General features: G+C 38.6%; 3 protein-coding genes across 20 annotated transcripts; 1 reads left to right on the top strand and 2 right to left on the bottom strand.

Annotated features, from left to right (window-relative positions):
- Positions 1-4,124: 4,124 nt before the first annotated feature.
- Positions 4,125-25,990, bottom strand: PPP2CA (protein phosphatase 2 catalytic subunit alpha). The gene is made up of 7 exons (XM_020908061.2): positions 25,691-25,990; positions 11,998-12,207; positions 8,613-8,786; positions 8,005-8,094; positions 7,337-7,498; positions 5,808-5,926; positions 4,125-5,012 (listed from the first exon to the last, which is right to left on the bottom strand). The coding sequence occupies exons 1-7, from the start codon at positions 25,790-25,792 to the stop codon at positions 4,940-4,942; spliced, it is 930 nt and encodes a 309-aa protein (XP_020763720.1). The 5' UTR covers positions 25,793-25,990; the 3' UTR covers positions 4,125-4,939.
- Positions 25,991-31,325: 5,335 nt separating this feature from the next.
- CDKL3 (cyclin dependent kinase like 3) lies at positions 31,326-108,716 on the bottom strand. 17 transcript variants are annotated; one of them, XM_070465369.1, is made up of 16 exons: positions 108,067-108,716; positions 104,320-104,502; positions 100,513-100,707; positions 90,195-90,373; positions 88,840-88,952; positions 87,312-87,451; positions 86,942-86,998; positions 82,187-82,275; positions 79,975-80,128; positions 79,540-79,868; positions 78,074-78,164; positions 76,413-76,575; positions 75,270-75,367; positions 72,548-72,603; positions 67,045-67,145; positions 52,959-53,708 (listed from the first exon to the last, which is right to left on the bottom strand). In XM_070465369.1, the coding sequence occupies exons 2-15, from the start codon at positions 104,482-104,484 to the stop codon at positions 67,106-67,108; spliced, it is 1,869 nt and encodes a 622-aa protein (XP_070321470.1). In that variant the 5' UTR covers positions 104,485-104,502; positions 108,067-108,716; the 3' UTR covers positions 52,959-53,708; positions 67,045-67,105. The 17 variants fall into 17 exon arrangements, with proteins under 17 accessions (XP_070321481.1, XP_070321470.1, XP_070321474.1 ...); XM_070465373.1 differs by lacking the exon at positions 108,067-108,716 and adding an exon at positions 105,051-105,135; XM_070465370.1 differs by lacking the exon at positions 108,067-108,716 and adding an exon at positions 104,960-105,117.
- UBE2B (ubiquitin conjugating enzyme E2 B) lies at positions 105,179-121,539 on the top strand. 2 transcript variants are annotated; one of them, XM_020908056.2, is made up of 7 exons: positions 105,179-105,271; positions 108,663-108,731; positions 110,837-110,917; positions 112,789-112,814; positions 116,994-117,083; positions 119,604-119,692; positions 120,989-121,539. In XM_020908056.2, exons 2-7 carry the CDS (start codon positions 108,688-108,690, stop codon positions 121,115-121,117), a joined length of 459 nt encoding a protein of 152 aa, XP_020763715.1. In that variant the 5' UTR covers positions 105,179-105,271; positions 108,663-108,687; the 3' UTR covers positions 121,118-121,539. The 2 variants fall into 2 exon arrangements, with proteins under 2 accessions (XP_020763715.1, XP_020763717.1); XM_020908058.2 differs by having other exon boundaries at positions 105,206-105,224.
- Positions 121,540-129,637: the final 8,098 nt, after the last annotated feature.

The following is a 129,637-nucleotide window of genomic DNA, read 5'->3' on the forward strand; positions in this document are numbered from 1 at the left end:
GGAAACCTCTGTCCCATCTCAATTTTGCTGTGAACCTAAATTTTCTCTCAAAAAAAAAAAAAAAAAACAAAAACCTGGAGGATGGGATATCCCATTCCACGCATACATCTTTAAAATAAGCCATAGGTTTTCCTTTTTGTCTTTAATATATTTGTCAATCTAAGTCCCCTGTGAAAGTTCCTTTATCCTCAGGAATAACAAAGCTGTGGTGGCAGGTAGCAAAAGTTTAAAATAATTTTTCTTAATCAGACTCAATCCTCAGAATCTAACTCATGTAAATGTCCTTTAGACACACAGTGAAGTTATTACACAAGCTTCAGATGTGCAGTGACCAGGATACTTGACTCGCGCCAACACTCAAGAGGGCCAGTGTAAAAACATCCTCGACCATGCTTCCCCAAAGGGCCTGCCGCATGTGTGGCTTACCTGAAGCAGGATCAGGCACATACCTTCTTTAGAGCCAAAAGCTGTGTAGGCTCTTACCTAAATGCCGCTGAATACAAATCTCAGCAAAGGAAAGCAAACTCTTAATGCCTTCTGCAAGTCAACGAATTGGGCAACACTGCCAAAACAGCTTCACCTTCCCATCCCTTTTAAACTGTTAAGACAACTCAATAAAATAATCCATGTAAAATGTCTGGCACATGGGAAATGCTCAGCGTTTGACATTATTCACTATTAGCTATTTCTGCCATTTCAAGTTCTGAAGGTCCAATGCCTAATGCTCTCCTGACCATTCTGAATTCAATTAACCACTTCACAGTAATGGTCATTTCAGCACTCTCCCTTACTCATTCACAAATGATGACACCACCAGAACTAATCTGGTTTAGAACATCAGCAACTTTTAGGATTGCAATATCAAATTCATGTACTTCATAAGCCACAAATCACTTCTTATACACTCTTCAAACATACCTAATGATGTTAGGCTATCTACCACTCGGGATGAAAGCAGAAATGTCAATGTGCTTCTAAAAAGTGGCTTAAACAAATACCCTCACCAAGGTCATCTAGCAATCCTGGACTCTAATTTCTGGAGTTGGGTATTTCCCCTATGATCTGAAGAAAAGCTGGAAAAACACTACAAATGGCCTACACTGCAATCATTAAGATCCTGCTTTAGGGACCTTGCTGACCCCCAGTAGTTAAGACTCCACACTTCCAATGCAAGGGGCATGGGTTTGATCCCTGGTTGGGAACTAAGATCCCACATGCCTGAGAGCACAGTCAAAAAAAAACCTTCTGCTTTAAGGAAATCCAACACTTAAAACTAAGGCAATATTGTAAATCAACCATACTTGAATCTAAAGAAATAAAATTCAAAGCCAAGGACAAAATATGCTGCTGTGGTACCAAAGAGGTCGTAACCAGATTTCTTATCATTACCTTGAGCTTTACAGAGGACATAAAAGCTATTCTACCACTATTAAAAATATCTTGATATATTTTTGATTGTCCTCTCTCTCTAGAGAAGCCCCTTTCTGGACAATCAGCTCTGGTGTGGCTATGGGGAGTACTGAGCTAGGGTTTATTGTCTTCGTGGTCTACTTTCAGTCATAGATTAAAAGAATGAAAATTAAAGAGGTAGTTTTTTAAAAAAAAGGGTAGTTTTTTTTGGACCACGGAACCCTGAATATTCATTGGAAGGACTGATGCTGAAGCTCTAATACTTTGACCACATGACACGAAGAGCCAACTCATTGAAAAAGACCATGATGCTGGGAAAGATTGAGGACAGGAGGAAAAGGGGGTAACAGACAAGATGGCTGGATGGCACCACCAACTACGGGAGATAGTGAACAACAGGGAGGCCTGGCATGCCACAGTCCATGGGGTTGCAAAGTCAGGCACAACTTTGTAACTAAACAAGAGATTATTTATTCTTTTCCATGTGATTATGGGAAACAAAGATTGCTCAAGCCAAATACACCATATAGCTTTCCCTCCCGTTCTTCTTGTCTGCTTCCAATGCAGGGCGCATGGTTCCATGTCTGGTCTGGGAATTAAGACCTCACATGTGTGGTAGTGTGGTGTGGCCAAAAAAAAGTTCATGAAAGCTAGCAATACATCAAAGAACATGTGAGAAGAGATTAAGGCTTTAATGAAAAAACATTTTAGCTCATGGGAACAGAATCTACCTCGTAACAAACAAGCCTTTTACTCAATCTTAAGGTCCATTCCTAGTGACACATTACAGTTGAAAATGAAGGACTGCTTATCACACAGGACAGGTTAAGTCACTACTGAAAGAATAGTCACATGGTATATTTTAATTATTTACTAAAACCCATGATCACCATCAATCACCACAGAATCCAGTATCCTTCAATTTGTAGTTGGAAAACTGAGCAGTGGCTCTTAAACCTAGATATAAAATCTCTGTGGGCATCATATGTTAAGAACCATAGGAAAAAACATCCTTTCCCTATTAAGCCACAGGAAGATCTTTCTGAAAAATTATCCAATACTGACACGCTACACACTTCCGTTCAAAACACACCTACTGAAATCAAGAAAAAGTCTTCTGTGTTTGCTTAGAATATTCAACCTAAGAAATGATTACATCATTTTATCAATTCATTTCACCCTTACAAAGTAAGTTCCAAAGTAAATCTCTCCAAGTCTTCAGTCTAGAATATTCAAGACACTCAACTCACTTTTTTGAACAAGCAGCTTTGTAAAACTGAAAATCGTATTTTAATGTTACTAAGAAATCACCAACAGCAATTATATTTCTTTAAAGAAAATTTACTATACTTAACAATGCATTTTCTTTTTTAAAAACTTTTTTTTTTTAAACTGAAGCATGATTGATTTACAACGTTTTAACAACGCATTTTCTTTAGGTAGGGTTTTTTGGGCCACACAGAAAGGATGGTGGGATCTTAATTGCTCCAGCAGGGATCGATTTCACTAAATCCCTGCAGTGGAAGCTTGGAGTCTTAATCACTTTACCTCCAGAAGTTCCCACAAGCCCTTTTCTGTTAACCACAAGGTTTACTTTAGAGAATCTGTACCTGGATGACAATAAAAACTCAATTACAACATGTGAGTTCCTTTGGAGTAAATTTTAACCACAGGACTTGAAAAACCCCTGCTTGTATCTAGATCACTTGGACATTGGGTCATTAGTATTACACATTAATAAACTGTATGTCCAGTCAGAAATAAAAGGCATAAAATGATTTTTTAAATAAGAAAAGGATGTATTTCTTATGAAAGCATTTAAGAACAAAATGAAATGGAGACATGGAAAAACTAAGGTGTTTTGGACAATCAACGCCATGAGCTACCAAAAATAGTCAATTAGAACAGAAAAGAGAGTGAACCACTTAAAAATATATACTGTGTATGTGTGTATTTTCTTCAAGTATCTTAGAAGGAGAAATGCAAAATATTTCCTCATCAGTTCCAAATTCACCACAGTACAAAGCAAAACTTTTATTACTATACCCACACAATTAAGTGTCCTGAAGTTTATTTATCCTGGTAGCTTAAAACAATTAAGTATTAGTATCTGTTTCAACTTCCTAATACTATTCAAAGGATAAAAGACAGGCTGGGGGGGAACTCATTATGTGCTTATCACTGCCACTTCATTTCAAATGCCATTTTTATCCTTGAGTGAATATGCATAACACTAAACCATGATCCAGTAATAGTTTTTCATTTGGTTCAGTATCATATAATTTAAATTAATAGAGGAAAATATTTTTAATAGCTATATCTTATCTGAGACAATTTAACTCTAAGGTCATATGACAAGCAATGTACAAGTATTTGTTAAAAACTTACCAATCTGTCAATCGTCTTAAAATGTCTATGTTACACAGCAATATTTATTACCAGAAACTGCAGTGACTGATATAAGTAGACACATTAGTTTGTTAAACTCTACCTGAAAACATGCTTTCAACAAAATCTGAACATCTTGTCTCTTGATTCATATGGTTTTACAATCAGGTCTTACTGAAGGAGCACACAGATTTCACTTCCTTTCTTGCAGACATCATGCAGGAAGAAGAATCCACAAAGAGCATTCTGGCAATCTGACAAATTGTACTATCTGGACTATAAGTCCTGAAATTCATTTAAAGAATGTCAAGGAGTTACGAGAGAGATTATGTTGTGGCCTTGATTTTTATTTTTTCCTAGAATTCTACAGATTCTAAAATTTATCAATTGATATATCTTTTAAATAAACAGCACCAGTCTTGCCCATTGATACAATTAAAATTTGACTTTTTCAGCTCTTAGTTCACAAGTTTATTATGAAAAACACTGCAGTGCTCTTGTGCAGTAACATCATCTTACAGCAGGGAGAAAAAAAAACAGTTCCATTCAAAACAACTCACCAGGTTCTGACAGTAACAAAGAACAACATGAGGCTGAGATTTGAGAAGGGAAAATAAAACTGAGTGCAGACAAATCATACAATTAAATTAAACGGTATCCCTGAAAATAAACAAAACGATTTTAAAACTCACAAGTAGAGGGGAGGCCTTGGTACTTATTTTTAAAAATGTTCATTAAGCTCCAATGATTGTTTGCTGCTATTCTTATCTACAGTCATGCTGAGTAAAGCTATAGCTAAATGGAAGTTAAATTGTATTCACGAGGTGTTAATGTTTACATCTTATTATTTGCAGTCTCTCAGAGAAAGCAAAGTAACTACAAATAGCGCTATGCCAGAAACTGGTTTCTTGACCAACAATGTCGCTTCAGCATGCAATGAACTGGTTCATTCTAAAGTGGTCACGGCTGTTGATGACAGGAGGCTTTGTATTTTTATATGGCACATCTTTTTGGTCCGTGTGAAAACAAGTTTTTTTGAATGTTAACTATTCTCTGACACTTGTGGAGTTACTGTTGCTCTTCCCATATCCATTAGGTCAATATATGGTTCATGGCAATACTGTACAAGTTTAAATTTTCATTACAGGAAGTAGTCTGGGGTACGACGAGTAACATGTGGCTCGCCTCTGCGAGGTGCTGGGTCAAACTGCAAGCTGAAAAACAGACATATTTGCTCTAAGACATCAATGTACTGACAATTAAAATCAATATTAGTCTCAGTTTTAGTTCCAGATGTACACCATAGTGGAGAAGGCAACGGCAACCCACTCCAGTACCCTTGCCTGGAAAATCCCAGGGACGGCGGAGCCTGGTGGGCTGCCGTCTATGGGGTTGCACAGAGTCAGACACGACTGAAGCAACTTAGCAGCAGCAGTATAACATACTGTTTTGAAATTTCTATACAGTAATTACAGCAAGAGTCACCTATGTAAGTCTAACTACCACCTGTCACCAGTTATTACTGTATTATTCGACTGTATTCCCCATGCTGTACATTTCTTGTGCACATTTTTACACTTTTTTCTATCCAATGATTTATGTAATAGGACCCTAATTGTAGCCTTATCATGCATCTTACATGCATTTTCTAGCTGTATGCCTCCTCAAAGAGCCAAGGCAACATCAGCCAGAGGATATGCTTCTATACATTGTGGTTCCTTCTGAGACCATTTGAAAAGATTCTACTAAGTAAGTTTTAAAGAGTCTAAGGTACTGTATCTATAATCATTTCATCCTCAGGATTTATTTACTCTACAATAAAAGTATAGGTTTAAAAGTTAAGATCCTAATAATTCATATTAAGGTCTAGGTTTCTGTTGATATATTTCAAAGAAAACCTTAAAATCTGTTTGGAATCTGGATTTAGCATAAACTCTTGAACTATTAAACCTCCCATTAAAACTAATATTCAAGTAATGGTAACCAACTACTCAGGTGTGAATACTTACAAAGAGTATTTTAGAGTATCATCAAGTTCCATGATTGCAGCTTGGTTACCACAACGATAACAATAGTTTGGAGCACTGAAAATTGTTACTACATTTCGGTCATGGCACCAGTTATATCCCTACAAGGAAAAGAACAGAAAAACAAAAACAACTGCATTTTACTCCTTTATTTACACAACTAAAGGTGACTCCCTTCAAGAAGGAAAATAGATCTGCCCTTTTCCCCAAAAAGGTTTTTACAAAAGCACTGCTTTGTTTCTGGATGATTTAACAATTTCCTGTACTCTGCACAGTGACCCCTCCTCACCTCCTGGCCATGCTGCACAGCTTGTGGGATCTCAGGTCCCCAACCAGGGAATGAGCCCAGGCCACAGCAGCAGACCACCAGGAACTCCCTACGAAGAACTCAAGAAAAGTCCTAAAAACAACAACTAAAAACAAAACCACCAATCTCAAAAGGATAAAATACTTCTCTCATTTCTTACTGCAACAGCCCTAAACAATAAGTATATGGCCATTCCTTGTACAGGCAGATACACACTCCTGGAGACTAGAACCTTATTGATTCTGTCCTCATTACAGGCATTACCTGAACTGTCCAGACATGAAGGAGAGATGACTCTAGGAACTCCAACCTCAACCCTCCAAAGTTCACCTGAATGTATGAGTAACTTTTAAAGTACTGTTCACAAATTTCTTTCCCTATCTCAAGCAAAGTCAGACTTTATGGATAATCACAGAATTGTGTCAGCATTAATCTAAACTGAATCTTAATTTTATAAGTATGCTTAATCAATGTTTTATACTATGAATTTAGCCCCTTCCCTTTTAGTTTCTTCTTTTAAATCACCTGTAATCCTACCATCCAAAGGATCACTTAAAACATTTTGGGTGTATTTCTTGCCAAACTCTCCTCCATATATATGCATATTAAATATATGTAACAAAACTGAGATTAAAAAAATGTTATACTTCCATCTCCTCCATCTACTTTCCCAGCCTTAAATCCCTAGCACTGCTCAGTCATTACGAATTATCTCAGAACATTTTAACATTTGGATCAAAAGCCTGAGATTTTACTTAGTTTTATTTTTTGGCTGTGGGGGTTCCTCAATGCTGCGTGGGGGCCTTCCTAGTCGCAGCGGGCTGGGGCCTCTCTGCCGTGGTGCTCAGGCTTCTCGCGGCAGCGGCCTCCCGTGTCCTGGGGCATGGGCTCCAGGCGCTCCGGCTTCAGCAGCTGCAGCTGCCATGCTCTGCTAGCTCTGCTACACGTGGGATCTTCCTGGTCCGGGATCCAATTGGTGTTCCTTGCACTGCAAAGCAGATTCTTAACCAATGGATCACCAGGGAAGCCCCAAAAGCTTAGGCTTTTAATTCTAGTGTGTATCCATCAAAAAGGTTCAGGCTATAATGGTACACTCATCAGAAAAATACACACATATTCTCACTAATACCATATAATTTAAAATTTCCTAAGATCTTCCTTAAGTTTATTTAAAAAGCAAGTCAATGTCAAAGAACAAACGTACCTCCATCACCAACTGATGAGCTCTAGACACCAACGTGAGGCCATTGGCATGATTAAATGTCTCAGAAATATCCTGCCCAAAGGTGTAACCAGCTCCCCGAGGAGATATACCCCAACCTCCACGGTCATCTGGATCTGACCACAGCAAGTCACACATCGGACCCTAAAAAGCAAGTTAAGTTTTAGACTACCTCTTGGAAAACTGGTTAATATGTGATCTCAGTAATTTAATCAGAAGTACCCTACTAAGTCACTTTTTGAATGGTGTTTGCCAAAACCAGTAAAAGGTTTTGCAGATACTCAAATATCTGTGTCAAATAAGTAAGAAACTATTTCCAGATGTCTTTAAGACGCACGGCCTATACCAATGAGTTCTAACAGCATCAAGCCCTAACTAATTAATAGTATAGTTAAGTAATTAAAATAGATGCTCTGAAAATAGTCACCACCTTGGTCCTAAACCCAGTCCCAGAGCTGTCATGATCTTGGCAGGTTTCTTAATGTTATCTTCCGAAGAATAGGGTCAACGAGAGTGCTCATACCACATGGGATGATTTTTGAGAATTAACAAGAAAATACATAAAATGAACTAAGTTACAATTAAGAACAGTTCCTCTTTCTAAAGTTTTCTGAAAAGAAAAAAATTTATTATCAAAAAAAGAATAATACCTCATGGGGAACTTCTTGTAGGCGATCAAGTGCTCTGATGTGATCCAGTGTATCTATGGATGGTGAGAGGCCACCATGTAGACAGAAGATCTGAAAAGAATGGATTCCAACATTACCTTCATTTAAAATAAACATTATAGACTAAGCTGCAAACAGCAGCCACATCACTCAGCCCCCTTAGTTGTTTCTGTGTCCTGCCAGAACTGGGCTTGTTTCCGCAGGATCTTTCTTTCATCCCACTCTAAACTATGGAATATACTCTTTCTTCCTGATAAACCATCCCTATTGCACCCAAACTCCAATCAGATCTTGACTTTACCCTCATCATAGACTGTTATTTTCCTTCTCATAGAATTTTCTAGAAATTTCTCTGTGCACTTGTCTACTGGGACCAGAAAAGAGTTAATTACATCTCCCCAACATGTCCAGAAACAGCCTAAGAGGATGGATGGGCTGTATCTTCCACCCTACTCCATGGTTCAGTGCCCCTCACAAATTGAGGGCCCAGAAGGAGGTGAGGGTGGAAAATAAGTTACTGGTACCTAAATGTTAAGAAAGCAGATGCCTGAAAATAATTAGAAACATAAGCTTTAAGAAGACTTACATACCTGCCCATCCACCAAGGCAGTGAGAGGAAGATAGTCAAAAAGGTCTGTAAAATACTTCCAAACATTTGCATTTCCGTATTTCCTTAAACACTCATCATAGAAACCATATACTTGTGTGATCTGTCTGCTCTCATGATTTCCTCGAAGAATGGTGATACGTTCACGGTAACGAACCTGAAACAAAAAAATGGAAAACATGAACAGCTGGCTCCTTCAAAAACCAAGTAACAACCCAGCAAACATTCTACAGGAAAATAGAGTTCCAATTTTGTTGGAAAAAAAATCTCACACTCCCACATCACACAAAAGTGAAATCAAACCTACAGATATTTATCCCACGGGGTATCTGCCAACCCCATCTCACTACCACCAACTTTATGTCAAGCATAATCATTAGCTGCAAAACTCCATCCATGAGTTTTTTTTTATTAGTTATACAACCATTACAATCCAGTTCTAGAACCTTTCCATTAACCCAAAGATCCCGCATGCCTGTTTGCGATCACTTTTGACTCCCTCTCTCAGCAACTATTAATACTCTCTTGAGATTTGCTTTCTCTAGAAATTTCATAGAAATGAAACCATGTAAAATGTAGATTCTTTGTGTTTGGCTTCTTTTAGCTTAGCAGAGTATTTTTGAGACTCATCTGTATATTAATTAGTGGTTTGTCTCTTACTGCTGCATAGCATTCCACTATGACTACTGTTTTGGCTTTTTATTCATCAGCTGGCTGAACATTTGGCCTGTCTGCAGTTTAAGGCTATTCTGAATAATGTTTCTATGATCCTACTGCCATGTAAGAAATTTCTGTATGCATATACAGAACTGAATATTGAAAGAGAATTGAAAGTCTCTTGGGTGGATTCCTATGGTTCCAATATCTTCAACAAATTAACACTTGGTATGACTAGCCTCACCCATGAAAACCACTCTACTGGGTCTGATTTATTTCTGGCTGTGCCACACAGAGCCTGTGGGATCTTAGTTCCCCAATCAGGGATTGAACCTGCAACCTCTTTACTGGGGGCACAGAGTCTTACCCACTGGACCACCAGGGAAGTTCCTGGCCCTGATTTTGACTTTAATTTGCATTTCCCTGATAACTAAGGTTTGAGCATCTTTTCATGTGCTTAATGACCATTCATACACCTTCATGGGTGAAACATCTATTCAAATATTTTGTCCACTTAAAAACTATTTGTTCTCGTACTGAGTTAGTATAGGTTTTAAAAATATATATGAATACAAAATTTTTTTTTAGTGATATCTCTTGAAGAACAAAAATTCAATTTGATGGAAGTCCAATTTATCAGCATTTTAATGGATTGTGCTTTTGGTAGCATACATAAATCATCTTTGTCAAACCCAAGGATACAAAAATAATTTTCTCCTATGTTTTATTTTAGAAGTTTCACAGTTTTAGTAATTCAGATTGATCTCCGATTAATTTTGACCTATCTGTAAAGTATGAGGTAGTTTAAGTTTGCTTTTTGCATAGGGATACACAACTGTTCCAGCATTATTTGCTGAAGTTTCCTTTCCCCTGTATTAAGTCTGCTAGGACTACCATACAGGATACCAGAGATTAGAAAGCTTAAGCAACAGAAATTTATTTCCTCACAGTTCTAGAAGCTAGAAGTCCAAGATCAAGGTGTCAGCAGGGCTAGTTTCTTCTGAGGTCTCTCTTCCATGGCTAGGAAATGGCCATCTTCTCCACGTTTCTTCTCATCATCGTCCCAGTTTTTGTGCTCTAATCTCCTCTTGTAAGGACACCAGTCAAACTGGATTAGGGGTGACCCATATGATCTCATTTTGCCTTAATTACCTCTTCAAAGGCCCCATCTCCAATACAGTTACACTCTGGGTACTGGGAGTTAGGATGCAGCGTGAATTGGGGAAGAGGTGGTAGTGGCAAATTCAGTTCATAACACAAACACCATTAAAAACAATTTATTTATTTATGGCTGCACTGGGTCTTTGTTGCTGCACACACAGGCCTTCTCCAGTTGCAGAGAGCAGCAACTACTCTCTAGGTGCATGGCTTTCTCATTACAGTAGTTTCTCTTGTTGTGGAGAATGGGCTCTAGGGTGCGCGCACTTTAGGAGTTGTGGTTCACAGGCTCTAGAGCACTGACTCAGTACTTGTGGCACACCGGGAAAGCTGTCCTGCAGCACATAGGATCTTCATGGACCAGGAATCAAATCTGTGTCCCCTGCACCACTGGCAAGCAGATTCTTTACCACTGAGCCACCAGGGAAGCCCCAAACGTGAATTCTTAAGTTAGTATATTTATTCTTCCTCTGAGCGTTGGGACTCATCCTGGGCTTTAAGTATAGGTTAGCTTGCAAGATTGCTTTCATAGCATCTACAGTCACTACAGAAACTTTCCATCATTTAATTCCACTCCTTCAGTTTACAGATGCACAACATAATGACCTCTGAAAATGTTTTGCAGCACTTTACATGACTCAGACTAGTTGCTTCATCAACACTTACATTTCTGTCGATTGCTCAAAATTCAGTGTTTGCCAAAACTACATCTCAGTGCTTCTCCAATACTAGAAAATGCTGTCAGTCATCTTACCATTTTTACATACTCTTTAATAAAATTATCTACCCAAAAGAAAACTCTAACAATTTAAGCAAAAGGTTATCCTAAAATGTTTTCTACCATTTTGTGTTTCACCTTCAAATCTTTGTATATTTCCCAAAGCTACAACTGGTATAAAAACAGCTGGCTTTCTTTAATTATCATTTCTATTGTACTAGATTATCATGTCATGTCTAATGGCTGCAAACTATTCCACTGAGATAAGCCATAACTTAGATATTCACTTACTGTTATTTATATCAATTCCTTCTTTGAATTAAAGATAATGCTACAATTTACATTTTCATATATGTAAAGCTTCTTTCCTCTTAAAACTTCTTTCTCAGTACCATTTAGTTACAGGGTTGTTGTGTCAAAGGATATAAACATGCCAATATTGGAAATGCGCTGCTCCATTAGTGAATATGCTTCAAAAATACCTAGAAAGGTAATTATATTACCTGTTCTAACTCCAATTTATTAAATAAAACTTCTATTTAACCAGCCCTCTAGCATTTTTAAATCATCTGACTGAGGCATTCTTTTCCTTAGAAAATAACTCGTTTTTATATTCTGTACCATTCCCTCACACTCAGAATGAAGATAGACATGATTTATTAAGTCCCAAATCTGAATATCTAGATTCCTATATGTGGAGATTTATTCTAAAATCTAACGTGCAGATAGATAAGACCACAAATCACTAGGGGGGTGGGGGTGGGGGGTGGAGGAAGGACATTCAAGAGGCGTGTCATATCCAGTTCAAAATGCTCAAATATAAAATTGAAATTACCTTAAGAGCTACAAGCAGAGTAACTGTTTCCACTGAATAGTATCCTCTGTCAACATAATCGCCCATAAACAAGTAATTTGTATCTGGTGATTTGCCACCAATTCTAAACAGTTCCATGAGATCATGAAATTGCCCATGCACATCTCCACAGACAGTGACTGGACATCGAACTTCTTGCACATTGGATTCTTTCGTCAGGATTTCTTTAGCCTACAGATGGAGAAAAATAAACCAAGACACTTAGCATTAAACAACATAAACAAAGATATGTTTAACTATACTTAAGATACAAGCTGCACTTAATACAGCTTTAAAGGGCAGACTGAGCATAAGATGAAAAAGCAGACAATTATGACCCCATTAAAATAAGAGGGTAAGACATGCCTAAAATCTATCCAACAGCTATCTCATCCCTGATCCTAGGAAAAACATGTATCAAGGTGCACAGTCCCATTCTTCCCATCAGTACTACAAGTTTTAGGCCTATCAGTTGCCATCTAACTAAATGCTAAAGAGATCATTATTAGCAGTCATATGGAGCAAGACACTCAGGTACCTAGTTCCTCAATATACTCTAGGATTTCAGGCTATGTGGAGAGGTTTCTTAGCCCTACTTTATTTAAAAAATATTCTGGGGACAATATTAAAACTTGGGATTTTGTCTTTGTTTTTACCCTCTTCATACCAAAGTACAAACTTACTGTTTTACAACTGTGACTATTCAATATACATGGTTTTTATGCTGCTTTTAGAAAACTAGCATCCTATGCATTTTCCCATGTAACCACAAATTCAAACATTACTTAAAAGACAGGAAGCTCAATTTTTATTTTTTTTCTTGCTGATTAATTATCTTTTTGGCTGTGCTGGGCCTTGCCGCGCATGGGCTTTCTCTTCATTCCAGTGTGCGGGCTTCTCTTGTTGTGGAGCACAGGCTTGGCAGTTGGGGCGTGAGGGACCCAGAATGTGTGGGCTCAGTAGTTGTGGCAGGGGCTTAATTGCTCCTCAGCATGTGGGATCTTCCAGGAACAGGGTCAAACCCATGTCCCCTGCACTGCCAGGCAGCATTTTAACCACTGGACAACCAGGGAAGTTCTAAACATTAGTTTTAAGAGTAACATAATAGGCCACTCAATAGAAACTCTTTTATTCATTTCCATCACACATTTATTAATCACTTGTGCTAGTTTCTCAGTTATGGCCGATTCTTTGCAACCCCATGGTCTGTCCGTGGAATTTTCTAGACAAGAATACCGGAGTGGGTTGCCATTCCCTTCCTCAGGGGATCTTCCCACTACTGTATGCTAAAAACTGTTGAGTGACTGGGAGATAACCACTCATTTGCTCGACTATGAGTGGTACTTTGTGCCAGACCCCATGCTAATCCCTGGAGGTATAGTAAAACAGATCATTCCCAAGCCAGGGTTGGTGAGGGGGATTTGGGGAATTATTACAATTAGCAGATGCAAAAAGAGATGTATTAAAGTCCAAGGAATTAACCAGGAAAGGTTAACATGGTTATAGCACAGTACGGAGAAACAGAGACAAGGGCAGACTAAGGTGGGGTCAACAAACCACCTGATTTTAGCACTGGTAGTCCTGAATCCCAGGAAACACCTCAGTTGCATCCAGGCAAACCACGATGACAGACGGTCATCCAGGTAAGAAATATAGGGGGGGAACAGAGCATGGATATGGACTGAAAACAACTCTAATTGTAGTAGCAAAACAAAGATCCAACAGACAGAAGATCTGATGAGTGAATTTAGGATTTCAGAGGTAGTGTTATGACTGTGGATACCTGAGGTGGAGTAGAGCTTAAAGGTCACCCACCAGTACTCCGGGACCAAACGACCGACAAGTCTTGCCTGTCTCCTTCCAAAACATATCTCAATCCATATGCTTCTACATATTTTGTCAACATCCTGATCCAAATGACCATCACTTAGCCTGGATTGCTGTTAGCCTCCACAACGATCTCCCTGTTTCTAGTCTTCCTACTCCAATTTATTTTCCATGTAACAATCAAAGTGACAGCTTAAAAATTATCACCAGATTCGCTTTATCCACCACTGTTGACACCAGGGGTCCCCAACCTCTGGGATCTAACACCTAATGATCTGAGGTGGAGCTGATGTAATGATAATAAAGATGAAGTGCACAATAAATGTAATGTGCTTGGATCATCCCAAAACTAGCCTTCTCTATGGAAAAACAGTCCTCCATGAAACCGGTCCCTGGTGTCAAAAGGACTGCTTGTCCACACAGCACCTCGCTAGAACAACACCCCAGATGTAGAAGGCACTTCTTATTTTGAGGGAATCAAAAACTTAAAACTGAGATACTGGATAGGTACTGGTGTCTTCAGGGAGAGCCCTGAACGTCTCCCAGGACAATGGCATAAGTACAGGCTTAGAAAATGGTACCCAAGTTCTCTGGATAATGAAGAAACAACAGGTAACAGCTGTAAAGAAAAAAGCCCATGTATCTAGGTTGAGGACAGAAACCTGACAAACACAAGGAATTTTATTCTCAAGTAGAAGAAGGCAGAACACATCCACCTGGGAGAGCTACTACAGAAGGTACAAGACTTTCTCAGGGAGAGAACTGTGGCTAATGAGTCACAGCTCACTACATTGTGAGCAGCAACCACGGATGTCAAGGACTGATTTATTTGCTGCTGCACTGGGCTGCTGGGCATAGGCTTTCTCCAGCTGTGGTGAGTGGGGGCTACTCTCCTGATGCAGTGTGAGGGCATCTCACTGCAGTGGCTTCTCTTGTTGGAGCATGGGCTTAGCTGCCCTGCAGCATGTACAACTTCCCGGACCAGGCAACCCACACCCCCTGCAGTGGTGGGGGTATTTTAACTGCTAGACCACCAGTGAAGTCCCCTACAGACTGGTTTTAAGGCAGCGGGACGCAACCTTAGCAGCACATTAAAAAATCACTTAGAAAATCTTCAAAAATATTCAGATGCCCAACTACTACTTCTCCCAATTAAGACAGAATCTTCGTGGGTGGGATCCAAGCATAAATAAGTCTTCCCTCCCTCCTCTATGCTTTCTTGGGTGCAGTCAAGCTTAAGAAGAACTATTTTGAAGTCTCCGAACATTCTGGGGAGACTATTTCAGGACACTTATCAACCACTGACATAGAAATATTAAATAGTTTGATCTAACATTTTTAAATTTAGAAAAAAATTCCGTTTCAAAAAGAGGCCATTTCTTAAGAAATTCATTTACTCTCTCTACAGTAATTCCAACTTCCCAATTCATTATTACTGAAAAGCAGAATATTCTATTATTAAATATTCCATTACTATGTCTATTTGGAATACTGGGCCTAATGTTATCAGCACCTAGTATATACATGCGTTCTCAGTCGCCAAGTTGCCGCCAGGTTGCGTCTGGCTCCTGGCAACCCCATGATCTCAAGTCTGCCAGACTCCTCTGCCTATAGGATTTTCGAGGCAAGAATACTGGACTGGGTTGCCCTGCTCTCCTCCAGGGGATCTTTCCACCCAGGGACTGAACCTGGGTCTCCTGGATTGCAGGCGGATTCTTTACCACTGAGCCACCTGTGAAGTCCTCAGTACATACTATGAACGAAATGACAGGTTCTACTTAAACCCATGTAAATCTTGCCTTGATGTTACCACACTTATTTCCACCAGAAGCGAAAGTTGTCATTAATGACTGCCTTCTAAAAAATAGTATTTCCTGTGATTTATTACTGTTTCTAAATTGGAGTATAACTGCTTTCCAATGTTGTGTAGTTTCTGCCGTAGAGTGAAGTGAATCAGCTGTGTGTGCTGTGCTTAGACACTCAGTCCTGTCCAACTCTCTGTGACCCCATGGACTGTAGCCGCCAGGCTCCTCTCCATGGGGGTTCTCCAGACAAGAATACTGGAGTGGGTTGCCATGTCCTTCCTCCAAGGGATCTTCCCAACCCAGGGATCAACCCAGGTCTCCAGCACTGCAGGTGGATTCTTTACTGTCTGAGCCACCAAGGAATTAGCTGTATATAGTATACACAAATCCCCTTCGTCTCACCCCACTCCCCATCTTACCTATCTAGTCATCAGAGCGCATGGAGCTGAGCTTGTAACTGCCTTAAATCCCTTATAATCTACTCAAAATCTCTATTCAAATCATAAAAGAAAAGCCTAATGCTATTTGTCCCTTTCAGGGCTTTCAATTTAGACAAATCACAATGATAAACATTGTATCTACCTTCAATTTTATTTTTTAGTCTTTATTTAACTTGTTACAATATTGTTTCTATGTTTCAGGGTGTTTTGTTTTTTTTTTTAACTACCTCTAGGCATGTGGGAACCTAGCTTTCTGACTAGGATCCAACCTACACCCCCCTGCATTGGAAAGCAAAGTCTAACCACTGGACAGCTAGAGAATTCCCAACAGTAATACATTCTTGTAAAAAAAACTTTAGCAGCAGATAAAACTAAATGTCCCTTCTGACCACTCTCCAGAATTCTGCTTTTCTTGGGAAAAATAACCAACCACAGCATTCTGAGCTATGTCCTTCTGAAGTCTTATTTACAAAATTTTATATACATATTATATTCCCACAGAAACATAATAGTTTTCTTTGCATTTTTAAACTAGAAACAACATTAAGGGAAAAGCAGCCTCCTCAGAGTTCATAATGCATACACAGAGAGACCAGGTCAGTTTCTCACACTGGAAGTAAAATACTTCCTGAAGGGTTAGGATACAAGGAGTGTGTACTGAAATGCACATCCCAGTGCCTGCTCCCTTGTATCCCTATGCTGGCATGTCTCCTGAAAGATTTCATGAAGTGGACCTACGAGCATATACAGCAGTTTGTACTGTTTTTATGTTGACACTACCTTACCGTCCTCTGAAAAGGAAAAGCCACTGTATAGATAAAGTGAACACTCTTACCCTGGGAAAGTCAAAGCTTGCTCCTCCCTTCCCAGCAAATTTTAGACCAGAAAAATTATAATTAAATCCTGAAGAAGTCAGTAGTATATATCAGATGCAATCCAGCCAACTATTAAGTATACTGTAATAAATATTCAAGCTTATAAAGGACCAGTTAAAACACACTTAAAAAAAAAAAAAAAATCTCAATTTACCACTCTCAGATGATCACTACACCAAAAGATGAAATTCCCAGAACACTGTAACAAAAAATACTGCAGACATCTCGTTAAAGATTATCCTACAGTCAGGAAAACTAATCATAGAAATGTCTGAGAGAAGCTGTGCTATCACAAGAAATCAGGCCTATAAATCCAAGAAGCACCTAACAGAAGCCCCCCTCTACGGGTCACCCAAAGAGACCTCTAAATGAGTCACCATCTTTAGTGTCCAAGCCTTTACCAACCACCAGTTTCAAAGACGGCTGGCTATACAACTTCAACTCTCTTCGAGTTTAATACTCAAAGTAAATGGCAGAAATAGACTTTCAAGGTAACTCAGTTAACATTAAACATTTTAAAAAATTTTAATAACTACCTTTTCACTCTCATGGTATTCTAACTCCCAAAACTTAAAGCCTCAGGTCATCTGAATTATTCACAGAAGCAAAAGCAACACACCTCCCAAACTTCTATTTCCCCTAAAACATTTCTCAAAGACTTCAAAGTCTCAGCTAATATAATTAATATTTCAAAAAAGAATGAAAAGCAAGTTCTAAAAAATAGTGTAACTAGCACCATATTGATTTATTGGGCCCCTACTGAAATTCAGTCAAATGATACAGATTGATATGAATTAATTCAAGGGAAGTATCTTCCCAGAACAAGTCAAAACTGAAACAAGTTATTCCATTTAATAAGAGCTTATCACAAGTAACTGTGGAAAGTTAAAACTTCTTACATGTCCTAAAATTTTAAAACTTAAAAGATTCACCCAAGGACAGTAACCTTCAGGAACATTAACTTATTATAAACATCCTCTCAGCATTCTGAGTTCTGATTCAGAAATCTCATTTTATTTTCAACCTACTATAAAACCATCAGGTAATAAGGTCAATGACCTATAGACTTGTTCTATATTCTTAGATATGGACTATCCCTAACAACCATAACAATGTGAAATTGCAAACAAATCAGACTGAAAATAGATCAACAAAGCCAAGATTTTTCAAGGAAAGCAAATAAAAGAAGAAAACATGAACAGATTCACCAACCATTTATATATATTAATTTCCTTAAGGATATACAATAGTGATATAATTTCTATGTAATTTACACAGCAGAAAAAGCTATGCAACACATTTATGCATTTTTACATTTTAAATAAAAAACAGGCAATGTATTTATGCATTTTATTATTAAATCAAGAAAAACATTTAAAAATACAAAATAATTACAGTGTAAAAATTCTTTGTATAAAATGACTGGAAAACAGTAAAATCCTAAGAGATTGTTTTATTTCAGTGGTTAACCTGTAAGAATATGGCCTTCTCAATTTTACCATACCTACAAAAGCTATTTTCATTACTTTGTATTCCCTTCCAGTTTATAAGTGGCCACCATCTCAATTTGTGTCCTAAAGTTCCAAATACTGATCCAGTTTCCTACAGCATGATACTGATCAATGTAAACTGTTGTATAACATGCTCCTGAACAGATCTATACAAGTATTATTATTTGAATCATTTTCTTTCAGGAAATTTTCAATTGTGGCATCACAGTATTAACATTTTTTGTTTTCTATGTACTACTGGACCAACTACTGCCCAATGTACTATGCAGTAATAAATGGAAGACCATACCCATTCTCAGCTATTTCAGATATGAAGTGTTATCTTCTAATTTAACTGACACTTTTCATTTAAGAATTCAGACTTTTTATTTCATGTTTATATAGCATTAGGTATTTCTTCTCCTATACAATGTGTCCACACAAACTAGATCTTTCTATTAAAAATCTGGTAATTCTAGTGTTCATTAGAACTCTAGTTTAAGTAAATTTTACATTACATATTTCAATCAGTTGAATACATCTTCTACCAGTACAGCCATAAACACATGAGAAGCAAACAAAAAAGTAATTTTTGAATTTTACTTCTCAGTTTAAGTGAAAAATTAAAGACATCTGAAAACTTTTTTAGGACTCCATGCTTCTACTGCAGGGAAGATCTTGCATACTGCTCAGCATGACCAAAAAAATAAGAAGTAAAAATAAATAAAATGCCTGTAGGGTCAAACAACCATGTTAAGTATCCTGGTTAGGCATGGAAAGATATTTCAAAATATAAAATAAAAAGCACAATAAGTTTGCAACAATGAAGTTTTTCAATATCCTAAGAGAATTTCATTTTGCTTCATACTGCCTTTATGGTTTAATATAAAAGTTGTTTTTCTTTAAGTTCGTGATAAATATGTGACCAGATTTTTATTTTGGTGTCATACATAAGATAGGACATATTACTAAGCTCTAGAAGCAAATGAATCTTGAGTTAATTATCTCAAACTACCAAATCTTTCTTCATAAACTTAGTCTTTCATTAATTATACTGATCAGATGCCACAAATATTTTATGAAATATTTCAGTCGTTTTTTATTAAAATTCTGTATTTAAAAGTCCTCTGGAGAAGGGAAAGGCTACCCACTCCAGAATTCTGGCCTGGAGAATTCCGTGGACTGTACAGCCCATGGGGTCACAGAGATTTGGACATGACTGAGTGACTTTCACACTTTGCTTTTTGATTTAGGGTCTAATGGAAAGAAAAAGGTCAGGGATGAGGGGAATCCTAAAATTCTATCAAGAGAATAAGTGATGTTTTCCCATCTTTTTCTGTCAAATAACCATCTTACTTCCGACCAAAATGAACATTAAAAAAAATATTTTAGATTATTTATGACTGCTCACGGGCTTTCTCTAGCTGCCCCAAGCAACTAGAGAAATAACTACTCTTCGTTGGTATGTGCGAGCTTCTAATCCCAGTGGCTTCCCTTTCTGTGTAGAACAGGCACGAGGGCGCCCAGATGCCAGTAGTTGTGGCATGCGGGCTCAGTAGCTGCCTCACGCATGTGGGATCTTCCCAGACCAGGGACTGAACCTGTGTGCCCTGCACTGGCAAACAGATTCCCAACCTCTGGACCACCAGGGAAGTCCTGACCTTTTCTTTAAAGCAGTATGTCTCACTTGCAACAGGATGGCCCCCATCTCTACCAACAAACATACCCACGTGCATGAATTAAACAGTCCCAATCGTTCCTGCATACGGAAAAAAAAAATATTAATCTACTAAACTGAGAAATGTTGCCATATACACAGCTAAAATTTTCACAACAATCCATCCTGAATGAGATTCATCCTCACTGAGTCTGGTGTCTTCTCTTATCTGTGAGAGGTGACTTAGCCTTGAAGACCTTTAAAGTTCTTTTCATCACTAAAAAGGGATTCCCTCATAACGCAGTTGGTAAGAATCCACCTGCAATACAGGACACCCCTGTTCGATTCCTGGGATGGGAAGATCCCCTGGAGAAGATAGGCTACCCACTCCAGTATTCTTGGGCTTCCCATGTGGCTCAGCTGGTAAAGAATCTGCCTGCAATGCAGGAGATCTGGGTTCGATCCCTGGGTTGGGAAGAGCCCCTGAAGAAGGGAAAGGCTACCTATCCCAGTATTCTGATCTGGAGAATTCATTCCATGGACTGTACAGGCCATGGGATTGCAAAGAGTCGAACACGACTGGAGTGACTTTCACTTTCATCACTAAAAAGCTTTTTTATTGGAAGTCAAAGCCCCCCAACAGATAGCAGGCAACATTGCCAGTTTACAGATGATGGGCAGCAGAGAAAGACAATGAGATAGCCACTAGCACAAAAATTCTAAAATCTTCCCTATCTGGAGCTTACAAGTTCAACCTCCTGACTTATCCAAAACCCTGCTACAGAGCAATAACAAATCCCTACAACAACAACACTACTATTTAGACAAACTTAAATAGTGAAAATAGAACATATAAGGAGAGCATAAAAATTTTTGGTTGAATGTATTCCAAAACAAGTGTACACTGTCACAGTTAGTATCACTGACACTCCATAACTTGTGTGAACTACACTTTGCATGACTACGTTATCTAATGTTTATCTTTCAGGGGCACTCTAGAAAAAAGGTTCTCAATCTTCTTTCAGGCCTCTCAACAACAGAAAGGTAAAAATTCCCACTGGTGGTAGTAACCAAATGACTAAGGCAGAGGTGGGGACAGGGTGTGCCAGAGTGACTGGTCAGCTGGTCACGTACAGTTTAGAAAATACCCAGATGCAGATATATGTCACTGCTTTGTTCATCCATTCCAAATCACAATACCAATCAATCAACAGGCAACAGTAAGTTTGTACTGTGAAAAAATTAAGCAGTCAGTTCTAGAGTGCTCTTTACAGTCCATTCAGACCTCACTCACCCCAGCCATTTACTGGCCACCACACCTCTCTCCACTTCTGTCTCTTCTACAACTCCTGCTCCAGAAGTTGAAATCCCCTCCAGTTATACTCTATTCAGATCTCACTTGTCCAGTAGAGTGCAGATTGAGGTTTTTTCATAAAAGGATGATAATGAAAAATGGGTAAGGAAAAGAGGTGCAAATAAGAGAAACAGCTCTTAAAAAAAAAGAGAGAAACAGTTCTAAATATAAAGAAAATAGTAAAAGGAGGGGAGTTGATTCTATGCCACACATAACTTTTCCTACTTCTTCTCAGCACCCTCAAGAGAGACTCCTCTCCACCATTACATTAATCCAAACCCGATGTCTCCTGGTTTTCCTTAAAGCTCATCTCAAAACTAAATAAATAATACTCTACAGGTAACTGACAAACCTGACTTACAATGAAACCAGGAAAAAGAACACCAAACAAGAGTTATCTCAAATGCTCTTCCGTTGCCCATCATTCTTTTTATAGCATGAGTTTCACCTTAGTTCTACTGCCCAGATTTGCAGACACAGAACTCTTGACTCTGACAGAGAAACAAAGGTAGAGTTGGGGGAGGGGGGAAGTTTGTGTCTCCAAAAAGAACTGTTCACCTTTCTAGTGTTTCCTCATTAAGTCAACTCAAAGACAGCTGCACTACTGATTCACGCCTGGAAGATCACAAAATACACCCAAGCAAACAGCCTTGATCAAGGTAGCTATGAGGATAAAAAGAAAGGCATTTTAACAAGCTGTAATGAACAATATAAATGTCAGTTACGCTTTATTAGAATATTTTAGAGCTCATTCTCTGGATCATGATTTACACTATCTTAGAATACACAGAAAATGAACTGGGGTTTTCACCTCACTAATCTTATTTGAGAGGCAAATGCAGTTAGCCACATCCAATATTGAAGAATAATTACTGTTTCCTCCTCCAGGACAGAGTGAGACAACAGTATGTGACATGAATAGGAAGCTTTTAAGCAATCAGAACAAAAATTATACTTTCTTTTACACAACTGAGGAGTCTGCAATTCAGTTTGGCCTCAACTCATCTGCAACCTTCATTATTAACACTACCTTAGAAGAGAGGGAGGCTGTGAAGTAAGACTAGAACATTGGGCTTCAAGTCTATAAAACTAGGCAATCTCAATTTAGTCGCTGTAGCCAAGTCTCTTTACATTTCCGAGGTGTGGTTTCTATCTATGAGGATAACTGTTTTATACGCTTGCTAAGAGAACTGCGTATGTGATAGTATGATGAAAACAGTATTTGTATCATGCTGCCCCCACAACTGCTCGTTCTTGATATTCAAATTACCTTTATGGAAATGAGTCAAACAACCTTTTAAATTAAACACACAAATACAGACTCACAAAAATATATTACCCATTTCATATAGAAATTTAACCTTGGTCAAGTATTTTGCAGGTCATCCAACCAGAAGAAGACTCACACTGCATTTTATTTATAGTGCTTGCACAGCAATAGAAAATAGCATGCCTAGGTAAAGAACTCCTCTGGATACAAACAACATTCTCCACAAGTTTGGTAAGACATGAAAGCACAAAGCCAAAAATCATACCTAAATGAAACCACTGCTGAACAAGACTGTTTACTAGAGCTAGGCACACAACAACATCCTTGGCTTTGACATAGATCACATCCTGGGGGGAGAAAATCTTAACTAGTTAATAACATAAAAGCCATATTCACTCTTGCTTATAAAGACACACTTTTCTTCTTATAACCAAAGAAATTAGGAATTAGCTATCTCCACCAAGTATCTCTTCTTTAAAAACAAAAAGGGAAAAAAGAAAAAAACTATAATACTAATCAAAGTTTTTCCCTCAAGGTTTTCAAAATATGTAGCCTTCACTAGATGTACTACTGGTCATACAAATATTAATGGTGAAAAGAGAACTTTTTTCCATGTACTTTAACTTGTCTCGTCTATCTAAAAAGCCGCCTTCAAATTAATTTAGCTTGAAAGACTAGAGCTCTAAGACTTGGAATACTTAACAAGTTAAAAACATTTTGAAAGCTGTGTGGTATCTCCCCAAAAGGATCCAACACTTAGAAATCTAGCTTCAAATATTTTTTCCTTTTTTTTTTTTTGGGCTCTAAGAATTAAAATCTTGATGCAGTAAATGAGCAATGGAGAATTAAGCATAAATTGATTAACGTCACCACATCTAAATTTACAAAGAGGTGGGAAACAATGACCATTCACCAAATAGACCAAGCTTCAGCACCCCACTGTAACTCCAGTATTATCTTCTGTTGTCTCCAACAAGAACACTCTACTTCTGTGGTCCATCTACAACTGACTTCCAACTAGATTCAGTCTCCTGGAGGATAAGCATGAATTTTTCATTCTTCTCATAAAAGTAAGCAATCATGGGTATCTAGTAAGTTTTCAATATTTAAAGACAGTACTAATTTAAAATAGAACTGTACTCTCTCAGATTAGAAAGAACCTTGGGACATCTGTTTTAATTCTAGCTTATAGACAGGAGGACCAAGTGAAGTGGCTGCCTCAAGGTCAGAGACAATTACTTGGTGGCAGAAAGAGGACTAGCGTCCAGGTCTATCGAACAGTTCGGTGGGCTTCTAACTACATCATTGCTCTCTTGCAATGTTTTCTAAGCAAATGACTAGTCACCTAGCCAACTGCTGACTGAAAGTCAGTATACAGAGTAAGAACTCAACCCTAGAAGTCATTAAAATCATCGCTTACAGTAGTACCTAAACACTAAGATGTAACATTATACATTAAGTGATCCTTAAAAGTCTATTTCTAAACCTTTAAAATAAACGTCATCCTCATGAATTAAGGATCAAGAAGCAACACAAGACTACACTGTTACTATTAAAATTCAGCTCGGTGAGATGATGCGCCACCTCATCAACTAACAGTTTCTGTCGAAGCTTGGGGATAAACAAATCTGAATTAGACTCACTTAAATTGCAATTATTCACAGAATAGTATCTGAAACAGCCTGTTTTAGGAGCATATACATCAAGCTCCCATTAAACCACAGGTCAGCATAATTGCTGTCTAATAATTACCTTCACTATTCCAGAAAGGCTGACATTCCACAATTCTGTAAAATGAGAAGCTGCAGAGGTAATTTTGAAAAGGTTAAGCTGAAGCATTCATGGTGGAGCTCATCATTTTCTCTACTTTAGAAAACTGAATTATAAGACTTAAATCCAACAGGCTACCTGTTTCCCCAACTCCGTGGGAAAAAGAACTCGGAATTAGGTAACTTAAAATGCACTTGCTGAAACAGACTACTACATTCTAATTTCAACATCCCTAAGAGAAATTATTTTAACACTAAGCACAATATCTGGAATACAGAAGAAGCTGAATCGACATATATTATTATTACTATCACTATTTAAAGTCACAAATACACAACTTTTCCAGCAAGGAGCTAGGACACAATATTTGCTGCTCTTACAGTTCATGATGCTCATTTAAAAAATAAATGGCAAAAAAAATGGCTTAGAGAAGGGTTTCACACTACCCAATTTGAGTCAGCATATAAATCATAAACTGACACTTGATTTCCAATCCAAAGTTCCTTATGGTGTATGACTCACCAAATTCTCCATTTCTTCCTACTATGAAAAAGAAGTTACACTCCTCCTTTAACTACCACCTCTGACATTCGTAGGTTAGAGATCCATCTTTAAATTCTTCAAAAACACAACCTTAAGTCTCTAGAAGAGACTGCTCGGTGCGTTTAACACAAACCACCCAAGACAGTACTTAAAGCTGTGGGGCCTTCAGGTAGGACCTGGGATCTGGTCTACAAGCCTGCCTTTCGGGGGAGCCTCTGGACAGCTCTGGACCTGAGAATTAGGCCAGAGAACCAGTAAAAAGCCTCTTACTCACCTCAGAGAAGAGTTCTGGGTCCCATTCCCAAGCCACAGAACCCAAGTTCTCTTACCTAAACCTTCCCCAACTCCGACCCACAGGGTCTCACTCCCCCCAGCCATCTCGCCCCGCGCCAAGGCCGGGAAGCTCTAAAGCCCCGGAGTTGAGTGAACGGCGCCATTTTAGGCGGCCGTGGCAGCGACAACCAATCCCTGCGCGAGAGGCAGGGGGCGCCGGGTCGCCCGGGAGCCGCCTCCGGGCCGCGCCGGGCGCGGGTCCGGGAGGCTCGGGGGGCCGGGGCCTCCGCCATGTTGCACCCTCCCCACGGCGGCCTCCTCCTCGGGAGGGCTCTGCCCGCCGCGGCTCCCCCATCCGAGATGTAGCTCACCTTCTCGCAGAGGCTCTTAACCTGGGACTCGGACAGCTGCTTGCACTCGTTCAGCTGCTCGATCCACTGGTCCAGCTCCTTGGTGAACACCTTCTCGTCCATGATGCCACCCGCCCGAACCGGCTGCCGCTCCGCGCTCCTCCCGCGCCGCCGCCCGCACACGGGCCACACGCACACGCCGCCGCCGGTTCCCGGAGTATTTGTGCGGGTACTGGCGGTTCCTCGGCGCTAGCGCTGGCCCTGTGGCTCGCCCCTCTGTGCTCGGCCACCGGCCGCTGCCCTCCTCCACTCGCTCTAGCCCCGAAGCTCTGCTCTCTGTAATGGCGGCCGCCGGCGTGGTGACGTCACGCCCGGCGTAAGGAGGCGGCAGGGTGCGGAGGGGTAGAAGGGCCGGGACCGGAGCTGCGCAACTGCAGTGCCAGCCACGATCCGCCGCCAGACTCTCGAAGTAGGGCTCGACGCGCAGGCGCAAAGCAGCTTGCTGGTTACTGAGGCACCTTGGCCTTTAGGGCGTGGTTTTCTAGAAGGGAGGGGCCGAGGGAAGGGAAGACCTAGACCAAGCAGGGGCCCGGCTTGCTGCCGGGAAGTAGGCTAATCCCAGAGCACTGAGTCCTGTGCTTCGCGGGCGTGGACGTGGCGCAGGCGCGGTCGGGGTGGGAGGATGGCTCCGTGCAGCTGGAGACTTTTTCCCTAAGGTGATACCCTTCGGCTTTTCACCTGGCGACTGAAGTTAAATTAAGGAAACTAGAAATGCGACCGCATGGCTCCTGCATGATACAACAGTACTGAAATTGCGTGGAATTCTTGCATCTTGGGAGCAAGAATGGGCGCCGAGTGGTAGCGTGGTTGGAGTAGCCACTTCCTCCTCCGGGCGCGGTCGGCACATTGTAATTAGGTCACTCGTAGGCGGAGGAGGGTGTACCTGTCGGGGGAAGGCCGCGCGGTGCACCTGATTCCCCCGGCACACACCTGTCCTCAGGCCTAGACGTCTCTTCCGGCCCGATGGCTGGGGCCTCGTAGCGCTCCTGGCTCCTGCACGCGCCGCGAAGCCTCGCCCCTTATAGCGTCTCTCCCCAGGTGTGCGTCTCCCTCCGGCTCCAGTTATTCCAGGGAAGGAGAAACGCTCCCTCCAAACTCTCCCCCAGGCTGGGCAAATGCTCTGCTCTCTCTGGCCTTTATTCTAAAGGGAAAGCCGGGAGGAGATGACGCACCCGTCCTGCCCGCGACCAGGTTAGAAGCAGCTAAGATCCGCGCTTTAAAGAGAGCTCAGATACCTTAGGTCGGACCTCTGTCTGGTTATGAATCTTTTTGAGATTTATTAAATGTTTTAACATTTGTTGTCCCTGCGTTCACAGAAATATTTGGCTCCGTAGACTGACAACTATGTGCTAGATCCATGCCTGGGAGACAGAAGGATCATCCAGACAAAATATCTTACCCTGGTGGAACATGTATTCTCCCAACAGTATTTCATAGAATGGTCTGGGGACAGATAGGCAGAAGAGTGATTATGGTGTCCACAGCACCTGAGAGACAGCTTTCCAAAGGACATTAAACCTCAAAGGGCAAGGCAAGACCTGAACCTAGTCCCTGTCTTCTAGACTCCTTACCCCCATAGCAGCTGACCCAAGCACTCAGCAAAGTGCTAGAGGAGAGCTCTCACTCAGCAGCCCTGAGGACATCAGGCCGACCTCCGATCGACAAGGCTGTAGAAGACCGTGGAGGGTAGATCAGACAATATGGGACTAAAAATTCTTCATCCAAAGACAACCTGCTTGGCAAGGCTGACTGACTTGGTCTACCCCAGGGCTGGAAATTGCAATTTCGCTTTCCCAACTTCTGAGTATGTTTTGCAATTAACATCCTCAAACACAGGAGTAAGAGTTAAGACCATGTGGAATAAACGGAGGAAAAAAGAGCATTCACTTGGTGTCCATAATTACAAAGCCATGCCCAGTGTGCTATCTTACCACTGCCCTGTATTTGTGTGAAAAGTGGTCCTGTCTCATAGGGCAAGAAGCAGCCTGGCACTCAGAAATAAGAGAAGGGACTTGCCCAAGGTACTGCTCAGGATTTAAAACTTCATAGTTCCAAGTGCAAGGTGTCAGCCACACTCATACAACTGACCTCTAAAGACTGAAATATGGAGCAAGGTCAGTATAATTACCCTTTGCCTGAGTTTTCTTTCTAAAAAGGTGGGGGTGATGTTAGTTTGGCAGATTGAGTGCCCAATATGTGCTAAAATTATAATGAGTGGGTTTTTCCAAAATGCTGTGAGCTCCTTGTTGGTAGCATTAACGTAGGCATTATTTTCTCCTGATGCATATGACCTGGCTCACCACCACCACAAAAAGGGAAGATGTAATTATATATACTTAAAACATCCTGCCAAATAATTAGATGCCATGACTTAACTTCTTAAGGAATGAATTCTAGGAAGCTCTTATTAGCATTCAAGCAGTGAAGTAAAGCATATATGATTAGAAACAGTACAGAACTAAATCAGAATATCATTTCCTTTGAAGAATTTTTTTTTTTTTTTTTTTTTGCTCTGTAGAATTGAAAATAGCCAGTGGATCTGAAAATTCAGCTTGATTTATCTGATCTTGGCTAATTAGACCTGACTGTCTGAATTCTAGAGCTGAGAAATACCTGAAACAAAAAATTAAAAGCAAGCTTAAAGAACTGTCCTTTTTATTTCTTGGCAAAAACCAGAGGATGAATAGAGCAAATATGCTTTAAAAGAGAATCTTTGCTCAGATGGCAAATTCATTATACAATGAGTCTGAGTGTTGCCTAAACATAGCTACAAATAAAAATCATCTGATGGTGGGGGCAGGGTATGAGGAAGATAACCTTGAGCAAATAGCTTTATTAAAGGTATAAAAATTGACATTAAACTTCCCTGGTGACTCAGATGGTAAGGAGTTCACCTGCAATGCGGGAGACCTGGGTTCGATCCCTGGGTTGGGAAGATCCCCTGGAGGAGGAAATGGCAACCCACTACACTATTCTTGCCTGGAAAGTCCCATGGATGGAGGAGCCTGGCAGGCTACAGTCCGTGGGGTTGCAAAGAGTTGGACATGACTGAGCGACTACATTTCTTTCTTTCTATGGAGAAGAAAGGAGAAGTATTTTACTTGTCAATACTTCTCCTGGCCTTGGGTTAGGTTTATTTTGTTGTTTCTTCCAGTTCTCTGACTTCTGAATTTACTAAGACAGAAAGTTGGGCTGTATAGGTAAGAAATAGCATCTGGAGTCAGATGGATCAACTTTGAATTCTGGTTCTGCAGCTGCCTAAATGTGTAAGTTTAGGTAAGCTATCTAACTATTCTGAGTTTTCTAATCCATAAAGTGGGGATCATTTTAATAGCCAAATAAGAGGATTTTCCTGAGAATTAAATGAAATTATAAATGTAATATGCCAAAAAGTATATAATAAATATCCAGTAAGTATTATTATTTCTAAGTGGTCTCTGATTCTAAATATCCTTTAGAGTCAGTTGGAGCCCTTCAGTGCCTGCCTTGAAATACATAGTGATCTTTGGAAACAAAACATAACTATCAAAAACACCATGTAGGGACTTCCCTGGTGGTCCAGTGGTTAGGATTCCACGCTTTCAATGCAGGGGCCCAGCCTCAATCCCTAGTTGGAAACTAAGATCCTGCAAGCTGCAAGTCTTATAGGTTTTTCCACACAATACCATTGTGGAAAATGAGGAAGTGGGAGGAAGTCCAAGCAAAGAGAGTAGAAATGGGACAAAAACAATATCTTCTCTCTTCCCCTGCCAGCAAGCAAATGATCAGCAAGTTTTTTGTACAGAGAGTAAGTCACTTAGGAATAAATCCAATAATTAATTCAGTTTGTCGGTCCTATGCTCCTCTCAGCTAGAAACATCTACCTGAAAAAGGTGCCATATCTGACAACACGCTCTTTGCAGCAAGACCTTCTATGCCCCAGAAACCTCAAAACAGACATGAGAAGTCAACATCTTAGTGGCTCTGCCTGTGAGAAGCCTGCCATATTCTGATCAACTGGGCATGCCCAACTACCAGAAGATTTCTGCACTTAGGATATGCAATGATGCTTTCGCATCTATCCCTATTCCTTTCCTTTCTGGTTTCCCCCCAAAATTAAATTTATATTGCCTTTTCACCTGAAATTAGAATTTGATAGATGTGGCCAAAATTTTGTGATCAGGAACTTTGCCATAGAAATAAATCAGTCCTTTTCCTTAGCTACTGCAGTTTGGCTAAAGAAAAAAGAGAAATGACCATGTCCCCCAGGAATGTCCATGACATCCAGATACCATTCTCAGTTACAGAGAAAATATTTTTTTCTGTTAAAGGGAAAAAAAAAATCTGAAATGTAAAGCAAATGTCATCACTCTGAAAGGCTGGGTAAACCTGAAAAATACTGTCATCAACTTTGTAGTTATTAAAAATCTTATCATAGAATTATGTTTATTGACATAGAACATTATTTGCAAGATATTTTAAGTGAAAAAAGTGCCTTTATAAAATAGCATGTATGATATAGCCCTAATTTTATTAAATATATAAGTATCTGATTATAAGAGACTTTAGAAAGATAAACAGTGAAGTATTAATAACAGCAGTTGCTTCTAGTGAGCGGAATTGTTTTTTATTTATTTATTTTGGCCATGCCAGACAGCTCTAGGCCCCCTTGCAGTGGAGGCACAGAGTCCTAACCATTCAACCATCAGGGAGCTCCCTTTTAATTTTTTTTTTTTTTGTTATACATTGAAATGAATTAGCCATGGATTTACATGTATTCCCCATCCCAGTCCCCCCTCCCACCTCCCTCTCCACCCGATCCCTCTGGGTCTTCCCAGTGCACCAGGCCCGAGCACTTGTCTCATGCACCCAACCTGGGCTGTTGATCTGTTTCACCCTAGATAATATACATGTTTCAATGCTGTTCTCTTGAAACATCCCACCCTCGCCTTCTCCCAGAGTCCACAAGTCTGTTCTATACATCTGAGTCACTTTTTCTGTTTTGCATATAGGGTTATCTATCATTACCATCTTTCTAAAGTCCATATATATGTGTTAGTATACTGTAATGGTCTTTATCTTTCTGGCTTACTTCGCTCTGTATAATGGGCTCCAGTTTCATCCATCTCATTAGAACTGATTCAAATGAATTCTTTTTAATGGCTGAGTAATATTCCATGGTGTATATGTACCACAGCTTCCTCATCCATTCGTCTGCTGATGGGCATCTGGGTTGCTTCCATGTCCTGGCTATTATAAACAGTGCTGCGATGAACATTGGGGTGCACGTGTCTCTTTCAGATCTGGTTTCCTTGGTGTGTATGCCCAGAAGTGGGATTGCTGGGTCATGTGGCAGTTCTATTTCCAGCTTTTTAAGAAATCTCCACACTGTTTTCCATAGTGGCTGTACTAATTTGCATTCCCACTAACAGTGTAAGAGGGTTCCCTTTTCTCCACACCCTCTCCAGCATTTATTGCTTGTAGACTTTTGGATAGCAGCCATCCTGACTGGCGTATAATGGTACCTCATTGTGGTTTTGATTTGCATTTCTCTGATAATGAGTGATGTTGAGCATCTTTTCATGTGTTTGTTAGCCATCTGTATGTCTTCCTTGGAGAAATGTCTGTTGAGTTCTTTGGCCCATTTTTTGATTGGGTCATTTATTTTTCTGGAGTTGAGCTGGAGGAGTTGCTTGTATATTTTTGAGATTAATCCTTTGTCTGTTGCTTCGTTTGCTATTATTTTCTCCCAATCTGAGGGCTGTCTTTTCACCTTGCTTCTAGTTTCCTTTGTTGTGCAAAAGCTTTTAAGTTTCATTAGGTCCCATTTGTTTATTTTTGCTTTTATTTCTGAAATTCTGGGATGTGGGTAATTTTTTTTTTACTTGCTTCTCCTGTAATGAAAACATCACTTTTGTAATTGTGAAAAGAAAATCATATTATCTGAGTAAACATGACAAAGCACCTTTTAGGGGAATCGCAAGCCCAAAGTACATGTAGCCAACAGTTGTAGTAAATATTCCACTGTGCCCTGCAATATTACTCAAGGGCCCCCACTTTCTTGTGAAAAGAAGCCTTGTCTCTCCTGTGACCTTCTCAAAAGTTCTCACAAAGTATTTCAATATGGCCTTTTTCCTGCCTTCCCTCTCACTCAAAGCTCTTCTCAGCTCTGTGGACCCCTTCCTCCCCCAGACCAATGCTGTGCTCATCCATTCCATTCCTACTTTGACCTCTTTGTTCAGCCTGTCCCTGCTCTCCAGATAGCCCCTTGTAGCTCCATGAACCCTGCTCAAGCCCCACGTCCTCTGAGGAGTCTTCTCTGACGGCTCTGGGTTTCTCTTGATCGGGAGTGCCTAGCCCCAGAATCTAGTGGAACCTCAGAGACACCTGGCGCTTGTCAGGGTAGAGATGTATGAACAGAGGACTTAGCGGTGAGCCCATGGGAGGTGTTCCCTAGAGACTCCCGGAAACACTGCCGAGGACGGAGGCCAGAGTAAAAACTCTGTTCAAATTTTGTTCTTTATTTTCCAGATTAACCAGTTCATCAGGGCTCTAGCTTCATGCTAGGCAAAATTTAGAAATCAGATTCCCTAAGGAAGGTGGATTTGCAAGCATAGAAGCGTCTAAACAGGGCTTTGAAGTTCATTTGCAAAAATAGAATAGGACCATCCTGCTCTCCTGTCTGATGGAAAGAAACAAACGTTCCCCTTACAGAGTGTTTATGCTCTAAACACCAGGTAAGGAGACCCCTTGATTACCAGATACGTATGTGCACCTCTTTTAAGTTCTCATTGTGGTGTATGGTAGTGGAATTGGGTCCACAAATAGGAGAATGACCAGTGTGTGCAGAAAAGAGAAAACTGATGGATAATTTAGTGCCTACATGTTGATGGTTGTTTCTTAGAGGAAGGGTGCTTATCAGCTGTCTCTGTCTTTGGAGGAACAAGCAAGAGGAAATGAACTGCTGTCCTGTAGTAACAATTATAAAGTGAAAGTTGCTCAGTCGTGTCCGATTCTTTGTGCCCCCATGTACTATATAGTCCATGGAATTCTCCAGGCCAGAAAACTGGAGTGGGTAACCTTTCCCTTCTCCAGGGGATCTTCCCAACTCAGGGATCAAACCCAGGTCTCCCGCATTGCAGGTGATTCTTTACCAGCTATGCCACAAGGGAAGTCCAAGAATACTGGAGAAGGTAGTGGATCTTCCCAACCCAGGAATCATACCGAGGTCTCCTGCATTACAGGCAGATTCTTTACCAACTGAACTATCAGGGAAGCCCAACAATTATAAGGCCAGCATTAATTAAGCACTTACTATGTGTCAGGTACTCTTATAAATGTTTTATATGTATTATATAATTTATTCCTCACCACTCATGAGGCAGGTACTATTATTATCCTCTTTTTACAGATGATGAAACTGAGGCACAAAGGGATTAAGTAACTTGTATAATGTAAAATAACTGGTATTAAGTACCCAAACTCTTAACTCCTGGAGAGCCTTTAGCATCAGATCACAAGTGATTTTCACAAAAGGAAGAAGTTGACCACTAGACCATCTGACACTTTCAATGCCTAGCCATCTCCAAGAATAGAGTCCTTAAAGACTGCAGCTTAGGGAGTGGTCTGTGGTTCAGCCCACCGCATCAAGCCTACTCCCTAAACAGGTCCATCCCATCTCCTCCTCCACTGTCTTCTCCTTGTACCATGCCCTTCTGCTCTCTTTCCTTCTGATGTACCCTCTTGTTCTCTTTCTTTTTCTACTACTTCATTTCCAGCCTGTCAGGGATAATCAATAGGCACCGTCTGGCTGCTCTTATGGCAGTCAGGGGCTTCCCTGGAGGCTCAGTAGTAAAAAATCCACCTGCCAATGCAGGAAATGCGGGTTCGATCCCTGGATCAGGAAGATCCCCTGAAGAAGGAAATGGCAACCCACTCCAGTATTCTTGCCTGGGAAATCCCATGGACAAAGGAGCATGGAGGGCTATAGTCCCTGGGGTCGCAAAGAGTCAGACGTGACTTAGTGACTCAATGATAACAACAGACGGCAATGAGAGTCAAATAGGCTGCTGGTCCCTGAGCTACACCTTTTCAAGCCCTCTTCTTTGGGAATAAAGTCCTTTCCAGTCTTACGCTGAGCACAGGCAGCCTAAAAAGCAATGAGAAGAAAAAAAGACCAAATTATTCTGCAAACAAACTGCCCACCTCATTCCCCATGTCAGGGAGTATCAGTTGCCCTGATTGGTTTGTCCTGCCTTTAAGTCAAGTAAAAAACACAATGTGGACTGCACTGTCCTCCTCCCAGTAGCCAACGGAAGTGTAAGGAAAAGAAAGCTGGGCTCATCTCCACTTCTGCCATCAACAGTCTGTATCACTTTGAGTACATCATTTCCTACTGGTTTCCCCATCCAACAATGTAGAGATTAGACTATGCTGGCGAGTTTTCAAATTAGGATTTGTGGGTGAATTCAGGGGGCCCCATCAATTCCTAAAGGATAATGTATAGGAATTTTTTTAATTAACATTTTTATTGATAATTTTAGATTCACATGCAGTTGTAAGAAATACTAGAGATCCCAGTTTCCCAGTGGGAACATCTTATACTATAGTAGTACACAATGGGGATATTGATATTCATAAAATCTATCTTATTCAGATTTTCCCAGTTTTACATGCATTCATTTGTGTGTTTGTTGGTGAGTGTTTGTGTATTTACTGCTATACAATTGGGAATTTTCTTTTTCATGTGTTTCCGGGGAAGGGCTCTCCAGTATCAGAGATGCAAAATGGGGATTGGTTCCCAGCTCTTGGAATTCTGGAAGACCACACCCCAAACCTCTATAGCTCTCTGTTCCAACAACAACACTTAATTAGGACTTACCACATAGCACGAATAGTAATGTATGTGGGGGAGAGTTGACAGAAAGAGATGCAGGGAGAGCAGGAAAACCGAGAAGTGTGTAACACAGTCCACTGAGCTACGCTCCAGCAGGGGAAGACAGTCCGACAGGTAAACAAGTCATTCATTAGACATTTATAGAAGAGGGATGGCCTTGTTGCTTGGGGCAGCTTGGTAAGTATTTCCATGAAGCTGATGCTTGAGCTACATGTAAAAAATAGTCCAGAATTCTTCAGCAGAGAACTATTAAAATCCATTCTCTCTCTTTTTAAAAATTCATTCCTTCTTAAATCATATCTATTCCAAATATTTTGGAGAAAACATGCCTACATTTGTTTATTCTACAATATTAAGGTGTCAGATTATTCAACTCCCATGTGTTGGTGTTGAAGCCAAGGGATTTTTTCCCCCTGAGCCTATTTTCCACTGTCTTGTCCAAATTGGATACCAGATTCTGCTGAGTTAGTTTGAGAAAGGCATTTTATCTCTGACGCCACGATCACATCAGAGCTTATATTTAAAGCATGAGTGATGATAAGAGACCGCAACTAAGTCCCTGGCCCTGTCCCATGCCTAGAGCACCCTCTTCCTCTCTACCAAAGCCTCTGGATGCCAATCCTAGTGCAGATGCCAATCCTAGTGGCTGGTGGAGTCAGAGCTGGCCAGAGCCATGAGCAAAACATCTCTGCTCTCCAACCATTTCTCCGATCAGTGGGATCTCCTTTTCCACAAGGGCTCATCAGAAATCCTCAGGGGTGGGTGTCCTCCCCAGGTTCAACATTTGGCTCCCTTGTGTTGGCTCTGACTCAGGCACCCCTTGGGGTCTTTTCTCTATATGGATTTCAGGTCCACATCAGACTGTTTAGTTCCCAGTGCTATTCTCAGGAAGATCATTCTCTCTGGTGGAGCCATACCTCTGCCAGGAAGATCACGAGCCTTCTGTCAAGCCCACTCTTTGAAGAGCCCCCTAGAAGCCTGATTCAAGATATTACTTCTTAGAACCTCTGTATCCTCAGGCAAGGTATTTAACCCCCTAAACTTCAGTATCTTCATCTGTAAGACGGGGATCATAATAGTGCCATTCTCAAAAAAAAAAAAAAAAAAAATAGTGCCATTCTCACAGGGTTATTTTAAGCTTTAAATAAATTAACCTATGTAAAGCTCTTAGCACATGACAAATATTCCATCTACAATAGCTATTATTATTAAAATCCATTTTTATAGTAAAATTATTTATGAATAAAGGAATTAATGGTCACTGTAGAAAATTTGTAAACTACTTAAGTGTTTAGGGAAAAAAATAATTGTGACATCTAGGGAACAGTAAATCATTTTGATGTGTAATCTTCCCAGTTTTCTGTGTGTGTGTGTGTACATATATATACTAACAGGAAATTTTTTTTTTCCTAATTTGATTTGATTTGATTTTTTTTCCATTTATTTTTATTAGTTGGAGGCTAATTACTTAACAATATTGTAGTGGTTTTTGTCATACATTGACATGAATCAGCCATGGATTTACATGTATTCCCCATCCCGATCCCCCCTCCCACCTCCCTCTCCACCCAATCCCTCTGGGTCTTCCCAGTGCACCAGGCCTGAGCACTTGTCTCATGCATCCAACCTGGGCTGGTGATCTGTTTCACCCTAGATAATATACATGTTTTGATGCTGTTCTCTCGAAACATCCCACCCTCACCTTCTCCCACAGAGTCCAAAATCTAAAATTTTTAAAAAACTGGGTTCATATTGTGTGTCTGTTCTGTAACCTGTTTTATTCATCTGATACATAGTATTTTCTCACATATTTAAATACTCTTAGAATATTTTGAAAAGACTACCTTTTTTCAAGCATAGAGATGTAACCAAATTTATCCAACTAATCCCTTAGTTTGGTAGTTAGATTGTTTCCTATTTTTATAAATACAATGATAAATGTTCTTGTTCATAAATTTTTATATGTGCATCTCTGTCTACTTAAGATAAATATTTAGAAACAGAATAACTATACCAATTATTAATAACTCCAGTGACTTTCTGGAACTGTTTTTGGTTTATGCTAATGTCAGGTACAAAGAACTGGATTAACCACAACCCTTGGTTTGTGACTTTATCATAATTGTTATTGGATGGCCTGATTTTGTTAATTTAGGTGGTAAATTCATCTTAATAATGTAATCAGTACCTATCAATCGACAACCCAGAACAAAAACTAGGACTTCAACAATAACCAATATTTAATTCATAAGGCATTGCCCCACATTTCCCTGTGCTCCCCAACCAAGAGGACCATCCTGCTTCAGATGTTCATGTTACCTGGGTTTACTGTATCTTGTGTTATTCTTACAAAGAAATTTTAAAAAACTGTTCTTAGCTTCATTTTTTAAAAAAATTCTTATTTATTTACTTTTGGCTATGCTAGGTCTTGGGTGCCATGCATGGGCTTTCTCTAGTTGAAGCGAGCAGGGGCTACTGTCTAATTGTGGTGTGCGGGCTTCTCTGATTGCGGAGCATAGGCTCTAGAGCACGAGCAGGCTTCAGTAGTTGGGGCACATGGGCTTAGCTGCCTGTGGCATATAGAATCTTCCTGCACCAGGGATTGAACCCGTGTCTCCTGCACTAGCAGGCAGACTTTTAATCACTGGGGAAGTCCTGTTCCTAGCTTTATAAAAAGGATATCATGTTGTATGTAATCTTTCAGGACTTTATTTTTCCACTTAGTATTACTTTGCTAAAAAATTCATCCGTATCATTACATTCCACTGTAGTTCATTTTGACTGGTGTAAAATACCCCAGTGCATAAATCCACCACAGTTCACCACTCACTCTCCTACTCAAGGGCAAGAGCGTTGTTTCTAAGAGTTAGCTCTTGTTGACACTGCTGCTGTGAACATAACTGTGAATGTCCCCTGCTGTGCTTGTTTAAGAGTTTGTCTGTGGAACCAGTCTATACTTCCTCCAGCTGTAGGTGAGAGAGCCTGTGGATCGACATCCTTTGCTCTATCATGGATCCGTCTGTCAGGTTGCTTTCCAGATGGCTGGGTCAACCTACCTCCTTCTAGTAACATATAAGAATGCCATTTCCCCAAACTCTTTCTGACCCTAGAGATCAAGTTTTTGACCATTTGACAGGGAAGAAGAAAAAAAATCTCCCTACTGTCTAACTCTGTGGCAAGGTACTGATTCCACTAAAAGCTGAGAGAGAAGGGGTTTGGCTTAGAGAACTGTTTCCAGTCTGATAACTTCAGTGACATTTCTGGGACCGAATCCCCAGTGGCTCAGATGCTTTCCCATGTCCTAAGAGAAGTGACACAGTTGCACAGAGCGGGTGAGGGGGGCCAGGATGGGAAACGAGCCCAGTTTACCACAGTGTGTGTTTGTCTCTTGGTCCCAGCCTCTGCCAGTGTCACATGACTCCTCCTTGATGAAGCAGGCAGTATCTCTCCCCACCCGCTCCCAAGAAATGCCAGGATAGTGCTACCCTTTGTTATTTGAATTGAGAAATTTAAACCTCTTTCCTTGCTCTGCAGTAAAAAGAACTTTCTATTTTGGGCTTAGTGACATAGCCAAAACCAAGCAGAGAGCAGCAGGCTGCACCATGAGTTAATAGTCTTTCTTCAAGGAGAGAACTCACATGCAAACAGAAGGACCTGCCAAAAAAATGTCACCTGCATAGCAACATGCAGCCGTGTTTTCTGCTGACAGATATATTTCAAGGTTTGAAATCAAACATTATCTAACCTTCAGAGCAAGGTGATGAATGAATCCTGAAAATCAGTTTTCCTAATTCACATCAATTTGCCAGGATCCCCTCTGTGTACCTAATGCTGCACTGGGTATTGTCAGGGAGGAGAATTTTGTCTTTAAGGGGAATTCTAGCCACCAAAAATGATACTAATTTGAGTATAAACATTTACCTAAAAATATGCTTTCCTCTGCTAGTCCACTTCTCTGCCTGAGATCTCCACATGAGTGTAGGGTCCTGGGTCTCCAGAAGTGAACAGAGATCATGTTTGTAAGAGAAGCAATCTATTTAAACCATTGGCATCTGTTAGCACAAAACCACAACCTGGAAGACAAGGACAGAGGACCTAACATCCTCTCTTTTGTTGAACTGTTTCTTATGGGAATTTTCAAATATGTACAAAAGTAGAAATAATAATATAATAAATCCTCATGTACCTATCACCTGGGGCTTCCCAGGTGGCACTAGTTGTAAAGAACTTGCCTGTCAATGCAGGAGACGTAAGAGACACAGTTTCAATCCCTGGGTCAGAAAGCTACCCTGGAGAAGGGCATGGCAGCCCACTCTAGTATTCTTGCCTGGAGAACCCTCTGGACAGTCCAGGGGGACTACAGTCCATAGGGTCACACAGAGTCAGACACAACTGAAGCAACTTAGCCTGCATGCACACACCTATCACTTGGCTTCAATGATTATCAACATATGGCACTCTTGTTTCATCAATACCACCCGAATCTCTATTTTAAAATCAATTTAAAGCAAATCAGAGATACTTTCATAGTTAAATACTTCTGTATTTATCTGTAAGAAATAAGACTTTTTCCAATAACTACTGTATCACATTTTTTATCAATTCTCCCCCTTTTTTTTTAAATCAGTCATTCCTTACTATTATCTGGTATCCAGTCAAAAGTCAAATTGCCCTGATTTTCCTAGACTCTTTCTGTAATGCTTTATTCTAGCCAGGAACCAAACCATGTCATTTGTGTTTGTTGATATGTCATTTCTGTCTCTTTCAGTTGATACTTCTAAAAAATTTATAATTTTTAATTTCCCTTTCTTATTGCTCTACTTTTTTGGGATTGTTGAAGATAATGGGTCTTTTAGTTACTACTGCTGTGTAACAGCTCACCCCAAACTTAGTGGCATCAAACCACCGCCAATTTGTGTTCATGGATTCTATGTGTCAGGAATTCATAAAGGGGACCATCACGGTGGCTTCCCTTTGCTTTTAGCTGTCTGAGCCTCAGCTAGGGAGATTCGAAGTCTGGTGATGACTTCACAAGTGGGAGCTAGAAGCATCAAAGGCTTGTTCTCTCACATGTCTGATGTCAGAGCCCGGAGCACTCAAAAACTAGGGCCGCTGGCCAGAGCACCCACACTCAGCCTCTCCACATGGCATGGCTTTCCTCCCAGCCTGTCTTTCCTCAGCATTGTCAGACTTCTTACACAGCAGTTGAAGGCTGAGTGCAAGGAAGTGCTCCGGCCAGCAGGGTGGATGCTGTATCACTTTTTTTGACCTAAACCCCAGAAATCAGTGTCACTTTTGCTGTGTCCTATTGGTTTCTGGAGTGAGTCACTAGCTCACCCAGACTTGAGGAGAGTGAAATCAGTCTCCATCTTTAGAGAGGCAGGGGCAAAGTTCCAGAAGAGCATGTGGGATGGGAGATATGCTGCTCTACTTGGTAATTAGGATGGTCAGTCCAGCCTGCCTTTCCTAGACCAACCAGCAAACAGTGGAGAAGCCCAGCAGAGAGAGGCAGAGAGAAGTCTGTTCATAGGACTATGTCCTACACTTGTGCAGATTGTGCCCGGAACAAGAGAGGGGCCAGTGGGACTGTAACCCAGCTCCACTTGCCACACCTGTGCCTGACTGTGGGGTTGTACCTTCAGGAAGAGGCACATTTCTAATACACATAAGACATCATATGGGGAAGAGGTGTCTTTAAATGGATGATAAAAGATCACTCAACCTGGGAATTCCCTGGCAGTTCAGTGGTTAGAACTCTGCACTTTCACTGTAGAGGGCGCTGGTTTGATCCTTGGTCAAGGAACTAAGATCCCATAAGCCTTGAGGCTTGGCCCCACCCACCCCCACCCCCCCAAAAAAAGATCAGTTTAACTTAAGCTTGAAAAAAAAGTGAATGTGTTAGTCACTTAGTCATGTTTGACTCTTTGTGAACTGCTAGATTCCTCTGTCCGTGGGATTCTCCAGGCAAGAATACTGGCGTGGGTAGCCATTCCCTTCTCTAGGGGATCTTTCTGACCCAAGGATCAAATCCCAGTCTTCTGTACTGCAGGCAGATTCTTTACCTTCTAAGCCACCAGGGTACCTATTGAACACATGCTAATTTGGAGAATGTTAGGTTTTGGGTTTTTTTTTTTTTTTGGTTTAAGTTGTACATACAGTTGACCAAGAAATATCTCAAAAATAAAAATTATATATTATTTTTTACTTATATATTGGCTGTGCTGGGTCTTCATTGCCATGCACAGGCTTCTCATTGAGGTGGCTCCTCTAGTTGCCAAGCTGGGCTCTAGGGCCAGTGAGCTCAGTCGTTGTGGCACACGTATTTAATTGCTCCTCGGCATATGGAATCTTCTTGGAATCAGGGATGGAACCTGTGTCCCCTGCATTGGCAGGCAGATTTCTTATCCACTGTACCACCAGGGAAGTCCCCAGGTTATTTTTTTTTAATGGTGAAAGTTTTTAGTGCGAGGTACTTTATGACTGCATTGGTCTAGGATGATATCTGAAGAAATCAAGACACTGTATTCCAATGACTGAGGGCCCAGTCTGACCCATCCACTGCCACCCTTTGCTGGATGCAAGAAGTGGATACAGGATTTATGAGAAACCAGACAAACAGAACTGAGGATTTGGCAATGCTCAGGGCACTTAATTTCATATATTTTTTAATGTATTAGGTATTTGGTGCTGAGTGTTAATCACACTTTTCAGTTCACAGGACATTATACTCTAACTGGTCCATAGGCTGCACTTTTAAGTATACACACATTTATTTCCTCTTATGCCTATTTCTCACTCCTGTTCTTCTTCCCACAAGCAACTGCTATATTTATTTATTGACCCTGCTGTGTGGCATGCAGGATTCCGACCAAGGATCAAACCATTCCCCCTGCAGTGGAAGCACAAAGTCTTAACCACTGGACCCCCAGGAAAGTCCCATGCAACCATTTTAATATCTTTAATTCTATTTTTTTAGCTTGTATGTGTTCAAGGGAGTGTGTGTTATCTGGTTTGCATGCATTTTAATTTACATCAATAACTTTGTGATAGAAATCTCACTGTATCTTACTTTTTCCACTTTGCACTTCATTTGTAAGACCCATCCACACTACCATGTCACTCCAGTCCACCATTCCTGATTGCTGCAGATACTCTACCATGTGCCCACACTGCATGTGGTCTCTCTGCTCTCCCCATTAATGGGCACTTCCAGTGCTTCCAACTTCCCACCACCCAAAACAAAGATGCAATGGGACTTCCCTGGCTTTCCAGGAGACTCTATGTTTCCAATGCAGGGGGTGCGGGTTCCATCTCTGGTTGGGGAACTAAGATTCCCACACACTGCACTGTAGGCCTAAATAAATCAATCAACTATACTTCAATAAAATACATTAAAAATAAGAAATTATTATGTCATCTGTGATGACTAATCAAGAAGAAATGGACCCAAATTAAGGCAAGGGAGATTTAATTTGGGTCCTGATGAAGTATTTTACAAAAGAGGAAACAGACTGGACTAGCCATGGGCAGGAGAATGGGGATGTCAACTCATTCCAGAGCCCTTCAAGCAACAGACAGAGCAGGAGACCTTGCATAGTCTAGACTGGAGGCATGCTGTTTGCAATCAGGGGAAGGCCAAGGTGCCTTTCAGATCAGGTACCACTCTTGCAGAGTGGCTAGATGCTCTAGCGAGCAGGATTTTTCATTTTTAACAACTGAACAAGAACCTCTTCCTAGAGGAAAAAGGAGGGCTGAGAGCCTGGCTAGGATCCCAGGAGCTCAGACTACCTGTTCTGTCTGCTGTCTGGAACCCCTGGAGCATGGGCCAGTTCAGTACTCACTTTCTTAACCACTCACAGGGGCCAAGGAAAGGGGAATCTTAAAATATTAATGTCCATTTAGCAGAAGAAACTTTTGAATCATCCAATCTTACCTGTTGTATCACAACAATACTTGCTAATTATCCATGCAGAACTGCTATGAAAGGTTTCTTCTAAAGAAAACTTCCTGGAGGTATTGAACAATGTTGGACACAGAAGAAAGGAGATCACAGTCGTTCCCAGTGAGCTTCTAGGAGAACATAGATGAGCAGGTCCAGCCTAATAACCAGCAGCTCCCCAGTTCTTCTCAGCGGGGGCCCAGCACACACATGAGAAAGTTTCCCCTTGTTGCCTCAGCTAACAGCTAGGAAATCCTAGCTCTGCATACCAAGCTCCTTAAGCAATGATGAATCTGCTTCACTTCCTCCTTTATTTTCTAACCAAGAGTTGCAGTTTCTGTGTGGAGGCCAGAAAAGACTGACAACGTCATGACTTTCTCATAGCAGTTCCCTCTGTCATCTTAGCAGTTGCTTAAGAGGTAAGTCACTTTCTTTGAACTTCCTTTTGAAAGCCAAAACTAGAGATTATAGTTCTCAAACGGGGTACTCAATCTATCCCTTGACTCCTATCAGACTAAAACTTTCAAAACAAACCTCCAAGGTACATGTCTAGGACCTGGGTGGAGGTGGGGAGCTGGCCGGTGGAGCTGAGACCTGGCATCTGGTGTGAGCCCTGCATGTTCAGGGCCTTTTGATAACCTTTACGTTGATGCTCGGACTGTTTTCAGCAATAACATTTTCTAGAACTCTATGCTAAAAGAGGAAAAGGGGCTACAGTGGCTATAGAAGACTTCTGAAAGCAACTTCACCTACTCAGAAGAGTCAGAACCATGTTGTAGCCACATAAATAAGAAACAAGACTCAGGGCTGTGGGCACACCACTCAGGAATGAATTTCGGCACAACCATTGGTTAACAGAACATTGCTGCCATTCCCACCCCAGTGTCCCTCCTTTCCTGCCTCCTCTCTCTTCTCAGAATCACTCTGAGACTAGATTTATTTCTGTTTCCTGTGTGTGTGCTTAGTCACTCAGTCATGTCTGACTCTTGGCAACCTCATGGACTGTAGCCCACCAGGCTCCTCTGTTCATGGGATTCTCCAGGCAGGAATACTGGAGTGGGTTGCCATTCTCTTCTCCAGAGGATCTTCTTGACCCAGGAATCGAACCCACGTCTCCTGCATTGCAGGCAGAGTCTTCACTGTCTGAGCCACCAGGAAAGCCCTATTTCTGTTTTACGGGAAGAAAAAGTTATGTTTTCCCCTTAACTTCAGAATCAGTGTTGGTGACTGAAGCAAACGCAGCAGTTTCTGATGCATAAACCAACATTTAGATAATTACCATCCTGTTGCAAATCTTTTGGAAAATATTGACTTACACTCTGATCTCCTATCTTTTTAAAATTTTATCATTCTTGGAATATCATAGTACTCAGGGCTACGGAGTAAGGGACTGGTTACATGGATTGTCCTGCCATGATGAGATTACTAATCTAATGAAAAAGACAAGCCAGAGGTGAAAAAACTCTAGAAATAAAGATAAAAGACTCAGGTTAATGCATAGGAAACTAAGCACACCTCTGTAGAGTTAATGCAGCCTTAGAGGCAGGTGGTGGACAGAATAGTGTATGATGCACAACAAAGAGAAATTACTGGACGTGCACATTTTTCTAGAAACAATTCATCACCATTTCTCCTTTTTCACTACAATGCTCAACCCCAAATCTAAACATTGCTAATTCTGCCCTCTGTATAAAGAATGCTCATTTTAAAATTATGTATAATTTAATAGGCAAAACACTCTCCGACATAAATCACAGCAGGATCCTCTATGACCCACATCCCAGAATTTCAGAAATAAAAGCAAAAATAAACAAATGGGACCTAATGAAACTTAAAAGCTTTTGCACAACAAAGGAAACTAGAAGCAAGGTGAAAAGACAGCCCTCAGATTGGGAGAAAATAATAGCAAACGAAGCAACAGACAAAGGATTAATCTCAAAAATATACAAGCAACTCCTCCAGCTCAACTCCAGAAAAATAAATGACCCAATCAAAAAATGGGCCAAAGAACTCAACAGACATTTCTCCAAGGAAGACATACAGATGGCTAACAAACACATGAAAAGATGCTCAACATCACTCATTATCAGAGAAATGCAAATCAAAACCACAATGAGGTACCATTATACGCCAGTCAGGATGGCTGCTATCCAAAAGTCTACAAGCAATAAATGCTGGAGAGGGTGTGGAGAAAAGGGAACCCTCTTACACTGTTGGTGGGAATGCAAATTAGTACAGCCACTATGGAAAACAGTGTGGAGATTTCTTAAAAAGCTGGAAATAGAACTGCCACATGACCCAGCAATCCCACTTCTGGGCATACACACCGAGGAAACCAGATCTGAAAGAGACACGTGCACCCCAATGTTCATCGCAGCACTGTTTATAATAGCCAGGACATGGAAGCAACCCAGATGCCCATCAGCAGACGAATGGATGAGGAAGCTGTGGTACATATACACCATGGAATATTACTCAGCCATTAAAAAGAATTCATTTGAATCAGTTCTAATGAGATGGATGAAACTGGAGCCCATTATACAGAGCGAAGTAAGCCAGAAAGATAAAGACCATTACAGTATACTAACACATATATATGGACTTTAGAAAGATGATAACGATAACCCTATATGCAAAACAGAAAAAGAGACTCAGATGTATAGAATAGACTTGTGTACTCTGGGAGAAGGCGAGGGTGGGATGTTTCAAAAGAACAGCATCGAAACATGTATATTATCTAGGGTGAAACAGATAACCAGCCCAGGTTGGGTACATGAGACAAGTGCTCGGGCCTGGTGCACTGGGAAGACCCAGAGGGATCGGGTGGAGAGGGAGGTGGGAGGGGGAGACTGGGATGGGGAATACATGTAAATCCATGGCTAATTCATTTCAATGTATAACAAAAACTACTGTAATGATGTAAACTAATTAGCCTCCAACTAATAAAATAAAATAAAATAAAATAAAATTATGTATAATTTAAAATATATAAATAGTAGACTTTTTATAAAGATAGTAATTATTCACTAACTTATATAGTGAATAATATAATGATTCCCCATGCACCCATTCTCCAGCATCAACAATCATCAACTCCTGGCCATTATTATTTTGTCTGCACACCCCCTCACACTGATTCCCCTCCATCCTGTGCCATTTAAAAGTTTTTTTTGTTTTACTTTTGGCTGTGCTGTGTCTTCAATGCTGCGCAAGCTTTTTGTCTAGTTGTGGCGAGTGGGGGTTCCCCTCTAGTTTCGGTGTGCGGCTTCTCCCTGCGGTGGCCTCTCTTGCTGCGGAGCACAGGCTCTAGGGCACTTGGGTTTCGATAGTTGTGGTTCCTGGGCTTAGAGCACAGGCTCAGTAGTTGGAGCGTGAGGACTTAGGTGTTCCATGGCAGGTGAGATCTCGGATCAAGGATCAAACCCATGTCTCCTGCATTGGCAGGCAGATTCATTCCTGCCAAGCCACAAGGGAAGCCATCTTATGCCATTTTGAAGCAAATTCTAGGCACTGTAGAACTTCTTTTAAAAAATTTTTTTATTATAAAATATTTATTTATTTTCCAGCACTGGATCTTAGTTGCAGCATTCAGGATCCTTAGTTGTTCATGACAAATCTTAGTTGCAGTAAGTGGGATCTAGTTCCCAGACCAAAGATCAAACCCGGGACCCCTGCACTGGGAGCATGGAGTCTTAGCCTTTGAACCACCTGGGAAGTCCCAGCATCATATAATTTCATCTATACATATTCATTATGTATCTCTAAAAGACAAAAACTCATTTTAACATAATCACTCCCACATTTGAAATTAATAATTCATAGCATCCATGTGATCGCGTTTTAGCGAACAAATGAAAAATGCTGACCTGTGGAGACAGGCAAAATATTGCCATGGCCATAGAGATATGACAGTCATTCCCACACTGTGGTTCAATAGGACATGCTTCTCGGTTGGCTGTTAAGACCTCAGAAAGTGGGTGATGAGATCTCAACAGTCAACCTAATTGTTGTTATTTGTTTATTCTGCACTTCTGGGTCGGGAATCACGGGATGAAATTCCTCTGAAAGGAAGATGAGAGAGCCTGCCTTCTCATGAGTGATTCCCTTTGGACAAGTGGAGAGTCTGTGTAATCAGTCCATGTCATGATGTCACACTTGCCCCAGTCTACACACACAGCTCAGGAATATGAGTGAGCATTGTAAGCCAGGGAATTACTTGTAGATCCAGAGCAAAGTCCAGAAGCAATTGTCTGACAGTTTTCCAATGCTTAATTCTACTGAGTTCTATTTCTTTGGAAATATTTCAGGAATTTATCAGAGATTTAATGACATTTAGTGGCATTCATAAGGGTTAGAAGAGAAAGTAGAGTCATGTAAAAAAGGGGGATTTGTTTTAAGAGATTTATACATATTCCCTATATTCCTTTGTGATGATTGATCAACAAATGTTCCTTTAGGAATGTTACACAAGGGCTTCCCTGCTGGCTCAGTGGTAAAGAATCCACTGCCAATGCAGGGGACACAGGTTCAGTCCTTGGTCTGGAAAGATCCTACATGCCACAGTACAACTAAGCCCATGCGCCCCAACTACTGAGCCTGTGCTAGAGCCTGGGGACCGCAACTACTGAATCCATGTGCCACAACTACTGAAGCCCACGTGCCCTGGAGCCTGTGCTCTGAACAAGAGAAGCTACCACCATGAGAAGCCTGTGCACCACAACTAGGGAGTAGCCCCTGCTCTCCACAACTACAGAAAAGCCTGAGAAGCAATGAAGAACCAGTAAACCAAAAATCAAGAAAAAATATATATATACACACAGAATGTTACATAAATACAGGTTGGTTTACATAGTTCCCAAAGACGTGCAAAAATTCCCTAAATTCTGTTTTGATGTTGTTCAGTCACTAGGTCATGCCAGACTCTTTGTGAACCCATGGACTGCAGAACCCCAAGCTTCCCTGTCCTTCACTATCTCCTGGAGTTTGTTCAAACTCATGTTCATTGAGTCAGTGATTCCATCCAACCATCTCATCCTCTGTCATCGCCTTCTCCTCCTGCCCTCAGGCTTTCCCAGCATCAGGGTCTTTTCCAATGAGTCAGCCCTTTGCATCAGGAGGCAAAGTATTGGAGCTTCAGCATCAATCAATCCTTCCAATGAATATTCAGGGTTGATTTCCTTTAGGATTGACTGGTTTGATCTCCTCGCAGTCCAGGGGACTCTCAAGGGTCTTCTCCAACACCACAGTTTGAAGGCATCAGTTCTTAAATCCTATTTGAAAGCTCTCAAGTGGAACACATTTTATAAAGCTAATAATTATTTTATAAATTATGTTACTTTTGAGTCTAGATTTTTAAACACATTTTTGTTTTTCTTAAAATGAAACAATCCCAGTTAGACTTGCAGGAGGAAATCACATATTCTTGGTGTTCAGCGTGCCTTGCCACTCCTGTGCCACTACTGCCATAGCCACCTTACTGGTTTTTCTGCTTCTCATTCTGCCCCTTCACACTGAGTTATCTTCCTGAAGCAGATAACTAATCCTGCCATTTCAATAATAGGCATTGAATGTTTCCATCACCTTCCAAAAAACCCCAATTCCTTAGGATAGCATCATTTCAAGTTCTCTGAGATGTGCCCTGACTTATTGGAACAACCTTATTTCCCACTGTTCTCCAATCCACATGTTCTACTCTCCAGTCACATCAACTAATAAATGCTTTTAGAATGTGGTCCATGTTTTTCCAAACACTAAACCACTGTCTCACTTCCTAAAATAGAGAACAATATAGCCCTGTGTTAAAGAGCATACCCTTCATGTCAGACTAGATTCAGTTCTGACTCTGTCACCTTCTAGCTGTGTGACTTTGATAAGATGACTTAATCTGCCTGAGCCACAAGTCTCTTCAGCACTAAATTGGGGATATTGATTGTGCTTTTTTCACAGGGTTGCTTGGAGGATTCTGTTGGATTATGCATGCAAAATGCTTAGCACAGTGACTGGCACACATTAAACACCCAATATATGATAGCCCCTATTTCAATCTATTAAGGTCCATCTATCCGTCAAAAAACACTACCCCTTGAAGCATTTTTAGTTCCCCAAGTCTCATTTCTCCATCTAGGATCCCACAGATCATGAATAATCTCATTCTCAACACTAACTACAGGGTTGGCCAAGATGTTCTTTCGGGTTTTTCTGTATGATGTTATGGAAAAACCTGAAGGAACATTTTGGTCAACTCAGTATTATTATTATTTAAATACGTGGCTACTCTGCTCTACTTTACTGAATTTCTGCCATGTACTAACTGCCATAGCGAATAAAAGATGAAGAAAACTTGGTTCTGTGTCATACAAGTATTCACAATCTAGTTACCAAACATTGATAACTCAATACAATTCACTCAAATACAATGTTTGTTGAATAAAGCTGTGGCTCATTATCATTATGAAACTGTTTTTCCTGAGGTTCTCTTATATGGAATAATCTCAAAGTATGACCTAGATTTTAACCCAAGGATCATGACCATTTCCCCTACTACTAAACAGAATTTACCTCTTAAGAACATATATAGTGAACACAGCTGAGTTTAGGAAACTATCAAAGGAAAAGTTGTACCAGTGATGTTGTCAAATTCAAACAATGCCATCAAACTATGACTTCCTCTGTTCCCAAAGCTTTTTCCAAGATAAGTACACAAAGTGTTGGATCTAAAATATGGCACAGGGCTAGAAGCACTTCTACCCTCCTTTTCCTGATGATGCAGTTATGATGTGTATTCTTGGTGTATCTGTAATTTGAGGGCAGAGCAGATGGTGAAGGCTGCATGTCCATGCCACATCCTCTAACCCTATCTATAGACTGTCAAGACCATGAGGTCAGTGACTACCACTGAGTTTTGACTGTGGAACGTTGGCAGTCCTAACTGCTGAAAAGAGTCCTCTACCTTGTCCTAAGTGATGCTCTAAATCAGTGCCAGGTTCTCAGGGTCAACAAGACTTCAAGTGAGACCTGCTTAGGTTCCTGCTTCACCCAGATACCAGCAGATGACTCATACAATGCTTCCACAACAGGAAACAATGCAGCTGGGCAGCATATTTGGGGCATGTGAACTGGCACATGTCATCAAGATGGTTCTCATGAAATAATTGCTCTGGGCTGCCAAAGAAAGAGGAGTGGCTTCTCGTCCTGGGTGGAGCACCACCCCTTTCTCCTACTGTCCTCCCCTCCAGGCTGCCTGAGCACTGTGACCAGGAGCAGAGCTAAGCTGGTTCCTTCCCTCTGCCTCCTGAGTTCTAGCTCTGTGGGAAAGGAAGCCTTATTCAACTATAGGCAGTTTTGTGTTTTTTGAAAACATCTTCAAAAGTCAAGTGTGTCAGGAAGCATTTAACAGGAGGCTTTCTGTGTGCTGTTTTCGATCTGTCATGAATCCTCTGTTCCTTATTAATTCCTAAATATTCAGGAATTTAGAGGAGTGGCAGGCTACTCCAGGGGCTGAGGAATGCATGCATTTCCTTCGTTAGTTTCTCCATACAGTGATAAGTAACTATTTACGACCCTCTTGCTTTTTATGAACCATACGGTAAAAGTGATTATTTACAACTCTCTCTCTTTGATATGGATTGCCTTATGTTTCCTTGATAATTTGTAAGTCTGAACTTTTGATCTTTTGCTGAAAAAAGCTACCTTGTAAGACAGTATATATTCCCACACTATGTTGAATAAAACACCCTTGTTCCATCAGAGCTTGGGTCCCTGTGTCTTTCTTTCTCTCTCTTTCTCTCTCTCTCTCAGGCTAATTCTTTGGAGCTCAGAAGCCTGCTGAGCTCAATTTCTTGCCCGGGCTTGCAAGACCCTCAGAGGGCGCCCTGTGCCTACGTGAAGCAGTGCAAGCCCCGTGTGAAGGGCTTTATTGGTTTTCTGTGTGAACCAAGGAATATCAGCCTCTTTCTCTCTCTTTTACTTTCTTATCATTGACTCCAGACCACTAGGTTCCAGTCCATTAAAGGACCTCAACACAAGTGTATTTCAAATATGCATCTTGTTTAAATGTTTTTAAGGATAGTTCATTCCAAAATAGTTAAAAACATGTCTCACAGTTTAATCAGTGTCAAACAACATATTTCCAGCACACACACACACATATATATATATTTTTTCTTTCCTTCACAACAGAGTATGTCATCTGTCATGTGACATCTGGCATATAAGAGTTCAGCTGAGGCTTAAGATTCGTTAGCACCCTCTTAGCACCCCTAAGGAGCTCATCTTTGTCTTAATGCAATCACATTCAAGAAAGTGGGGCTTCTTTTGTGTTTGTGTGTGTGCATGTGCACATGTGTGTGCAGAGTGAGGCTTCTAATCACTAGCATCAGCAATCTCATTTTTCCACTGCAAATAATTTTTATTTTTACCCCAGAAAGAGTAAAATATTTAAATTGTCCCATAAGCACCATTATGCTAACAACGAGAGCAACACTTTCTTTTTTTTCTTTTTTTTTTTTGAGAGCAACACTTTCAAGACTGCACCATGGACCTGGCAGGGCATACTAGACTTCAATAGCCCAAGTGATGGCTGAGAGCCTGAAAGTAAGACAGGTCAACTAAGGAGAAATTGGAATTATAGTGAATACAAATGTAAAATGTCTGAGAGAGGAGGCTGCTTGTTCTATTAAAGCAACCTATGTATGGACAGCACGTGATGGGTTTCAATCTGTTAACACCAATACTTTCATGGGGCTGTCATCTCACTCTTTGATCTCATCCCACACCCTTCTTCAGTTTCAAGGAAGAACAAGGATAGTAGAATGATGGAAATAAGTATTTGTTTAGCATGGATTATTAGTAAACAGAAAAGTATTATTTATGTCTTTATTTGACATGGTAAATATTGAGCAATAGCATAACCATCTAATGGGGTGTTAAGAAAAAAGATAAAGTTACAGGAACTTTTTACACAGTCTGTAAGAAGAACAAAAAACAACATTATCACAGAGTTATATGATTATCAGTGATGAACAAACCCGGCTTCTGTGGAAATGGCTGATGGTTTCCACAAGCCACCTGAAGAAGTCTAGACTCTGAGCCCAGCGATGGAGGGAGTGAGCTGCTCTTCACTCAGACTGAGATCTTCAGCCCCACATATTTTCAGTAGAACTTTATATTTAATGCCTTACACAGGGTAGTCCACCAGCAGTTTAAAAAAAAGTAAAAGAGAGACTTGATTCAAACAAAATGTAAAAACAGGAGAAATATGGAATTTGAACACTGATTGGGTATTGATAATATTAAACTTCAAAACTGTTGTAAAGACCTAATTATGTCTTTATAAAAAGAGGACTTAACTTTCAGATATACACACTGAAGTATTTAGGGAAGAATTATACTGATGTCAGTATCTGCTTCAAAATAATATAAAAGGGGAGGAAATAAGTAGGGAAATGAATGAAATATAATTGACCACATGTCGATAATTGTTAAATCTGGGTGATGAGAACATAGGGGTTCATTATGCACGTATCAAAATTATATTCCATCTACTCTTGTAGATGGATATATACTCTTGTATATATTTGAAACTTCCCATAATAAAATTTTTTTTTTATTTTGGAGCATTGGAAACATAAATTAAAACTAGATGCAAAGAATCCTGCCATGGACAAAGTTGTTTTTTTTAACTGTGGAAAAATAAGTTGCAGGAGGATATGTACAGGGTGATACAATTTATATAAAATGTCAAACATGCCAAACAGTACAATACATATTTTAAGGGTACCTGCATAAAGCCAGGAAGATAAGAATGGTAATTCCAGATACAAATTTCAGAACTGTAGTTACTGGAATGCAGGAAAGGAAATGTAATAGATGGTTACCCAAGGGGCTTCAACTATTTTTGTTAAGTTTTACATGTGGTCATGGACACATACGTGATTATTGTATTATTCTCTAAGCATCTTTATATTTCTAAAATGTTTCACAATAAAAATATATAAATTAAAAATAAAAAATGAAATAGAAAGTGGACAATCATCTGCAGGGATGTCTGGAAGGGTCCTGCACTTCCTGTACTGACTTTCAAGAATAATATCCATTTCTATCTGTTTGTAAAAATTGGGTTGTTTTCTTTGGTTAAAATATTTTTATTATAAAAATACAAAAATGTAACTAGCATATTTAAAGAATAGTAATAAAACAGACACTGTTGAAGTACAGTAACTCAAGAAGCTCAACATTACTAGTCCCATAGAAGTTCCAGGTACACTCTCTGATCACATTCCCAGCAGACAGAGTTGCTATCCTGAATTTTGTGTGTGTTAGTACCACCTTTTAAAATAATCTGATGATATACTGTATATTTTAAGATACAGTTTTGCATGTTTTTAACATAGACATGGAATCATACTGTGACTTGCTTTTTTGATGAAAGATATTGGTGAGATTTATTGATGGAGTTGTAGTTCATTCACTTAAAGACTCTGTGTGTGTGTGTGTATGTATTAAATATATCATTGTTTATCTAGTCTATTGCTGAAGGACTTCTGGTTTGTTTCCAACTTTTGCTACAACAAACCACACTGCTAGAAACATCCTTATACTACTTAACTCCTGAAGTCCATGTGCAAGACTTTCTCTAGGGTAAACACCAAGGAGAGGAACAGTTGAGTTAGTGCATGCTCATCTACAACTTTAGTAGATAATGCCAGATTTTCCAAAGTGATTGTGCCAATGTACATTCCCACCAGCATTGTATAATACACCCTCCTGCTCCACATCCTCACCAACACTTGGAATTGACAATTTTTGCCATTTTCTTACTCAACCTCAATACAATAATCAAAAGTAGGAAATTAACATTAATATAATGGTACAATGTTAATCCAGAGTCCTCATTCAAGTTTTTCCAGTATGTTTTTAATAGCAAAACATGCTAGTCCAGGATCACGTTTTATTTAGCTTTCATCTCTCTTCTTCTCTCTCAGTATGGAAAAGTTCTTCCGTCTCTCCTTGACTTTCATGGCCTTGATCCTTTTGAGTACTGCAGGCCAGTTGTTTTTCTGCAGGGCTTCAGATTTTGTTTTCCGGATATTTCCTCATGTTTAGATTCAGGTCATGCATTTTTGGCAGGACTATCAGAGAAATAATGTTGTTCCTCTCATTGCATCCTGTCAAGTGGTAAATTATATCAATTTGTGCCATTACTGAAAATGTTCACTTTAACCAATTTACTAAGATTACTCCTCTGTAAAATTACTTTCTCCTTTGTAATAAATAATTTATCTATGGGGAGACATTATGCAATAGCCTGTTTAGTTTTAGCACCCTTTAGTGATTTTTGCCAGCATCAATTATTAGTGTGATGGTAAATGATGATTTTCTTTTTCCATCATTCCTTCTACATTTATTAAATGCAGCTCTATTGCAAGAAAGAGCTGTGTCTTCTCCCCCATTTACTTATTTTTTGAATTATTCATTTATGTTCATAGAGTCATACTCATTTTTATTTATACATCCATTGTTATTGTTCAGTCCCTAAGTCGTGTCCTATTTGCGATCCCATGGACTTCAGCAGGCCAGGCTTCTGTGTCCACTATCTCCCAGAGTTTGCTCAAATTCACATCCATTGAGTTTGTGATGCCATCCAACCATCTCATCCTCTGTTGCCCCCTTCTCCTCTTCTCTCAATCTTTGCTAGCATCAGGGGCTTTTCTAATGAGTCAGCTCTTCACATCAGGTGGTCAGAGTATTGGAGGTCAAGCATCAATCCTTCCAATGAATATTCAAGGTTGACTTCCTTTAGGATTGACTGGTTTGATCTTCCTGCTGTCCAAGGGACTCTTAAGAGTCTTCTCCAGCATCACAGTTCAAAAGCATCAATTCTTCAGTGCTTAGCCTTCTTTATGGTCCAGCTCTCACATTCATACATGACTACTAGAAAAACCATAACTTTGACTATACAGACCTTTGTCAGCAAAGTGATATCTCTGCTTTTTAATACACTGTCTAGAGTTGTCATAGCTTTTCTTCCAAGGAGCAAGCATCTTTTGATTTCATGGCTGCAGTCACTATCTGCAGTGATTTTGGAGCCCAAGAAGATAAAATCTGCCACTGTTCTTACCTTTTCCCGTTCTATTTGCCACAGTGATGGGATGCCATGATCTTAGCTTTTTTTGAATGTTGAGTTTTAAGCTAGCTTTTTCGCTCTCCTCTTTCACCCTCATCAGGAGGGTCTTTAGTTCCTCTTCACTTTCTGCCATTAGAGTGGTATCATCTGCATATCTGAAGTTGTTGATATTTCTCCCCACAATCTTTATTCCAGATTGTAATTCATCCAGCCTGGCATTTTGCATGATGTACTCTGTGTATAAGTTAAATAAGCAGGGTGACAATATACAGCCTTGATGTACTCCTTTCCCAAATTTGAACCAGTCTGTTGTTCCATTCCTGGTTCAAACTGTTGCTTCTTGACCTGCATACAGGTTTCTGAGGAGGCAAGTAAGGAGATCTGGTATTCCCATCTCTTGAAGAATTTTCCAGTTTGTTGTGATTCACACAGTCAAAGTCTTTAGCATAGTCAATGAAGCAGAAATAGATGTATTTTTGGAATTCCCTTGCTTTTTCTATGATCCAACATATGTTGGCAATTTGATCTCTGGTTCCTCTGCTTTTTCTAAATCCAGACTGAACATCTGGAAGTTCTCGGTTCACGTACTGTTGAAGCCTATAGCTTGAAGGATTTTGAGGATTGCCTTGCTAGTGTGTGAGATGAGTGCAGTTGTCGGTAGTTTAACATTCTTTGGCATTGCCTTTCTTTGGGATTGGAATGAAAACTGATCTTTTCTAGTCCTGTGGCCATTGCTTAATTTTCCAATTTTGCTGGTATACTGAGTCAAGCATTTAAATAGCATCATCTTTTAGGATTTTAAATAGCTCAGCTGGAATTCCATCACCCCCACTAGCTTTGTTTGTAGTGATGCTTCCTAAGGCCCACTCGACTTCATACTCCAGGATGTCTGGCCTAGGTAAGTGACCACACCATCATGGTTATCAGGGTCATTGAGACCTTTTTGGTATAGTTCTGTGTATTCTTGCCACCTCTTCTTTTTTTTTTTTTTAAATTGGGCTCTAGGGGATGGGATGGGGAATACCTCTGTAAGTTATGCCCCACTAGAAAGATGTCCATTCTAACTTTCCTGGGCTAGCTTTCAGAGCTTTTTCTTGGAGCCACTGCTCTTTCTGGCAGCAGCCTCTTCAGATCCACTGCTGAGTTGCCACCTCTTCTTAATCTCTTCTGCTTCTGTTAGGTCCTTGCTGTTTCTGTCCTTTACTGTGCCAATCTTTGCATGAAATGTTCCCTTGGTATCTCCAATTTTCTTGGAGAGATCTCTAGTCTTCCCAATTCCATTGTTTTCCTCTATTTCTTTGCATTGTTCATTTAAGAAGGCTTTCTCTGGAACTCTGCATTCAGCTGTTTTGTTGTTTCTATTGTCTCAGATTTGACAGTTAGGAGCTCCTTCTAGTTGGTGTCTGTGTCCTTTCAGCATCTCTTTTAAAGGCACTTACTGTTACAATAATATGTCTCAGGTTCATCATCTACTCCCCCATCACCCCCTGCACTTGGCTGTCAGAAACTTGAGTCTCTCCTAACTCTGTGTGATCTCTAAGAAGTATTCAGCTTATAGCTCCCTGGCAGATACTCTTTGGCTGGCTTTGTAAATTTCCTCTATGTATACCTTGTCAGTCTGGTTACTCCAAGAAGCAGATGCCAAGAAGAGGATGTGACATGAAAGAGATTTATGGAAGTAAATACCCATAAGGAAAAAATGGGAAGATAGCCAGGGGTAGCTAAGGGAGTCATAAGACTGCAAGGCAGTGCTGACACTTATGAAGGAGAGAGGGATGAAAGTAAGATTGAGTGGAAAACATTTACACTGCACTGTATCTCTAAGGAAGTTTGGGGAGGATGAAAGAGCCTGATATATTTGACTTGCCACCAATTAGCCAGTCTCTCATAATCCTCAAGGAATGATGCCATATCAGGGGCTCAGCATCAGTCTCTTCACTGTAGTTTTCAGTGTATAAGACTTGCACTTCTGTCACCAGGGTATTCCTAATGAACTTGTGTCCCTGGGTCCTCCCATAGAACATTATTCTCTGGTTGTCTACTGGTCTTATATAATACATTTATTCTATTCTCTATCCTATTTCTCTCTTCCTTTCTCACTGTAAGGGCAATTCAGGCACTTCTACTTCCCTGGGTGTTGGCCATAGTTATTCCCAGGCTCTTAAGAGCAAACACAGCAGTGTGCTTCCTACATCCCATAAGGTCCTTGCTAGAGTGTTAAATCTCATGTCCTGAAGGTTTCCCCCAAGTCAGTGAACTCCTGCTTATCTAGGGATATATTCCAGTCCCCTTGATCAAATACCCCAAATCTAACACCAGGGGTATTTCCCTGAATCTTCCCAGTAAGCTAGCTAATTCTTACAATTCTTTTGGTGTAAGTTAATTTACACTCCCTGCAGTTGGTGCTCTAGGAGGTGCATTTTCTTTCTTTCTTTTTTTTTTTTAATTTTTATTAGTTGGAGGCTAATTACTTTACATCATTGCAGTGGTTTTTGTCATACATTGAAATGAATTAGCCATGGATTTACATGTATTCCCCATCCCGATCCCCCCTCCCACCTCCCTCTCCACCCGATCCCTCTGGGTCTTCCCAGTGCACCAGGCCCGAGCACTTGTCTCATGCATCCAACCTGGGCTGGTGATCTGTTTCACCCTAGATAATATACATGTTTCGATGCTGTTCTCTTGAAACATCCCACCCTCGCCTTCTCCCAGAGTACACAAGTCTGTTCTGTACATCTGGGTCTCTTTTTCTGTTTTGCATATAGGGTTATCGTTACCATCTTTCTAAATTCCATATATATGTGTTAGTATACTGTAATGGTCTTTATCTTTCTGGCTTACTTCGCTCTGTATAATGGGCTCCAGTTTCATCCATCTCATTAGAACTGATTCAAATGAATTCTTTTTAATGGCTGAGTAATATTCCATGGTGTATATGTACCACAGCTTTCTCATCCATTCGTCTGCTGATGGGCATCTAGGTTGCTTCCATGTCCTGACTATTATAAACAGTGCTGCGATGAACATTGGGGTGCACGTGTCTCTTTCAGATCTGGTTTCCTCGGTGTGTATGCCCAGAAGTGGGATTGCTGGGTCATGTGGCAGTTCTATTTCCAGCTTTTTAAGAAATCTCCACACTGTTTTCCATAGTGGCTGTACTAATTTGCATTCCCACCAACAGTGTAAGAGGGTTCCCTTTTCTCCACACCCTCTCCAGCATTTATTGCTTGCAGACTTTTGGATAGCAGCCATCCTGACTGGCGTATAATGGTACCTCATTGTGGTTTTGATTTGCATTTCTCTGATAATGAGTGATGTTGAGCATCTTTTCATGTGTTTGTTAGCCATCTGTATGTCTTCCTTGGAGAAATGTCTGTTGAGTTCTTTGGCCCATTTTTTGATTGGGTCATTTACTTTTCTGGAGTTGAGCTGGAGGAGTTGCTTGTATATTTTTGAGATTAATCCTTTGTCTGTTGCTTCGTTTGCTATTATTTTCTCCCAATCTGAGGGCTGTCTTTTCACCTTGCTTCTAGTTTCCTTTGTTGTGCAAAAGCTTTTAAGTTTCATTAGGTCCCATTTGTTTATTTTTGCTTTTATTTCTAAAATTCTGGGATGTGGGTCATAGAGGATCCTGCTGTGATTTATGTCGGAGAGTGTTTGGCCTATGTTCTCCTCTAGGAGTTTTATAGTTTCTGGTCTTACATTTAGATCTTTAATCCATTTTGAGTTTATTTTTGTGTATGGTGTTAGAAAGTGTTCTAGTTTCATTCTTTTACATAGGAGGTGCATTTTCATGGTTGCCACACACTCTCTGACTACTGCTCAGCCAGATATTAGAGAGAAATCCATACGGATTTCAAAGTTTCTTCTCTACATAGTTTTCCCTTCTCTAGTATTCTGCCTTACCAACTCTAGCCATCTTGACCTCCCTAAGTTTATATCCCCACCTCATAAACTCACCAAATGTGCCAGTCTCACTGAATCACCACCTCCCTGTTCAGTGATCCAGAAATTGTAGAAAGCCTGTGTGATCACAGTGATTGTTTCAATAATTTTTCTTCTCTCAGAGATGAGAGTCCTGGGCTGCCTGTTGCCCAGAGTCCAAGACAGTTGCTTCATGTTTTCTTCTATTATCTTAGAAATTGACAGAAATAAAACAAAATCTTTGACTTGTCAGAGCTTAATACAAATTGCTACTATCACTATTTCTCTGATAGTACTAACTGTAAGGAAAGCTGGGAAAACTAGTTTTTATTTCAGGCATTCATGTGCTCAAACTGAAACCTGAGAAAAACTTCAACTAAACACTCCTAAAAGCACATGGAACTGTGAGTGTTCTGAAATTTTAAGGAAGAACTGCAACATGACATCATTAACTACCATCCCAAAATTCTTCTGACAAGCTTGGTCTGTGACATCCATGTCTCATATTCTTACTGATCAGTTTTGACATCCATTGATTGTTCGTTCAGCAAGTCTCCAAACTACCAAGGTCATTTTGAATTTAAATTATTTGTTCCAGACCTATCAAGGTACATAATTATATGAAGGTACTGGGGGTAGGGTGTTCAGGTGCAAAGATATAAATCAAGAGGTAACTAGCATTATAAAGCAGGATGTGAAACATATAAATTTGTTTACATATATGGTATAAGCAATAAAAATGGAAGTCTATTCTTCAAGGTGTTAAATATATCAAGGTGCTTCCTATCATTGGAATGGTATCCTGTGTTCCTTCTTCCAAATGAAAGGAGATGAGTGCCACACAGCAGCAGCCTGCTGAGCTACCAGTTGTAAACCCTTCCATTTATAACAATTCCACTTGGCCAAAAGACTGGAACTAGGATTCCTAATCATCACATGAGTATCTACTCAACAGATTTCAAAACCTGACCTGGTTGACTGCCAATTCAGCTGCCACTGCCTCTGCCTTTCCCACTTCACAGTGACTTTTGGTGGCCACAGAACCAAGTAATGGCAACGCTATCAGCAGAGGCATATATGCCAAGAAGTCAATAAAGTCCTCTCCCTTGTATAGGTGCCTTCCAAGGCCATGAGAACAGCTCTAACAATTTCATAATTGCAAATTTGTATTGTTCTTTTCCCCAGAAGGGCCTCCAAATCTAAAAACTTCAGGCTTCATAAAACCTTCATCTCTTTATATTAACCCATAACTCATCTACTCAGCACCCTACCACAGCCACAATTGCAACATCAACTTACCTACCCCCATAATGCACAAAGACTCTGAGAAAATCCAATGTAGGCGCAAAGGAGAAACACTAGAAACTGCAGGTCTTGACTTGGTTTTCCCAGGAGAGAACAGAACTGCAATGCCCCAGGTGGCTCAGTGGTAAAGAATCTGCCTGCCAGTGCAGATTCCTGGGTCAGGAAGATCCCCTGGAGAAGGAAATAACAACTCATTCCAGTATTCTTGCCTGGGAAATCCCATGGACAGAGGAGCCTGGCGGGCACCAGTCCATTGGGTCTCAGAAGAGTCAGACACAACTTAGAGACTAAACAATGATGCTAGTATCTCCCCTGACATGGCACAACTCTAAACAGCGCTACTGAGTCAGCAGAGACTGAGTCTTCCTACCTTCAAAAGGTTACACAATTCTCTTTTAAAACTTGAAATGCCATGTTTATTCTTGTATTTAATGTAACATTTTATACATGAAAAGCACAGATGTATTTGTCATCTATGCCAATTTCATATCTAAACAAATGGAGACCAAGGTACACAGATCCCCCCATAAATCTCACAGATGGTACACAATAAGAGTAAGGGGCACTTATAGACCAAGTTATTACCAAAGTAAATGAAGTCAGGATAAACTCAGACAACTTGCTCAAAAGAACTACAATTAAAGACCATCATTCTAGGAAATTCCCTGGCAGTCTAGTGGTTAGGACTTGGTACTCTCACTGCTATGTGTATGTGCTCAGTCACTAAGTTGTGTCTGACTCTCTGTGACCCCATTGACTGTAGCCTGCTTGGGTTCAATCCCTGGTTAGGGAACTGAGATCCACCCAACCGAGGGTACAGCCAACAAACAAAACCGTAATTCTGCATCTTTGAAAAAGACAACTAAATTTCATCAGTATAGTATAAACTCAATATGCCCTGTGTGTATTAAACCTTTTCTTAGAAAGTCCTCACAATATCTCTATGATTTAAGCTTTTCTTGTCTCCATTTCCCAACTGAGGAAAACTGAGGCAACAAAATACCACACACACACTCTGCAGTAAAGAAGTGTGTGAAAGTCCTGATTCTATTTTGGGCAATTGGATGATAATCTGGACTCTATTATACTATATGGCTCTTAATAAAAATTGAATATTCATTCAACAAATATGTTTTTAAATGTTTAATTGGAGGGTAATTGCTTTACAGTGTTGTGTTGGTTTCTGCTGTATCACAATGTGAATCAGCTACAAATAAACACATATCCCCTTCTCTCTTGAGCCTCCCTCCCACCTGCCACCTCTCCCCTCTCCCAGTCTCACCCCTCTAGGTCATCACAGAGCACCAGCTTGAGCTTCCTGTGTTAGACAGCTACTTCCTACTAGCTATTTTACACATGGTAATGTATATATTTCAGTGCCACTCTCTCAATTCATCCCACCCTCTCATTCCTCTGCTATGTCCACCAGTCCATTCTCTACGTCTGTGTCTCTATTCTGGCCCTGCAAATAGGTTTACTAGTACCATTTTCCTAGATTTCACATATATGCATTAACATACAATCTTTGTTTTTCTCTTTCTGACTTACTCCACTCTATATAGGCTCGAGGTTCCTTCACCTCACTACAACTGACTAAAAATTCATTTCTTTTTATGGCTGAGTAATATTCCACTTATATATGTACCACAACTTCTTTATCCACTTATCTGTCAATGGACATCAAGGTTGCTTTCATATCCTGGCTATCGTAAATATTGCTGCAATGAACACTGGGGTACATGTGTCTTTTGAATTATGGTTTTCTCAGGTATATGCCAAATAATGAGATTTCTGGGTCACATGGTAGTTTTTTTTTTTTTTTCACATGGTAGTTTTATTCCTAGGTTTTTAAGTAATCTCCATACTGTTCTCCACAGTGACTGTATCAATTTACATTCCTAGCAACAGTGCAGGAGGATTCCCTTTTCTCCAAATCCTCTCCAGCATTTATTGTTTGTAGGTTTTTTGATAATGGCGATTCTGACCATGGTGAGGTGATAACTCATTGTAGTTTCAATTTGATTATTTTTCTAACAATGAGCGATGTTGGGCATCTTTTCATGTGTTTTTTTGGCCATCTGTATTTCTTCTTTGGAGAAATGTCTGTTTAGGTCTTCTGTCCATTTTTTGATTGGGTTGTTTGTTTTTCTGATATTGAGGTGCATGAGCAGATTGTATATTTAGGAGATTAATCTTTTCAATATTTTTAAAAAGAGAAAAGCCCCAGGAGTTCATAGATATAGTTTCAGTAAATATTCTGATACCACTAGATATTGTTTGAAGGCCAGTAATTAAAGGAATCCATTTTCCAAATTCAAATCTATCGAACAACAAATCAAGGGAGACTACTGGTGGCAGAATTTTTTTAACGTTGATGCTGGGAAAGATTGAGGGCAGGAGGAGACAGGAACAACAGAGGATGAGATGGTTGGATGGCATCACCAACTCAATGGACATGAGTTTGAGTAAGCTCCAGGAGATGGTGAAGGACAGGGAAGTCTGATGTGCTACAGTCCATGGGGTTGAAGAGTCGGGTATGACTTAGTGACTGAACAACAACAAAGGTTTTTCATGAGGCATCAGATGCTTTAAACAGTTTAATAATACTGATAAATGTACTATTAGTAACTACAAAAAAATTACTCAGAGACATCCAAGAGAAGCTGCCTGAAATGTATATAAATAATCAGGCTTGATCTGAAAGGTCTTAAGACTTTGGAGTCATTCATCTGAGGAAACTCAAATCCTAGCATGCATTGTTTCTTGCATATCTCATCCTAGGGAGCAAAAACCACTGATTTAAGTAGGACCCCATCTTCATACACTAGGTTCAGTCCAACACGGAGCTGAATGACTTGTCCTGTTAGACCAGGGTAGACAAGAGCTTCTGGTCCTGAAAATGATGGCTATTGAGCTCCCTCTGGAGGAGGTTAGGACTAACTGACTTGAAAGAGAACTTTGGAATCATCTTTATTCTTTGGCAAACTAGGCACAAAGACTACATAATAGCCACTGGATGCCAGTAGTCTCTATACTGCTATCCATTAAATAAAACATCAGTTGTAAACAGCAAGAATCTTAACCCAAAGTTAGTCTGAAAATCAATCTGAGGGACTTCCCTGGTGGATGGGAATCCACTCTCCAATGCAGGGGACACAGGTTTGATCCCTGGTTGAGGAACTAAGGTCCCATATGCTGTAGGGCAACTAAACCTGCATGCCACAACTAGAGAGTCTGTGGGCTCCAAAGAAGAGCTGATACAGCCAAATAAATAAATAAATATTTAAAAATAAAAGAAAGTAAATCTGAAGCAAATTTTGTTTTACTTATCTCTTTACGTTATACATCTTGTTTATACTTTCAATACCATCCAATTAAGCAAATAAATCACTTTGCTTGTTCTAAGCCAAGAGGAACTTGAGAGACCTGCATAACACTGAGACAGTACTCACACAATTTCTCACTCTATGGCAAGCACTAAGTATATTAATTTAGGTCTCCTGATACATAGTTACTAAAGAAATAAAAATGTGGTCACTTGAGGTGGAAAATCTAAAATTCAGACCCATATACTGTAACTCACATGTGTAATTCTGAACCATATACTGTAGAGCATTATTTCTTTTTACCCTTTCACCTGTCTTATCTGAATTTCCTTGTCTCTGAATTTCGAGAAACAATTTTTCTTACTTATCTGAGATTCCTCTGAATTCCGTTCCTAAAAAGCATCCTTCAAGTTTTATCTCTAAAGTACCTAAATTTCAATTCCTCCATTAGGATGCTAACAAGCTGGAAGTTTACCTTATCTCCTTCACCTTTAACCTCCATGCTGAATGACTGCTACTCATTCAGCTACTTGACAACAAATAATAACATGATATAGAGAGCCATTCTACCCCATCAATAAAATTATCTCATAGTTTATTCTTCGGTTTTTTCAAGTGATTACTATGTAGGTGTTTAATAAATTAATTCATTAATTCACAAGAAAACGTTATTGAGGGTCAATATATGTTAGACACTGTTCTATGCTGGGGAATATAGCAACAAACAAAACATTAATTTCCCTGTTCTCATGTAGTTCATAGTTTATTGGAGGGAGACCATTAATAAAAAAAGTTTGTCAGATAGGGAATGATATATAAAGAAGGCAAGCAGGAAATGGGAATGAGAATGGGGAAAGTTGTCATCTTAAGTAACCTGATAGAGAAAGCTTCATATATGAGTAAAAGCCAGTGAGGAGGTTGTTCTGAACAACAGGAAGGAGTTAAAGGATGGACTCTTGCAGTTACCTGAGGAAAGATATTTCTCATCAGAGGAAACAGCAAGAACAAAGGTTCTGAGGCAGAAGCGCAGCCAGGAACAGCAAGGAAGCCAGTGGGCTTGGAACAGAATGACTAATAGGAAGAGGAATAGCATCAAAGAGAAGGTAGAGGCAGGCTGTGTAGGGTCCTGGAGGTTGTTGTAATGTCTGCAGCTTTTGCTCTGAGTTGACAAGAAACTGAAGATGTATCGCTTCTTGGCCTTTTGGCTAAGATCAAGTGTAAGAAACTGAAGGTGGAACAGTGTTAAAGCGGGAAGATCAGGTGCCAGAAGACTAGTACAAAATCCAGGCAAGAAATGTTGTAAGTAACAGCAGAGGGAGGAGAGCAGTCACTTCTTAGAAATACTTTAAAGGTAGAGCTGAAAGCATAGGTTACAGATATAGAGATGAAGAGAGAAGTCAAGGATTACTCCAAGGTTTTTCTCCTGAGCAACTGGAAGAAACAGAGTTGCCCTTAACCAAAATGAAACATGGAGGAGCAGGTAAGAGGAACACAGGAGTGGGGAAGAGATCAGGACCTTAATTTGGGACATAAGATATCTATTATATGCTTTAGTAGAACTACTGAATGGACAATTGGAAATCTGAATCTGTAGTTAAGAAGTCAAGTCCAGTCTAGAAAGAGAGAATTAACAGTCATCAATATATAAGTGATATTTAAGGCCATGCACCTAGATGACCTCACCTAGGGAGTGTAGAGAGAAAAAAGATCTAAGAACAGAGACCAAATGCTTGTTGGTTACTTGAACTACATAACTATTATATCCCTCACTTTCCCTTTGCTTACAGGACTCATTAAGTTATTAATAGAAACCAATGAGATTCAAATAAGTTCATAGTGATTCTCTGTTGTCCAACTCCTTGGGCAGAGTTGATGAGAGGGATGCAGGCATGGGATAGAAATAAATTAAACACAGAAATCAATACTGTATCTTCTCTGAGCTCGATCTAATGTCATCATTTTCTGGCCACCATGGGACATTTTCAGTTTTTTGGTTTTTTTTTTCAGTTTTGATGGAAGCAACCCATTACCTCAACCAATTCCTTTTTAACAAATATTTACAAGTTAGATTCATACATGGAAAATGAAAATAGGCCAGAAGTACAACTCAAACACACTTGTCTGACTAACATCTTTTGAGAAGTATTATCAATCAACAGACTATCCATCCTACCTAACTATATCCACTGCTGAAGTTCCATTGGCAAACCTCATACTTCAAACTTTCATATTATTGGCAAAGAAATCACAGAATAAATGAGGGTTTCAATAACTGAATAAGAACAACGAAAAGAACAGGCAAGCCGTTACAAATTCCTATGCACATATCCACATCCGTAGGAACAGTCTTAAACTAAAACAGCACACAACCAATCAGGGACATTTTCCATAAGACATAGCTAGAAATCTTGGTAATGACTCTAAAGGTTACTCCTTATTCACAGCTTTGACTAGATCTTCACTTTCAGAATTCTTTAAATTTCTAGTTCCAGGCATCACTGACTAATAGGTATTGGCATTACCTTAAACAATGATAAAACTGGAAAAAATAAATAAAACAACTGTTTTCACACAATGGACAGCAGAATAAGGTCAATTTCATCAGAAATATAATAGCCCTAAATACACATGCATCTGGTAACAAAGCTTAAAATGCAGAAGCCAACCACAACTAGAACTGAAAGGAGAAACAGACAAATCTATCATTACAGTTGAAGATTTTAATAAGCCTCCCTCAGCAATTAATAAACTAGCAGACTGAAGATTAGTAAAGATACCTAAATACCTCATTAGCATAAACTCAGGTATGGGTGAAAAGGGTTTATTATGAATAACAAAAGATGTTCCTCTCCTCCTCAGTCAGGAAATTATAAATGTTTTGGGAGCTCTGTGTCAGGAAAAGGAGACAAAGACCTAAAATTTGTATTTGTTACTATATCACAATATCACAGCAAATTAAGCCCAAAAGAAGAGCATAAATCAATAAAATAAGAAACAAACAATAGAAATAAAACCAAAAGTTCGTTCTTGAAAAAAAAATTAGGAAAGTTGACAAACCTCTAGGTAGACTTACTAAAAAAATCCCCCACGAATTACCAATACAAGAAATGATAAGCAGGATATCATTTCTTAAATGATAACAAGGGAAAATGGTAAGCAATGTTATGGCAATAAAAATCAACAAATTTCATGGAATAGATAAATTCCTTGAAAGAGGCAAATTACCAAAACTGACACAGGAGAAATAGCAAATCTAGATAGCTCCATATGTATTAAATAAATTTAAGGAAATTGAATTTGCATCTTAAAATCTTTCCACAAAGGAAACTTTAGGCCTTGCTGGTCTCACTGGTGATTTCTAACAAGTATTTAAGGAGAAAGTAAAATAGATCTTGCACAGATTCTTTCAGGAAAGAGGAGGGAAAACTTTCCAACTCATTTATGAAGCACTGTAACACTGATATCAAAGGCAGGCAAAGATAACACAAGAAAAAGAAATGGACTAAAGTCCCTCATTAATGTAGATGCCAATATCTTAATAAAATATCAACAAATTGAATTCAATACAATACATAAAAAGGATCAAGTGGATTTTAACCATAGGAATGTGGGTTGATTTAGCATTAAAACATCAATTAATATAATTCATACTAACAGAAATAAGGAGGAAAAATCATAAATCATCTCAGAAGATACAAGAAAAGCATTTAACAAAATTAATACCTGCTCATGGTAAGGACACTCAACAATCAAAAACAGAAGGAACCTTCTTCAATCTAATAAAAGTTATCTACATAAAACTTAAAATTAACATCATACTTAATGGGAAAGGCTGAATGTTTTCTCTCTGGTATAGGAAAAAAGGCAAGAATGTCCACTCTCACCACTTCTGTGCAGCGCTGTCACACATCATAGAAACACTGGAAAGGAAAAAGTAAAACTATCTTTATCTACAAATGTTATAATTGCTTATATAGGAAATCCTAAGGAAAAGACAAAAAAAAAAAAAAAAAGAAGGAAGGAAGGAATGAAGAAAATCTACTAGAATAAGTTGAATTTAATTTAGCAAGGTCTCAAAACACAAGATCAATATAGAAAGACAAATTGTACCTCTGTACTACTAGTAACAACCAACTAAAAGATATTTTTAAAAATACCATTTATAATTGCATCAAAACCCAAAACATAATGGAGTAAATTTAATGAATGATGTATAAGACTGCTAAAAAATGCTACAGAAAAAGTTTAAAGATCTAAATAAATGTAGTGCTTATAGCATACTTATGGATTGGAAGATTCAGCACTTCTAAAATATCTATTCTCCTCAAATTGATGTATAGATTTTAACACTGCTGCTGCTGCTGCTGCTACTAACTTTAATACAATCCCAGTCAAAATCCCAGCAGGCATTTTTGTAGAAATTGAAGAAAAAAAAAGACAGCCCTTTAAGGATCAAACATCTACTTCTGCTTCATTGACTATGCTAAAGCCTTTGTTTAGATCACAACAAATTATGGGTAATTCTTAAAAGAGATGAAGTACCAGACCACCTTACCTGTCTCCTGAGAAACTTGTATGTGGGACAAGAAGCAATAGTCAGAACTAGACATGGAACAACTGACTGGTTCAAAATTGGGAAAGGAGTACGACAGGCTGTATATTGTCACCCTGCTTATTTAATTCATATGTAGAGTACATCATGCAAAATTCTGGGTTGGATGAATCACAAGCTGGAGTCAGGATTGCCGGGAGAAATATCAACAATCTCAGACATGAAAATGATATCACTCTTAATGGCAGAAAGTGAAGAGGAACTAAAGAGCCTCTTGATGAAGGTGAAAGGGGAGAGTGAAAAATCTGGCTTGAAACAACATTCAAAAAACTAAGATCATGGTATCTGGTCCCACTTCATGGCAGATAGATGGGAAAAATGGAAGCAGTGACAGATTTTATTTTGGATTGGAAGCTTTTATTTATTTGGATTTTGGACTGGACTCCAAAATCACTGTGGATGGTGACTACAGCCAGGGAATTAAAAGATGCTTTCTCCTTGGAAGGAAACCTATGACAAACCTAGATAGTGTATTAAAAAACAGAGACATCACTTTGCTGACAAAAGTCTGTATAGTCAAAGCTATGGTTTTTCCAGTAGTCATGCACGGATGTTAAAGTTGGATCATAAAGAAGGCTGAGTGCCAAAGAATTGATGCTTTTGAATTGTGGTGCTGGAGAAGACTCTTGAAAGAACTCTGGACTGCAAAGAGATCAAACCAGTTAATCGTAATGGAATCAACCCTGAATATTCACTGGAAGGTCTGTTGCTGAAACTGAAGTTCCAATATTTGGCCACCTAATGCACAGAGCCAACTCATTGGAAAAGACCCTGATGCTGGGAAAGACTGAAGGCAAAAGAAGAAAGGGGAAGCAGAGAATGGGACAATGACCCAATGGACATAAATCTGAGCAAACTCCAGGGGATAGTGGAGGACGGAGGAGCCTGGCATGCTACTGTCCATGAGGTTGCAAAGAGTTGGCCATGACTTAGCGACTGAACAAGTAGGCAATGGGCAGACATATTTATTGAATCTACCACAGGAATAATTCTTAATTTCTCTGGGGGAGATTAGTTACTAAAGTTAATAGGGAGTCTGTTAGAAAGATACACACACACACACACACACACACACACACACACACATATTAATCTCAGCTGTTAATTTTTTTAATCATTTAAAAAATATATTTATTTATTTGGTTGTGCCAGGTCTTAGTTGTGTCACATGGGATCATTAATTGCACATGTAGAATTTTTAGTTGCCACATGTGGGATCTAGACAGAATGATCTCTGTTTGTTCCCAAGGCAAACCATTCAATATCACAGTAATCCAAGTCTATGTCCCAACCTGTAATGCTGAAGAAGTTGAAGTTGAACAGTTTTATGAAGACCTATAAGACCTTTTAGAACTAACACCCAAAAAAGATATCCTTTTCATTATAGGGGACTGGAATGCAAAGTAGGAAGTCAAGAGATACCTGGAGTAACAGGCAAATTTGGCCTTGGAGTACAGAATGAAGCAGGGCAAAGGCTAATAGAGTTCTGCCAAGAAAACGCACTGGTCATAGCAAACACCCTGTTCCAACAACACAAGAGAAGACTCTACACATGGACATCACCAGATAGTCAATACTGAAATCAGATTGATTATATTTTTTGCAGCCAAGGATAGAGAAGCTCTATACAGTCAGCAAAATCAAGAACAGGAGCTGACTGTGGTCAGATCATGAACTCCTTATTACCAAATTCAGACTTAAATTGAGGAAAGTAAGGAAAACCACTAGACCATTCAGGTATGACCTAAGTCAAATCCCTTACAATTATACAGTGGAAGTGACAAATAGATTCAAGGGACTAGATCTGATAGACAGAGTGCCTGAAGAACTATGGACGGAGGTTTGTGACATTGTACAGGAGGCAGTGATCAAGATCATCCCCAAGAAAAAGAAATGCAAAAAGGCAAAATGGTTGTCGAGGAGGCCTTACAAATAGCTGATGCCTTTGCAAAAGGCAAAGGAGAAAAGGAAAGATATACCCATTTGAATGCAGAGTTCCAAAGAATAGGAAGGAGATAAGAAAGTCTTCCTCCATGATCAATGCAAAGAAATAGAGGAAAACAATAGAATGGGAAAGACTAGAGATCTCTTCAAGAAAATTAGAGATACCAAGGGAACATTACATGCAAAGATGGGTACAACAAAGGACAGAAATGGTATGGACCTAACAGAAGCAGAAGATATTAAGAAGAGGTGGCAAGAATACACAGAAGAACAGTACAAAAAAGATCTTCATGACCCAGATAACCACGATGGTGTGATCACTCATCTAGAGCCAGACATCCTGGAATGTGAAGTCAACTGGGCCTTAGGAAGCATCACTATGAACAAAGCTAGTGGAGGTGATGGAATTCCAGTTGAGCTATTTCAAATCCTAAAAGACGATGCTGTGAAAGTGCTGCACTCAGTATGCCAGCAAATTTGGAAAACTCAGCAGTGGCCATAGGACTGGAAAAGGTCAGCTTTCATTCCAATCCCAAAGAAAGGCAATGCCAAAGAATGCTCATGCTACTGAACAATTGCTCTCATCTCACACGCTAGCAAAGTGATGCTCAAAATTCTCCCAGTGAGCCTTCAACAGTTTGTGAACAGAGAACTTCCAGATGTTCAAGCTGGATTTAGAAGAAAGAGAGGAACCAGAGATCAAATTGTCAACATCCGCTGGATCACTGAAAAAGCAAGAGAGTTCCAGAAAAACATCTACTTCCACTTTATTGACTATGCCAAAGCATTTGACTGTGTGAATCACAACAAACTGTGGAAAATTCTTAAAAAGATGGGAATACCAGATCACCTGACCTGCCTCCTGAGAAATCTGTACTCAGGTCAAGAAGCAACAGTTAGAACTGGACATGGAAGAAAAAAAAAAAAAGAACTGGACATGGAACAACAGAATGGTTCCAAATCTGGAAAGGAGTACGTCAAGGCTGTACACTGTCACACTGCTTATTTAACTTATATGCAGAGTACATCCTGAGAAATGCTGGACTGGATGAAGCATAAGCTGGAATCAAGACTGCCAGGAGAAATATCAATAACATCAGATATGCTGATGACACCACACTTATGGCAGAAAGCGAAGAACTAACGAGCCTCTTGATGAAAGTGAAACAGGTGAGTGGAAAAGTTGGCTTGAAACTCAACATTCAGAAAACTAAGATCATGGCATCTGGCCCCATCACTTCATGGCAAACAGATAGGGAAACAGTAGAAACAGTGTCAGACTTAATTTTGGGGGGTTCCAAAATCTCTGCAGGTGGTGACTGCAGCCATGCAATTAGAAGACGCTTGCTCCTTGGAAGAAAACTTATGACCAACCTAGACAGCATATTAAAAAGCAGAGACATTACTTTGCCAACAAAGGTTCATCTAGTCAAAGCTATGGTTTTTCCAGTAGTCATGTATGGATGTGAGAGTTGGACTACAAAGAAAGTTGAACGCCAAGGAATTGATGCTTTTGAACTGTGGTGTTGGAGAAGACTCTTGAGAGTCCCTTGGACTGCAAGGAGATCCAACCAGTCCATCATAAAGGAAATCAGTCCTGGGTGTTCATTGGAAGGACTGATGCTGAAGCTGAAACTCTAATACTTTGGCCTCCTGATGCAAAGGGCTGACTCATTAGAAAAGACCCTGATGCTGGGAAAGATTAAAGGTGGGAGGAGAAGGGGACAACAGAGGATGAGATGGTTGGATGGGATCACTGACTCAGTGGACATGAGTTTGAGTAAACTCTGGGAGTTGGTGATGGACAGGGAGGTCTGGAATGCTGCAGTCCAAGGGGTCACACAAAGAGTCGGACATGACTGAGCAACTGAACTGAACTGGGATCTAGTTCCTCAAACAGGGATCAAACCCGGGCCCCCTGAATTGGGAGCATGGAGTCTTAGCCACTGGACCACCAGAGAACTCACTGCAAATTTTAATCAACCGTTTAATAAGTCAAAAAGAGATCACAATATCATAATAAAGAAATTATGTTTTCATTTGTTTTTCAAGTCTATTTGGTAAATACAAAATCAGGCTGAGTCTTGGTAAAATACCAAACAATCTCATTTTGCTTTTTGAATAATATGACGACCAAGAATTTTGGTAGTGTTTCTCTTCTGGGTCATACATAAATAGAAAAAGTTTGTACTACATAAAAGGCACTATCAGACTGAACTAGGAAACTGAAGGAGTGCTGGCAGTTGTTTAAAGGAATTAAAAAAATTAACATTTAATACCATATAATTTTGATACTTTATAAATATTATAAATGTTTTTATAGCTAACAGAACATATTTTAAATCATGTAATGGACTACTTTTTTTAAAATGTCAGACATTTCATTAAGAACTCACTTCAGGAAGCTAGAGCATCCTAGAAAAAAACTGACACTTAGATTATATGACTAGCAGAGGGCAGAGATCAGTAGAAATACAGTATGAGTCATATGACAGGATGTGTTACCTACTCAGTAATCATGGCAAGTAAAAAAGCACGCAGAGAGGAGACGACTTCATAACTCCAAATCAAAACATCACATCAACAGAATTTTTAGAAGAAAGGATAAGAAAACTATGAATGGTTTGCTAACAAAACAAAGTTGGACGATGCTACTGTGGACTAACTGCTGTTGTAACAGCTCATGTTATGTTTCTGTTGTATATAAAATTAAAAGGGAAGACTTGCCAATTTGTATTTTTTAAGATTTAAAAGAAAAGACACTACCAGAAAAAAAGTCTGTTCCTCTTCAAATTCTTCCCCTTATAATGTTCATCTCCATCCTAAAATCAGAAACCAAGCCAACAACCGGGGATAAGAATATAAATACATGTTGCCAAAACTTTGACTATATTAATGTTAAATTATACATACCAATATATTCTATATAAACTACTAAATGATAAACATGCTGGTCAAGCCAAAAGATTTCCTTCAATACTTGGCTCAGTTTTCATTGTTTTAAACACGTTTCATGATATGTTTAATTAAATACTGCTCCAGAATGTCCAGTATAAAACCAAACCCATGTTTCATGCTTATCAAGTATGCTTGCTTGTTCAGAAATGTCTGGTGCTCCCAGACATTGGAATCTCACGTTACTACACATTTAGAAATCTTTCTATCTATAAAGTTCTGAACCAAAGCTAAGAATGACCAGTAATCAAACATGACTGAGATAACAGGTCATCAAATAAAATTATATGACCAAACGTAGTTGTAACTGTAGTTTTATTAGGATGTACCAGTCAGACAGTTTTTATAAATTAATGTTCAAATTAAGAAAACTTGAAAAATTTATAATTTATTAAAACAAATTTAGATGAGTTTACACATAACTACATAGGATTTACGATCTATCTGTAGAATTCTCTAGTCAACATTTTTGTGTATGTAATATTAATAAAAAGGACTTTTTTAACCATACAGTGTGATTCTGGGGTTCCCTGAATTTTCAGCTGCTGCATTTTCTACTCTACATCTGGCAGGTTCTTCTTCCTTTCAGTTTGTGCATTTCCTGTATTCTAAAAAGTAAATAGAAACAGGACCTTAATTGAGGAAACCGTGAGTCTTTGGCTAAGGAAATACAGCCACAGATAAGTACTTGTACTTTGCACCTGGGGGCTATTTTATAAGGCACAGGGAGACTATTTAGCAAAGGAGTCCTTATTATCATCGTAAGACAAAACTGAAGGAGGCTTTTCTGTGGACTCTTGTTTCTTGCCTAACTCACTCAGCAGTAATTGGAATTTCTCTCTAGGTCTCTAGAATCTGCTGAATACATGTCTACACTATTAACTGGGAAGTGCCTGGATGTGATTTAGTAAGTCAGAAGCAAATCTGTGAATAGAACAAATAAGCTGCCATTCCCTGTCTTAAGTTTTTAAACACATATCATATTCTCTCATGCTCTACATTAACAACCTATCAACTTGAAATTTAGGACATTTTCTTAATTCTAACATTAATTTACTAAAAGCATTTGAACCAGCCTCATGTGTAATTTCCGTCACTTGTCAGAATTGCATTTGAATGATTAGTGTTGGGTTGGGTTTTTCCTTACCATCTTACGGAAAACCCCAAACTTTTTGGTCAATCTGATACATATAAACTACAATTATCATTGATGACTTCTGGATATTTCTAATAACTACAACTGTTTCACTGTTACTCTTAAAAAGATCATCTTTTCAGGAGTTCTACATCATATGCACAAAAAGGGATTTTCCCTTCCTCTTATGTATTTTTAAAATGTCAGAACTGTCTTAAGAGTTCCTTTCTTCCTGAATTAAAATGTAATTTTAGTTCTGAGGACTTTCACAGTACAGTAGGACAAAACACATGTAGCACATTACTAGTCTGCCCAAACTCAAGACCCTTAACTCATCCAATTATTCAAAAAATGTGCAAATGGTGTGCTGTTCAACATTCTGTGACATCAGTAAGTCACCCAGATTTAAAAGTTTGAAGTTATCTTATTCTTTTTTATAACAAACTAAAAGATGACCATTAATGCCTTCCTTGTTCTATCTAGAAAATATTTCTTCTCTGCAAAACTGATTGTGGAGTTGTCAACAAGTTCAAGGCCAGGAATAAGGCATAAATGTCACTGTGAAAGCATATCTAACAGTGTCTGATAATTCTTACCTGAATGTTCTAGAAGTTAATAGACTTAGTTAAAAATACCTTCTTACATAGTTTCAGATGATGGTTTCTATTCTTATAAGTTCTTCAAATTTCCTTAATAAGTATGTGCTAATTTTATCACAAATAAAAATGTAGTCAATTTTATTTAGAAAATAAGAAACCTAGATAACAAAGTTGATGACCTCACAGGTGTACAGGATAGAAGGCTGTTAATATGATTTAATTCAGTGAATGCTCAGCACAATCCCTTTCCCTTAAAAGAATACCTTTAAAGAGTATTAATTTATAATAGATACTGATGGCTTCAAGATCTCCAAATAAAATTCAAGATTATCTGATACTTAGCTGAGAGCATATCTTTGTGAAAATAGGACAGTAGTTAGAAAGCAGAGATGGGGGAATAAATTGGAGGAAAAAATAGGAAGAAAAAGGCTAAAGTCAAAATATATATGTTCTTGTGGCCAGGATAATCGTATGTCTATACCACTATTCCTTTCCTCTGGCATGGTTTACCTACCACCAAGTAGTATACATAACACACATACTATTTTCTCTGGGTAGCATATATTCAATCACTCAACATTCAAATGAGGGTTCAAATTTACTACCTTCAAAAATAAAACCTTTTTAAAAACCTTTATAATTGATTATTCTAGGAAAACATAGTTCTGTTTCTAGAGGTCAAAGATTAGAGAATTTTGAAATTTTATCTAACTTTCCAACAGTAATAACTAAAATTATATACTAAGTCAAGTATTCTAAACATCATTACTTAGTAAAAGCTATCAGTAAAACGTTTTACCTCTTGTTTTTCTTGATATTGATCTGCATTAAGTAAAGTTGGTATTTTAGATGAATCTGTTCTCTTTGATTCCCTCTTCAACACTTTTATCTGTTTCACTTTTGCAAAAATATATATGAGAACTTGTTACTCTTACCTTGAAATTTTACTTTCCTTTTCAAGAGTTTCAAATGGAAATTCTGATATCCACTAAAGTCAGTTTCTCAGTTTATTATAAAGGAACTAAACAAATCATGAGCTGTAATGGTATAAAATATCAGTCACAGATGGTTTGTTATATAATTTTACAAATAGTCTACCAGTCTGTCTTCTAAATAAGGAAGACATTTACTTTTAAAATTCTGAATATTACTGTTAAGTGGATCAGATAATTCCTCTTGAGTTATGCAAGTACTATTTTCTTGCTATTATATTCTCTTTTCACAAGGTGTCACTGTTCTTCAGAGAAATGATTGCAAAAAAATGAGTTTCATTTTATGAGCTCAATACATGTTATAAAATTTTAGTCGACTAAGTCCTTGAATGCATGAAGCACACATACATCATTCCTGCTATTATATGGGCAAGTTATCACAGAAAAACAAAGGAAACTGCAATTACCCTAGGTCATATACTAAACCAAAAACATCTTCCTCAAATACTATTCTAACATTTCAACGAAATTGAGCTAATAAAATTTTTACTTTTTAAAATTTTCTTAACCCTTCTTTAAAATTATCTCCTTTAAGTCTTACCCTTTATTTGACTATGGAAAAAAATTTTTTTCATCAGCTGAAAATATTTTGCCTAGCAATATACTCCATTCTGGGGCTTCCCAGGTGGCACTAGTGGTAAAGAACCTGTCTGCCAGTGCAGGAGATGTAAGAGATTTGGGTTCGATCCCTGGATCAGGAAGATCCCCTGGAGGAGGGCATGGAAACTCACTCCAGTATTCTTGTCTGGAGAACCCCATGGAGCCTGGAGGGCTACAGTCCATAACGTCACACGGAATCGGACACGACTGAAGGGACTGATCATGCACGCACACACATACACATACTTCTTTCTACCTAAATCATATTATAAATGTAAGTTATATTACCAAAAAAGGTTTTTTAAAATATTCTATCTGGAGATTTGTAAAACTATGCGACAAATGTGTACCTTCCATTCCTTTCATCTCCTTTGATTGTATTATGAAAGGCAATTCTGGGAAATGGAATTCTTTCCTGTCAGATCTGGAAAAATTCAGCTTCCTTTTGTTTCCATTTGCCATTTGGTCAGTTTGGCTGGTTTGCTCATTAAACACACACTTCTCCATTTGGCTCTAAAAAAAACCCAAATAAACAAGAGTTAATTTGAAGAAAGGTGTGTAACTACTTACTGGATGAGGAGCCAACAAATTCCAGCCTTTTGGATGGTTTAAGACGGGCATAAAAATTAGTCTTTGAAAAGGTGATTTTAATAATTAAGAAGTAGAAGAGAGGGATTTCCCTGGTGGCTCAGTGGTAAAGAATCCGCCTGCCAATGCAGAAGACAAGGGTTCAATCTCTGGTCCAGGAGAGTCCTACATGCCATGGAGCAACTGAGCTGGTGCGCCGCAACGACTGAGCCCGCATGCTCTAGAGCCCGAGAGCCGCAACGACTGAGCCCGCATGCTCTAGAGCCCGAGAGCCGCAACGACTGAGCCCGCATGCTCTAGAGCCCGAGAGCCGCAACGACTGAGCCCGCATGCTCTAGAGCCCGAGAGCCGCAACAACTGAGCCCGCATGCTCTAGAGCCCGAGAGCCGCAACGACTGAACCCGCATGCTCTAGAACCCGCTCTCCACAGCAAGAGAAGCCACTGCAGTGAGAAGCCCGAGCACTACACCCAGACAGGAGGCCCTGCTCGCTGCAACTGGAGGAAAATCTGTGCAACAATGAAGTCCCAGCACAGCCAAAGATAAAATAAATCATTTTTTCAAAAAGAAGTAGAAGAGTATCATCAAATATATAAATGGATCAAACGCCAATAAAAATTTCATAAATTTTTTTAGCTTATTCAATATTCAGAACCACAGCCTCAACTTTTAATTTTTTATCCTACTCATTGCACTCTGACTTTGAACAAACTGCTCTGGTTCATTTTATTAATAACTTATTTTTCAATTTACAAAATGATGTGCTCTGGACACTGGAAAACCCAACAGAAAAATTACTTGTGAACTGAGCATTCTGGAAAAACTTTTGTGCCACCTGTTTTTGCTTATTTTACAACAGATGATAGAAACTTTCTTAGGTTAATGAATACTTGCACAATGTAATGCTCAGTATCCCATTATGTGGATATACTCTAACATATTTAACCAGTCACGTGTTCTTGGATGGATGTGTTTTTTTCAATGACTTACTATTACAAATAACACTGTTTCAATTATAAAGTAAACTATTTTCCTATGTGAAAAATGGGGAAATGAATGACACCAATTATGTTTTCTTGGGAAAAGTAAGATGTATTTATTTCTCAGTTGCTCTTATTCTATAAAGTAAGATATTAAAATCATTTTTTAGAAGTAAAAAACCAAAAAGTCTTGTGATTTTTAAAGGAAAATCTTACTTTTTTTCCCCCAAGTCACTCATTAAATACACAAATCATGTTATAAGAAATTAACTAAAACTGTGAAAGCATTAAGGAAATGATGACCTATTTTCACTCCAGGGTAAAAGGGAAAAATAAAAGCACATTGAAAAAAAATGTGAGAGCGTTAAGGACAAAGAAAAGGACACAGGGTGAGAGGCTAATGCTGAAAGAGGATGTAATTTAATGATGAGGGTCTTGCCTTACTTGAGTGGAACCTGTATCCTCATGCCTGTTACATATAACTTGTCCAATAGATTGTGAAGACGTACGTCTCTTTTTGGCTCTTTCAGTTAACCTATTATTTAAAAACAAATGAGAAGTTATTAGAACTCCTCAGAAATACTTGTTTTAGCTTCAATAATGATAAATTATACCATGGTAGTCTACTGCTTGAACATGTGTCAAAATTCAATTGTTAGTCCTTGAATACTTTGACCACCTCATGCGAAGAGTTGACTTGTTGGAAAAGACCCTGATGCTGGGAGGGATTGGGGGCAGGAGGAGAAAGGGACGACAGAGGATGAGATGGCTGGATGGCATCACCGACTCGATGGGCATGAGTTTGAGTAAACTCCGGGAGTTGGTGATGGACAGGGAGGCCTGGCATGCTGCGATTCATGGGGTCGCAAAGAATTGGACACGACTGAGCGACTGAACTGAACTGAACTGACTGAAGTACCAACTGCTCTAAGAGGTAAAAACAGGGCAGAGAACAACTCACTCATGGCTAACATCAGTGGGGGCACCATGTTGTGGGTGGGGTTACTCAAGCTGGCCTATTTGGTCCTTTCTATCTGTTCTGAACCTGGATCTCTTAACTACTGGGTTCATGAATTTCTGAGCTTTTGGTCAAGGCTAGTTTATAATTATGGTTATTACAACCACGGTTTGGGAGTTACCTCAAGAACGACTGACACTTGCTGTCTGTAGTCTGCTGTATAGACATGTTCACTTGCCACCTCTGCAGACCACTAAGCTTCACAACTTACAGCCCAAACCAGCCTGCTAGGATTGAACTAATCTTCTAGGACACTGAACCAAGCCTCCTTCTTCATCTAGAGCCATAGCAGTTCCCTAAATTTAGAACTGGCCCTGATGCCTTGCTAGACATACTCTTGCCATCCATTCATCACACTGCCCTTGATTAATCAGGTTCATGGTACCAGTGTCTCAACTCTGTAATAGTAGTTGAATCTAAAATTGATCCAGTATGTTGTTTTTCTCCCAAAATATTTAACCTTGAAAAGCTATCTGACTACATAAGATTATTTTCAACTATCTTTTTTCCATTTAGATAATTTGTTACAATAGGAAAATAAAGCTTACTTTGCTATATGAAGGCACATCAATACCAAAAGTGAGGTCACATTACATTTTTCTCTTCAAATGGGAAGTAATTTTTCTGAGGGCCTTTTTTTCAAAATGAGGTTTTTGCAAACTGCATTAGTGAAAAACCACACACCTAGAGCATAGCCAAGAAAAGTTAATTTCTTCTATAGCATTTATAAGAAGAATTTAGTAATGGCCCATTATGTGATTATAATTTCAATACATCTTCCAATTCAGTTTATATACAGACATTACAAACTTGCTTCTTTGAAATATCATTATATAAAAACATTATAAAACTTACGTCCATTTCCTTCTGTTTATTTTCTGTTAAAACTCACCTTGAATTGGAGTGGGAGAGATTTGAATTGGGATTTGAAGCCATCAAGTTACTGCTAGTTAGATTGATGGGTGGCATCACCATACTACCTCCAGCACATGGATCATCTTTCATGCCTATAGAGTTAGGGCTGGGACTGACAGCGTTTGGTGGCTCACTGATTACAGGTTTCGTATCTTGAGACATAGTATAAACAATTTCAGCTGCAACCTGTTGACAATGTCCACCTTCACACACTATCTTTTTTGGTTCTAAGATATCTCCTTTCCCTCCTTTAACTTTAGTAACTCTGACTTTGATCTCCTTGGGCTTTTTCTCTTTTTCCAATTCCTAGAACAGATACATCCAAAATCTGAGTCAGGAGAACAGTTATTTTTATCACTAGAGTACTAACTATAATACAGCTATATTGGCTAAAAATAAGACCAGTTTTTACCTTTCCCCAAACTGAAGTGCTTTGCAGTGTACTGGTATAAACTGTTTTTCTTTCATCTTTCATAAAGTCATTTTCTTTAGAATTCTCTTTTGGTTTTATGAATGAATTGACTTTTGCTTCTTGTAGCAATTTAGCTTTCAGTTCTGGTATGAATCTGATAAAACAAGCAATATCAAATAATTTTATTTATGCAGATAGCATTTTATCTTTAAAAGACCTTTTAATTTTACATTTGAGCTACAGCATAAATAAGTTATCAGTAATGCATGCCAAGAGATGGCACAATATTTACCTAATACAGGTTGTTTCCTGGTAAAGATACATCTTTCAACAATTTCTCCATGGTAATTTACTATTAATAAAACTTTCACAAGATAGACATATGAATTAGATTTCTTTTGTGATGTAAAGCTTACTTAATAAAAGCATTGCTTTCAATTCTGGCAAATGTACTATTCACTTAAAAGAAGACTCAGGCCACTTTGTCCCTTTTAAGTCCTGTTCTTATAACAGGACTTAAAAGATGAACTAGTTTCTAAAATCTTACTCTAGAGAAATATTTTTGAAGTATAATAGAATACATCAATATTGAAGCAAGATTGTTTTGGCTTTAGGTTGGCTTAAAAATAAGGATGTATTTATTTATTTATTTTTGGCTGTGCTGGGTCTTCATTGCTGCAGGGCTTTCTCTAGTTGCCCTTCTAGTAGAGAGGGCTACTCTCTAGTTGTGGTGTATGGGCTTCTCTCATTGTAGTTGCTTCTCTTGTGGAGCATGGCCTCTTGGGCACACAGGCTTCAGCTGTTGTGGCATGGAACATGGGCTCAGTTGCCCTGCGGCATCTGGAATCTTCCTGCATCAGGGGTCAGACCCATGTCCTCTGCACTGGCAGGCAGATTCTTAGCCACTGGATCACTAGGGAAGTCCTGGTTTGGATTTTTAAGTTGTATGGCTCAGAACTCAAAAGGTTATACTGAAAAGTCTCCTTTCCACCCTTCTCCTCAAGCTACACAGTTTCCCTTCTTGAAGCAGCTACCAGTTTGAGACTGAGTAAGTTCTACCATGAATGAATTCTTCCCTAGAATTATAGTAAAAGGGTAAGTGTGAGATAAAGGGAAAAGAAACAGTGTGATTAGTTTGACTGAATAAGAAAATGGCACATTTCTATTAAAATTTCCTTGCCTTGTGGAACTCAAGAACTTTCACCCTGTGATAGTAAAATCCTAATAGCTAAATACCCAAGAGAAATCAAATGAGTCTATATAGAATTGACAGGAAGCAACTCTTTTATTCAATAACTGATACTTCTCATCAATGGCACTTTTATTTATTTTTTAGTTTTTATTTTTGGCACTTTTAATATATCTTCTCATTTTCTGTCTTAGAATAACATTCTTGAAATGCTTCAAGTTCTACTTACTCTCAGCAATTCCCTTTTCTTTGGCTTTTTCTACTTCAGTCTATTTTCAATGGAGGTCCTGGACCTTCCTATGCCTGATCTTAACTCCAACACATTTAAAATTGATATTTATGTTTCTGCCTCATACTCCAAGGCAAACTGAATAATTTTGCAATTAATAAACTTTTCCTGTTTCTTTCAAAGCCCAAATAGAAAATGGTGTTTTTTTTTTTTAAAGAAGCATGGCTGATTTATGAATCCACATTGTTAACATATATTTAGATACAATGTGGGACAGAGAAAGGCTTTAAGAACCATGGTCCCTGTCTTCAGAGAACTTCCAGTTTGGTGGGGAGAATAAAACAACAGGAACTGCAACAGATAATAAGCAAAGCAGAGGAAAAAAATCATCTGGGAAATGAACGCTAATTATAATATATAGATCAGAGATGCTATCAAGAGGAAAAACTGGACTATTCTGAGTCGGGGGTCTAAGTGGAAACAAGGTTAAAAAGTATTGATGGTTTATTTAATGTTATCTCTGCCCTATAGTAAGAATTGAAAAATGCATGTGAAGAGTTTAGCTCACTGTCTAGGACATATTAACTGTGTAATAAATGTTAACTGCACTATTTTTATTATTAGAATTTTCACCATGACACCTGTAAGTCTACCACATATCAATACAAAAACTCAGTAAGTTTTTGATAAACTGAATTCTTTTGTGTAACATTAACCTATGTAGCAATTTTCACGCTAGTAAAATTTCCTAATAAAAAAAAACAAAAAAGTCCACACTCACTCAAAATGCTTACTTTTCAATAAATCCATCTCTAGTAAAATACTCATGATGCAAAAGATCCGTAGATGACATCCTCTCAGCAGGATCAATTTGTAAACAAGCCTAGAAAATGAAAAAAGATTCCATGTTAAACAAGCTCTTAACATGTCTCCTTAAGGTAAATATTAAACTTCACAAATGCAGGTATAATTAATTACCCAGAGCTAAAAGAGTTCTTGAAAAGATAGAATTAGACCTCAGGAATATCTGACAGTGAGTTCTGACCACTTGTTTCCCTAAGAAATTTGTACTTGTAAAATAATACTACAGGTTAAATGTCCTATTTCTAGCCAAAACAGAAGTCAGTCTATTTCTGCTGGAATTAGTAGGAATTAATTAGCTCATTTTGGTCCTCTTATCCAGCCCTGTAAGGAAGAAAGTTCATGAATTATCATTTCCATTTTATAGAGCTAGAAGCATGTTTAGTAATTTGCCAAACTAGAATTTTAACTCATATTGTCTGATTCCTAATTCAATGCTTTTTATGTGGCATAAAACAATTTCAAAAATATCCAAGCCCCCAAATCCTTCAATAACCCATTATCAGAACAGCTATTTTCTGCTTCCCTTCACTTGGGATTACTTCAACTGAGAACTAAAAAAAACCCCACAAAACAAAGAGACAGTGAAGTAAGAGTATCAGAAAAGAAGTTGTACATAATGAATCTACATATAATTAAATAATCATAATTAGAATATATTAATGCAAATATATTTGCATTAAATCTATTCAAATATATTTGAATAAAATCTATTTGCCTGATAATTTTCATTCTTCCTCCAAAAGAATGCAAAACATACAAATAATAGGTAACTTATTCTTTTGTTTCTTTTTTGGGTTTTTTTTTTGGGGGGGTAACTTTTATTTATGCTTATTATGTGTTTGTCATACAACACTCTGTCTAGTCTTTTCCTATTACCTGATCCCAACAACAACCCTACAAGGTAGGTAGTACTACTATCCTCATTGTACAGATGAGTAGACTAAGGCCCAAAGAAGACAAGTAATTGGTCTAAGATCTCATAAATGGAAACAACAGTTAAAATCCAGAATGTACAAAGTAATTGCATATAATATTACACTTCTGATTATTTCACAAAGTCTATGTTTAAATTGATTCACAGAAAAAGTTATAGAAACCTGCTATACAACAATTTGCATATAGTTAACAATATCATACTGTACATTTTAAAATTTGGTTAAGAGGATAGATTTTATGTTATGTGGTTTTTTCTTTAACCACAATTTTAAAAAATTGACTCATAAAGTCTATTATCTTCTTTATGATGTGAGAATAGTCATATCCTTAAGACTGGAACTAGCTAAAAGTATGTGCTTATTTTAGAACGTTAATAGTTATCCATCAATAAAACTTAGGAACAAAAATCCTAAAAGGTCACAGCCAATTGGAAGCAGATAAATATTCCTTCTGTAAATAGTATAATTTACAGAATTTAAATGTCTGCCCTAGTTTGGAAAATGTAAAATATTACACTTTGAGAAAGACTGGCAGTTCTACCTCCCAAAATAAAAATGCACATCTACACAAAGACTTCTAAGTGAATGTTAACAGCAATTTACTTGTAGTAGCCAAAAAGAGGAAACAACCCAAAAGAGGGAAATAGATTTTTTAAAAAATTGTGATATAGTCATACCTGGAATGTTACTCAGCAATAAAAAGGAATAAACTACCGATACACACAAAAACATGAATTGAATCTCTAGACTATAATGCTGAGTTAAAGAAGACTGACATAAAAGAGAATATACACTGTTTGATTACATTTACAGACTATTCTAGAAAATATAAACTATAGTGGAAAATAAATCAGTGATTATTTAGGGATAGGAATGAAGGGAAAGATGGATTACAAAAGGATGCAAGGACATTTTGGGAAGTGATGGAAATCTTAGGTATGTTGATTGTAGTAGTGGTTTCACAGGTATGTATACATCTACCAAAACTCATCAAATTGTACATCTGAAATCATGTAGTTTACTGTGTAGAAATTATACCATTATAATGTTATTAAAAAATTTTAAATCTAGGGGAAAAAATACATGCTCTACACCAGGCATTAAGATGTATTTTAGAAAATTCTTTGGTGGTCCAGTGGTTAGGACTCAGCACTTTCACTGCCAGGGCCCAGGTTCAATCACTGGTTGGGGAACGAAGATTCCCCCAAGCTGCATGGTGTGACCAAAAGAAAGATGTATTTGAAAGTTATAATAATCAAAATTGTACTTGTAATAGAATAAGGAGAGAAATCAATGAAATACAAATATACCTCAGCATGTACAAGCAATCTCTCTATGATAAATGTGGCATTCCAAATCACTGGATTATTCAACTTGAAAAAAGTATTTAGAACACACACAACAGGACACTAATTTGATTATTTGGCAAATCAATGTAAAAATATACTTTAAATCACAAATAGTTTAAGGATTCTTAAAATAATAACTACAAATGACCAATTAATGTCAGTAACATGTCCAACTTCCCTGTAATGAAAGAAGCACAATTTTTAAAAATATACTTTATTTCTAGTTTATTAAGTTGTAAATATTTTTAATATTGTAATATTCAATGTTAGATTGAGAATGGAGATTTATACCCAATGCTACTTGAGTATAAATCTATGAAATCTTTCTGGAGGAAAAAAATAGCAAGATATACCAAAAGTCCTAACAAGTATAAACTCTTTGGTCTACCAGTCACACTTCTAGGAATTTATCCTAAGCAAATAATACCACAAGTTCATGCAGACATATAAAAGATGTTTACTGTAGCATCTTTACCAATAAGGAAAAAACCTGAAACCCAATGTCCAAAATTGCAAGATAAACTATAGTATAGACATACAATGAAACACTATGCAAGCACTAAAATTATGACACAGCTCCATATTTACTGACATGGCAGTATGCTTAAACTATAATGCTAAGTGAAAATAAACAGGTTACATAGCAGTGTGTAAAGTAAGACAGAGCTTCCCAGGTGTCTCAGTGGTAAAGAAACCACCTGCCAATGCAGAAGATGCAGGTTCAATCCCTGAGTGGGGAAGATCCCCTCAAGAAGGAAATGGCAATTCATGCCTGTACTCTTGCCTGAGAAATCCCATGGATGGAGGAGCCTGGCAGGCTACAGTGCATGAGGTCGCAAAGAGTCAGACACGACTGAGCGATTTCACTTTCACTTTCAAGACCTTGAACCCTCCCCCGCACCCCAGCCTCCCGCCCCCAGCTAACCTCAGAATTCTTAGCCCTGGATAATTGGCAGCTCCATGTTAGTCTTAACTTTCATTGAAAAATGAGTGACTGGTTGGAAGATTGACTAACCAGAAGTTTAATGCATACCAGAATGAGATGACCAGAGCCTCATGACAAAAGGGATAATGAGCCTCAAGATGTGTCTTTTTAAACATTATCTGTTGAAGCTTCTGATTTTTGATGCTTTATAGAGAAATATGAACTGTAGAGTTGAATCATGGTTTATCAAAAGGAACAAAATGAACCAAGATTGGCAGTTTGCTGATCTCTTAGGAATACCTTTTCTGGAGAAAAGTTCACATGAAGTGCAATAAGCTTATAAAGGTAAATAGTTATTAATATTTTGGGTAACATAATGAATTATAAGTATGAACTGACTGGCAGCTTTTATTTCAGTATTAGCAAGTGTCTGGTCAGTGTTGGAGCCCATGTATTATTTCATTTCAACTGGATGAAATGTTAAATAAACTCAGAATGAAAATAAATCCTCTCTTTTATTTGTATGTTAAAAAAAAAAAGAGTCAAACATGACTTAGTGACTAAACAACAATAAAGTATAACACCTTTTAAAAAGCATAAACTGTTATGCATGTATTTGGTTGGGAAAAGTATATAAACCAAAACATCAATAGTAAGTTTTCCTGGATTGTGGAGGTTGGGAAAATGTTAACTTCTCTATCAAGTATTCTATTTTTTTATGATCATTATGTATTCTTTGTAAAATCAAAACTATGACATGAAAAAAAAAAGAAATTAAAGTGGAAAATGTAGCAAAAAAATTGATCCTTTAATAAACTCTAGTTCTTTACAGCTACCAAAGAAATAACTTTCTTCCTTTGATAAGTCTTTAGATGTTACATGTCATGTTTAGTTTTATCTAAAAGACAGCAACAACAGTTAACATTAACAACATTTGTGGACAACATTTGTTGACAGCTTATTCAAGGCTCTGTGCTAAGAACATTTCTACCATTAACTCATTTTATCCTCCAGCTCCAGAAAATATTGTTAATGTTGTTTTATAACTCAGTAAACTGAGGCATGGAGATTGACTTGCTCAAGTTTACAGAGCTAATTAGTAACAGAGCTGGGTTTTAAAGAAAGTTCATGTGAATTCAGAGCCCCCTCTCATAAACACCATGCTATACTGGCTTTGAAATTAGATTACCACTTTTTTTTAAGGGCTGTACATTAGAAATAAGACACGTTAATTGACCCTGGGAAAGAAAATTGGCTGGGAAGAGAAAATAAACAGAAGCAAGTAGCTCTCTCACTTCTTGAATTCTATTCTAAGTATGCCGGTACATTTATTATGCAGTTCAAAATAAAATTTAAATTTTAAACTAATTTAAAAGTGCTATATAATGTTTTTGTTTTCTCCAGATCAACCTGAATTTTGGCACTGGTGTATCCTCAAACAACATTACAACTATAGCTGCCAAAGTCTTGACATACCTTAGAATACCACTGTACAAGGAAGAAATCTCTTGGGTAGACTGCTGGGAAGACTGGCTGTTAAGAGGTGTTGATCAACATGGTAAGTCCTTAACATTTTCCAGTCTATCCTTAAAATTTTTCAGTTTATCAATAAAATTGGAATTAACAAAAAAGAACAGATCAGATTATCCCAGGGGCCTTTCAATTCTAACAGTCTGTGACTTTTAACTTCTCTGAACTAAATACATAAACACAGAAGAATATAGTAACTTTGAACAGTTAACATTACTTCATGAATCCTTTTGTAATTTCATTAAAGTCATATCTTAAAACTGTATTATAATTTATGCAAATTTCCAAGAAATAAGTCATTAATCTCTTAACATACATGAACTATGTCAGCCAACAATCCATTTAGCTTTGGGTATTTTTTTCTTGCACTTTTGGGATGTTGAACTTGAGGAAGGACCACCCCAGCAAAAATGGGACTCTTAGAAAAGATATGCTGCAAGTGAGGTGTCAAATTGCCTGAAAAGAGAAAAATATATATACATAAGAAAACAGGGATATCATTCTATAATCAAAATAATCAAGTTGTTATGTGGTCTGCATCAAATTACTAAAAGAAAGAATAACAATTAAGTTCTCTTAACTTTTTAAAATTGAACAAGAAACTATCTTCTGAATATAGCATAAGGAACTATCTTCTGAATATAGCATAAAAAAGTGAGTTCCCCAGTAATCTGTTGATAGCACATAGGTAGCTGAGAATAAAAAACCACAGGTGCATTTTCTTTTTTCAAAATACAAGACATAATATATAATGCTATTAGAAAAGGCACATTCAAACTTTTATGTATTTCCATAAGGGTATCAAAATGGTTTATCTAGCAAGTGTTCATCAGCAAAGTCTTATTCAAAACAACTAAAATACTAAAATTATTTAGAAATAGAAATATTGCAAAGAAAAAACAAGGCTATAGATTAGTAGCAGAATGTACAGAACCATTAAATAGGAGTGGAAACAGCTAAGTTCTACCACTAGTTTTGCTCTTAACTAGTTCTGTGACCTTGGGCAAATCTTCCTTTTCTGTATCTTGGTTTCCTCATTTGTAAAATGACAAAACTGATCCCATCATCTCTACTCTCATCAATCTCATAACCAGAATTTTAAATATGACAGAAAAAAGTATGATGCTTTAAGGCTGTAAACTGTATCTTTAACCAATATTTATCCAGATTCACAGTTTTTAGAGTTGTTCAAAGTACTTTCCTCATGATCCTGTACTTACGTGTTTATGTATAGCCTTCTCACCACAAAATAGGTTGCTCAAGCTCCTCAATCAAAAATATATATAGAAAGTCTTTGAAACTCCATGAGCAACACTAACCATGAAAATGTTTGGGTAGTCAAAGCAGATAATCAAATAATTCAGCTATCATCAAAAATATTTTTGAATAAGATATTTAGCTATCTGCTTATCTACTGTGGTTAATAAAAGTTTTCTTAGTAAACAACTGGTTTTCTATTTCCAAGCACTTTAAAAGAGCATCAAAATAAAAATCAATTTTATTACTTGAAAGTCCTCTTTGAAAGAAGCAAATATTTGTAGAAGCCAAAATTTTATAACAACTTTCAGACAAACTGAAGTAGGTTCCTATTTTACTATTTTTCTTAGTATCAACCATCAACATGGTACTGCTATTTGCATCCAGGCAGAAAAAAAATGTTATTTTCAAAAACAGAGAGAATTTTTCTACTTTTTTTTTATCAGCCCAAAGCATCTATCTACTTTCATCTACCAAAACAATACGCTTCTTTATTCTTATAAAGATATACTAAATTTGAAAATCAAGCAGAATTTATCTGAAAACACTTACTTAGGCATTTAACAGTACATTTCAGTAATACCTACCTACTTTTAAAACAATTTTATGAAGTAAATCCAAATCAGAGCTGCTAGGAAGATAGGGACTTCCAGTGGCCATCTCAATGATCATACAGCCCAAAGCCCAGATATCCACAGGTCTGAAACAAACAAGAATAAATCACTCTTTCATGGAGAAATATATAAAACATCTTTTCTAAAAAACACTTTTTTTTTGGCCATGCTGTGCGACTTGCAGGATCTTAGTTACCCAACCAGTGATTGAACCTATGTCCATGTCCTTATCTTACACCACTTATAAAAATTAACTCAAAGTAGATGGAAGACTAGAACTAGAACTAGAAACCTCTTAAAACAGAGGAGTTTCACAGTCTTGGATTTGGCAAAAGATTCTTAAGTATGACACCAAAGGCATAAGCAACAAATAATAAAAACAGACAGAATGAACTTAATCAAAATTAAAAATTCTGTTTCTCAAATGACACACACCATCAAGAAAATCAAGAGACAACTAAATAAGAGAAAATATCTGCAAATAAGTATCTGATAAGGAATTTATATCTAGATGTACAAAGAATTCTTAGAATTTAATAATAAAAAGCCAGTCCAATTTAAAAAAGGGCTAAGGATCTGAACAGAAATTTCTCCAAAGAAGGTATATAAATGATCAATAAGCACATAAAAAGATCAACAATGAAGTAAAAAAATCATTAGTTATCAAGGAAATGGAAATCAAACTCATAATGAGATATCACTTCACACCCATAAGGATAACTAGAATCCAAAAGTCAGATAATAACAAGTGCTGGTGAGGATATGGAGGAATTTGTAACCCTCACTCTTGATGGTGTCTTTACATTCTTCAAGCTTCATTATTTGTTTATTAGATTGTTGTTTCCTATACTATTTTTACTGATTCACAATAGACTGAGGCATTTTTACTTTTTGAAATATCTAGTACAATTTAAAGATTATTATTTGTCAGTCTTTGCAAAGACTGTGCCATACTCAGGAACTAGGAAACTTGTGGTAACACTGGCAGAGTAGATTTTTAAATCACTGCAGAATCTAGAGTCTACAGAGAAGCAAGGAGGCCACTCTGTAAACGGTGGGGCACAGCTTAAGGCAAGCATGGATGGCAGCCTGAGAGGTTTCTGCATAAGTTTCCTGGGGCTGGGGCCACTCAGCTCCAGAGGCAAGTGTGGTAACATCAACAGCAGCAGGGTAGATGTCTAGGGTCTCTCTGCTCTATTTTGGGGTGTCCCTTTTCTATCCCAAGCCCAGATGCAGAAGGCAGAGTTTGTCAGTAGTTCTGGTGACAGATACACCAAGGGAAAAAAGATGGCTAGGAAAGGCCAGGCAGGATCCCCAACTATACATACTTTCCATAAGAGGTATCTTTTAATACTAATTCTGGAGCTCTATACCAGCGTGTGGCCACATAGTCCGTATAAACATCTCCAGGAGCTGCTAGCGTTCGTGCAAAACCAAAATCACAGAGTTTAGTAATTCCTGATTGGGATACTAAAATATTCTCAGGTTTTATATCTCGATGAATGATCTAAAAAACAAACAGAATATGTAATACATTAAAATAAGGTTTCATTATCTAGAAAATTTTTCAACAATTAAGAGAAAATCTAGCTAATTAAGACAGTGAAGTTATTTTCTTATCACATGCAACGAATTAACTACACAGTGCAAAAAGATGTAAGTATAAATAGTTGTGTGTGTGTACTCAGTTGTGTCTGACTCTTTGTACCTCTTAGTACTGTCGTCCACTAAACTCCTCTATGCACAGTACTTTCCAGGCAAGAATACTGGAGTGGGTTGCCATTTTCTACTTCAGGGGATCTTCCCAACCCCTTGAAAAGATAATAATGAAGGTAATACTGGAAAGATAAATCACATTCCTAAAATAAAAAGTAATCAAAAAGAACTTAATGGAAAAAGTTTAACTTTCCATTAACCCCATGTCACACTCCAGGTACTGTCCTTTGCCTCATTTCCTTCATAGCTAAACTTCTTAAAAACATTATTTTTACTTATTCACTTTCTGATCACTCATTCACTGCTCAAGTGGAAGGTGAGCAGTCTGTCTTCTGCTCCCCCATTCAAACTGCCCTAGCAACTCTATTCAATGCTCTGCGGAGACCTAAATAGGAAGGAAATTAAAAAATGTGGGAAAATATATATATGATTCACTTTGCTGTCCAGCCGAAACTAACACAACAATTTAAAACAACTATTTGCTTAGTCCCTTAGTTGTGTCCAATTCTCTGTGACCCCATGGACTGCAGCACACCAGGCTCCTCTGTTCAGGGAACTTTCCAGGCAAGAATATGGGAGTGGGGAGCCATTTTCTACTCCAGGGGATCTTTCTGACCCAGGGATCAAGCCTGCATCTCTTACATCTCCTGCACTGGCAGGCAGATTCTTTACCAACTGTGCCACCTGGGAAGCTCGCAAAACAACTATATTCCAAGAAAAATTAATTTTAAAAAGTGTCCGGGCCAAAGTCATCAACAACTTCATTGTTGTTACATCCAACAGACACCCCTCAATACATATCTTGCCAGATGTGAAGTGAAATTTTCTCAGTCGTGTCCTACTCTTTGTGACCCTCATGGAGTATATATAGTCCACAGAATTCTCTAGGCCAGAATACTGGAGTCGGTAGCCGCTGTTCCCTTCTCCAGGGGATCTTCACAACCAAGGGATCGAGCCCAGGTCTCCTGCATTGCAGGCGGATTCTTTACCAGCTGAGGCACCAGGGAAGCCCTCACTAGATATCTTAGTGTACAAATACAGGCAACCACTCCTTCATTCCTGACTCCTGGGACCAGTTTCCTCCTGTGGCAGTTTCCTTTTCTCTGTCTGTAATTGTAGGCTTCTGGTCTTAGGCTTCTCTTCTCATGCCTCTTGTTTCTTGCACAATCTCATCTACTTTTTTTTTTTTTTTTTTTTTAGTACTTTCTTTACTTCATTATGGGAATACCATATTCTTTTGGGCTTCTTCCCACCTACTGGCTGTTTTATCTCAATCTCATCTACTCTTACAGGCCTCAGTAACTATCTATTTACTAATGATTTCCATATTTCTATCTCTAACCAAGATATTTCTCTTGGTTTCCACAAGAAGTGGAAGCCTGCAAGAAGGCTGACCTACACACTCCCACAAACTCAGATAATTAAAAACTAAATGGATTATCTTCTCCCCCAAACCCATTTGTTAAGAGTCCTTCAGCTCAGTGAATGGAAGCAACATTGACCTCATGGCTCAAGCCAGAAATCAAGGCACATTTCTGCCTCAGGTCCCATATTCTCTCCATCTACTTCTCTCCCTAGTTCAAGTTCCCTAAGCTCTCTCATCAAAATTATTACCTTACTAAATGGTTTCCCTGAATTCCCTCTGATCCCCTCCCATTCACTGCCCACAATGAAATCTGACTATTATTTTAAAATCATGTGTATGATTGTGTCACTCCTTCAAGGATTCCCCATGCCATAGGACAAATTTGAAGCTACATAAAATGACTGGTAAGGACTTACAGGATTTGGCCTCTGCTCACATTCTCAGCCACTCTTCCCTAGCCTATAGAATATTAGTTTCCAAATTTGCCAGGTTTGTGTCATGATTGTTTACATTTGCTAATGCTGTTCCAACTGCCTAGAACACTGCCTCACCAACTATTTCCTCATGTCTCAGCTGAGATGTCTGCAATAGAGGTACCTTTTATATATAATTCTACACTTCCTCCTTCACAGTTATTTGCCATGCTTTATTATTTGCCTATTTACTTGTCATTCCCATGAGATGGTAAGTTCCATGAGGGCAAAATGTGTATCTGTTTTGTTCAGGCTACATCCCCTGTGCCCAGTACAGTGCCTGAAACAAAGAAGGCATTTAAAAACTTTATCAAATGTATTAAGCATATTCTCATCACCAGCAAAGTATCACAGCACAAGTGAAAACATCTTGGTGACAGAATTCTGGGATCTTTCCTTTTGTATATAACTTATTGCTATAAGCTTTTGGGATTAGCTTTTGTTCTGCCTCAAGTCTTCCTCCTAACTGGCCAAATAATTATCTTAGAGGAATGAATCACCTTAAAGGCACCATCTGTAAAACTTTGTTAGTCCCTTTTTACTTTCACAACTTTTACTGAGTGACTACTACATACCGGGTACTATACCAAGATCTGAGAATATAACATGAGCAAAAATAGACGTGGAAAAGCACTTTAAAATATCACTTTACATATTCTGCCTACTACACAGCCATGACCCTCCTCCTCAGTGCTTTAAACATGCATAAAGATGCACTCAGTTGACACCCTAATATGTTCCCTCTTTTTAACCGTTAACACCCTGACTACATGCAGAATTTTGTTATCTTTGAGAATCAAGCACTCTGTGAATTCCAATTTTAAAATTCTGTTTTAACAACATCCTCTTTGGTCTTCCACAATCACACTGAGACCTCTATAAACATAGTATTTCTATGTGTTTAGATTTTCTTTAATTTTTCTCATCAATGTTTAATAGTTTTCAGTGTAATAGGTCTGATTTTCTCTAAGTATTTTATATTTTTGATGCTATTACAATGGTATTTTAAATTCAGTTTCTCATTGTTGCTAATACACAGAAATACAAACAATTTTGGTATATTGATCTTCTGTCCTACAATCTTAATAAACTTACAGCTTAGTTCTTTTAACTTTACTGTAGATTCTATAAAATTTTCTACAGAAATGGTCATGTCATTTGTGAATAAAGAGTTTTATTGCTCAAAATAAAAAAAAAGATACCACTTCACATCCACTGGAATAGTGATAATCAAAAGATAATAACAATATTGGGAGGATACAGAAAAACTGATACAGTGTTGGTGGGTATATAAAATGGTATAGCCACTTTGGAAAAAAACAGCTTGGCAGTTTCTTCAAAAAGTTAAAACATAACCTCACCATATGATCCACTGGTATTCTTAAGTTATCCTATTTCTATTCCCCACTCCCCAGTTCCTGGTAGCTTTGTAGACCAACAGCTCCCAAATCATGGTGAAAAATAGCAGCCTAGTAGCCACCAGAGGAAGCTGTATCTCCTAGCTATAGGGTTGGATCTCCTCCAAAGCCCCATTCTCAAGTAACAGTCATTATCTAACATGTCTGTCAGATTACTGGAAAATTCCACTAGAAGGCTTGTCTTCACTGACCTAACTCAGAGCTTGCCGGGGGCAAATGGCCTTTGTCAGAAACAATTAGCTGCTACTAAATAACATTATAGCCACCTGAGGGAGCTATAACAGGACAAACAACAAGCTGACCAAAATACTTAATTAAAAAGAGAGGCTGGGAGTGAGATGTCCATAAAGGATTTGGAAAGTTCCAACATGAAGGGTACATGCCCAGCTGTGCACACACTAGGAAAGACCTGAGATTGTCCCTAAGCTCTCAAGTCTGGTGGAACTTAGGTTCTACACAAGCAAGAAGGGCTAAGTTGTAAACTCTCTGCCTAATCACTGAAGATATGCCCCAACACAGAGAGAGAAGGAGCCCTCAGTAAATACCCAGTAAATATGGCTGAGAGATTTATTAGTTTCAAGAGTTTAAGGAAATCTCTGTTCAAACATTAGCTGACCATTAAACTAACTGAGCAGAGACTTCAGTGGTCACACATGACAAAGAATACAGACTTCACAAATTAGTTCAGGAAAATAACTAAAAGTTACAACTGCAAACCTTGAGACATGGGAAATTCTGATCTCAAGATTGCCACAATGTATTATTTTACATGTCCAGTTCTCAACAAAAAATTACAAAATTTCCAAGAAAATCCCCCCAAAAAGGTGTGCAAAGAAAGATATATGGCCATGCATGAGGGGAAAAAGCAGTCAATAAGAAGCTTTGCCTGAAGAAGCCCATACATAACCTGAGAGAAAAAGACAATTCAGTTCATTTCAGTTCAGTTGCTCAGTCAGTCCGACTCTTTGCGACCCCATGAACTGCAGCATGCCAGGCCTCCCTGTCCATCACCAACTCCCAGAGTTTACTCAAACTCATGTCCATTGAGTTGGTGATGCCATCCAAGCATTTCATCCTCTGTCGTCCCCTTCTCCTCCTGCCCTCAATCTTTCCCAGCGCCACGGTCTTTTCGAATGAGTCAGCTCATCGCATCAGGTGGCCAAAGTATTGGAGTTTCAGCTTCAACATCTGTCCTTCCAATGAACACCCAGGACTGATCTCCTTTAGGATGGACTGGGTGGATCTCCTTGCAGTCCAAGGGACTCTCAAGAGTCTTCTCTAACACCACAGTTCAAAAGCATTAATTCTTTGGCGCTCAGCTTTCTTTATGGTCCAACTCTCACATCCACACATGACCACTGGAAAAACCATAGCCTTGACTAGATGGACCTTTGTTGGCAAAGTAATGTCTCTGCTTTTTAATATGCTATCTAGGTTGGTCATAACTTTCCTTCCAAGGAGTAAGCGTCTTTCAATTTCATGGCTGCAATCACCATCTGCAGTGATTTTGGAGCCCCCCAAAATAAAGTCTGACACTGTTTCCACTGTCTCCCCATCTACTTGCCGTGAAGTGATGGGACCAGATACCATGATCTTAGTTTTCTGAATGTTGAACTTTAAGCCAACTTTTTCACTCTCCTCTTTCACTTTCATCAAGAAGCTCTTTAGTTCTTCACTTTCTGCCATAAGGGTGGTGTCATCTGCATATCTGAGGTTATTGATATTTCTCCTGGCAATCTTGATTCCAGCTTGTGCTTCTTCCAGCCCAACGTTTCTCAAGATGTACTCTGCATATAAGTTAAATAAGCAGGGTGACAATATACAGCCTTGATGTACTCCTTTCCCTATTTGGAATCAGTGTGTTGTTCCATGTCTAGTTCTAACTGTTGCTTCCTGACCTGCATACAGGTTTCTCAAGAGGCAGGTCAGGTGGTCTGGTATTCCCATCTCTTTCAGAATTTTCCACAGTTTATTGTGATCCACACAGTCAAAGGCTTTGGCATAGTCAATAAAGAAGCAGAAATAGATGTTTTTCTGGAACTCTCTTGCTTTTTCAATGATCCAGTGGGTGTTGGCAATTTTATCTTTGGTTCCTCTGCCTTTTCTAAAAGCAGCTTGAACACCTGGATGTTCACGGTTCACGTATTGCTGAAGCCTGGCTTGGAGAATTTTGAGCATTACTTTACTAGCGTGTGAGATGAGTACAACTGTGCAGTAGTTTGAGCATTCTTTGGCATTGCCTTTCTTTGGGATTGGAAGGAAAACTGACTTTTTCCAGTCATGTGGCCACTGCTGAGTTTTCCAAATTTGCTGACATATTGAGTACAGTGCTTTCACAGCATCATCTTTTAGGATTTGAAATAGCTAAGCTGGAATTCCATCACGTCCACTAGCTTTGTTCGTAGTGATGCTTCCTAAGGCCCAGTTGACTTCACATTCCAGGATGTCTGGCTCTAGTTGAGTGATCACACCATTGTGATTATCTGGGTCGTGAAGATCTTTTTTTGTACAGTTTTTCTGTGTATTCTTGCCACCTCTTCTTAATATCTTCTGCTTCTGTCAGGTCCATACCATGAAATGTTCCCTTGGTATCTCTAATTTTCTTGAAGAGATCTCTAGTCTTTCCCATTCTATTGTTTTCCTCTATTTCTTTGCATTGATCGCAGGGGAAGTCTTTCTTATCTCTCCTTGCTATTCTTTGGAACTCTGCATTCAAATGGGTATATCTTTCCTTTTCCCCTTTGTTTTTCACTTCTCTTCTTTTCACAGCTATTTGTAAGGCCTCCTCAGACAGCCATTTTGCTTTTTTTGCATTTCTTTTTCTTGGAGATGACCTTGATCCCTGTCTCCTGTACAATGTCACAAACCTCAATTCATGTCCATAGTTCATCAGACACATTATCAGATCTAGTCCCTTGAATCTATTTCTCACTTCCACTGTATAATCATAAGGGTTTTGATTTAGGTCATACCTGAATGGCTTAGTGGTTTTCCCCACTTTCTTCAATTTAAGTCTGAATCTGGCAATAAGGAGTTCATGATCTGAGCCACAGTCCACTCCCAGTCTTGTTTTTGCTGACTATATAGAGCTTCTCCATCTTTGGCTGCAAAGAATATAATCAATCTGATTTTGGTATTGGCCATCTAGTGATGTCCATGTGTAGAGTCTTCTCTTGGTTGTTTAAATATGTTCAAGGTAAAAGGAAACCATATCTAAAGAACTAAAGAAAAGTATCAACAGAATGTCTTACCAAATAAATGATATCAATAAAGAGAAAGAAATGATTAAAAAAAACTAAGCGAAGGAGGAAAAAAAACAGTATCAAGAAAGCAAAAAGGCAACCCAGAAGAGAAAATAATAGCAAATCATGTATCTGACAAGGATCTTCTATCCAAAATCTAGAAAATACAACTTGACAATAGGAAGACAAATAATCCAATTTAAAAATGGGCAGAGAACTTGACTAGACATTTCTTCAAAAATAAACAAATATAAACTTGTTTTAGATATGACATCAAAAGCAAAAGCAATCAAAGAAGTATGCTCAGTCGTGTGCAACTCTGGGACCCCATGGACTGTAGCCCACCGGGCTCCTCTGTCCATGGGATTTCCCAGGCAAGCATACTGGAGTGGGTTGCCATTTCCTTCTCCAGGAGACCTTTCCGACAACCCTGGGACTGAGCCCAGGTCTCTTGCGTCTCCTGCATTGGCAGGCAAATTCTTTACCACTAGTGCCATCTGGGAAGCCCAGACAAACTGGACTCCAAAGTATCTGGAGACAAAAATGCCTCTTCTGAATTTTTCATTTAAGTGGAATTTATACTTATGTGTTTTTTGCATTTGATTTTTTTCAACATGTTTTCAAGTTTCACTCATTCTGTAGGATGCATCAGCAATCCATTCCTTTTTGAGGCTGAATAAATCCCATTATATGGGTATACTTCATTTTGTTTATCCATTCATCAGCTAATATACATTTGTTTCCACTTTTCAGCTATTTTGAATAATGCTTATATGACATTCCTGGGCAGGTGTTTCTGCGAACATATGCTATCAATTCTCTTGGATAGATACCTAGGAGTAAAATTGCTGGGTCATATGCTAATTCTATGTTTAACTTTTTGAGGAACTGCCAAGCTGTTTTCCATAGCAGCTGCACCATTTTACATTACCACCAGCAGTGTATAAAGGTTCCAGTTTCTCAATTTCCTTGCCAATATTCGTTCTTGTCTATTTTTTAAATTACAGCCAGCCTAGTGAGTGTGAAATGGTATCTCACCATGATTTTTGATATGCATTACCATAATGACTCAAGATATTGAGCATCATTTCATGTGCTATTAGCCATTTGTATATCTTCTTTGGAGAATGTCTACTAAGATTTTAAATAAATATACTTGCTATTATTCTTTGCCCATTTTTAAATTGGGTTGTCTTTCTATGTTGAATTGTATTTTATATAATCTAGAAACTAGTTGCTTATCATATGTGATTTTCAAATATTTTCTCCCATCTGTGAACTGTATTTCTACTTTCTTGATTGTGTCCTTCAATGCACAAAAGTTTTTAATTTTGATGGAGTCCAATTTGTCTATTCTGATTACTTTTGCTTTTGATGTCATATCTAAAGAATGATTGCCTGAAAAAGAAAAAGAATGATTGCATAATACATGGCCACACAGATTACCACCTATGTTTTCCTCTGAGTTTTATAGTTCTGGAGCTTACATTTAGGTCATTAATCCATTTAGAGTTAATTTTTGTATATGATATGAATTATCAAATTTTGGATTCAAACAGTTTGATTCTCCTTTATTTTGTAGTGAAATGCTCCCACAATATATAGAACTCCATATTACAATGATAACAATTCTGCTCTATTAGCTCTATGTGCTTGAACTTTTTTGATTCATTTTATTAGTTTCAAGATCATTTACATTTTTACTCCATTTTGATTCTAGTAAGCCATTTTTGTTTGTTTTAGTGAACTATAGTTGAATCAAAATATTGTGTCAATTTCAGATGTACAGCAAAGTGATTCAGTTATATACATATTATTTTGCAGATTATTTTCCATTATAGGTATTACAAGATATTAACTATAGTTCCCTGTGCTATAAAGTAAATCCTTGCTGTTTATCTATTTAACATATAGTAGTTTGCATCTGTTAATCCTACTCCCAGTTTAGCCCTCCCACTTCCCCTTTGGTAACTGTAAGGCTGTTTCCTATGTCTGTGAATCTGCTTCTGTTTTGTATATAGATTCATTACTATTATTTTTTAGATTCCACATTTAAATGATATATTTCTCTTTCTCTGTCTGATTTAACTTAGTATGATATTCACTAGGTCCATCCATGCTGCTGCAAATGGTAATGTTTCACCCTTTTTCATGGCTTAGTAATATTCATATGTGTATCAATGACATCTCAATTGTCTGTTAAGCCCTTGGGTTGTTTCCTTATGTGCCTGAATTTAAACACCTAAGTTCAAAATTCTTATTTTAATTTTACCTCCTCTTTGAAGTTTTCTGCTCTCAGACTGGTGTCTCCCATTATTCAAGAAATGTTTTTAGTCTACTACAGGCAAGACACTATAGGGATAGAGATAACTATATCTGACTCCCCATCAGCACTGTTTATTGAGCACTTAAAATATACCTGACACAGTGCTAAACACTATGTAGCTATTACCTAATTTGATCTTTACCAAAAAATCTGTGAGGTACTATATAGCATTATTTTACAGATGAGGAAACTGAAGCTCCAAAAGGTTAGATAATTTTCCTGGGGCCACAGAGTAATGGGACCACCTTTCATTATGTAACTGTGAGCTACACAAGTTGTGTGGTTATCTATAGATAAGCCACTAGGTAAAAATCTAGCATAGTCTGATTCCAAAGACTGTGTGCTGTTAACTATTACATTATACTGCCTCGCCTTGGATCCATTTGGGCAAGGAAATTACAATCTGAGTCCTAGATGCCATTACAACAAAGCTGCAACAGGAGATGCACTATTACTGAGACAGACTATTAGAAATTAAGGTATCTGAAAAAGCTTAGGCTATATAGATGTTATGCCTAATATCACTTACTACGTCTAACTTTACAGAAAGTATAGTTCATGTTGGGAACAAAGTATGTCCATAAAAACCTGCTGAAATAAACAGTAACTAAACAATGTTAAAAGGCAACACTAAAAATCAAAACAGTTGATCTTTTTTTCTTTCTTGATTTAAAAGACAAGGCTCTACACTCCTCAGCCACTTTCTCTCCTTTCTTTCCCTAAAGGCATCCACATTCTCTTGCCATTCCCCTGGCTTAATTTCCAGTTCCTACTTCCTGACCTCCCATCATCTGGGCTGGCTTACTTTCGATGTCTTAATATATTTTCACTAATAAAAGATGCCAGAGTTGACTGCTGACTTTTCCATACCTCCTTAGCATCTCAGAGTTGGTCTGCTTTATGGTTACAATTATTGTGTGTTCAACATGGTTTTTGGTTCTGTGACTGAATTATAAGGTAGTAATTCCCCCAACCTTCTTTCCATTTTCACAATGTCAATATTGCACAGAAAAATAATTTTAACAACTTTCATAAAAACAGAACGTTTAAAAGGCACTTACAATTCACGGCTTTCCTATAGTTTGGGTTATTTTTAAGCACTTACATTATTATTGTGAAGATATTCAATTGCTCGAAGAATCTGGAAGAGGTATTTTCTAAGTCGTTTACTCTCTAATCCGTGACAATAATGTTGTAACTCATCTAAAACTGTGTGGTCAATAAATTCAAACACCAAATGAATTTTCTTTTTCTGTCTAAAAACTTCAACCAGATTGACCAGGTTTTCATGACGAAATTGCTATCAACAAAAGAAATGGATTTTTAATAAGTATCTCATGCACCATAATTTGCACATATAAGACTCATATAATTTTAAAAAGAGGAATATTCTGTTTCTTTTCCTCCATGCATTTCAATAAAAATTTGTTGATTTGCTTACATTCCTACTTTAAATATTTATCTATTTCATAGTTAATATTTAGAGAACAAAGGGAGATATATTGCTTTACTTCAAGTTGACATTTGCTTGCTTTCTAAAATAATTCAGAGTTAACATGCTGAAATGTAACTTTGTATTCTGCTAAGAGATATTGTCCTATCCTTTACATTGGTTGTGATTAAAAGGTCCTTATGGTTTCAAATGGGCATGAATTCCAGTGCCACTGAGCATGTAATCAGAATTTATAGAAATTAATTACTGAGTTTGGTCCTGAACTCTCAAGAGTAAAATGTTAAGTTCCAGATGGAGGTTATAAATTCATCACACCGTAACAAAAAGATATAAAAATATCTAGAAACTTTTCATATATGTGAAATACCAATTTACATCCATAGGAAATTTATATAAATATACAATTATCTGTGGGTACATTTTTGCTCATTGTAAGATTCTATCAAGCAATGAAACACGTTTTTACATTGGTAAGCACTCACTGCAAGTAATTTCAAAATGTCAATAATGGAATATATCATCTTAGAAAACTAAAAGAGGTTTAACATTTTATGCTGCTTATTCTATTTTTTAACACACTGACTTAATTACAATCAATTCTCAAATATTTAACTTTTTCAAATTACCAAAAATATTTATTCCTTTGGTTAAAAATTAAGGGGTATATTTTCAATGTTGAATTCATCAAAAAGTTAACTTGGATGAAAAAAAATTTGCCTTTATTCCAATGGCACAATATCAATTTTTCTAGTTATCTGTACTAATATATAAACTAAAGTCCTCAAAACATGACTAACAGAAAAACATGCCAAAATATAATGCCGGATTCCTTTCCTATTTTTGCTCCAATTTCCCTGGTTGGTGGGGTGCCAGAGTGCTATAGCAACAAGCTGGCAGTAGAAAAAAAAAAAAAAAAAAAAAAAGACTGCCTTTGGATACTACAATATAATCCTTCAACTGTGGAAAATTACTGTTTTCTTGTCCAGTTGTAATTTTAAAGGCAAAAGCAGAGAAGGGTGAGTGCAAGTTAATAAGCATTAAGGAACATCCATCCAGGGGTACTAGAGAAGGAAATGGCAACCCACTCCAGTGTTCCTGCCTAGAGAATCCCATGGACAGAGGAGCCTGCTTGGCTGCCTTCTATGGGGTTGCACAGAGCCGAACACGACTGAAGCGACTTAGCAGTAGCAGCAGCAGCAGCATCTAGGGATAAGGGATCAGTGACTTCCTCAGATAAACCGTGAAACCCCCAGAAATATTCCACTGTCCTTTTTCAGGTTGTTTATTTTTGTTTTCTTTTATAAACAGAAAACTTTTGTACAGATACTCCCACTAGTTACTCTAACTTATTTAATGAAATTCTAGCAGATAAAAATTTAGTTCTAATTAAGTCATTATGGCAGTTGTTTTTAGACTAAGAATGTTAACTAATCCGAGAAATGTCTCTGGTGGAATTAGATTTGATTAAACTAAAAATTCTACAAGAAATAAACCAATGGGAAGAAAAGTTAGGGTATCTCAAAATAGCTTGAATAATTACAATAGTAAATTGTCAAATTCATCTCTGTGTTCTTGCCACATATCAGTTATTTTTACAAAACAATCAAGAAGGGGAAAAAAAAACTGCTTAAATGCAACAAAGGTGAAAAAAAAGAGCAAAAGATATTGCCTGGGAAAAGGTCTCCTAATCAGATTTCACTTATGGTGCACAAAGTTGCCTTCCAGTATTATTATGTTTTAGGTCATCAGGATAAGGACAGGTGTCTCTCACAAAATCATAACATTTCTACTGATTTTAACTTCCCTTTTCATTGTCTAGAAATAGAGCAGTTCCAACGATCCACAGATGCCTAATATATTTCTATTTAGAAAGCAAATTGATCCATCATATCTAATACAGACTTACAAAGCAAGAAAAGAATATTACTTTTGTATCAGATAAAAATGAACAAGAAAAGAAGCTGTTTTTTTTTCATCACATATAAAACATCTGGACTATGAACCTTAAAGCATCTAAATTCCAATAAACAAAATACATATGTATATATAGATATTTTTTTAAATCACTAGTTTTGTACCCAATCCCTTAGGAATGTTAATGCTCTTTTCTTTACACTTCTTAAGTCTTTCCCTTGGGTGGATCTATCATACCTACATGAAATTCTATCTTGTCCCCTGATCACTCCTCATATTGTTCCCAATGTCTAAAAGCCTACTGGTAATCTTTACTGATTTCCTGTCACCTCGAATTCAACATTTCTAAAACTGAACTAGTTTCCAACCCATGTCTCTTTTGAGTCTCTGATATTTCCATCAATGGCAGCAATCACTGAACCTCAAAGATACCTTTGATTCCTCCTCTTTGTTGCCTTCTACACTTTCACGTCTTCTTTAGTAATATATTACTACTTTCAATTCAAAGTGCTGCATTCTAGCAAGGTCCCTCACATTTAAGGATTCTTGAATTAAGATCAGAACACATTTCCCTATTTTTATTTTCTCAGTCCTCCAATCTATAGTCCTCTATTCTAAAAAAATAATGCTAGATTAATATTAACCATTTCTTTACCCTGAATTCAAAATCTCTTGGAAAATTCAAGTTTTGATTTCTTAGCCTAGAAGACTTTAAAACCTATCTTCAGGGGATTTCCCTGGTGGTCTAGTGGATAAGACTGTAGGCTTCCAATGCAGAGGACCAAGGTTCAATCCTGAGTCAGGAAACTGGATCCCATATGCTGCAACTAAGACCCAATGCAGCCAAATAATTACTTTTTTTAAAAAAGAAAAAAAATGTTTTAAAAAAACCCAAAAAACCTATCTCCAATTTCTCTAATCTCACTTCTTTCCACTCCTGTATAAGAAACTCTACACACAAATGCTCTTTGTCCACTCTGCTCTGCTCTTGGTCCTTTGTCTTGCTTTAGGGTCTCGAGCTTATGCTGTTCCCCTAACCTGGGAAACAAGTCTCTCCCTCTTTCCTAAATCCTACATACCTTTTAAAGCCCAATTCAAGTTCCACCTCCTCCAAGAAATCTTCCCTATCCAGTAGGACTTTGTGTTAATCACTGGCTTTTACTGTGAGTCACTTAAAATTCACTGTTATTTTCATATGCCCTCTTGTCTTTCTGATTAAATAATAAAAGTTCTGAAGAGCAGGTACTGTCTCTCACCTCATTATAGTCACAACATCTGGCACAAACACAGACATTTTTATTAAGTGTTATAAAACTAAATAATCAAATAATTATTTCACATTTGGCAGTTTTTGTTACATTATACACAAGCACATTTATCTAGTATCACTGTAAAATTACAAAATGTACACAATAAGGTAAGCCATCACACTTGTTTTTCTATTCCAAATACCTATGTTAACTGAAATATTCGTTATATAAGTTTTTATTTCATAACAATCTCTTTTTTGACTTACAGAGAGCAATTAAGGTAAAAGAAGCAAACCTTTAGAAACTTTATTTCCCTCATTGCAATTTTGTTGACAGACTTTTCTGGTTTCTCATAAAATATCTTAATGGCCACTATCTGCCCAGTATCTTTATGTTTACACTTCATGACTGTTCCATAACTTCCCTCTCCCACTTTTCCAAGGGTTTCATACATCTCCATTTTGAAGCCCGGTTTTTTCTTCATGGAAAGAAAGGGGGGGGGGGGGGGAGAGAAGATTAAACATTCATACCTTTATTTATTCAACGTGGATAATGCATTATCACAATAATACTTTAAATTACGGGAAAAGGAAAACTAGGATTCTTTTCCACGAGTCCCGTTTGTCTCTGGGAACTCTGCCAGTTCGGCAGCAGGGTGTCTTTCTTTATGTGGCTTCGGCCACCACCAGAACTTGGGGGAACTTGCTACTGTCTCCATCATTCCCACCAAGATTTAAGATGCTCTCACTACATGTCACCTATTCATCATGGGTAGGGTCCCCACACGTCTCGTCAAGCCCCATCAAATATAAGTTTTCCGCAAAGCTGCAGTCACCAACAGATCAGGCCCCGGGACCCAAGAAAACCTTGGTCCCGCCCGCTCCTCAAATCAGGAGACTCAGAGTCCCAGACCAGTGCCGCGCCTCTTTCCCCACCGTCGACCTCGTCCGGACAGCCGCCGCTGCCTCAGCCCATTCTGTGATCCTGCAGCCTGGCTCAGTGCAGTCACAGCGACTCCCATCCTACCTAGCTTGCTAGCTCCCGGCTGCCTACTACCATAGCAACGGGGCAGCAGGTCACTGGCTTGGGGTCTACTGCGCAAGACCGGAAAACCGGCCAGGCCCGACCCGGAAGGGAAAATGGGAACGCGCGGACAAGAGTTCCTGTGGGGGTTAACTGGAAGCTTCCCTGCGAGTGGAGGTCGGTAATACGAGCAGCTGTCGGTCAAACTGGGGCCACTACATAAGGTTGGTTCTGAGCCGCGACAGGGGAGGATCATACTTTGGCAAAAGCTCGAGAAAATGCAAATACTCTAGGGAAGGGGAACCGGGGTGGAAGTTTATCCGACCTGCATCTTAGACGCACCCAGGCCCGAGAACACTTGCTTCTTGTGCTGGATCCTAAAAGGATGCTTGGTGTCACAGGTAGAGACTGCTTGTAAAACGAGACTTCCAAGGAAGTCTTGTAAAATTATAGTTTTCTAAGTTACCTAGTTATCTTAATGTTACATAATCTGTGTTTGACCTCAGATGTCGACATTCATTCCTAAAACAGGGATAAGACGATTCATAAGAACATTTCTTGAACACCTCTTACATGCTTAAATTTTTTTTTCCTGAACTCATAGTAATTCTCTTTAAAAAAAAAAAAAATTCCCTTTCTACACGTCAAAACTCGTAAAAGGCCCTCTTTGGAAAAGCAAATAATTCAAAGGGCTCCACCACAAAATAGAGTGACATACAAGGCACCCCACCTCCCGGAATCTTAATTGTCTAAGAACTAGACATGGGATTCGGATTGAGTGACAGCCTCCAATGAATAAAAAGAATATCACTGGAAGTGCCCAGGCAGCGCTGTTTTCGTTACGGCTTTCATTTTCCTGCTAAAAAAAAAAGTTAAGCGTAAGAGGCCAAATCTCACTTTGCTTCTGAATAAGAGAAAGCGTTATTATTATCCAATAAATTCTAGTCCAGTTGGTCTTACCCCAACATGCACATTAAAATAACACTTAGAAAAAAATAAAAAAATAAAATCACACCTAGAGAGCTTGTTAAAAGGCCCCACCCCCAGAGATCCTGATTTAAATGAGTTAGGGTAAAGAAATTGGTATTTTAAAACATTCTTAAGTGTTTCTATGCTGCGACAGCTTTTATTGAGAGACAGGGGGAAAGAAAGGTAGTCATGGTTTTTGCTTATTACCATAAAAATATTCAAAATTGTCTTTCCTTTTGAAAAGTTATTCAACTATATTATATTTTCTATGAGTATCATAGTGAATCTTATACTGGACCCAGACTTGTAAAGCACATTTATTAAATATTTGTTATTGACTTATAATGTTGGCAAGGATCAAAGCATGAATCAGAGTCCCTGCTCTCAGTGAGCTCACAATCTAGAGCAACTGAGTCTACCCTAAAAAATTATAGCCTTAAAACTATCCTTTCTACAACTAGGTTATGACAGGGTTGGTAACCAGGACAACGTAGGATTCTTGCTTATACAATAAAGCTCTCGGACTTTAATGAAACTTACTTGATTTGATCGAAAGCATTACTTCATTCTGAACCATGAACTGTAGATTTCCAAAACAATTATAATTGCTAAACAAATGACAGATTGTTTTTTAAAGACTTTCTCTTTAGCATTTCACTGTAGGGTAACCCTAACAGTTAGTATGTCTCCATCCTTAGCTATAGCGAAGCTAAGAATTGCTATGCTGCTGCTGCTAAGTCACATCAGTCGTGTCCAACTTTGTGCGACCCCATAGATGGTAGCCCACCAGGCTCCCCTGTCCCTGGGATTCTCCAGGGAAGAATACTGGAGTAGGTTCCTATTTCCTTCTCCAATGCATGAAAGTGAAAAGTGAAAGTGAAGTCGTTCAGTCGTGTCTGACTCTTAGCGACCCCATGGACTGTAGCCTACCAGGCTCCTCCATCCATGGGATTCTCCAGGTAAGAGTACTGGAGTGGGGTGCCATTGCCTTCTCCAAAAGAACTGCTATGGCAGGAAGGAAAAAAAATGAAAATAAGAAAATCACTTTTTGACTTACAGAATTACATTTGTCAAGGGGTATCTATCAAGTATTAGATCTGGCTAACTTGATCACCAAGGCAGTTAATAAAAGCAAGAGAAAGAATTCAGGGATTGAAGAAAGAGAGGTACCAGAAAAGTAGGGGAAATTAACCTTCTCTAGTTCAATGAAAGTATGCCAAACGCCATATTCCTCGTTCTCTCTTCCTGTCACACCTTAGGTTGAGGAATCACCCAAATGGACATAAAGAGCTCAGGGTTCAGCCTGAGAAAGTCTTAAGAACAGAATTGGAGGCGACAGAGGAAGGGAACTCAGTGACTAGAAATAATGTCAGAATTCCAACGGCCAATATCTCTGAGCCCTGGTGGGGGACATTTCAGGCCATTAACTTACTAGTGTTGAAAATCTGAAATAAGTTACTCAGGTTAGATATACAACCCCTATCCACGACTGTATTATCTCTGCATGTCACTGCATGACATGTGAGTCAAATTTTTAGGTTTAACAACCAGTCACCTACACTCCCTTTATACACACACTCTATGATCAAACCCGCGCCTTTCTTGACAAATACAACGGTACGCCAACTGTAGACAAATCCAAGGACTCTGACACAAAGCCTCAAATAAGAGCAGACTCATAAGGAAAAAACAAAATTCCGTAATCCTGTGTGGGGATTGTAAACAAACATTAAGCAATCTGCACACCGTTCTTTCATCTCTGCCCAGTATTGTCAACCCTGGAAACACACTGCAATGCTCATACAGTAATATTTGGTGGCCCTCAGGAAGCATTTCAGAGGATTTCGCTTTGTATGGGCCTCAGCATTCAGCTGAGGAAAACAGAGGTCCCTTCACTTTTCCTCAGATGCCAGATTTGATAAGCCATTGAGCCAACCAGAGGGGAGTTTTAAATCCAAATTATTTGGGGCTCTATTTTAAAGATTTAACAAGCAAGACAAACTACTGCTTCCGACACAAACTGGAGAAAAAAACGAATAAAAGTGCATACCAGCCCTCAGCCCGTAAATTTAACTACCGGGCTGAAAGACTTAGCTGAAAGTTAGATCCAGGCGACGTTCTCACGTGATCTGTCCTAAAGGCGTCATAGGGACACGTGGTTCTAGATACTTCGTCCCCTCCCCCTCGGAGGTGGATTGTTGACAACGCCGCCGGCAGTCACGTGACCTTACGTCATCCCACCTCCTTTTCCTGAAATCTCTGGCCCCGGATGCGTCCCTCTCTTCCCCACCCGGCTGAGCCTAAACTAGTGAAAGAGGGGGAGACGGGTTGGTGTTTCAGTTTCGGTACTTCCTAATCACACCCTCCAGTCTGAGCATAGAGAACAGTAATTGGTCAATTCGTTCAAGGAGACAAAAGAGATAAGGTCTCTGCTGAGGGGATCCCATAATTAGCTCTCCTATGTCCCGTTCCCTTCTCCCCCACCCCTCACTGCATGGTATCGGCGGAGGGCGGAGGGATCTGGAGGCGGCGGAGGGAGACGTCATTGCAGGGTTGTTTGTGCAACCTCGGCGGCGGCGGTGACCCACAGTGATTCGGCCGCCGCGCCGGGGGGTGGGGGGGCTGCTCGGGACTCTTTTCTTTCAGATTGACCGCGGGGCTGCTGGGGAGCATGTCGACCCCGGCCCGGAGGAGGCTTATGCGGGATTTCAAGCGGTAAGGGCCTTCATTTTCGCCTCAATGACGACTCCTCCCCAAATCTACGGGGCTAGGGTGGGGATCCGGGACACCTTCCCCTCTTGACCCTAAGAGGGCCGCTGTGGGCCCAGGGGGACAGACGGAAGCCCAGTTCTAGCTCCGTTTTAGCACTCTTTTTCCTTGGTTGTTCACTTGTCCTACGTAAGAAATGTTGATAGTTTCTCACCGCCACCCTACCCCCACAAAAAAGTAAAAAGATGGCTATGGTCTGTCCTACGATTCCCTGTTGCCCATTGCGGCCAGTTGCCTGATACCTCGCCCTAGCTTTCAAACCTCATCCTTCGCCTCTGCACCCTGCGGCGCCTCTCCTCTCTGCCCTAAGAGCGAGCCCTTGCAGAAGCCTTTCCACCGCTAACTAGCTACACCAGTCAGCTTTGTTCGATGGCCTTGCCGTCTTCTCCGACTGCCAGGGTTGGGGCCAACCCCCGCCTCCCTCCCCATTCTTTCTGCAGTGAGGGTGGGGTCTGATGCGCGAGGGCCGGAGGTTGTTAACCCATCCTCCGAAACCTGACTCTTTCCCCCCCGCCCGCCTGAAAGGACCTTGAGAACTGGCTTAGAGGGCTGGGAGTCGGGCTGGCAAACCCGGCTGCCAGTGCTTTCTGGAACTCAGCTCTGTGGCCTGGTGTATAAAGGCCTATCTATAGCCTCCAAAGTCTGGAAAAATGCCTTCCTGGAGGCTGGCGCTAACCTGATACTCCCTGAGCCTCCTTTGTAAAATAGGGTTTTGTTAGGAGGTGTTAGAATTGATGAGGAGGAAGTGACTCCGCCACCCCCCCACTACAAGTTGTTTTCCTTTGAATGCTTACAGGTACGGAGAAGAAAATGTCCAAGAAAACTTAGCGTTACGCTCCCGTGCGCATTTTTAAGTGTTTTTCTAGGGAGACCTGCCCTGCTTGAGAGAAAAAATCCAGTGTAAAAACTTGGATTGACTTATCAGGAAGTAACCTCTCAGCTTCATTGTAAACCTTTAAATGAGGCACTTGGAAGCCATTGTTTGGGGCTTTGCCCAGTTTGGCCTTGAGTGTATTGGTAACTCAGCCTTTATCTTTGGTGGGCGATATCACGCAGCGTATCTTCCAAGGGTTCTCTTCGTCCTGAGTTGCACTGCTTGAGGTTGACTTAAAGCCATTTTGGGGGTACTAATTCCAAAAATCATATACCACATGACGGTGTGTTTGTGTGTGTATATGTATATTTAGTGTCCCGTTTACTTTTTTCCCCCCTGAGATGACAGTTTTAAAAGGAGATACTCCTTTTGGTGCAAAACTCGGTTTCTACAGCTTGAAACCATAGATTTCAGATTAGCTCCCATGAGTGAAATTCCAATAATTTCGAGGTTCCTAGCCTTTGGTACCCTGATTTCTCATTGCAGTTCTCTGCTTGATTCTGAGTTGAGTGCTTGGCATCTTCGGTAGTTTTCCAAGGGTCTTCGTTTGCAAGAATTTGTGACAGGTGTTGGAAGGTAGCTTTGTATATGATCTGAGAAGTAAAATGCAGTATTGGTGCAGAGCTTTTAAAATAGGGACTGAGGGAAAACCTAGCCAGAGCTCTGCTTACTCTAAAAGCTACTAACTAAAGCGAATGGAATAAAGTAGCTCTACTGTGCAAAACTAGTTTGCTGATTAAACTGGATGCAAGTGTTTTTCAGTCATTTAATGCTTACACTGAGGTGGGGTCTTTTGTGGGGTCTTTATATTTTGTTTGGGAGAGAGTTTTTTTGGTGGCCATGTTGCCCAAGTAGCTTTGGTTAGGACACACACAGCCTTTGCGTGTTTACAACAGCAAAATTGATGGTTGATAAATAGTGTTTTTTTGCACTTGAGGTTTTTCCTTTGTTGTTGTTGTTGTTAAAAGTAGTTCTTGAACAGATATCTTAACCTTGGTGATATTTGAAGAGGGATGACTCCCAAGCCATTTAAAGTAGTATGGTTTATTCCAGCGCAGTACAAGAACAAGAAAATGGATTTAGTTTGTTTCTCAAAGTAGATGGTTCAAAGATATTTGATTGGCCTTCTTAGTGGCCATAATGTTCAACTTTTAAAATTTCTATTCTGGATTTCTAGATTGCAAGAGGACCCACCTGTGGGTGTCAGTGGCGCACCATCTGAAAACAACATCATGCAGTGGAATGCAGTTATATTTGGGTGAGTTGAAAGAAATAACAAATGGTAGGTATGGTGATTCTTTTAAGAAATTTAATGTATAACAGCTAGGAAAGGGAACTGAGGGATGAGGGATCTTACAGAAACTGTAAGGTAAAAAAAAAATCTGATACAGAGTTTTGGCAGTCACGTAAAATTTGATTTTATAATCACTGGGTTTTATTTGATAAAAATATCATTTGAGACTACAGGAGAAAGATAAGTTAGTTTGTACAAAATGTGCCAAGCAAATGTTTAGTATGTATTCTACTAGAACTGTAAAAAGAGTAGGAACCAAAAATATTGATAACTTCCACCATAGTAAGCACTTAAATAAAAAGTGTTTCACAGCTTCATGAGAAATAGCTGAATGGAGCCTTTTAAAGTGCAGTCTTATATTTTACATACAGTATATATTGCACATAGGCTTATTTGTATAAAAGCATTTCTTCATGCTCTTTCTTTGGTTTTCCTGAACTGGATTTTATTTTCTTTCACTCTTTAAAAAAAATTTTTTTTCTTTATTATTTTTTGCTGTGTGTGGATTATCTCTAGTTACAGTGCCCTGACTTCTCATTGCAGTGGCTTCTCTTGTTGCAGAGTGAGGCCTTCGAGCTTCAGTAGTTGCAGCACACGGGCTCGGTAGTTGTGACATGAGGGCCCTAGAGTGCACGGGTTCGGTAGCTGTGGTCCGTGGGCTTAGTTGCTCCTCTGCTTGTGGGATCTTCACAGACCAGGGATCGAACCTGTGTCTCCTGCGTTGGCAGGTGGATTCTTGACCTCTGGACCTCCAGGGAAGTCCCTTTTGTTGCTCTTTTTATACTAGCGTTTTGCACTAAAACTTTAAAGGAACACTTCTGTAAACAGAATTCTGAATTGCCATTGACTCCATTTTAAGAGTCTACTTTGAAAACTAGTGGGGAAAATGAGCGTGGTTCACCCTTCTAAAGTAAAGTGATATTAAATTCACGCTGTTAGCATGCTGCTTTGAGATCTTGAGTGTACCTTGCAAATAATAATTAAACATTACCAATCCAGCTTTGTAAAGCAATTAAAAAAAAGAAGAGCCAACAACAAAAAAAGTAACCTTCATGTTGCTGCTCAGGAAAGATGAGATAGGGATATGGTACAATGAAAAGATGTGGGCAAAAGAAACTGGCATTCTCAAAAAAAAAAAAAAAAACTGGCATTCTTGGTGACATCAGATAAATTTAGTCTAGTTGAACAAGAGCTATTTCTCTTTTGAAAAGCAGGACACTTTGGTATCATAATTGCCTTAAACTAAAGGGTATTGACTTCCATCTTACTGATATATATTGAAAATAGGAATTTTTCTGTTAAGAATACATATATTTACAAAAGGATTAATATTTATAAACTGAATTCTTTTTGTGCAAAAATTATGGCAGGTTTCTTTTGTTTTTTTGTAAAACCATTCTAAAAGGAAAACTTGGAAAATTAAGTTACTATTTATGTCTTGCATTTGTTGTTTTTAGTTGCTCAGTTGTGCCTGACTCTGTGACCCCATGGTCTGTAGCCCGCCAGGCTCCACTATCGTGGAATTCTCTAGGCAAGAATGCTGGAGTGGTTAGCCATTCCCTTCTCCAGGGACTCTTCCCAACCCAGGGATCCAGTCTGGGTCTCCCGCATTGCAGGCAGGTTCTTTACTGTCTGAGCCACCAAGGAAGCCCCCTTTATGTGTATATAAATAAAAATATCACCAGGGCTAAGGTGATATTAAATTAACAAATACTCCACAAATTATCAGAATGAGCTCCTCTTTCTCTTGTTTGAGTTTATCCTTTCCACTCTTTGAAAATCAGGAAAAAGCAGAAATAAAAACTTTTTTTAATCAGAAATCTTCTTGTTTTCAGACCAGAAGGGACACCCTTTGAAGATGGTAAGTCATTCTCAATATGTTTTCCATAGTATTAAGAGGCTTCTTTTAAGTAGAAAATTATAACACCAATCTATCTAGTTAAGGCTGTTTTCTGTTAATAATAGATCAGATTAAAACTAAATAATGCTACTGAGAACTTATAGTTTACAAAGAACTTCCTTCCCATGTCAGCTTGATCACCTTCATTGTTAGTTCATTCTGTTACTTTTATATTGGCTCTTGAACTCTGGCCTACGTGGTGGGGTCTGTGTTGAGAATAGTTTTAAATTTAAATGACCTCAAAGCGTGCTAAAGGTGTCCCTGAGGTAGACATCAGAAGAGTAATAGTCATGCATTTTTAACTTTATGTATGTTGATCAGTGCTCTTAATTGTGTGTAACTACCAGTAGTTTCACTTAACAGCTAGCTTTTGACACCTGTAAATAGTTAGCATTCTACAGAATCTTTTGCATCTTAAATTCAGTATTTGACCAAGAGCCAGAAAAAGGGAAAACTTGTTCTAATGTGTATTTATAGTTGAACTTATTAAATTGATTTTAACCGGGTAAAGTTTCCCTAATATAGCGTGAATTTTTAAAATGTGTTAAATAGATTTGTCTTAGCACAGTGGCCCCAGAATTAACCCATCAAGGTTATTTATACAAATAATGATTGCAGAAGTATTTTGAAGGAGAAAACCTGAATGTTCAGTAGAAGAAATGGTTAAGCAAAGTATTAAATATCTAGACTGTAGAATATTATGTACCTATTAAAGAATAAGGTAGATCTGGTTGTATGTCTGAGGAGACAAAAGTTGCAGAATATATATTATAATACCACAGTTTCACTGACTAGCATACATGCAAGTGTGTGCATGTGTGTGTGTTTAAAGGCCTGTATACCATACTGCTATCAATGGTTACCTCTAGATGGGGATGGGGGTGGGGGTGGGGGGGGGTGGGTAAGGAGTTGAAGAGAGGTGCTCAAGGGGTTCAGCTTTTTACTCTATACCAAGGATTCTCGAGGGTGGTCCACAAACTCAGGAAAAAAGTTTCCTGAGACCTTTTCAGGGATTTCCTGTGATCAAAACTGTCTTCATGGCAATAGTAAGTCTGTTTTTAACCTTTTTTATTATATTAACAGCACTGATGGTACAAAAGCATTAGTGACTAAAACTGGCCCTAAGCAATTTAGTGCCTTGGCACATACCAAGACAGTGGCACCAAACTGTGCTGGGAGTCGTATTTTTTGCCTTTTTTTTAATAAAAGATGTCAGTTTCACTTTAAAAAGTTTTGAAGAAAAAGTGGGAATGACTAATACTGCTAAATTATGACCATTGAGTATGCTGCTTTCTGATATTCTGCTTGATGAAGTTGGAAGTATGCATACAGCACTTCTCTTGCATACCAGTTTGGTGGTTTGAGGGAAAGCAGATTCTGCAATTGTTTGAGTTGCAATTTGAATTACTGCTTTTTTCATGGAACATTTTTACTTGAAAGAATGACTGACAAATTCTGGTTATTTAGATTTGAGTATGTATTTGGTTGCCATATTCTTAGTGAAAGTGTCAGTTGCTCAGTCATGTCTGACTCTTGGTGACTCCATGGACTGTGGCTCGCCAGTCTCCTTTGTCCATGGAATTCTCTAGGCAAGAATACTGGAGTGGATAGCCATTCCCTTTTCCAGGGGGTCTTCCCGAGCCAGGGATCAAACCTGTGTATCCCACATTGCAGACAGATTCTTTACCATCTGAGCCACCAGGGAAGATTTTAAGTTAAGTTGAGGAAAGTGATTGACAGGATTTGTTGCTGCTGATAAATTATGGTTTCCCAACTCTTTTTTTCTCTGATGAGATTAGCAGATGGTATCACTGGTTGTGACTTTGTTTTTGATGGTATATCTCTCTCTCTTTAGTCGCTAAGTCATGTCTGACTCTTGGACCCCATGTACTGTACCCTGCCAGTCTCCTCTGTCCTTGGTATTCTCCAGGCAAGAATACTGGAGTGGGTTGCCATTTCCTTCTCCAGGTCATCTTCCCGACCTGGGAATTGAACCCAGGTCTGCATTGCAGGCAGATTATTGACTGACTGAGCTATGAGGGAAGCCCTGGTGTATACAGTTATATACAAAATAAAATATGACAACACTTAGATGATTTGGATAACTCAGTGAACTGGTATTTTCCAAATGGCCAGTGCGTTAGAATATTATGGATGGATAAAAGATACATGCAATGTGCAATAGTCATTAATATAAATGATGCAAAAAGTTTATATGGCTTCAAATTATGTTGCAGCTAACCTTTAAAAACTTTACCATTTCTTTTATGTAATATCAAAAAAGAATATCTACCTTTATCTGAAAAGGCTGTGAAAATACTCCTTCCTTTTTCCTTTACATATTTGGAAGAGGCCTGATTTTCTTCATGTATCTCAACCAGAACAGCATGTTGCACAGATTGAATGCAGAGGCACCTGAGAGAAAACAGCACCTGAGCTGTTTTCTATTAAGCTAATCATTTAAGAGATTTGCAGATAAATAGTGCTACACTTCTCACTAACTTGGTGGGGGAAATATAGTTATTTTCATTAAATGTTACTTAGGTTAATGTGTAATGAGTTTACAGTTAAGTATTTTAAGATTTCCTTGAGTAATCATTTCTAATACAACAAGTATCAACAGTTGTAGCACATGATGTGCTGGAGACAGTTTATACCAATTGTGAGAATGGATTGTTTAAAAATTAGGGGAATTTTTTTTTAATTAGGGGAATTTTTACCAACCAAAAAGTTGAAGTATTTTTAAATGCCATATATGGAAATGCCATAAAATGGTGTGCTGTTGCATGCATCTCTTCCCATCTTCACGTTCAGTGACCTCACATTTGAAGCTTGGTATGATTGGGAGTAAGAGTATAAAGAGGTCCAGAGACCCCATAAATATGAAGAAAGCAAGCTTAAAGCTATTTCATATTTGTGTTTACCTGAAATGTTTACAATGTACATTTTGTAATGAAGGAAAATTAAAAGTAAATGTAAAAATATATAACATTAGGTATTAAAAATATATTAGGTTACAAGGCTCTTTGCTAATGAACTATACATTTCATAGAACTTCTTAATATATCAGAATGTGAATTAAATATCACCTTTGATTTTGTTTGTATCTTTGGCCTCCCTAATCCCAAATTTCCAAACAACAAAAATTTTAAAGAGGTAGAGATTATATATTGAATATATGAATAGTGAAAATAGAATGTTAAATATTTTACTAAACACATGCCTCTGATCTTGGTAGACTGAAGTCATGAGTTTAGAATTTAGGTTGAGTTTTTTTTTTGTTTGTTTGTTTTTTTAATTGATAAAATAAGGAGAGAAGCTTGTGGAGACATCTTGAATAGTTTAAACTTTTATTGACTTCATTAGGAATAGGCTTCAACTTACTGAGTAAGCCCACGGTGGGCTTACTATTGGAGCACCTATCCAGCCTTCAGGTATATTTCCTCAAAGTAAAACATCTCTGGATAGTGAATAAACACATAAAACTATATTTTAATGGTGGTTGTGTCTGCTAAATAGATTGGTAATTTGAGTTGAGAGCTCTTTGTACACTGAACAGATTCACTTTGTTACAAATGCATAATTTTTTTTTTTTAATGCCTGTCTCTTGGCCAGCAAATAATGATTTAGGCTGACCAAAAATGTACCATATTGGTTTATAACCAACAGTAGACAGTTACACTAATGCTTACTGATTCTTGACATACTTAAATGATGGGAACAGAAAAGACTGTTTCACATTAGTGGCCATACCTCCAGTCTGAGTCCTTTGTCATATGATGGTTAGCCCCTCTCAAAATCATTTGGCACCTCCTTCTAAGTTATAGTGAATTATCTGTAGTTACTCAAATGTGCATTTAAAAGTTTGGTAGCTAGGGCAAAATTGCCTGCCAAAAATATGACCGTGTTCTCACCAGTAGTATATGTTAAGTGCTTGTACCCCCAAATGCTTGCCAATGTTGTATATTATCAATACATAAATAGAAGTATATTTAGTATGTTTTATATACTAAACCAAAATTGACATTAATTTTTGTGTGGTTGTGCAAAAGCCAGCGTGGGGTTGGGAATTCATTGGTGACAAGATAGAAAAGTTATACTTGTCATTACTGTAATTATTTTGGTTTGTTTTCTATCTAGGTACTTTTAAACTAGTAATAGAATTTTCTGAAGAATATCCAAATAAACCACCAACTGTTAGGTTTTTATCCAAAATGTTTCATCCAAATGGTAAGTAGCATTTTATTAGCTTTTGCAAATGATAGGAGGAAGAAAGAGTTGTTTCATCCTTTTAGGTGTTGCCCATGCTTTTCATTATTAGGGCCCACCTCTCTATGTTGCTTCCATGTCATTATTAACCATACTTTTTTAGTCTGGAATCTTACCAAGGTTCCTGATTTGAGGAAAGTTTTGTTTTAATAATTTCTGATTTTTAAAAGTAATATCTATTTGTCAGAATGTGAAAGATACTAAAAAGAATTTGTAGCTTAAAGTTTAGCTGTAAAACTACACACAAATTTTCAAAATTGAGATCATGTTATATGTAAAATTGAGTAAATATCCTTTTTCTTTTTTGGGGGGGGGGGGGCTGAGCTGTGTGGCATGTCGGATCTTAGTTTCCTAACCAGGGATGGAACCTGTGCCCCCTGCATAGGGAGGGTGGAGTCTTAACCACTGGATCACCAGGGAGGTCCTTTGGTTATTTTTGTTATACCTCCATATTAATAGCATGGTTTCCCTTTTTTTCCACTATGAGTGGAAAACTTCATTAACTTCCCAGTTTACTTTTTTAAAAAAATCTTTATTATTAAAAGATTCACATACTGTGCTATTCACCCATTTAAGTTGTACAATTCAATGGTTTTTAGTATCTCGACTGAGTTGTATAGTCATCACCATAATCAATTTTAGAACATTTTTATCACTCCCAAAAAAATCCCATTCCTGTTAGCAGTCACTCCCCATTCCTGTCCCCCTGCCTCCCTGCTTCCCAGCCATAGGCAACCACTGGTTTATTTTCTCTATGTAGGTTTGCTTATTCTGGACATTGCATATAAATGGAGTCATATGATATATGTGTCATATAATATATGTGGCCCTTGGTAATTGATATCTTTCAGCTGACGTAGTTTTCAGGTTCATCTCTTGTAACACATAACTGTACTTCATTTTATAGCTGAATTATAATCCATTGTACGAATAGACTACATTTTGTTAATCAGTTGATGGGATGTTTGGTTTCTAATTTACTTTTGGATTACTTCTCAAAAATAGTTACTAGTTCAAAACTTTAAAATGATTTTGCATTTTTATGGGTTTTACAGAGGTGATGATTTTTGCTCTGAACTTACTAAGTTTGATGTTCCTCTGGGGTACACAGTAAGCAATTGACTATGCTGCTTTAAAGCTGAGAGTTAAATCTGGTCTAATGCTAACAATTGGAATTACCTAGCACATAGATACTAATTGAGGCCATGAATAAAGTTGCCCCCAGAGGTTGTGTAAAGGGTATAGACGGAAGAAGACCAAGGATAGAGCCCTGAAGAATGACAGTATTAAGTGTAATTTACCTCGTCTCCCCAAAAAGGCCTCACTTACTCCTGTTTTGATGTAGAGTGATCAGACTTGTTCTGTGAAGCCTTCCACAATTTGATAGTGTCGATAATATTTAAATGCACTTATTCTTTGTCAACACAGTGATTCTATTTTTGTAAATTTATTGTACATATACATAATCTAGCAAGTGGATAAACATTTATGTTCATTGTTTGTATTCTCACATAGTCAGTTCAAGAGGGGGAAAAAAATCCACTCTCAAATGTTAGACTTTTAATACAGTAATCACTTGATTCTTACTTTTATTATGAGAGGAATGCATACTTATTGGAAAAACAAAGTACAAGGGAAGGTAAATAAGATCCTTCATAATCCTGCTATTTACAGATATTTGCATTTTGGCATTAAGTCTTACAAATGTTTTTGTGACTGCCTGTACTTCAAATTAAAGTATTTGTAAATGATTCTTTACAAGAAATGGAGTTATATAAGTAATTGGAAACTTATTAATGTAATATATTAGGGATGTCGTTCTACATTAATTAATATATGGTAGATGTGTATCATTTCTGGCAGCAGTATTGGTATGTGCCATTAATAATATACTGTTATTTAGCCAGTTCCCTCACTGTGGACCACAAATTGTTTGCAGTTTTTTCACTTCTGTAAAGAGTATTATAGAGAACATGCTGTAAATAAAACTTTGCATGTGCATCATTCTTATTTTTAAAGTAGAATTGCTATTTCAAAAAATAAGCTCCCCTCCAAGAGCTTTATTTAGGAATATTTAGAAGTATGGAATTTAAACAGATTTGCTGTATGTTATTGGAGAAGGAAATGGCAACCCACTCCAGTGTTCTTGCCTGGAGAATCCCAGGGACGGCGGAGCCTGGTGGGCTGCCGTGTGTGGGGGTCGCACAGAGTCGGACTCGACTGAAGCGACTTAGCAGCAGCAGCTATATTATGTGTTGAAAAAATTTAACTCTCACTCAGCCTCCTCATCAAAAGGTATGTTGTAAAGAGTCCTTAGTTTGAGACTGATTTTCCTGTGAGACAGAAAGTTTTAGTTATAAACCAATGTTCAAGACTTCTGACTGAGCCAAGCATTCTGTTTGTGGTTAAAAAAAAAATTACTGTTTAATTATTAAATATGATCAAGTTAACATGTAACCAATTGTAGTGTTGTCTTTGCAGTGTATGCTGATGGTAGCATATGTTTAGATATCCTTCAGAATAGATGGAGTCCAACATACGATGTATCTTCTATCTTAACATCAATTCAGGTAAGCATGTGTTAGAATGCATCTTAATTTTTCAAGATTCTGTGGAATATAATTGACTCTTTTAGATCAATTTAAAGGCCAAGTAAACAAACTAACCTTCCCAGCACTAAGGTTACCAGTGGCAGACCTCATACAAAATCCTCAGGATTTTCATACAACTGATCTGCGTTTTGATTAGTGACCATGTTGGATCAAATCCATGATAATTTTCCTGATAAAATTAAAGTATAAATTGTTCTCACAGATCAAGTGATTTTGTTTTGTTTCTTCGGGTTTTGTTTTGTTTTGTTTCTGCTGCATCTTGAAGCCTTGGGGTCTTAGTTCCCCAACCAAAGATAGAACTTGTGCCCCCTGTGGTGCAAGTGCAGAGTCATAACCACTGGACCACCAGGAAATTCCCTCACAGGTCAGATATTCATGCCTAGAAAGCATAGCCAGAGGTTATGGGAAAAGATGAAAAAATTTTGGGGAGAGAGAAAGATAATTGTTTAATAAAAACATAGAGACATCAAGAAACTGCAGTGCAGAAACGCATCATTTTGCCCCATCCAAGAAATGCTGTCTCAAAGGAAAGTAATGTAACTATCCACCAAAGCACTCTGGCAGAATATTTCAGAGTTGACCTTGAATGACAGTTTAGGGGGAAGGTTTGGGGTGGAGTCAAGTTTTAGTTACATGCATTTGAGAGGAGCAGATGTGATGTTTTGGTTTGTGGCCTTCAAGTTTTTCTGTCACACTTCTGTTTTAATTTGAGTCATAAACAGTACTTTCAGCCTTCCTGTTATTAATATATTCCCTTGCTCCTAGGTTTGTATGTTTTGTTGATTAAAGGAAATAAGGTATACTACCCAACTTACTGTCAGGAATTTGCAAACCTATCACAATAATAGAGTTTAACTTTGGAAAATGTTAGTTGCTGAGCTATTTTATAGACATTGTATATTAACCAAGTCAAATTGTTTAGTTCCCGTTTAATAGCGCAGTATGCTGAAAAATACATGTTCTTTTCCAGTTTCTTTGAAATTAGAGGTCTTAAAAAAAAAAAAAAGAAATTAGAGGTCTTAAGGCAATTGAGAGCTGCCTGTTTTGAAAACTTAAGTTTTGTAGCAATAGGAAACTTCTTCCTGTATTTATCAAACTATTTCTGAAAGTTTTTAGATCTGAAAATACATGAGACATACTAATTGCTTTCATTAAGTAATTTGTTTTCTATAACTTTTGTGCCCCATATCTGACCCATGTTAATATAAAAAAATAACTCTCCATATGTGTTTTTTCCTCTCTCTTTCCTTCTAGTCTCTGCTGGATGAACCGAATCCAAATAGTCCAGCCAATAGTCAGGCAGCACAGCTTTATCAGGAAAACAAACGAGAATATGAGAAAAGAGTTTCGGCCATTGTTGAACAAAGCTGGAATGATTCATAATAGACAACTGGTCTGTTAATCTTTTTCATCATTGTTGTGTATAATTTACCTCTCAGTAGAAAGGCTAACAAATTTTAAGTGCCACAGGTTTTAAGGATTCTGCAGAAAAAAAGTCCTTCAGTTTAGAACCTACAAAAGCTTGTGTATCTTGATTAATGTACTTTTTATTGCATGGTGTGAACTAAGTTATTGCTTACATAAATTTGTAATATATCCTGTTTGTATTTTTTTCCAAGTGTATAATGTTGGTGTGGAGTTTTCATGACAGAATATACACATTTTGTAAATCTGTACTTTTTTCAAATATTGAATGCCTTATTTTTGAATTCTTTAGATTTTTAAATTGGAGAAAAGCACTTAAAGTTTTTTATATATGAATATTACATGTAAAGCTGTTAAAATACATACTTCAGTGCAAGAGACTTTGTCACTTATTTCCTTATCTAAGTAGGAGGGGTTAATAAGTCTCTAGCTCTCTATCAATTGATAGTTTCATTTCCAATTTCAAAAGAACAGATTTATATTTTATCAAGAAATTCAGATTTGATTCTAAATACCAATTATAATCTCAAACTTTATTTTGAATGTACCTTTATTAGTTTTAGTTGAGCAATTATAACTGGTTTGATTCTGTCCAACTCTGTATTTAGGCCACTTATTACTGTTTCTTCATGCACTACTTACTGCTAAAGTGTACCCTTTGATTTCACAATTCGCACCTCCACCATGGGGTATTGGCACCTCTACCTTGAGCAGAGAGCTTATGCAACTTACTTTGCTGCTTGATAACACTTTAAAAGATTTTTGATAATGAAGAAAGTAAAATGATCAACATTTAACAAAAATCCATGCCCTACAATTAACAATATAAGAATTTGTTGCATTGGTTTGAACAAGGCAGATATTTGGAAGGAATCTTAGTGTAATTTAAATATTTGAAAACTGCCTTTTAATGCAATTGCCTATCTTTATTCTGGAAAAATGTTTTAATACCAGGGCCTGTTGAGTTGCTTTCTCTTGTGGAGATTTTTTTTTTTAATCTCCTAAGTTGTATAAAAGCTGTTCTGCATCTTAGTTTACTGGATAAACTTAAAACAGTATTTGTAGAAAGCTTATTCCAAGCTATCCTATGCCTTCAAATAGTACAGAAAATGGAAAATACACAAGTAAATTCTGTTGAACCACCTGTGTAGTCTTTATAGTAGTTAAAACAGCTTATTTGATTAACCCCAAAAGTTTCTTTCACATTCATACTAGCTTAATTAGCTAACAACATCTTTTCTATTGGAAGATGGATTTTCTTTTCTACTGGAAGACTTAGAAGGGCAATTTCTATAGCTTCTATTAAGCAGAGCTTAGGAAGGAGAAGTGCTGATGTTTCCCTTTAAAAGTTAATACTTGGGAAATTTGGGGATAAGTGTATGATCTCAGGGAACTTTTGATACAATTGAGAGTTAACTCACTGGAATTATTGCCCCCCCCCCCCCAAAAAAAAGACATTCTGTTTAAAGGTAGTTTTTCGTTATATCAAATGTGTGATACTTTTATATTCAGCTCTAAAACAAATCAGTTTCTTTAGACATTTAATCCAGTGACTGACTGTTGGATTAAATGTGCAGTAGCTTTGATAGTCTCCCTTCTTAATATGTTAAATGCTATTTGGATAATACTTCAAAATTTATTTTCATCCTTAACCTGTTTTCTTTCTGTGCTTCCAGTACAGGGGGTGCAGGTTCAGTTTCTGGCTAGGTCACTGAGGTCTCACATGCCATGAAGCACAGCCAAAAAGTAAAAATAAGAAATTTCAAGTACTGCTAGATAGTTATAAGGAAATTATATCTTACTTTACAAAGAGTTAATAAGCTCTAATTCCTAAATTCAATACATGTGCATAAACCTCATACCTAGTCCCCATTCCTATTGGAGAAAATTCTTAGGAACGTTCCACCTTTCAATTACTCAGGTTTTTTCTTCAGCCTTGGAACAGATTCCTCATTTGGTTGAATACCAGATGTACTTCAGTTTACAAAGTCATGTTATACAAAGAAGGTTTACTTTTAACATTTACTACATAAAGTTTATAAATGTATGGTATGGCAAGAGGCTAGAACTAATTTCATTTTAGTACAAAGTTGGATTTCATGTTAATGTTTAAGTACATTTGTGATGGATAATTCCTCTGTAACAGTACTTCTAACACATAACTGTGCAAGGCACCATTCTAAGCACTTTAATATGATCACATTTCAGACTCAAGTAATCTTATGAGGTGGGTATTATTGTATTACAGATAAGAAAACTAGATACAGATCAAGTGACTTTCTCACGGCCAACCAACCAGTATGTGACAGAGCTGGGATCTGAACCCAGGCAGAGTCTGGGCTTTTAGCCAGTAACTGTACTGGCTAATAGCCAGTAACAGTATTCCTTAAGAAATATTAAGGGATTGAGTTTAGTTTTAAAAATTGTACTGAATTTAAATAGTTATCCCAGCTTGTAAAAATTCACAAGTTTTGTATAGACTTGTATCTGTCCAGTGAAGAGGTTTTCATCATTTTCCACCTTTTTTTTAAATGTAAAACAAGTCTGAATATAGGAACACTATCTAGTCTCTGATAGAAAGCACTTGACTTACAGACCCAATTTTTTTTCCCCTTTGTAGAAATAGCAAGTCTGTGCAGACACAGTCACACACACACCCCAAAATTTAAAAATTCCATGAGTATGAATAACTTTTGGAACTGATCTAAAAATTTTTTCATGTTGGTGAAGGTAGTGAAGAAAGTTACTGAAGGTGGCTTATTTAGTTAATAGTCTGTTGTATGCCAAGTAAACAAGGTACCTGTCTTAATTTATTCATTTAGTACTCTTTTAAAAAGAGAAGCCTGGTGTTCAAAGCACAGTTACATTATGAGATATTTTGATCTCTCAATTCTTCCAGGTTTTAAGAGAGAAAATTTTTAGGTTTCGGCAGTGTTTATTACAATTCCTTTCTGCTGCATTCAGCATTGCCGAGTCCCAAAGGAACTTGGTATGTGGGGATTATGTATGTAAATAGAAAAGTCAATAGGTGGAAAGCTGTTAAACTGTCCATAGGGCAGGGGGCTTGTGCAAAGATGGTAGCCCTGTCACCCCATTTACTGTCTAGTTAGGGAAAAACTAAGCTATTGTCTGATAAGGGGAAATTTTAGTTATCTTGTTGCTCTAGTATATGATATAGAGCACAAAGATATATTAGAAACAAAATTTTGTTTGAAAGAATTTTTATCCTTTGAAAAAATACACAGATGTGTGTGCTGTTCTGAGTTTCCTGTTCATAGCCTGGACTGGGCTTTCTTTTAGTTGGGCCCAAAAGCTGAATAAGATGCACCCTTTGCAAATCTTAGCTCAGCAACATTAGCTGGTTGAAATCAAGAGCCCTGGAAAGAAAGGCTCCAAGCTTCCTCTCTGGCACATGGGGGACTCAGATTTGGGTTAGAAGCCTGCATAGACTGTCAGGAACTCTGCCATTGATGTAGGGCTAAAGCTTGGCCACACGATGCTTTTGTTTACCAGTGACTTCTGGAATTATGTGTTTGGGAAGACTAAATAGTGTGTCCTCTGCTGAGTAAAAGGAAATAACCTTTTAGCTAGAGAAGTCTTTAATATGGTGATGGTCTTGGTTTGGTTACAAGTGTGATGCTTCTGTAGTGTTTTGGGAGGATATTATAACTGATCTAAAGTCTTACCTGGAAGACTGGGATCTTTAATGTACCACTGGGTTAGGAATTTCATCTAGAGGAGACCAGAGCCTCTCTCTCAAAGGATCCACTCATCAGCCTGATCTACTTTAGTTGTCATTCTTCCTAGAATGCAGGAGAGCATCTGTGGTGTGCTGAACGCTGCCAGAGTGCAAACATAGCGCACTTCAGGTAGACTTCTTAATGCTTCTTCCTATCTGAAGCCCCCCCCCTTGAGCTTTCCCCTTTACAAAGAAGGCCTTATGCCAAGAATCCTGCAGCCCACCAGCTGAATTGGACTAGTGGCACTCTAGAACAGAAGAATGCAGATGCAGAGAGTGCAGCTCTTTGGCTAGCCTCTGTGTAAAGTCATCCTACAAAACGTGAGTTGGGAGATTTTCTGCTTTTGTGTTGGTAATACAAAGACAACAGGAAGCTTCTTGTTCAGATAACCATCTTGGGCAGAGAAGAGGAAAGAATCCAGAGACTTCAGCCTGTATCTTAAGCTTTGGCTAAAGGCTTAGGATATGGCCTCCAAAGAAAACTCTAGTGACCTTGCTGTATTTAGTGACTGCACCTGCATGAGCACATAAGGCTGTGGTTTCAGGTGGAGATTCTGGAATATCAGCTGGAAAACTGCCTTTAGAAGACAGTCCCAGGGGTTGGGTACAGGAAATTTTTTGCAAGTCAGAAATACAGGTGAGGGCAGTCCTGGGGCCTGGTGGTGAGTGGATGATACCATCTGTTAGGAAGAAAGTTTCCTTTCTAGCTTTTGTTAGCCCTTACAGCTTGGTTCTTTGACAGGGGCTGGGCCTTACAAGGGAGCTTGAGGACAGACCACAATCACCATGGCACCCTCTCAAGACTTTGTTTGAGGTATCAGGCTGAGCCATAATATAAGTACCATAGAGTGGAGCTAAACACTCGGAACTGCTTTCCAGATAACTCGGACAGTAGGTGCACAAGGCCTGGGCAGGCCAACAGGACAGCAGTGAACCTCCAGGGTCCATGCTGTGAATCCCCTGGGAACACTTTTTAATTAGCGGCTTTGTTTTTTGTTACAAAAGTAGAACATATGTCATAAAAAAATAATTCAGTAAGCACAAAGGTAGAAGGAAGCATGAGTCATTCTCACCACCTGAGAAGCTGAAAACAGCTGGCTTAAGGGGAAGTGAGGACTGTAGGTGTTGGTCTAAGACCAAATTTTTCCAGTTGTCTGAGGCCCAAAATTCACACCCAAGAGTAATAAGGAATCTAGGCAATTTACCGTGTGATACTCTAGGGCAAGACGTCTGCTTGCCTACTAGGGCAAAGTCCACATTCATGGAGAAAGGAGCATGTTCACAGCCTTTATAAGCCCCTGACCCCTAGATGTAGGGATTCCAAGGCTGGCCATGTGCTGACCCCTTTCCTCCCATCCTGCTTCTGCCCACTATCCAGAACAGCACAGTATTTGTGCTGTACTGTTCAATGCCTGCTGCTATTTGTTATGTCAACATGTCTGCTGATAATGCTGGCACCTAATGAGTGCTAGGTCGCATGTTAGGTCCACCCTTTTGCAACTTTGGGGATGAAGCCTGGCATGGAGGGGTGATTATGGGTGTTTATTTTTATCTTCCGTAAATTTTAGTTGAAACATTTCGTATCTTCCCACCAGGGCCTCAAAGGAAAAGCAGGGCAGAAATGAAGCAGTGGGAGCTCACTAAGGGCCAGGTACTAATACAGTTTTTCTATGGAATCCTCCAATTAAAGTAGGAATCATCCTAACACCGAGGAACTCGAGAGGAAGGAATTACTACCAGTCCACAACTACTAGGGATAATTAAACATTCTTAATGAAAGTGTCAAAGGGAAAGAAAAATGCAGCCCTAGCAGCATGAGGTTTTGGCACTACCACTGACATCAAAGCAAGGGCTTTAGTCACTAGGCCCATGCAGCCCAAGGATGACTTTCCTGTTAATTGCCCCTTCACTAAATCACAGGTGGACCAAGACCTGTCTCAGGCTCCTAACAGCATCTTTCTCCCAGGGAAATAGGTTGAAGGGCCTTATTCAAGGATATTTTTGGTTTGCTAACCTACTTTTACTTGGTTGGGAAAGGATAGGACTTGGGCTATGACTGCCTGGATTATGTTCTAAAGAGGCATCCTTGTCTGACAGCATGTCAAGGGGAAAAAACTGGTTCACATGCCAAGGTCTAGAACAGGTAAGAATTTGCTCCACCTAACAGGCACTCTTAATAGTCTCAAGTTTAGTCTCTGATTTCCAAGGGAATCTGTATACATGATGTAGTCTTGTTACTCCATCTCCTCAGCTGGAACTCTCATCTATGAGCAAGGCTTCAGGCCCACCTCCATCTCAGGTAGGAGCACATGCGAAAAACTCTGTCTCTACTGCTGGCAGTGTGAAAAAGCCTTCCAAACCAAAATGAGAAAGGCAGTGAAATATTGCTGTGCCTTGCCCCAGGAGTCTTAACTTTAAGAGACAGAGTAAACTTTGGGAAAGAAACAACTTGCTTGGCTTGCTTTTCATTTAAATAAATAGGTTCTCTGGCTATTTATTGATTTTAATGAAAAACAAGCCAGGTAAGGTTCTGTTTCTTAGGGAGTGTGTGTGTATACTATCCATGAGGGCAGGTTTTTCTTTTGTTGTTTTTTTCAGCATGTATTTGTTTATTGAAGGAAGCTTTTTCCATATGATCACAAACCTTTTAAGTACTAAAATTCTTGCCTCTTAAGGATTGTTTATTCTTATTACTACAGAACTGAAAGGTGTCCCTAACCTAGTCAAGAATGAGAGACAGGGCTATATGACAAGATGACTTTCAGTCTCCTTCCAGACATAAGGGTACCCAAGCAGAGACTTAAAAGCTGGACAGTTGGGAAGCACAGTAATATATCTCATGTCAGATACCACAATGTGTATTTTCACACTCATTTACTACAGATACCAGAGCAACAGAGGATGGGCAGTGACAGTTAATGTGATTCCACCCAGTGCCCATAGAATAGGTAAGCCACAGATCCAAGTGGATCCTGGAAAAGCTTAGCGGGAATCCTTGCCTGTGCACAGGAAGAAGGGGATTGATCAGGTGGGCCCGACTCCGAGGAATGTTTCACAAAGCAATTTTCTGGATAACGTGAAAGGGCATCACTATTAACTGAGCACCCTAAACTGTACAGTTGGTATAAATGACCCAAACACACGTCTGAATTGCACAGTCCACTTATGCATAAACTGTTACCAATAAACAAGGACCTGCAGTACTCCATGATCTGCAGTTGATTGAATCCATGGGTTGTTCCTCTGTCAATTGTAGTTGCTTCTCAAAAGGTCTTGAAACTTATGTCTTTAACAGATGAGAACCTCTCCTAGTCATTACTTGAATACTTTACCATGTCCCTTTGTATAATCTCACTTGATCCTCTCCATTTTGTGGGCAAGACTCTATATATGAGGAGACCAGTAGCTTGCAGCTTGTATCTTACCTGTGAGCACCTGTTTCAAATCTAAAAGTGGGCCATTTTACTTATACTACAAGGAGTGCTGCAATGCAGAATTTTAGATTTCTATGCCACTTTCTATTCCAAGTAAAACAAAGGATAAAAGTCTAAAATACTGATTAATTTTATAGGGGATATAGCCAGAGGTAAAGGTAAGATGAAAAACAGGCAGCTTATCCTGGGGAGAGTAATGGGATCTTGAAACAGAAAAAGGATATCAAGTGAAAAAGAAGTCTCAGTGAAGCATGGACATTAGTTAAGCGTGTATCAATATTGGCTTGTTAATGATAACAAATGTATCATACAAATGTAAGATGCTAATAATAGGAGAAACTGCAGAGCATACAGGAACTCTATAAACTATTTTTACAAGACTTCCTGTAAATTGTTCTAAAATAAAGTGTTTTTTTTTAAAGGCAGTTTAAGCTGAGGAAATAATGAGAGAAAATCCACTAGAAAATGACATCAGAAAATTTGATTAACTGGCGAAGTCTCCAAAAATGAGCTGAATTTGCAATGGATGTGCTCCTGATAGGATACTATTATTGACAATTTTATTGGGGAATTATATCTTGTAGAGGCCGGGGCTAACTGGCTCTTAATCTTAATCCTTGTCACAGGTCTTTATGGTAGCTATTTCTATGATGATTATTTTCCAGGAAAGGCCACAGGATAGAAGTGACTTGTCAGAGGTCCCAGGGTCTTCACTTGGCCCACCCTAGTGGTCACTACAGATCAGAGCTGGAAGCTGCACAGAGATGTGGTGTGCTATTTGGCCTCAGCCTCAAATCATGGGTGAGAGTCGTCCCCCTTCTCTGCTTCCAGGCACCAGGCTCCCAGTCACTCTCCTCTTTAACACTTCAGTGTCCTGAGTTCACCAGCAGATTACGCTCAGGCAGGCCCCTATCATATCTTGCCACTATCCCCAGTACCAAGCACAGTGATAAGGGAATCCTGCCGTGACTGACTGTTACGCTGCTGTCCCTACGTCAAGTCCTCGGTATTTATGCCTAGAGATAAGCATGTAAGAGTGGGTACTAAATAAGAAAGAGGAACGGGGCAGGGGTAAGAAACATAAATCAACTGAAAGAGGGAAATTAATGAGAACTTCAGAGCAAAGCAGCACTGCACTAAATAAGTATTTCTTGAGGGACTGTACAAGGCAATTCCTCAAGTCTAGAAAACCAAACCTCAGGCTCCCTCCAGGAAGAAAGAATATGGGCTTTTTACTCACCAGCCTGGAAGGCCTTACAGAGACCAAGCTGTGGAATCTTGTTTCAATGAGGGTTTTTTTTTGTT

This window comes from Odocoileus virginianus, chromosome 3 (genome assembly GCF_023699985.2).
Source record: "Odocoileus virginianus isolate 20LAN1187 ecotype Illinois chromosome 3, Ovbor_1.2, whole genome shotgun sequence".
NCBI lineage: Eukaryota > Metazoa > Chordata > Mammalia > Artiodactyla > Cervidae > Odocoileus > Odocoileus virginianus.

Bases quoted from the DNA above. Each gene is read 5' to 3' on its own strand.
- UBE2B (XM_020908056.2), top strand. From the start codon at position 108,688: ATGTCGACCCCGGCCCGGAGGAGGCTTATGCGGGATTTCAAGCG. The intron at 110,918-112,788 runs GTGAGTTGAAAG...TCTTGTTTTCAG, and splicing joins TGGAATGCAGTTATATTTGG to ACCAGAAGGGACACCCTTTG. The intron at 119,693-120,988 runs GTAAGCATGTGT...CTTTCCTTCTAG, and splicing joins CTATCTTAACATCAATTCAG to TCTCTGCTGGATGAACCGAA.
- PPP2CA (XM_020908061.2), bottom strand. From the start codon at position 25,792: ATGGACGAGAAGGTGTTCACCAAGGAGCTGGACCAGTGGATCGAGCAG. The intron at 12,208-25,690 runs GTGAGCTACATC...CTCCATCTGTAG, and splicing joins TTAAGAGCCTCTGCGAGAAG to GCTAAAGAAATCCTGACGAA. The intron at 8,787-11,997 runs GTAATTTCAATT...TTTTTGTTTCAG, and splicing joins CTCTGCTTGTAGCTCTTAAG to GTTCGTTACCGTGAACGTAT.
- CDKL3 (XM_070465369.1), bottom strand. From the start codon at position 104,484: ATGGAGATGTATGAAACCCTTGGAAAAGTGGGAGAGGGAAGTTATGGA. The intron at 88,953-90,194 runs GTATGTATAGTT...TGTTTGTTTCAG, and splicing joins AAAGATACCTCTTATGGAAA to ACCTGTGGATATCTGGGCTT. The intron at 86,999-87,311 runs GTATGTTAAGAG...ACCTCTTAACAG, and splicing joins TGTTGGCTGACATAGTTCAT to CCAGTCTTCCCAGCAGTCTA.